Below are 144,179 nucleotides of genomic sequence, written 5' to 3'. Positions count from 1 at the left end.
GGGCACAGGGACTATGGTGGGCAAGTGCTGTTGACTGTTCACCATACGCCGTCCCTTTTTAGTCCATTTGTCTTTTTCTTAACTGTAAAGTCTTTAGCATATCAAAGTCCAATGTTTTATCAAAGTCCAAGTTCAAATCAAAGTCCAAGTTGTTATCAAAGTCCAAGTTGTTATCAAAGTCCAAGTTGTTATCAAAAGTCCAAGTTTTTATCAAAGTCCAAGTTCTTATCCAAGTCCAAATTCATATCAAAGTAGTCAAAGTCCAAAATTATTGTTAAATTCTTCTTTTCTTCTTTCTTCCACGGCTTGAGGGCCGCTGCTTTTGCTGTGTGGCCTGTGATGGCGTTGCCTCTTGCTTCTCCGGTGTAGGAATTGGTGTGAGCTTTCCACCTTGTCAGGTAGAAATAGGGTCTCCATGAGACTCTGCACCGCTGCAACATTCTTAATTGGCTGTCCTGCTGTGGTAAAAAACTGTCTGGCCTTCCATGTTGGGCCGTAATCATGAGCTATGCCAAATGCATACCGGGAGTCAGTGTAAATGTTTGCCGTCTTACCTTCCTCCACTCTACACGCCTCCGTGAGTGCTTTTAGTTCCGCTTCTTGTACTGCGACATGCGGAGACATTCTGCTTTTTTAGGACATCTTGTTGTGTAACCACCGTATATCCAGTGTGGAGTCGTCAAACACCCTGGGTACCATCTATAAAAAACAACTCAAAATATGCATTATTAACAAGGGCTTTCAGTAACTTTTTAAACTTAAATTTTCTTGTTGCATCACTGCTAGACAATCAGGCTGGTATTTTATTTGAAAAAGATTAGAACCTTGTTGCAAAAAATTAAAAAATTAAAAAATGACTTGCAAAAAATTTAAAAATGGCTGAATTTAAAAATGGCTGACTTGCAATACCTAGATCACCTATGCCTTCTCCTCCCCCCCTTTAAACCAGGGTACTCAATTGGAACAATAGTAGCCCGGTTTAAGTTAGTACAACATTGTAAAAAGATTTGATGGATGCAGATAAGGCCTGTAAAATGTTAGCACCTATAACAGAAACATGAGTTACACTGGGGCAGAATAATCTACAAAACATCTATTCATATTTGAAATGTGATATCCCTTTAAGTGAATTCATTATTAGTCTGATCCTGCCTGCAATATCTTATAAAATCTGAGACAGGAGAGGAAAAAAAAAAAAAAAACAAAACAACAAAACTTTTACTAGCTGTTCAAGATCCTCACCCCCTCCCTTGGACAAGAGGGATGAAACATTACGTACTATTACATCATCTAGCTCCACCCCTTCGATATTGGCTCCGTGCGTCCGTCTTCTCAGCTTAATTTCAGCTTAACAGTCCACACGTCCACATCTCAACCAAGCAAAGTCCCATGCATGGGGAGGACTTTTATCCCCAGTCAATTATCTGCATCACACATTCCACCACAGCTTGAACACGGGTCACTAACTCTCATCCATCCATGCTCTCAAGTTTGCTCCGTCACCCCCCTTGAAGGTGTCCCAGTCCATACAGATGCACAGACAAAAAAAGTTTGACAAACATACATACATCAGTTGAAAAACATTGAGGTGAGTGCTATTATCTTATAAATTACATGATTCTATTGAGATGAGATTGTGAATGAGCGCTATCTTTGACAAATTATGTGAAAAAGTTTGCTGATTGACTGAGATATTCTATATTTCTTATCTACTGAAGCTATTATATGCTGTATTAAACGCTGAAGTATTTTAGAATCTCTGGGTATTTTTCAACCCCCCTTGTGACCCTGAATTTGGAGTGAATTCTGAAAGCCCCCCTTTTTAAAACAAACCGTTATCTCTCCGCGAATATGAAACACAGACTGAATTGTTTAGCTTAAACTATTGCCTGCATTTTGAACTCATAATTAACACATACGCTGGGACCTTGCAACATTCATTTTCAACCCCTGTATAAGTAAGAATATACATTAGAAATTACTATATTTCCCTGCCTACTAAGACAGTATAACTAATTAAATTCATTTCAATTCATTGCAAGCAAGCAAAGATATTAACCAAGGTTGTTATTGCATTTTCTCTCTCGCTGTTATCTTCCGACCTTGAAGACTGAACACAAGCTCGCAGCTACATGTCAACAAACTCTTCTCCCCTAAAAGCAAGCTCAGTTAACTATTTGCACTTACAGTATATATATATACACATATATATCCACCTAGTATGGATTATACATATTATCTATTATCTATCTTGTATTATACACATTTTCATCTCTCTTTGCCAACAAATCACATGCATTGTAACTTACTTATCGACTTGCTTGCTCCCCTTATTTCTCTCCCCTACCTAACTGCCAATATAACCTTTAATAGACACTCTCCTGACGCCCTCTTGATCACTTACTGTACTTTTCAACATTTCACTTACGGATACTTTCTTAAACAAATAATGTGCACATACAACTTTCTCTGACTGTCTCTCTGCTTCTAGCAAACCTTGATCTTCCAAGGCACCTCTGGGTCCTAAAGACCTCCCTCCCAGACACCATTTTGTAATCTGCCATGCGGGTCGGTGTCACACATTTTCATTAGAGTTTTCTTACATTTTACAGATTCATCCACACGGCGGCAGCCCTTGAGGGGCTCTATCTTCTTTAATAAGATCTTACGCATATTAGAACAACAACAATAATAATAATAATACGCTCCATAGAATGCATCCCTCTTAATTTTCAAATTGTCAGCCCCTTATATACCGGCAGAACAACCGAGGGTCCCTTCTCCTTATGGAACCAGCCCCATAAAATGCATCTCTCTGAAATCAAATCGCTAGCCCGATATATAAGGCAAACCGACCGAGAGTCCCTTCTCTTATGAAGCCTTATCTCACAAAATGCATCCCTCTCTGCTAAACCATTAACAACTAACTAAACTAAACTGAGGGTCCCTTCTCTTGTGAGATTAAATGAAAAGAAAGAGAGAAAAAACAAACTTCTGCAGATAGAACAATCTCCACTATTATTAAAACGTTACAGACTTCAAAGTACAAATAAACTACAGACTAGTTTCCGGGTGACCGATTGGTGCGCATATCACGGTCAGTGGTCCATGACGGCAAACCCGGAGCCCACACGAGTTACCGTGTAGAACTCTTAACCCAACCCGTCCGGTCACAAACCACAGATAGTCAGTCCTGCTGCAAGACTCGCAGTGTAAAACACAACATAAATATATGCCGATCTTACCTGGAGTTCTAAGTGAGTTGATCAGGCTCGGTTTGCAGCAGGACGGTTTCTCTGCGGCGTGGATCCGGGTGGAATGCGTTGTAAGCTCCGGTTTTGTCGCCCCACGTTGGGCGCCATTTATCAGGGTTAAATTTCTAAGTACAGCACCAATCGGGCCCACCCCACTTGCCCCGCTGCCGGCCGCAAGAAGAGACACCACACAGAGGTCTGGTATAGTTTCTCACACGGGACATGGCTCTCGGCTGTGCCAACGTGCTTTATTACAGATTACATGAGATCTTATACCCTTTGTCCCATCCCCAAGGGGGTGATGGGCTCATAACCATATATGGGAAGTCCGGATTTGCGGACTGAGACAGTGAAAATCATATAACAGTCATTATCTTGATACTGGCGCCTCTGGCTTGTACAGAAAATCACGTATTCAATTAACTCCAGTGCAAAGAATCATCCACTCAATTCTAAGAAGTCCGGATTTCCGGCCTGGGACAGTGAAAATTATGTACATGGTTGAACATCTTGATACGGCACTTCTGGGAAAACGGCCAAGTACATGCGTCCTTGTGTCTGGTTCCGTGGTTTTCTCTGAATTTCTAGAACATCTCTCTCAGCCTTGCAAAGCCTCTTGGAATATCTGATGTAAGGCGACATATAAGTTTTTTTCATTTGGAATTGAATAAAACTTGCATATAGGTATAAAACATAAAAAACATATGGCAATTTATATATATACCCTCACACTCCAACCAGGGCCCTTAGGGGCCACAAGAAGGTCTGCTCCGGCAGTGTTAGAGTCCGACTCTGACATGGCGGAAGAATTCGATCTTGGGGAAGTGTCGCAGGCAGAGAAAAAATATCTCGTTTTCGAAAAAACACTAACAGAGAATCCTTGCACTGTGCAGGACGTCATGTTGCGAGTCTGCTTCCACAACGTAAATCTACATTCCCTGTAAATGCCACACTTAAACAATTAATCCTTAATGATTGGAATTGTGTGGATCAAGCTCCGTTAATTTCTAAAGAATTTTCGGAGCGTCCTTTGTTTGCAGACAATGAAGTGGCTATCCTTGAGGAGACGCCAAATGTTGACACAGCTATCTCTATGGTGTCTAAAAGAACTGGGTACCATCTGAGGATACGTCCCACTTAAAGGACTCCATGGACAACAAAGTAGACATGACCATGCGTAAGGCTTGGTCCATGTCCAGTCTCATTATAAAGCTAATATTGCGGCCACCTTGGTGGCTCGCTCTATGGTGGTTTGACTAGGTCAGCTTCTAAGGTCCGCTTCGGAGCCCGCGTTACAGCCCTATCCAACATGGCCAGGGGTAAAGTAGTGGTCAGGAGACATGACCTCCAAAAATAGGTTGTGTACCCTACCCTTTCGGGGCGGCTAGTCATCAGACTCCGCAAAAAGCGCCTTCATTCCATGTCCCTCGTCTACAACGTACGTGGGGAAAGGAAAGACTGGAGGAAGGGGTAAGGCTCTTACTGTTGTCCCTCAACCTGCATCTGCATGCCCGGTGAGCAGAAGATTAGTTCATTTGTGCACTAGTTGGAGAAACATAGCTACTGAAGGTGCCTACCACACGCTGGGAAACGATCCTAAGGACAGGAATCGATCCCACAAGTGCAGGCCTGGTGGTGGAGGGGTACAAGATTTGAGCTAGAATCCCACCCTCCAAATAGATTCATTTTAACCTCAGGGGACTGTGTGGGCCTGGGTCCAAGTACGGGCTTCCGGTTCCACCGCGGCAGTCATCCAGGCACCAACCCTAGAGCAGGCTCTACTTAAGGGTGAACAGATCATACTGGATCTCGGTGCAGTTATCCCCATCCCTAAGAGGGAATGGGGGGGAAAGGGTTTTACTCCCCTCTCTTTTGGGTTTCCAACCAGATGGCTCCCACCGATGGAGACTATCAGAACCCCAACCCCCCAGATTGGTAGGGATAACGTTATGGCTACGATTGACGTAAAGGATGAGTATTATCACATCCCCAATTATGTCAACTCACAAAAAGTTCCTAAATTTGCGCTGAGAATGGCGCCTTCCCTTTGCAATCTCCTCTGCTCCATGGATCTTTTCCAAAGGGGTGATTGAAATGGTAGCCTTTCTGCACAATCACGGGATTATCATCGTCCCCCATCTGAAAGGGGGCATAGCTCAGTAGATGGTTCCCTGCTGGTGGCAGATTCCCTCACTATTCTGAGGTCACACTTGGGGTCCATGCTTCAGCTATCTAAGGGTCTGAGCTGGATCACTAATGATATGAAATCCAACATGGATCCGGACACCAGGAAAAATTCCTGGGAGTCATTTTGGATTTTTGTCTCCAATGTCCGTCCCTTCCTCCTCTAAGGAAACAGCTCATTCTAGAGAATGTTCTGCTCTATATAAAAAATCTACAGTTTCAATAAGAGGTAATGCGGATCCTGGGGATAATGACTTCATGCATTGGAGTGGTTCCCTGGGCCCAGTTCCACAGCTGTGATCTCCAGACACTTATCCTCCAGAATGGGGACAAGTCAGTCCTCACTTGACAGGACAATCCCTATTTCCACTAGGGCTAGATCCTCACTCCGCTGGCAGTTGTCCTCAGACAACCTTTCAATGGGGACCCCGCGATATCGGATGCCAGCGCCAGAGGGTGAGGGGTCACCTTTGAAGGTGGCCATATACAGGGTACATAGGACCCTCATGAGAGATCCAGGTTATCTAATGTTAGAGAACGTAATGAGGTTTGGGAAACCCGACGTAGCCTGCAAACCGTTTAGGGATGAAGCATGTGAGGATCTTCTCCGATAACATGATGGCAGTGCCACTCATTTGCCACCAGGGTACCACCAGGAATTCTCTACTTCAGCATTTTAAGTAAAAAAAGTTATGCGCTCGTGGAAAAAGCAGTTAGGTCAAGCAAAATGTAGAAAGTGTCCATCCCGTAAGGGACAGAAAGGATATAAAATAGAATGGCACTTACTCGGAAGGAGGGGGGTGTATAGAACAAGAAGCCCCCTCCTCTGTGTGCTGACTCCTCTAAGTCCTCTCAGTCGCCGATGGTAATCGCGGGAAGCAAGTTGATTTGTCCAGTTTTAATTAAATAAAATCAAGTTTACAGGAAGGCAACGCGTTTCGGTGCGACATGCACCTTTTTCAAGCCTATGCGTACATATATTGGAACACAGATTTACTCACATTTATAGGTATCAGGGTATCACTTTCATTCTGTGTATAGCGCCATTTTGTGGGTGGGGCTATGTGATTCAAGAGGGAGGAGTCTATGGTGATAGGTTGGTGTGTGTCACATGTTTCGTTTGGTGACGTGGTCGCACAGGCTGGATGTGTTACGTGGCATTGTATGCTTTACTTTCACTTTGGAGTTGCGTGGTCACGCTGCTTGTGCGTGCCACGTCATCACGGAGGGTCCTTGGTCATGTGACCTGATGATACCCTAACACATCCGGCCTCAAGAAAGGGAATTATCGGTAAGAAAAATTCCCGTTTTTTAGCATTTTGCCTCACTAAAAACGCCATAAAAGTGATCAAAAAAGCCGTATGTACCCCAAAATGGTACTAGTAAAAACTACAGCTCGTCTCGCAAAAAAGAAGCCCTCATAGAGCTCTGTACATCGAAAAATAAAAAAGTTACAGGACTTTGAATGCAGCAATTTAGAATAGAAAAAAGATTTCCAAAAAAAAGGGTTTTTATTGCAGAAAAGTGGGAAAACCTAACAAAAATGTAAGAATTTTGGTATTGTTGTAACCGTACCGGTCCGCAGATAAAATGGAATGTCTCATTTATGCTGCATGATTAACGCTGTAAAAAAATATTAAAAAATCTATGGCAGAATTGATGCGTTTTCACTCCCTGCTGTCATAAAAAAAAAAAAAAAAAAGTTTTACAATATAGTCTATGTACCCAAAAGTGGCACCGATAAAAACTACAGTTCGCCATGCAAAAAACAAGCCCTCATACGGCCGCGTCGGCGGAAAAATAAAAAAGTTATGACTTTTGATAAACGGAGAAGAAAATCCGCCAAAAATTGTTGCGTCCTTAAGCCCAAAATAGGCCATGTCATGAAGTTGTTAAAGGGGTTTACCAGGCTTAAACTATTGATCCGCAGGCGTCTTCCACCCGAGACACTCACTGATTCACTGATCATCTTGTCATATGTAGCTGAAATCACACAACTTGTTACACATGGCAGCGGCCCGGGATGGTATTACAGGCAAAGTTTCCATTCAAGTGAGTTTATACTTCTGATATGTGCAGAGACCCCAATGCTAAACCTTTTCCCTTATAGTTTACATATTACTGACTAGAGGTATAAATGTGAGGTTCTTGGCGCACATTTTATTCAAATTGTGCGAGCCCATCTGCCCCGTCACGGCGACCTCATTCAGATGGGTCCCTACACTAAGACTAGATTTGTATAAGAGGAGATATAGCTCATGTCATCATCTATCAGAGCGCAGAGTCACATTGTCCTCTGTAATATATCAATCAGATGTAGAACCTTCTAATAACTAAAGCTTGTACACTGCACACATTGTATCTACACACTTCTACATGATGTACATCACTCCAGGAGGAGCCTTGCTGTATGCTACCTTATATGATAACACCAATAATACTGATGTGAGAGACCATACAGGTAAAGAGTAAAATCACACTGCAATGGTAAAGCGTTTTCCTGGGAATATAGAAATAGCTGCTAGATAACCGTCACTAGAGCTGCTCTAAACCTGTAATATCCTCATCTATGATCAGGAGCATGTTTACAGTGTGCGCCCCCTGCAGGCCAGATCCAGAGATCAGCGCTCAGGGTTCTGTAGGGTCACAGTGAGGATATAAGAAGGTCAGAGCGCATGTAGTGATCAGATATGTATCTGCTATATAAATACTACTTACATATAACCAGAGAATCCCTATAAAGCCGCCCAATTACACTGGAGATCTCCTGTTCTACATATACAGTGTCAGTATAGGGACCCATCTGAATAAGGAGCCCTGGAGGGCCCGATGGGAAGAGAAATGTCATTTACATCCTGCTCTGCTTATTTAGTGATAATACTGAGTGTAATTGGAAGGCTTTGTCCTGTTCTGCTTCTTCTGTATGGTCAGTCACATCAGGGTCAGACCTTATCACATAATACAGTCACATAAACATTAACAGGATACAATAGAAAGCTTATACTGAACATACTACTAGTATCCCAAGCAATTAAAAATACATTATACTTTATTATATATATACTATGTACATAAATACAATGACATTAACATTATATTACTTACATTGAAGTAAATAACATATACATATATTCATATAACATCTCTACAGGCATAAATATACACATTACCAATGCAAACAATATGTGCATTAAATATATAACATGAATACATTGTGGACATCAATCATATATACAGATATTGATGTGCTAATGCAGTAAACAGAAACATTAACAGGATATAGAAACATATCACATTTACATATATTACAGAATTAAAAGTACACAGATGTATATGCATATATAGATACATATATATATATATATATATATATATATATATATATATATCTCACAGTCATCAGATGTGAAGGCAGCCTAACTCATGGGAGAGATGCTTTTGTTATCATTATACGGTATATATATATTATACATGGACAGCAGTATATCCAAAGTTTATATAAAAAGAAACAGGCATAACACACCAAAAAGTAAAGTGCAAATATATGTATAAGCACTGTAGGCACGTTGTATGTAGATTATGTGTAAATATATATGAAACATGTGTACATTTATAATATGTATAGACATTGCAATATTAATAATAAATACACAAACATTTTATACAAAAATATGTACATTGCATATGATATTACCAACATGGATATAAATTACATATGTGGACATTGCAGAATATACATACACTATTATATACATACAGCTGTTGACACTATATACAAACAGAACATATGAGTATTATTATAATATTATTATAATTATGATTAACATAGGTTTACGCCTTAGGCCTTAGTCAGACGGGCGTTTTTTCGCGCGATTTGCGGATCGCATGACGGATGCGCATCCGCAAATCGCGTGACCGGTGCACGCAAGTTGCCCGCAAATCGCCCGAAAATCTGCTCCTAGCCGCGTTTCATTAGAAGCGGGCTGGAGCTGTCCAGCACATTGCATTCAATGGAGACGGCAATAGAGCCGCCTCCATTTAAAGCAATGCGCTGCGGGCAAGCCCGGGATGAATTGTCGGTAGGGGCTTAAATATATAAGCCCTTCCCTGCAATTCATCCTAAAATGTGTTAAAATAAAAAAAAATTGTATGCTCACCTTCTCCCGGCAGCCGGAGCTCCGCGCGGCCGTCCTGCAGTGGGTGTGAAGGGGGTGTGAGTCAGACCTGCCCCCTGATTGGCTCAGCGCTGAGCCAATCAGAGGCATGCCTCACTCACACCCATTCATGAATTCATGAATGGATGTGAGTCAGACCTGCCCCTGATTGGCTCAGCGCTGAGAGGCAGCAGTCACTCACCCATTCATGAATTCATGAATGGGTGTGTGAGTGAAACCTGCCTCTGATTGGTCAGGGCTGTGACCAATCAGAGGCAGATCATTCAGCAGGCGGGGATTTTAAAGCCCCGCCGGCTGAATAGTGCCGAGAAGCAGTTCAGGAGAACTGACAGCGGCCGCGGCTGGACTCCGGCTGCAGCGGAAAGGTGAGTATACAATTTTTTTTTTATTTTAACACATTTTAGGATGAATTGCAGGGAAGGGCTTATATATTTAACCCCTTCCCGACAATTCACCCCGCGCACGCCGGCAGCCCATTGCTTTCAATGGGCAAACATCGTTCTTCTCTGCCACAGCTGTTACAGCTGTGGCAGAGAAGAATGATTTGTCTTCTATATGTTCTCAATGGGGTCGGCGCTGCTGCCGCCGGCCCCATTGAGCGCATATACAGAAGAGAACAGGAATCGCAGATAGGTGCGATCTGCGATTTTTTTGTTCTATAATTTATCGGACGAGCGCATAAAAAGCGCTCATGTGTCCGATACCATTGCAAAGCAATGGTTTTATAAAATCGCCGGACGCATGCGCATGCGCAAATCGCGGCTAAAAACGCCCGTCTGACTAAGGCCTTAAGGTGTAGGTTACTGACTTGTTACTATTCAGACACGTGATTTCTAAGAAACAATAATAATGAAACTACTAGTAGAGAACTTGTTCTGTGATAAAGAATGCAAAGGGGTTGGTTGTAGCTAGCCTTCTTATCAACGGGAGGAGTGAAGCTGCTCTCAGAAGAAGGCAAAGAAAACGTTTTCTAATGAGAATAAAGCATGGGAGTAAATAGAAGAACCTTGCACATACAAGCATATAATATTAATCATGATAACTATTTAGCTGCTGCTTATACTAGCAGGGTGCTATATCTTGCCCAGGCTAGGAGACTTAATACATATGTCCCCTTATCCATTGTAAGTATTTAGCTGCTTATGCTAGCAGGGTGCTATATTTGCCCAGTCTAGGAGACTTAATACATATGTCCCCTTATCCATTGTAAGTATTTAGCTGCTGCTTATACTAGCAGGGTGCTATATCTTGCCAAGGCTAGGAGACTTAATACATATGTCCCCTTATTCATTTTAACTATTTAGCTGCTGCTTATACTAGCAGGGTGCTATATATAATAAATATATGCTTTGTATTATGCTTTCAGGAACTCATATCATTATGTGGGGATCTTTTCATGTCATGTGTTTTTATACTTCCCATTGATCACTATTATGAAGGTCTTATGGAGCTCATCTTGTCCTTCGGCTCATGTCATGTTCTCTTGGCATCACTTGCTTTCAGCTCTATATCAACAAGATAATTTGGTATTTGTGTAAAAAATCTTTGCGCTTATAGAAGAATGAACAATGAATAAAATGGTTGCTGGTATGCCATGTAAAGGACAATACACTGACACCTACTTGGAGTGAGAGGCAGTGTATTGTCAGTTACATTGCCTACCAGCTACCATTTTATTTATTGCTCACTCTCCTCCTGTGAGAGCAAAGGTTTTTTACACATATGTTTTGTTTTGTACAAAAGTCCTTGGAGTTTTGGTCAGTCTGCAGCTCTCCATTCCATCTATCTGGATGCTGCTCCAGCATAGGAGGTTCTCTACTGACGGAACGATTACAGGTGTGACACTTGGTCCATCGGGCCAGGTCTTCACACCAGGGGAGGCCTTCCATCTATTTATTTAGTTTCTTTGTTGATCCGCATCATATTTGGGAGGCGCTTTCCTAAATATTTATTTTATTTTGGTATTTGTGACTTGGTGGATGTGATCGCTGTGAAATATCTATAATAGAGGCAGCGATGACATGTAACCATAGGAAGCAAGAGAAGACCTCTATATCCTCAGAGATAAAGACCCAGAATTGGGCTTTCAAGTGAGGAGCCTGCGGGCAGTAAATGCCCTCTATAGGGGATAAGCGCTCGCACAACTTTTGCATGCATAATACTCAGTAAATAGAACCCATGGATTTCAATTTCATGCAATGTGCGATCGCGTGAAAAATCCGCAGCGTGACCTTTCTTGGTGTGCACTTGTGCATCGCAATAGCCTATTGAGATCAATGCACACATTTGTGTATGTAAACATGTGTTGCATATGTGCAGTCAAATACATGCCAAAGCCAGTGAAATAGGCGGGCATCACTGCATTTCGGTCACACAAACACGCAGCATATTTGTGTGGCTGAAATGCCCTTACGCCCGTGTGAATGAGCCCTAAACACTATAGATCTACTACAGTTTCCAGTATAGTTCTCCATCATATGTCTACTAGTAATGAATGGAGGGGAGTACATCACCCACCGATAACTGACTGCACACAACTGACAACTTTCAAATTGATGACCAGCAATCCTATTGGTGGTCGCCCCTTGGTGTTACTATGGCAACATAAACAACTCAGATTTATAAGGAAATACCTCCATGAAATGAGAGTGCATTTTCTTACATTTGTATATGTGGACTACATTGACTACCTAAAAGGTACACACAACTATGTATACTTGATACATACATTTGATATATACATTTACTATCTGCATAGGGTTGTTATTATGACACCTATTTTCCATAAAGAGTAAAAATATCCGGTAATTGGTAGTTTTGAGTTCAATCTAAATATATTACAAAATCTATATATAAGGCCTTATACACATGGGCATATTTTTCATCAGTATTTTGTGAGCCAAAATCAGGACTCGGTCCAAAATATGAAAGACTTGCAAATCTTTCCATTATACTTTCTCTCCACTTCTGGTTTTGGCTCCCAAAATACTGATGAAAAATACGCTCGTGTGACAGAGCCTTGATACTGTATTTCATGTAACACTACAGCACAGTCCACCTCCTCCCCCTCCATGCAGACTCTATTCTCCTGTTCCCATCTACTTACTGTATTGTTGGATGAAGAAATAATGTATCCTTTCTTCTGGTCTCAGATGTGTCTCCAGCTATTCAGAACATGACTAAGTGATGTCTCTCTCCAGAGGCAGAGAGTGTTCAGGTGGCAGAGAGGGTGATGTCACAACACTGGAGTTCTGCAAGTGCTTAAAGTGGTATTCCAGTAATATAAAGTTATCCGCTATTCACAGGATAGGGCAGAACTATAGTTACAATCAAAATGATTCAACCCCCCACTGCAAATTAGTTTTGTCACATTTACAAACTTTCAGCTGTTTGCAAAAATCAATCAAATGAAAACTATTTAAATAAATTTACACAACTGATACAAAAGTGGTTCCTCCAAATTCAACACAAAATGCCACTTTTAATAACTGCTGCAGTCTCAGAACTCTTTAATCACTTCGTGACGAGCGTTATATTATATCACATGAGTGATAATAATCCAGGGGTTCTGTGTTGGTGCGCAGAGCCTGTGTGTTAAGCCCTTCATGACTCGGCCCTTTTTTTTCCATTTTCGTTTTTTCCTCCCCCCCCTTAAAAAAAATCATAACTCCTTTATTTATCCATCAACGTCGCTGTATGAGGGCTTGTTGTTTTTTGCGGGACGAGTTGTATTTTTTAATGGTGCTATTTATTGTACCATATAATGTACTGAACAACTTTTTTTTTTAAATTCTAAGTGGAGTAAAGTGAAAAAAAAAACGACATTCCGCCATCTTTCAGTGCGTCTTGTTTCTACGGCACACAAACTGCAACAAAAAAGACATGATAACTTTATTCTATGGGTCGGTACGATTACTACGATACCAAACTTGTATAGTTTTTTTTTTACTATACTCTTTTTTTTTTTTCAAAGACATTTCAGTTTTTTCAATTATTTTCTGCAGTCATATTGTGCGAGCAATAACTTTTTTATTTTTTTGTCAACGTAGTTTAGCGAGCGCTCATGTTTTGCAAGATGTCCTGTAGTTTCCAATAGTACCAATTCAGAATACATATGACTTTTTAATCGCTTTTTCTTGCGTTTTTTCTGGGAGACAGGGTGACTGAAAAAGTGCATTTCTTGGGTTTTTAAATTTTTTTTTCGGACGATGTTCACCATGCGGGGTAAATAATGCACTACTTTGATAGAGCGGACTTCTACGGACACGGCGATACCAGATATGTATTTTTATTTTATTATTTAGACTTTTTAATTATAGATATGGCAAAAGGCGAGTGATTTAAACTTTTATCACTTTTTTTTCTTTTTTTAACAATTAAAAAAACTTTATTGCTCTCTTTTTTACCTTACTTTTAAGTCCTCCTGGGGGACTACAATATGCAATACTTTGATTGCACCTGCAGTCATACTGTATTCTGACAGGCAGCCTATCAAGACATCCCACGGGGATGGCTTGATAGGCAGTCTCTTGAGGCAGCCCTGGGGCCTTTCAGAAGGCCCCCGGCAGCCATGACACCTGCACGGCTCCCCTGATATCACCGTGGGGGGGGGGGGGGCGTACGGGACCCCTGAACAGCGTTCGGGGGCTTTAAATGCCGCTGTCAGAATTGATAGCGGCATTTAAAGGGTTAATAGCCGCGATCGCCGCTATTGCCCGCGGGTGTCAGCTGTAGTAAACAGCTGACACCCGCGCTGTATGCAGAGAGCTCCCCCCCACCCCCCCGCCACCTCTCTGCATACATACCCCATTGCTCCTGGACGTAAATGTACATCCTGGAGCGGGAAGGGGTTAAGGAACCTATTATCTTCATTGGATTCCTTCTCATGAGGAATGTTTCGCTCGTACAGCGAGAGTCAAAAATCTCAGTTTGTCCTATTTTGGGTGATTTGTCTGCAAAGATCACCCTTTATTCTCTAGGGGAGACAAAAATACTGCATCCCACTCACATGCAAATGCAGTTTTCATGCGAGTTCGATGCGGTTTTTTTTTCATTTTAACTATTGAAGGCACATGCAATTTTTGTCATGAGTGAAAAACATTTGTTCAGCGATACAAATCGCACATTTTTAAAGGGTAAGCGCATTGTACAATCCTGAAAATCTCAGGTTTATGAGTGCGATATAGTGCTGATTTATCACACTTGCCAGTGTAAATACAACCTGAGGCCTCAGTCACATGGGCGATTTTTCGAGTGATTTGCGGATCGCATAACGGAGGCGGATCCGCAAATCGCGTGACCGGGGCAGACGATTCGCCGAAAAATCTGCACCTAGCCGCATTTATCGTTGCAGCAAAACGGCCGTCTGACCTGAGTAAAATCGCAGTGCGCATCAAAATGCGCATGAATTTTGGATCAGCCGGAGCTTCCTAGAAGACTATGCACTCGCGCAGATGACGGGAGTGCAGTGCGACGTGCTCGCCAGCGAACAATCGCAGCTAGTTGCAGTACATGCTTTTTGTGCGCAGAATTAAATGCAAAACGCAGATAGGCGCATTCTGCGAATAGTGTCCTATAATTTTTCGCACATCCGCATAAAAAACGGACATGTGACCGATCTCATTGCGAAGCATTGGGTCTATATATACGCAAATCGCATGAAAAAACGCCCGTGTGACCGAGGCCTTATGCCCTATTTACATGGGACGACTGTTGGTTAAACGATCTGCGTGAACATGTGATCTCACCGCTAGTTGTTCGCGCTCGTGCAGAACGTTTAAGGCCCATTTAGACACAGCGATTATCCCTGAAAATTCCCTCAAAAGATGGCTTTTGAGCGATAACCATTGTGTCTATTCGTTCATCAGTGATTTGTAGCAAGGTAGAAATCACCAATGACTATTATCAGCATCGCTCACTGATTTTCTCAGCAGGCGGCGCTTATAGTATTTTTTCAGCTGGAATCCCGCTGGCAGTTCTCAGTGTATATACTAAACAGCTGCATTGTTCTCGGAGCTATCGCAGAGGTATCCCGCTCTGCCTGCATTAACTCTTTAGTAGTTAATTAGCTACTTAGAGTTATGCAAAGATGATCGCTCAAAACTGTCACTCAAACTGTTTGAGTCATTTTTGAGTGCAAATGGGCCTTTAGACAAGCAGATCATCGCTGAGAAGCGCTCACTTCTCACTCAGTTCTTCACATTCTATGGTAAACACTGAGCAGGGGGTGTTTAGACACATCAAGAAATAGGCAAACCAGCAATGATTTTTATACTGGTGGAAACTGAGTGAAAAACGAAAAGTAAACAAATAGTCCACGATGGCTTTGCATTTAGATGCAACCATTATCACGCATTTTCTTTCGTTTGAACTAATTTTGCCCGATAATCGGCCTGGGAAAATGGAGCATTAGTACTTAGTAGAGCACGGTCTGGCCTCCAGCTGTATTTCTAGGGGCATTCAGTGCCTTGTTATCAATGTACGGCTACAAATGGACCGAGATAAACTGGGGGGTTGGGTTGAAAAATGTCAAAGTTTAATACTGATAAATGTAAGGTTATGCACATGGGCAGGAGAAACGGATGTCACCAATATACACTAAATGGGGTACTGCTAGGGAAAAGTGAGATGGAAAAAGACCTGGGGGTACTAGTGGACTGTAGACTAAACTGGAGTAACCAATGCCAGTCAGCTGCTGCAAAAGCAAATAACGTTTTTGGGCGCATTAAAAGAGGCATAGGGGTGAGAGACGAGAACATTATTCTTCTACTATATAAGGCACTTGTCAGACCTCACATGGAATACTGCGTACAGTTCTAGTCACCAGTGCTCAGGAAAGATGTTGCAGTGCTTGAGGGGGGTCAAAGAAGGACAACTAAACTAATGAAAGGAATGAGAGGACTGGAATACCCAGAGAGGCATCAAAACTGGGATTATTCACCCTGGAAAAAAGACAGCTAAGGGGCGATCAAATAACTATGTATAAATACATGAGAGGACAATACAAGGATCTCTCCCATGATCTGTTTATACCAAGGACTGCGACGGTAACAAGAGGGCATCCGCTACGTCTAGAAGAAAGAAGGTTTCATCATCAACACAGAAGGGGGTTCTTTACTATAAGAGCGGTGAGACTGTAGAACTCTCTGCCTGAGGATGTGGTGATGGCAAAATCCATAGAGGAGTTTAAGAGGGGACAAGATGTCTTTCTAGAGTGCTATGATATTACAGGATATAGACACTAGGTGACCAGTGGGGTTGTTGATCCGGATCTTGGAGTCAGGTAGGAACTCAACCGTTGATCCAGGGATTCTTTTAACTGCCATTATGAAGTCGTAAATGAATTGTTTCCTCCAAATGAGCTAAATTGGCATCTGCCTCGTTGTTTCGTTCTTTTTTTGCCTTCCTCTGGATCAACAGGGGGGGGGGGTTGAAACAGGTTGAACTAGGTGGACATTGCCTTCGTTCAGCCTAACATACTATGTTACTATGTTCTATCTATCTATCTATCTATCTATCTTCAGGTGTAGGATCACATGACATAGATAGAAAATGAAGAAATTACCATGTTTCATTTTATGTACATTGTCATTCTGCAGACCCGCTACCAATTAGGAGGAACTATACCAAAATGTAGCAGAAAAGTGTAAGTGGAAATAACTGAAAAACTTCTTGTTAGTAATTTTGAGGTAAGAAAGTCAATGTGGTGCTGAGAGGAGACTGCATGGGTCAAACATGTGGTCATTATAATTTTAAGGAGAAGTGTCACCTCAGGCAGTACAAGGGTTTGGGCCAACCTCTGCTGATCCACATGTGCTCTAATAAGTCACTAGAGCTTAGATGATTTCCTCTCTACAGACGCAGTGACAGAATCATCAGCTTTCCCTGGAATCTCTTGTGACACCGGTCCCATAGTGACAGAAATGTCCAGTGAGATGTTCTTCAGGATCTGCAAACTGCTCCAGGCAGCATAACCAGGAGCATGAACTGGAGGTAATTGGCTATAGAAGATGACTGTGCAGAATTCTTAGCCTTCATATTATTGTAGATTCTCTAAAGGATGGCTTGCCTAGAGGAATTGACTTATAATGAGAGGGAATTGATAAATGAATATATTTAACTTTGAGATTTTTATATTTGTAGAGAAAGCTTTATATTGCAGAAGAGATCTATCAGCTTGAGATGTATTGTACAATATATCCTTTAGCATTGGAAACTGCACTATATTCCTAGGATCTAAAAAAAATTGGGGGCCCCAAGGCATATGTTTTACCCCAACCCAAAAATATATTGAAGATAGTGTAACTATAAAAGACATTTTAGAACATACGATAAGCTTAGGTACCTGCCTCATCAGTGCACTTTGCCTGGATACTACTTTAGAATGAAAATCAGCACTGTGAGGCTTGTGCCTATAGATATGTCAGCCCTGTCACCAAATAATGTGCCCCATCATAATGTATATACAACAGCATAATACTGTCATATGCTTACCACATAACCACCATACAACAAATAATATGCCCACAGTAAGCCTATATAAAACTACAACAAAGACCACTGACACCAATAATATCACCATATAGTGGTAACATAACAGGGTTTTTTTAAACTGCATTACAGAGTCATACATGAGTACTGGGGAAACCAAAACCTCATGACATCACAGTATATTGCAATTACAGTGTAATCCAGAAAAAGGGGGGAAAGCAAAAAGCATATAGAAAGAACAGGTCATGTTAAAAGCTAAGTCATTGGAGTACCCACATGCAGAGCACTTCGAACAGTCAGCAAAGAACGAGGTTCAGGTCCCCAACCCAGCATCTGCAAATTACCGGAATCCCCCTCGCAGTGTTGATATAGTCGAGGAGAGCAATCGTGGAGGAAAAAGAGTGAGCGAAGAATCGCACCATTGACCCTATACTTTATGGAATTTATCTGGGTACTTGCGTGCCTTGTAGACCAGGTTATTGAAAGGTATGGTTGTGTTAGTGAGTTTTCTCCACATCGCCTGGGACGGGCCCCTCAGGTCCACCCACCGCAGCGCAATAACCTTCCTAGCCAGTAACAGGACCTCTCGGAGAAAACCTCTGTCATGGTGTTGCCAATGTTCTTCATCTAGGATACCAAAGAGACAAACTTCAGGGGTGGCGGGAACTGGGATATTAAGAACCTCAGAAAGCAAGCTTGTCACCTCACCCCAGTATAACCGGATTGACGGACAGTCCCAGATCATATGCCAAAAATCGGCATAGGTACATGAGCATCGGATACAATGTGAAGAAGGGTTTCTGCCCATTCTTTGCAGTCTTGCCGGGGTGAGGTAACACTGATGCACCATATATGGCTGAATCATTCTTTTATTTACTGAAGGGGAGACAAATAAAGGAGATTCTAGTAAATCTTGGAATGCGTCTTCTGTCAACTCTGGAATCAGGGACCTCCATTTGGATAGGGCAGGGGGTATTGCTCGAGTGACCTTCGAGGTTATTAAATGAGAATATATTGTTGATATAAATCCATGGGGCCCCTGTGACTGCAGAATTCCTATTTTCGGGCGGGAGCTCCCCCATATAAAAAAAGACATAAGAGAGTTCATGGTCCGGTAAAATCTTCCCGGGACGAGTGCTGAAGTATGTTGTCGGATATAGAGGCATTTGGGTCGAACGATCATCTTAATTAAGTTGATGCGGCCTGCCACTGATAAAAGTAGGGATCCCCAGACTCTGAATTTGGACTTAAACAAATCCACCAGAGCGTATACATTCAAATCCAGAGTTCGGCCCAGGGAGTTGGTAATCTGAATATCCAAGTACTTAAAGTCATTTGTAATTTGGAGGCCGCAGAAAGAATCCATGAGCCTTAGGGGGCTCTGCAAGGACACTGGCATTAAGGCAGCTTTGGCCAGTTGATGTGTAGGCCCGAGTATGACCGAAACCTGTTAATGATATCCATTGCAAGAGGCAGGGAGACCACTGGGTTTGACATAAAAAGCATAAGATCATCGGCATATAGCGCCACACAGTCCTCCCTGTCCCCCACCACGATCCCATGATATGTCAGGCTCGCCCAAAGCATAATCACCAACGGCTCCATGGCCAGAGCGAAGAGGAGTGGGAAGAGGGGGCATCCCTGTCTCGTGCCTGTGCGTAAAGGTAAATATGTAGAGCAGGTGCTGTCACTGAGACAGCTACCAAGGGCATTCTGTATAGTAGGGAAACCCATCGAATAAATCTGTCACCAAACCCAAATCTCTCCAGCACCTTGATTAGGAATGGCCACTCGATAGAATCAAAGGCTTTAGTGGCGTCCAAGGAGGCCAAGGCCCAATCCATCTCTCCTACTGACCCGACCTGTGTTACCACCTGGACCCGTCGCAGACTTTCTCTTGTGGATTTTCCTGGCATGAACCCGGTTTGGTCTGAATCCATTAAATCTAGAATGACATTGTTTAGTCGTCTAACCAGCGTTTTAGTTAACATAATAGTTTTAAATAGGCATTCTGAAGAATATAGTCATGCTGTGAATACTCTGCAAGAAAAATTGAGAATGGAATGGAACTTCCTTCGGATGCCACTTCTGTTGTTAGCATTAGTGCATCCGGGGTGCAAGCCCAGGATTTAGGCCCAGTGCCCTGGAACTCCAGGCATCCGCTACATTCAATTTCATCTGCAATCTGGGGATGCTTCAATGAGGTAAACAGCCCCCTGTTATGCTATTTACCCTCATAGGCTACAGACCACTTTAGGCCAGAACAGGATTCGTGGAGTGATGAGGCCATTGTCTCACCTTGGCTTGAACAGGCATCCTCTCGTGGCATCTTATAGGCTGTGGGCCCTAAAAGGCTAAGCGCCTCCATTCATCATTGGAACAGTGAATATTATTAGTTTGGTTTTATATTATTAAAGAAATATTCCTGTGTGAAGAATAGTAAGAGGTTACAATTACTGAGTGGAAGGGGCACTGACTAAGGCATTAAGGTGCACCATTAATGAGCTGAAGCCCTAAGATGCACCACTACTAAGGTGCTATTATGCATGTTGGAGCACAAGAGGGGCAAACTCTGCAGAGATGAGACAAGGCAGGGAGATGTCGTCATAGTGGTCCGGGCTAGATAGAGAAGAAAAGGAAAAGTGAATGATTCCAATCAGAGTTGTCATCTGTGACTCAAAGGGGTTGTCCAGATAAAACACCTAATTTAAGTGGTAAAGAACATGTAGTATCAGTAATATAATATAATAACATAATAACTCTTAACTCAGTAGATTAAACCTACAGCATAACTTCTTTCCACAAGCTTAAATTTTAAACACGGATATTGGCACATGAGTGATGAACATTTCTTCATTGAGTTCTTTTCCTCTGGCCCAAGATCTACAGTGCTGCATCTTGTTACCCTATTCTAGATCTACACAGTCCTAAGTCATCTCATACAATGAAAGATATTTCAGTATGAGGTTCCCTTCTGATTAGACTGCAAGAATTCAGTCTTCATGGTGTATAGTCTAAAGATTTGCCTCCAGACAGGATTTAGAGGCACAATTTGTGGGGTTTGTTCACTGAAAGTCATGATGTCCCATGGAATTTTCATAACTTAGTTTGCGTCTTCTCCAGCAAATGAGTATGCAAAAGTGCTCCATAGCACCACCTGTTGGTATGAGTAAATATCCAACATTTTAACAGGTCTTGTATCATGACTAGGTATGTAAGCCAAACCAGAATATCCATGTACCGACAGCTGTTTTGGAACTCTTGCGCCCCATCTGTGTATAGTAGGATTCTAATTGGCTTGGTTAAAGGTCATCAATGTGAGTCCGGGAAGGTTAAGAATTTTTTTTGGTGAACACCAAAGGAGAGAGTTTTATGCAGACCATACAATTTCCCTGTGAAAAGAAATCCATGCCAGTTAGCCCTTATGACTCCTTACACCATTGTGGTGCTTTGCACAAGGTAAAATATTACCCCAAGGACTCCTATTGATGGCCTCACACCTATGCAACCACAATCCTACTGCACACAGATGAGGGGCAAGAACTCCAAAATAGTTGTATGTATGTGGATATCTAGCTTGGCTTACATCCTCAGTCATGCTAAAATGCCTGATAAAAGGCTGGATATTTACCCATGGGGTAGCTACTTACCAATATGTGGTGTTGTGTAGGATTATTGCATTACTTATTTGCATAGCCTATATAAACTCCCTACACCCTTGTGGTGCTCTACATAAGGAGAAACATTACCCCACAGGCTCAATTGCTCCAGGGTATACATTTATGAACACTTGTTACAGCCTATGCAAGGAAAATAAAGGATTCAATGTAGAGAAGACTACACAAATGGTATACATCAGTCTAATCCCAGCCTAACCGAAGAGGCCCTAAATTTACCTGCGGAGGACATCAGTAGTAGCACAGACATACAATATTTAAATCTCGTGGTATCTAAGAAGTAAATAATGTAAAATAAGCTTGCAGGAGGCTATTTGTACATTAACAGGAAACTTGGCTGCATCCTTGTTAATGGAGAATCCTCCATCTGGCTAAAAGTTGTAAGCAGAGGACCTCAGGGTTCTGTCCTAGATAAGCTATTTTAATGCATTTATTAATAACTTAGAAGTAAGAATTGAATGTAGTTTCTTGGTGTTGGCATATCACATTGCTACATAAAGCTGAGGGTTCATCTGTGAGTCTCTATTCTGTAAGATTTCAGCTGCTATTTTTGTAAGCGGGTTCAATCACTGTACTTGGTTTGTGATCCCCTTCCACAGGGCACAAGGCTCTCCGGCGTATCTATCACCGTCAGAATAATATATTGAAAGCAGAATTACAGCAAGAATATGCAGTAGATGTTATGCCTGTCTCTTATTTCAAGACTTTCTTTTACGATTAGTGAGAAATATATAGAAATTGCTGTCCTCTTGTGTGAAGGTAAAGAAACAATTAGAGGTAACCTGTCACGTTGTGCTCCTGGGACCTGTAGTACAATGGGTTTCCAGGAGCACAATGCTGCAGGTGTGGTTGATTTGGCTGTCTGATTGTGTGGATTTCTCCAGCCAGTCAATCATCACCGGTCTACTGCACATAAATACCAGCCCCTAAGAGTGTTGGTCACTACACCTGCCTCATCATCTCCTCTCAGAACTCTGATGTTTGGAGTCATGTATGCAGTTTTGAAACTTTTTATGTGGTTTGTGTTAAGGCTAGTTTGAGTTGTTCTCCCACACTCTCCCTGAAGATAGTCTGGACACCTGATTTCCCTGTTCACATGTTCTGCAGGCCCCTGCTCTCTTACTCTTCTATCAGGTGTGGTTCCAGACATCAAATATCCTTTGAGCTGTCAGATGGGGGATGTCTGATGCCTTGTCCCTTCTGCGTCGGATTGGGTGATGGCTCACACTCTGCCCCTTACGTGGGTAGGTGTGGATGCTTAAAGCATGTTCTGTTTCTGTGTATGTAAGCATGCATGAGGTTCTGAGTGGGATTCTCCTGTGTTTGTTGGTGTGCAGACACCTGGTGTGAACAATGTCTTGTTCAGTGTATATCTGTAGACACTTGGTGTAAACAATGTCTTGTTCAGTATATGTCTGTAGGTGTGCAGACACCTGCTGTGAACAATGTCTTGTTCAGTATATGTCTGTAGGTGTGCAGACACCTGCTGTGAACAATGTCTTGTTCAGTTTCTGTCCCGTCGGTATGCAGATACCTAGTGTGTATCATGTGCTTTTCTGGTGTTCCTGTCTATTTCTATTTACGGTGAGATAGGTGTTCCTAGGTTCCAGTGTGGAGTTGTGCTTATTGGGACAATCACCTCACTTATAGCAGGGTTCCCTTTCCTGTGGTTTAGTTATCTTGTTAGTGTAGGGACTCACAAGATTATGAGGACCATTGATGTGGGCTTGTGAGCTTACGCACTTTGGCTAAAATGCTAACTAATACCTCGTACTTATTTATATTTCCATCTGCATTGGTGTGTTAGTATATAGGTAAATATTTGGCTGCCTGGTGTGGTGTAGGGTCTGATGTCCCTGTTTTTACTTTGTTGCTTGCATGTTCGGTTTATGTTTAGTGTGAATGGTGTCTGGTCGTTTGTCTATATCCTTCCCCTTCATCCTGCCTTTTAGCTATAATTATATTACTTTCGTGCAGGCAAGGTGAATAACACATACGCTGAAGGTAACATAACTATTGTAATAAATCATTAGGGAGTATTTTAGTGCATGGATAATTATCTAGCCCTGCCATTTGCAAAGCTGTGGCACCATAATGTTAGCATCATGGTCTGCAGTTGGCCCGGATAGATCTCGGTGGTCTTGTAGTGTAGTCCAGACTCCAGTCAATTACACCAGAAGACTGAACCATCAAAGCCATATCACATCACTGCTATACCCTGGTGACCTGCCCCTCCTAGGCTGTAGTCCCACACAACCCCTCTTAGTCCTAAGTAAAGCCCCACCCATGGTTGAAGTGCCCCACAACCCACATCATTGTGGCTTCCCTCCAGACTGATGTGTTTTAAGGCCCTAGTAAACTCCCCAGTACTGACTCCTCCTTTCAAAGTTGACAGGACTCAGGTCATACCGCCTCGGGAACAGCTTAAACAAAACACTGCAAGCTGTCCTTTTCTGTCCCAAGATGATTTCAGACCACTACTCTGAGGCAGAAACTGTTCCATCTGACAGCTCATTGTCTGATCCCTGGTAGCATTCTCCAAGCTTGGCTAATATAATGCAACAATACCTCTCGCCTATGGGTTGTTAGGTCATTCACTGCACAGCATTTCCATAGGCTCTCATCACCCTTTCCTAGTCCTCCAGCCCACCTACACTACCATGATGGACAAGTGCCTTCCAGACCTCCAGCTCGCAGTCACTTTCTTGATGGACAAACGTAACATTTACATAGGCCAATAGCAGGTTCCCCACGTATCTTACACATACGCACATCTTCTTCCCTTTGCACCAAAACCACTGTCTACAGCTCTTATTGGGAACAGGAGGGGGTATACTTGCTAACCTGTTCCAGAGCAACAACATCACAACACTAACAAGCTTGTTTCCACAATGACATACACATACAGTTTGTCTCCACCTCCATAACAAGATCTTTGAATTCACACCGGGTGGTCTGTTATCAGCATACAGCTCCATTGTTCTCTCGCAGGGCAGCAGCTGAAAACAGTGTTATCAGCGCTTCCTTGGAGAATCACAGCATGCGGTCCCTGCTATCAGCTGGCCGACCTAACAATGGTTTTTATGCTGTACTAAAAATCATCGGTCAGCTGAAAAACAAACAATGGTAGCATTTACACGCAACAATTATCACTCAAAAGACATCATTTCAACGAATTTTGATCGATAATCGTTGTGTAAATGGGGCTTACGGTGTTGCTGAGTGTCTGCTGAGGCTCGGAACAAAAGGCCACGAGGAAAGTAGGAGCCTGTTACCTGCCTGCTTGCTATTTAGGAACAGAAACTATGATAGCAATTGTTAAGCATTTCTCTGCTGCACTTAGGGGGTCTGACAACACGTGCATATCCAAGCTTGATGAGCCAAAGTTCATCTAGGACAAATATTTGAGAAGTATGTGTTGCCTGCCTCCCTGTGTCACCTGCCCCTTCCACTGCCATTCGTGTAAAAGTGAGTTTTAGTTTCATTTGCACCATTTAAAGTGATAAGCATATTTTTAAAAGCTAAATGAAGATTGCAGTGCACTGTTTTATGTATTAAACATTAAGCAAGAAAACATGTTGTCCAAGTTACATGTTATAAACCCTAGGCAAGCCAAGGGAGGCTGGGCCCAAGTTGTTGCCTGGTGGTCATCACTGCTCCGGAATGATGGTAAGCCATTATCTCAGGAGAGGAAGATAAGGAGACGGGACTTAGTGATGCAGTTGGGAGCCCTCATATGCAGTCAGGAAGGAAAAGAGTTCTTAGTCAAAGCTGAACTAGCCATGATGGACAGTGTGGGTGTCCCTCCGCTGTCCTTGGCTGATGCAAACAAATCTCCGGTTGGACCCTTTTGGGCCTTTCCTCTAGTTGCAGAATTCTTTACATACTCATTAGAGGCTTCCTCTTTGTCAGGCCTTCTTTGGGAATTGTTCCACAATGCCAACCTCATTCCTTTCTTTCCTCAGTACAGAGCACCTTTGCCTGCTATGTGGTTTCAGCCACACTCTGCCTCACTTCCTGCTAGCAGCTCTTTATGTAAACTGTGATATCTTATAACAACAGCTAATATAACAGCATTAGCTCTAATACATTGAATTTCATATAGACAATTACAATATATTAAACATAAACAGTCATATTGGTAAGGATTGGAAAGCTTTACCCACCCCTAACAGACTTATCTTTGTGTATAGTAATTCTATCCTACCTTACCTAGACCCCTCAGTCTTACCATAGAGCTGTTCACGTAATTAGAATGACTGGCAGCAATCCAAGGTATGGAAAAATACAAATGCGTTTATTTACCCCATAACAAACAAGCAACGTTTCGGTCAACAGACCTTCCTCAAGCTCATACAAAAGTATGTAAGTGCACACTATATAAAGAGCTGTTATCAGCTATCTCCAACTCTCTAAAAATAAACGGTCTCTGCCTACTCTGTCTCAGCCTGTATAGCAAAGCTGAAAAGCCAGGCGCAGAAACAAGAAATGTCAACTTATTGTGCGTGTGCTCCAATAGCCAGTGTGAAATTTGCACTATTTTAGGATTTTAATTTTGCATGAAATGTCAGGTAATTTTCTTACGATGCTTCCCCTTTAAAACACACCCAAATTTTGCCACAGCTATAGTTGGATTCTAACAATGGAACTGCTCCCATGTACTGCAATGCCATTTGTATCATTAAAATTCTCCCAAGGAAGTATACTTTCCTCGAGTTCAATTTTAAGATGCATCCGGCATAGTGAGATTTTACTGTACTTAGCAACAAATAATGAGGAGCACAAGGAAAACACTTCACGTCACATTGTGTCCCAGTTTTATGCTTCAAAAATGCGCCTTTTTAACTCATTACAGATTCTTTTTGTTGTTTGTTGCCACCAAAGCCTGTCATTAACCAATGCAAAAAATAAGGAAATGAAGTGTGACATAGAAAAGAAATGAGGAATTGTAATAATGGGAAGCCCGGATGACAGCTCCGAAACTAGGAAAAGACTGTATTTGCAATTTTAATGTTACTAGCTAATACGGCTCACAAGAAAGAACTGAAAAACGTAGCATGTTTGGAGGCAGTCTCCTTGATAATTGCAAGCTTCAGTCTAAAACTAATTGGTGGCCACCTCAGCCGCCATAGACTTGAGTAGAGAGTTGCACACTTATGTGGCCACTTCTGAAATCAAACTATTGAACGATTGTTCATCTCTACGCTATTGATGACCTATCATTGGGATAGTTGATCGGCTGGGGTCTACTGCTCAGGACCATGGCCGATCAGCTGTTCTCCCAGCGGCTGATAGCTCCGTGCACATTGCAGCGGCCCGGGTTGGAAATGCAGACACTGTTCCTTTTGAATTCATTACCTGCATTACCAACCCGGGCCACTACAGTGTGTATGGCACTATCACTGAGAGAACAGCTAATCAGTCAGGATCCTGAGCAGAGGGCTTCAGCCAATCAACTATTGATAAAAAAAATCCTGAGAATAGGTCATCAGTAGTGTAGAAGTGGACAACCCTTTTAAGTGTCTAATAAAGATGCAGATTAAACAGTAATACTGACTCTTTACTCACTTTTAAGGAGTCAAACACATCTTGGCATCAGAGCTGGTGCTAGGTCATAAGCTACAGTTACCAGCAGGCAGACTTTTCTATTAAGGAAAGACTGCTTGGTGTGACAAATTCCCTTTAAAGGCATAGTGTCAGCGTCTCATAATATCATGGCTGGGTTACCTTCAAATCAGAATAAATGAGGCGACAAATTTAGTAGCGATAAGCTTAAAAGAAGGAATAATGGAAGGCAACAAAAGGAAGGATATAGATTATAACTTCAGGACAATCCTTTTTGGAAAATTGATGTTTGATGTCGGCAGCGCTTGGCCCGCTCATGCTGCCTGCCACTAATAATAAGTGCTGCTGGAACACGCGGAAGTGAGAGCATTATAGCAGATTATTGAGATCCCCATATACATTTGATTCATGCTGCTGGATGTCTTTTTACATCACGTTCACTTAAAGAGGTATTGGCATCGCAACCCTGTTTGGGGGAGTTATATATAGTGACCCTTCCCAACAGGCCCTGGCGCTAACCCGTATGGCACATGGAGACCTGGCACCTTCATTAATTGGAATTAGTGAGTTTTCTCTAGTCATTGCCTCCACTCAGTCTTAGGCTGCTTGTCCACGGGTAATTTTGCATTGCGTTACTCGCGGCGATAATCTGGGTGCGGGTATTCGGTCTCGCCCATGGACTGGGGACCTTAGACTAACAAGGTTCTCTTCCTCAAAATTACCTATGCATTTATACAAACAGGTATTTGTGAATACAACTTATTCAATATAAATAGACTAGCTGATATACCCGGCCTCGCCCAAGTTATTTTGATACAGGTGTTTACCTGTTGTTCGCACGGAAAATTTTATGGAGTCATGGTTACTTCATAGGAACTTAGGAATAAAATATGTATACACATAGAAGAGCGTTCGATTCTCTTCAGACCGCATGTACTGATGTCCCTCTGCAGAATGTGCCACCCCTCCCACTCTACTGACTTTTTACCCTTAAAGGTTACACCTGTTTTGTTCAAATTTACCCCAGGCTGGAGGTTGCAGCCCCTTCTTAGCCTTAAAGGCATGCTCCATCCCTGCAGTCCATGACCGCTTCCTTATGTACTATACAGTCTTTCAGTATATTCTCCTCAGTATATACACATAGGGGTGAGGTAGATTCTCCTCAGTATATACACATAGAGGTGAGGTAGATTCTCCTCAGTATATACACATAGAGGTGAGGTAATTTCTCCTCAGTATATACACAGAGGTGAGGTAGAGTCACCACAGTATATAAACACAGAGGTGAGGTAGATTCTCCTCAGTATATACACACAGAGGTGAGGTAGATTCTCCTCAGTATATACACATAGAGGTGAGGTAGATTCTCCACAGTATATAAACACAGAGGTGAGGTAGATTCTCCTCAGTATATACACACAGAGGTGAGGTAGATTCTCCTCAGTATATACACATAGAGGTGAGGTAGAGTCTCCACAGTATATAAACACAGAGGTGAGGTAGATTCTAATCAGTATATACACATAGAGGTGAGATAATTTCTCCTCAGTATATACACAGAGGTGAGGTAGAGTCTCCACAGTATATATACATAGAGGTGAGGTAGATTCTCCTCAGTATATACACAGAGGTGAGGTAGAGTCTCCACAGTATATAAACACAGAGGTGAGGTAGATTCTCCTCAGTATATACACACAGCGGTGAGGTAGATTCTCCTCAGTATATACACATAGAGGTGAGGTAGAGTCTCCACAGTATATAAACACAGAGGTGAGGTAGATTCTAATCAGTATATACACATAGAGGTGAGGTAATTTCTCCTCAGTATATACACAGAGGTGAGGTAGAGTCTCCACAGTATATATACATAGAGGTGAGGTAGATTCTCCTCAGTATATACATATAGAGGTGAGGTAGATTCTTCTCAGTTTTCAAATCATTTCCCTAGGCTTTATGGTTTCTGAGAAAAGCACTGTCTCATGTATTGCGTATTTTCAAGTTTTTCACGCTTAGTGCCCTTTTTCCACGAGTATAGGCACCTTAATGTGCGCCCACCAGAGCCATAAAACCGTGTGAACAGACGCACAAATCTAATGTTTGTGCGCCCGTTCAAATGGCACAGGACCGACACATGTACGCCAAGGCTGCAATGCCATTGCCTTCCCTTCCATCCCACTCGCCAGCTCACCTGCTCTCTCCTTCCCTCCGGCTGTTTGCAATTAGAGTGGGTGGGACTGGGCAGAGCTAAGCACCCGCCCCTTGTCTGCAGCCAGCAATGGGAGCGAAGTAGCGAGGCAGAGATTAGCTCTGCCCCACCCCCTCCCATTGCAAACATCTGGAGGGGAGAGGAGAGAGTTTAGGAGCCTATGCAGCAGCCGATGTATTCCCAGCACAAAAATCATTCCAGGACTATGTTTGCTGCCTGGCGCTATATTTGCCGGCCAGGCGCTTTTACGCCGTGGGAATACGCCTGTGTGATCTGATGCATTGGAATCCAATGAATCTATTGAAATCAATGTGTTCTATTCTCGCCTATTGTGTACAATATTTTTATGCACGCAAATACGCCCCTGTGAAGTAGTCCTTACAGTCACGGTAAATTGAAAAACCCTCCTGCAAACGTCATTTTTTTATTGTGGGTTTCGAATTTATGTCTCATGGAAATGTATTTGACGCAGAAATCAAAATGCATTTTTAACCCCTTAGTAACATAAGTAATTTTAGCTTTAAGAGCCATTAATTCCGCACCGTGTGCCCTGAGCTATTAGGTTTAACAGAACCTAATAGCTGCGGGCAACGCAGCGGATTTTCGCCGCGAATTACGCGGCGGAAATCCGTCTGTGTGAAGGAGGCGTTAAACTGTTTCTCATTTTTTGTTCCAGCAGCCATAACTTTTCTACTTTTTTCATCAAAAAAAAATACTTTTTGTGTGGCGCCACATCCCAGGACCAGGGCAGTTTTATTTTTGAGTCTACAGAGCTATATCAGGCCTGTTGTTTTGTGGGACAACTTGTAGTTTTTAGTGATACTATTTTGAGTTATACACGATTAGTTAAAGGGGTTGTCCCGCGGCAGCAAGTGGGTCTATACACTTCTGTATGGCCATATTAATGCACTTTGTAATGTACATTGTGCATTAATTATGAGCCATACAGAAGTTATAAGAAGTTTTTCACTTACCTGCTCCGTTGCTAGCGTCCTCGTTTCCATGGAGCCGACTAATTTTCGGCGTCTAATGGCCAAATTAGCCGCGCTTGCGCAGTCCAGGTCTTCTTTTCTCAATGGGGCCGCTTGTGCAGGATGCCGGGCTCCGTGTAGCTCCGCCCCGTCACGTGCCGATTCCAGCCAATCAGGAGGCTGGAATCGGCAATGGACCGCACAGAAGCCCTGCGGTCCACCGAGGGAGAGGATCCCGGCGGCCATCTTCAGCAGGTAAGTAAGAAGTCACTGGAGCGCGGGGATTCAGGTAAGCACTCTCCGGTGTTCTTTTTTAACCTCTGCATCGGGGTTGTCTCGCGCCGAACGGGGGGGGGGGGGGGGGGGGGGGGGGGTTTGAAAAAAAAAAAAAAACCCCGTTTCGGCGCGGGACAACCCCTTTAAATTATTTTTTATTCCTGTTTCAGGGAAGCGAGATGATCAGAAAATGGCAATTTTGGATTTTTTTTAATGGAATTTCCCATGCTTGATAAATGTAATATTTTATAGTACAAGCTGTTATAAATGTGGTGATACCGACTTGGTGTAGGGTTTTTTTTTTTTTTGCTTTTCATTTTTTCAGTATGTAAAACTTTGTGTAAGGGGGGGAAAAAAAGGTTTTACATTTTTTTTCTCTGTAAACATGTTAGATGCTACGGTCAGCAATGACTGAAGCATCTGTGCGATTTAAACAGTGTAGATGAGTGATTAGATGAGCAAGTCTTCATCAATTCACTTCTTTTTTTGGGAAAAAGCCTATATCTGACAACCAGAGAGCAAATATGGTTTCTGATTGAAGGGGGCAGTAATAATGAACAAAAATTCATGTCACCCATTCCTTGGGACAGGGAGATAAAAGGAGAATCACAAATCTCTGCTGCTGCTGGTCTTCCCCCAGGGGCATAACTAAAGGGGACGCAGAGGATGCAGTTGCAACCGGGGCCAGGTGCCTTAGGGGGCCCATAAGGTCTCTCTTCTCCATATAGTAAGCCTAGTACTATGAATAAAGCATTATAGTTGGGGGCCTTGTTAGAGGTTTTGCATTGGGGTCCAGAAGCTTCAAGTTATGCCACTGCTCCCCCCTCTCCTTTACACACATACTAAAGAATGATAGCTGTAAATTCAGTATTCCCGACTCCACTTCAAACGGCTGTAACTCTTGTTCTGCTTTTGGTGTCATTTCAAAACCAAGAATGTTAGCTTTAAGTTCATACAAAAATCATTTTTAAAATAGAACAAGCTCTGTTCATCCTAAACTGTAATGTCCTTTCCCTGCAGAAGGAACAGATCTCATCTAATACTGCTGCAGGGGTTAAAAGATTGAAATCACTTACCATGGTATGCCTCATACCAGGGGCGTAACTAAAGGCTCAGGGGCACGGGTGCAAAAGTTCAGCTGCTCTCCCCCAACCTCATCTGTACCCTTAAAGGGGTTGTCCCGCGGCAGCAAGTGGGTCTATACACTTCTGTATGGCCATAATAATGCACTTTGTAATGTACATTGTGCATTAATTATGAGCCATACAGAAGTTATAAAAAGTTTTATACTTACCTGCTCCGTTGCTAGCGTCCTCGTTCCCATGGAGCCGACTAATTTTCGCCCTCCGATGGCCAAATTAGCCGCGCTTGCGCAGTCCGGGTCTTCTTCTTTTCTGAATGGGGCTCCGTGTAGCTCCGCCCCGTCACGTGCCGATTCCAGCCAATCAGGAGGCTGGAATCGGCAATGGACCGCACAGAAGCCCTGCGGTCCATGGAGACAGAGGATCCCGGCGGCCATCTTCAGCAGGTAAGTATGAAGACGCCGGACCGCCGGGATTCAGGTAAGCGCTGTGCGGGTTGTTTTTTTAACCCCTGCATCGGGGTTGTCTCGCGCCGAACGGGGGGGGGGGGGGGGTTAAAAAAAAAAAAAAAACCCGTTTCGGCGCGGGACAACCCCTTTAAGCTTTCTAAACATGACTCATTTCCTAGAGTATGTGAAAATCTGTTCGGAGCCCCTTAGGCTGCTTTCACACGCACGAGATTTGTGCAATGTGAGATGCACAAATCTCACACAAATATGAACCCCATTCTTTGGAATGAGGTTATACGCAAGTAAAGTTTTCCTGCATGGCACAGCAATGCGATGTAGGAAACAAATTGCTGCATCTTCTATCTTGTGCGTGCTCTCACATTGTTTTCAATAGGGCCGGCGGCAGCAGCGCACCCTGTGCTAGGTGCATGCCATGCGATGTGAGGTCTCCCATTGGAAACAATGGGAGAAAGTCTGTAATCTTCTGCCGTAGCAATCAGCCGCAGCATTCACATCACAAAATGCATGTGGATTTAAACAATGCATGCCTTACTTGTTTTTTTTTTAATTGTATGCAGGTTTTTGATTAATTTTTTTATTTGTGTAAAGTGTGCAATCATACAGGAAATACCCAGGTTATATTCGCATGGCTATATCATTATACACATCTCCTGTGTACAGAGATTTTGACCATGCTGGTGTAAGGCCAGTTTTACACCTGCGTAGGTACCACCATCCGGAGATTCTATTGCAGATTTGGCTCAAAATACTGGAAGTAAAAGTGCTGCATGCAGTACTTTTATATAAACTATACATCTTGAATATAGTGATATCAACCATGCTGGTATAACCTGGGTATTTCCTGTATATATGTATGTATGTATGTACAGCTGATATAAGCTATACATTCTGTATATAGTGATAGCAACTATGCTGGTATTAACTGGCCCAGGATATACCAGCATGGTTGATATCACTATATACAGGACGTATAACTTATACCAGCAGTAAATATATTCAGCAGATACCCAGGTTATACAAGTAAGGTTGATATCACTATATACAGAACGTGTAACTCACCTGCTGTACATACATACTTATATGCAGCAGATACCCAGGTTATACCAGCACGGTACTCATCACTATACACAGGATGTATAAGTTATACCAGCTGAACATATAAATATATGCATGAGATATCCAGGTTACGCTGTTTTCACACAGCTGAGAAAATTACGTGACATTTGTGGGTTGTGAGACGCATAAATATGTACCCCATTCTTTGTGGTCATACACTTGTGGCACATTCTATCTTTGGGCATGCCCTCGCATTGCACATTGTTCTCAATGAGGCCACCGGCAACATCCCACCGCTGCTAGGTTCATGCGGTGCGAGGTTTCCCCATTTGAAGCAATATGAGAAACCCGGCAATCCTGACAGCCGCAGCAGAGGATCGTTACCTCCCCGATGTGATGCGAGGCGCTTTTTTTTCCATCAAAAAGCCTCTCATTTATGGGGAAATGTTAGTGAGCGTGATATCGGGCCATTCTTCACAACCCGATGTCACACTCACCAGTGTGAAGTTAGCCTTATACCAGCATGGTCCATGTCAGTGTATACAGGAGATGTACATCCCCCTGTATCCCTGTATATAGTGATATGGAACATGCTGTTATAACCTGTATATAATTATGTATGTACAGCTGGTATAACTTATACCAGCTTTACATATTGGAGTACATACAGTACTTACCACGGTATGCCCTCCTCCTCCTCTCTCTTCCTCCGCTCCCTGATGCTGTCAGTGCATGGCTGCCCAGACCAATCACAACTGCAGTCTCTTAGTGGAAGGGAAGAGCTTGCACTCGCGGAGTCTGCAGCCTGTAATTGGCTGCCGGTAACGGCCCTCCCCTCCTTCCGTGCCACCCACAGTGGGCCATGGCAGTGACACTGCATATGGCAGGGAATACCACAGGATACCTTCAGAGGTCTTGTGGAGACCATGCCTCAACAGGTCAGACCTGTTTTGGTGGCTCTAGGGGATCTACATAATATTATACAGGTGGTTTTAATGCTAAAACTGATAGGTGTGTGTTGTAAGGATTTAGGACCAGCTCATCTGCCTAAATAGACCCCAATGTTATGAGAAGTCAGTCTGGAGGGGGTTGGTTTTAGCTGCAAGGAGTACTCTGGTTATGATAATAGAAAGATCTCCAAACACCGAGCAGGCAGGAAGAGCATGAACTAGGAACAAGGAAGATGCCAAAGAACAAGTCAAGGATCGGTAGTTAAGTAGTCATAGGAAAACCCTAAACCCAAGGATATACAGGGGACAAAATCAAGCAAAAAGCAGGGTCAGAACCAGGAGGATAACAAGGCATAGCACAGCAGGGTCCAAAACAGGCTGGGTCAGAAGCACATGCAGATAAGCAGAAACATGTCTCGTGACATGTATGAGCATGTATCATAGATTCATAGGATGGTATAGTTAGAAGGAACCTCCAGGGTCATCAGGTCCAACCCCCTGCTCAGTGCCGGATCACTAAATTATCCCAGACAGATGTCTGTCCAGCCTTTGTTTGAACACTTCCATTGAAGGAAAATTCACAACCTCCCATGGCAACCTGTTCCACTCATTGATCGCCCTCACTGTCGGAAAGTTTTTTTAAATATCTAATCTGTGTATCCTCCCTTTCAGTTTCATCCATTGCTTCTAGTCTTTCCTTGTACAGATGAGAATAGGGCTGATCCCTCTGCACGGTGACAGCCCTTCAGATATTTGTAGACCACTATTAAGACTCCTCTCAGCCTTCTTTTTTGCAAGCTAAACATTCCCAGATCCTTTAACCGTTCTTCATAGGACATGATTTGCAGACAGCTCACCATCTTGGTAACTCTTCTCTGAACTTGCTCCAGTTTGTCTATGTCTTTTTTAAAGTGGGGGGCCCAGAACTGGACACAGTATTCCAGATGAGGTCTGAGTAAGGAAGAGGAGAGGGATAATTGCGTCACGTGATCTAGACTCTATGCTTCTCTTAATACATCCCAGAATTGTATTTGCCTTTTTTTGCTACTGGATCACATCGTTGTCTCATGTTCAGTCTATAATCTATTAGTATACCCAAGTCTTTTTCACATGTCCTGCTGCTTAGCCCAATTCCTCCCATTCTGTATGTGCTTTTTAAAATTTTTCTTGCCCAGATGTAGGACATTGCATTAAATACCACTGTTCAATCTTTTCCAGATCTTTTTGAATCCTCTCTCTCTTCTCTAGTGTAAGCTATCCCTCCTACGTTTGTGTCGTCGTCAAATTTGATCATTGTATATATACACCGAATGACCACTTTGTTAAAGACAGTGCGTTGGACTTTCTTTGACCTTCAGAACTACAGCATTTCATTGTGGCATCCATCCACGCCTATCAGAAGAGCCAGGGTGTCTAAAGAAAACATTCCCCACACTATTACTCCACCTCCAACAGCCTGTACTGCTGACACTTGACAGGACGTGTTCATCGATTTATGCTTCTTACTCCAAATTCAATAATTGCATCTTCAAGTCCCTTGGAGGGACAAAAAAGTGTTTAAAAAAAGTTCAATAAAGTTAAATACAGTTTATAAGAAAAAAAAAGAACCACCCCCCCCCCCCCCCCCGCTTTTTTCATAAGACTTTTTTCAACATATCAAGACTTCCGTAATGGCACGTACTAGAAAAGTATTATGTCTTTTGTCCCACATGGTAAATGGCGTTGAGAAAAAACAAGAAAATGCAAAAATGTATATTTTTTTTATTCAGCCACCTCTCGATAAACACAATAAAAAGTGATTCAAAAAGTTGCATGTACCCCAAAATGGTAGCTTGTCTTGCAAAAATCAAGGCCTCCCAAAGCTCATTTGGCGAAACAATAAATATGTTATGGATCCTGGAAAGAAGTGATGCTAATACAATTGTTTTATTTTATAAAAAGGTCTTTTAGTGTGCAAAAGTTATAAAAAAAATATAAATGTGGTATTGTGGGCTTTTCTGGGACTATACTATTGCTGACCTATCCTCAGTATAGGTCATCAATAGTTGATCAGGGGTCCGTTATTCGGGATCCCCCCCTATCAGCTAACTGATTTAAGTGATAGTGGTGTTCCAAGTGAGTGAAACTGTCATTTCAGTACCTACCAGGCACAGTGCCGTACATTGTATAGTGTCTGTGCCTGGTATGCTGGCTCAGTTCCATATACATGAATGGTACTGAGTTGCTCTCAGGCAATGTGATCAACAAACGTGACATCACAGGTCTGAGTAGAAGCCAGAGCGCTAACGATTGATGACCTCAATACTACAGTCTTAAAAAAAGCTGTTAATGAAGGCCGTAAGAGGCATTATTACTAAGTGTGGCATTATAGATGGGGAGATTATATAAAGGTTTGGAAAACAAAGTCGGGTGGCTGGAAAATTGAAGAGTCATAGATGCCTCTGTGTTATATCCTACAGACAATTTATGAATGGGAGCAGAGATCATGGCATCTGGGCTGGATGGAAAAGAAAAGAGAAAATGAAAGACTCCAGTAGGATAGGACGTCAACTGTGATCACTGGATATAAAGTTACTGTAATCATTTATATGGCCTGCAGAGCACTTGTGTAGAGTTGGTATGTAGTGCTATATAGTCACTGTATGGGGTACTGTTGGTCTATCTATTTTTTTTTTAACACTATAGTGGTATTATGTGACCATAGTGTAACAGTGTTATTTGACCCCAAAATATGTATGGAGATGATTATCGGGCTCATGATGATTGCAGTGATACTATATTTGTGGGGGTAAAGGGGTTCACTTTTACCGGTCATATCCTCTAACTTAGTTTACGGTGCTGTGGGGACATCACACATTCCCTTTAAAGGCACAAATGTTAAGTGTCGTTACTACAGTACTGGTAATAGGGAGCAGTAATCCATAATATTGCACAGTATGTTCCTATTAAACTGGTTAAGGACGAAATTCTCTCTGCGTGGTTCGATAAATTCAATTGATCTCAAATTCGAGGACCTAACCTGTAATTTGAAGGCTTTGACATTGCCTCTTTTGTAACAGTAACACAGCACTTTGTACTTTAGCGGTTACTATCTTTCTAGCAGCAATATCCTTAATTGTACCAACAAAAACATTTTGTCCAATCTGTACTATGGAGAGCTTATTATAAAATAACCCCGTTAGTAAAATGTACGTCTGCATGTATTACATTGGTAGCCCGTGATCTGATATAAATGACTGTGAATCAAGCCTCATAAATTGCAGTCAGGTTCATCACTAGATATAATCATGTTTTATTAAAAAGATACATTACTGTCTGTATCAGCGCTCGTCCAGCAAGCTGGGCCGATGTGCAGACTGATCATCCCGGATCATAAATATTACCACAGACAGGGCGGTAGGATATAGGCAGTGCGAAGACGTTGCTATTCGCATAATGTAGATTTTATATCATTAAAGGTGTGGGGTAAGTAATGGCTGTCATCCAGCATCTTATACAGGATCTGCTGACTGGAAGATTTAAAGACTTCAAACAAGAATACAACTTTATTTAGCAAGATAATGATGAGGATGATGGATGGATGGACCAATAAAAAGAATGATAGGTATTTGGATGGAAAGATAGAGAGATGCATATATGCACTGAATTGTCACTACATCTAGTAACCAGTAACGTAGTGCCATGTGATGGCCGGGTCACGATCTGCTCTAATATAATGTGCTGACCCCTCTTCTGCACAGCCGAAGGCAACATTTGGCAGTCATGGGTGAATGTGGTGCCTTGAGTGACTTTGACCGTTGGCAGAGGTGTGGTGCCGGTATTTCTGAAACGGTCGCACTTGTTGGCTGTTCCCAAACCACGGTTTCAAGAGTGTGCCAAGACTGGTTGAACCATGGACAGACATCCGACAGAAGATCACACAACGGCAGGACACATGTGGGTGATCCTAGAGGTGAGCATTGGGTGGCATGTCTGCCTTTTCAACAATGACATGCCACAGTGGACTAATTGACCCAGTAGTACAACAGCGGGGAGGTTATACAAATTTCCACAATGATCATGCATGACCTTGCATCAACCGGGGTTCAATAGTCAAAGACCACAAAGGGTACCCCTGAAACTCTGTGTCACTGCCAACAATGCCTCGCATGGACCCAAGATAAATATCAATGAACCTTAGACACATGATGGAAGGTCATCTGGAATGATGAGTCCTATTTCCTACTGAACACCACACATGGTCGGGTGAAGCTGTATCCCATGGATATATCACTGGGATTAAAGACCAGTAGTGGTAGGGTCATGGTCAGGGGAGCATTATACTGCAATGCCTAAGACCGTTGGTCATCATACCACAATCCTTGAATGGTGAAAGTGACAAGGACCTGTTAAATGACCATCTGCATCCATATCTTCAGGAAGGCTTCCCAGACCACAGTGCCATCTTTCTTCAAGACAACGATCCATGTCATTAAGCTTGGATCACTAGGGAGTTGTTGAAGGAACTGTTTGATAATTAATTCTCCACACTGCTTGGTCCCCAAACTCACCGGACCGAGCATGTTTGGGATATGTTGGAAAGGGCTGTGAGATCTGCTCCTACTTGTCCACAGAACATACACCAACTGATGGAGCTGCTGCAGCAGGCATGGGTCAAGTCGAGCATGGAGGATATTTGCACACCTTGTGGAATCTCTGCCTAAAACGCCATGATTGCCCCAAAAGGGGAACCAACCTGTTATTGAGTAGGTGTTCCTCATGCAGTGATCATTCAGTGTATATAGGATGGATAGATATGGATACAGATACATAGATAGATGAATAGAGAATGATCGGGATGCAAAGAGACAAAATTGAGCATAATAGATACACAAAGTACAAGGACGATAGATCTAAAAACAAGAGAACGATGAGGATTCTTATTGATTAGGAGGAAGTTGAATATATAAACAGATATTTATAAGAATGTTCCCCTCCTAAAGTATTTATATAGCTATGTACTAAAGGTCTGCATACATGTTAGACTAAAGTTGATGAAACTGAATGAAATGTAACAATGAACGATCATTCTAGCAGATTGATGAGACTATCATCGCCTGGAAAGAAGTCAGCTGCATTTGAATGTTTTCATTCTTTTGACCACGAACGATCTGTTCCCAGAAGGATCGCTCAGCCGTCACCCGGTGTCCCTGAACATGGCCAGTTTGAATGACTTTTGAGAGCCAACATGAGCTAAAATCTATATGGCTGCGTCTGAAAACGAATCGTTCACCAGGCGATTGTTCAGTGGTTGTTCATCCATTAACGTACTTCTCTCCAATGTGTATGGCCACCTTAACTCTATCCGGCAACTGTGTAGTTACATCTTAAGCTGCGGAGAAATGCTTCTGCTCTAGAAGGACATGTCTTTTTTCCAAGCTTGAAACTAAATAATGTAACTGGCAGTGTGAAACATTTAAGAAGGATTAGTTATATTCTATATTACTCCTGGGATCTGCCTTATATTCAAAGGCTGTCATTATCAGAGTTCCAGCAGCCTATGCCGCGCCTGCTCTCCGACAGCTCTGTCTTCCAGAAGGCCGTAAGCTTTCTATATTTAGTCCCTCCATCGTGACTTATTATTGTGCATTTCATTGCTGTGTGGTGTCTGTGGTTATGTTCTGCAAGCTGTCTTTCTGTTTGCTGCACCCGACACCTTAAATCTTTTATTTGACATTTCAATTATCACTGGCTTCAATTGGACATGCAGAAGCATTTATTAAGACACGGAAAAACTGACATACCCGACTATTGGACAGCTTTTTGCTAATATGGCATTCCCATCTCAGACATTTATGGCATAGCCACAGGATATTCCGTAAATGTCTGCCCGTTGCAGGTCCCACTTCTAGGACTTGCACCTATCTCTAAAATGATGGCCCCCGACTCAATCCTGCTGGCTGCTGCAAAGTGTCCGGGTAACAGAAACTACTCTGCTTCAGTCTCTCCCACAGACTGTATGTTCACATGGGGTGGATTTTCGGAGGATTTTCTGCAGCTGAAAAAATTCCAAAGCAAATCCACATCCATATCTGCACGATGTAGTATGATTCTTTTGCAAATCCGCAGCACATTTCATTCTTTCATTGGAAGGGGTAAAATCGGTGGCAGGCCTGCGCCAAAATCCACACCGAATGATGCAGATTTTGCTGCAGATCTGCTGTGGATTTTTCCTGTGGCTGAAAACCTGCAATAAATTAGCCACGTGTGAACAGACCCTAAGGCCACCTGTCCGCGGACGATATTTGACTGCGTTTCCCGCGGCGATAATCCGCACATAGGTAACACAATGAACGCGGTGATTTTCTGCTTACGAATAAAAATTGCAGCATGCCACGATTTGCCGCGATGAGCCTATCCATGACGGTGACATAATGCTTCCCTGCGGCTTTATATTGCAACGCCCGTCGACAGCCGGCCTAAGGCTGATAGCCGTGGCGGAAGTTCCCTTTATCCCAAAGTGACGCGAGTCTGTTTTGCTATGAAAACGCCTCGCATCCCTGGGGACTTCACATGGATGGTGAGCGCGATATGCGGGTGGGATTAGCGGCCCCATATCTCACTCACCCCATTTGCAACCTCTCTAAATTACTTCCGGAAAACTCCACCAGGTGCGGATGAGTATTTTGGGGGGGATTATTTATCATTGCATCTAGGTGTCACACAGATTAGTTACAGAACAGCACCAGATCATCAGGGACCTTTCACACGGGTGGAATTTTACGCATTCCACGCCAAAATCTGCACAATTTCATGCTAATTTTAATGCGGAAGGAAGAAAATGGCTTAAATCAGCTGCAATTCTGCATTAAAATCCGCAAGTAGCCCTGCAGATTTTGGTGTGGAATTCCGCAGCAGCAATTTATTCCCGCAGTGTGAAAGGTCCCTGAGATGTGCAGATTCCCATAAAGCCGTCGGCACTGTGGGACATAGTCTAGACCTTCATGTGAGAAAAGGGAACGGATTACTTCAAGCCACTTTAGGATATGGTGTTTTTTGCAGCAACTATTAGTCACAATGGAGAGTAAATGAAAGAGAGGGAATATTGAATGGCAATAAATGAACGAAGTCAAAGCTAATATGTCACAGTCTTAGCAGGAAGAAAGTAGCAGTCCATAGAATAGAAGAACAGGGAGCCATATAGGACTCTGGAATAACTGAGCTGAGAAAATCTAAAGTAGATCAACAGCAGCGCCACCTTCTGGTAGAAGGGAAAAGTGTGCAGTATAACGAATCACGCTTCAAGTGCTAAGAAGGGGGCAGGGGGCGACCTACAAAATTTTAAACATGAGACATGACGCAAGTTGTGGAAAAATGGGTCACATCGTTTGTGTCTGCGAGAAGAAAAATTATGCTAATCTGAAGCAATGTATATGACACTGGTACAGTAAAAACTACTTAGAGGATAAAAGAGAAAATGTGAATTAAAAGACAAGAAAGAGTTTCTGCATATAAACAGCATAAAACGAGATGCAGCTAATGAGCAATTATATCAGGAGAACGCGGTACTGGCTGCAGCCTGACAACTGTCCTAATTTCTACTTCTACCTTTCTATTTACTAAGCACACAGTACAACTGCTAATATGCTGTATGCATGATTGAGCTAACACTACATACATACAGTAGATGCAATAACAATAACCTCAGGGGGTTGGAGGAGACTAAGAAAAAACAAACAAAAAACACACTAGTTTTCCCCAGAACCTGCACAACTTTTGTCCGTGAGCCGTTACTGGTATTGCACGTCAGCTCTATGCACTTGAATTCAGATGACTTGCAATACCAGGTGCAACCACTATACAAGAGTGGCGCTGTTTATGGAAAAATAAAGTTGTTTTTTTTTTTAAAGCACTTGCAATCTTTTTATTGGAGACTGTAGTTGATAGTAAAAAGGTGTTTGTAATAATGTTTCCAGGATCTTATAACAAACTGGTAAATATGTGAAATTGCAGCAAGTGATATTGAGCAAAAGTATTAAAGTCTGAAATCACTGAAGGTTTTTATGAATAGACAGGAATAAGAACAGGCTGCCGCCTAGAGGGTTGGCATCTAGAAGTATGTCCTTGGGATTGGCTGGAGATCAGCCAAAGCCAAGAAGCTATGGTAGGACCTTAAATGAAGTGTACACCATTGTAGTAAATGCCTCCAGCTCAAACCTTCCAGCATGGCCGATTTTTGGGAAAACCAATGCATGAGATTGAGGACATTTGGTTGAAATTAGGTTAAAAACTAATTCAGAACCTGAGAATTCAGATGTGCCTCCAGTTATCCCCAAGATTCTAACTTCCTTCTCTTCATCCTCTTTCCTTATTCCTACCACAGAAGATGAAGTATGACGTGTTAGGTGGAAATCGTGAGACTGTAAGAGCTGTAAGTGTGGATAAGGCATGAAGGGAAGATTGTCATTGCCAATGGGATCTTTATTGTGGCTGTCTAACAAAATAGCCAATTTGCAAGATCATAAAACATTGTTTTTGTCTACTGAAGCCCAGAAACAAACCAAGATTACAAGGTGAGTAAGCCTATATTAAGACACATCATCTACTGATATCCATTATCATTACACATGATATAATAAACGCTGCACATGTACCCGATTCCTACCAAGCATGACCACTAGTCAACAATAGTGTTGAGTGAACCAAACCGGTAGAACCCTGTTTCGGTGGTTGTGGTCAAACTTTGCTAAAAGCTAGGTGCGGCGTGAAACCAAACCTCGGGTGGATTGTCTCAGTTGAACCTGCTAAAATTCTCATATCTCCTTTTCTGGTAGCTTCTTTTAAAAAGGGAAAAAGAAGGCAATAAAGTGGGACACACTGGGCAATTTCCAGAGACCCTCCTTCCTAGGGTTCCTCACCAAGGACGGATGATATGCTGCACCACTGTCAACTCTTCCAATTACCGTACACTAAGCATCTATTCCGTCAGCTGCACAGTCCTCTATAGCTCCTGCCTACACTTCTCTGTATGGCTGATTGGATAGCGTTAGTGCACAAGGAGCTGGAACTAACCACCTGGATATCAATGCATTTAAATCCTATAGCCACCAGGAAATTAATCATTCTGTTCACAACTCTAGGCCACCAGGAATTTTACTATTAACTCCTTCCCTTTTACTGTTAGACCCTTCCCTGCTCCTTGTTTACTCAAGGTCTCTGAACAGGTCATGATTGCTCATATGAATTGACACAGGTGTTCTCTCTGAGGCACTGACTACTACATAACTTTTGTAATACTAAGGAAATCCAAAAAAACATGTCCTGTTTCAGATACTTGGGGGCAGAAGTAAAGGACCACCAGGGATTTCACTATTAACACACCTATTGCCTTAGAGCAGTTAGAACCATAAATCCCCTTACCATTCTAAGTCTCCAGAAGTGTGAACAGAAACAGTGTAAGACAGCCCCATTTGGCCGTTTCCATAATCCCCGGTAAAGGCAGATGGCACATAGATGTGGGTTTTCAGATTTCAGCCATGAGAGATTGAGATGAGAATATCTCTTTAAAGGGGTTTTCCTGGCAAATGCCATTAATGACCTTTCCTCAAGACGGTTCCTCAATAGATGAATCGGCAGGAGTGACCTGTGCAGGTTCCCGGTCGATCAGCTGCCCACTGTCGGCACCAAAAACACACAGATACGGATCGGAAGCAATTAGTTCCAACCCTTGTGTAGTGGCTGGGACAGGTAATTGCAGAGTAATTAAAATCAATGACAGCTGCCACTGCAATTACCAACGCCCGCCATTACATAGGGAGTCAGAGTGATTTGCTTCTGTTCTGTACTCCTATGTGATGTGGCACTGACAGCAGGCACCCAGTCAGCTGATCGGCCAGGGTCCCGAGCGGTGGACCCCAGCTAATCAACTATTAGTCACCTATCCTGGGGATGAGAGCTCCTTCACACAGGCGATTTTGTGCGTGTTTTCGCTCTCACAAACCCCAGACAATAGAACCCATTGATTCCAATGGGTTTCCTCCCATTGTGGGTTTTTGACCTATATTTTCGCTCTCTTCAAGATATACATGACATGCCCTATTTCTGTGCACATTTGCGCACCCAAGGCACCATTGGAGTCTCCTGAACAAAATCACGTACAGAACTGCACGATTTCACATTATTAATTGATAACACTGGCGACTAATTAGGTTGCGCAGACAGTTCAAAAACGGCACGAGTGTATCCCGCGCTGTTGTGAACAGGCCCAGCAGCGAAAAAGTGTAGTGAGCAGCAGTCATGCTCTCGCAAGCATTTATACGTCATGCTCATCTGCAGGAGCCCCAAATCATCAAAAGTATTTGTCTGGAAAACCACTTCAACACCTTTTCCACCTGGACCCCCTGGAAAGTGACTAATAAGCTTTTTACCATCCCTGATTAAAATATACCCTACAACCACCTAGCACTATGCCGTGGTGTATGGTAGTATTACCTGGCAAGTCAATTGCACTACTTTGTGGAGTATTATGTGGACAGTACATATGATTAGCGTTGCATATGGCAATATTACTTGAGCACTGATTGGAACTTTTGTGAGCACTGTACGGTATTATTGTGTGGCGGTATTCTGGTGGCATGCTCACATATATGTTAATATGCAGCTTGTGCAATTACATATGAACAACATGGAGGCAACAGGATATGCATGTAGATTTTCTAGGTTTACAACGAAGTTTGGCCTCGGGTAATACCCCATTTACACTGAGAGATGATCGCTCAAAAGTCGCTCAAACGACAGTTTGAGTGACAGTTTTGAGCGATCATCTTTGCCTACTCTATAGCAGCTAAGTAGCTACTAAAGAGCTATGCAGGTGGAGCGGGACACCGCCGCTATCTCTCGCCGAACAATACAGCTGTTTTGCATAAGCAAAACAGCTGTAGTGCTCTCCATGCTTATTGCCCGTGCCCCGCTGTGAATTCACGGCAGGACACAGGCAGAGAGAATCTTATCAGCGCAGACGGCTGTGATAACAGCCTGCTCCGCTGATCGCTCAATTCAAGAAAACTTTAAGTGAGCGACCAACGACTCGTGCACAAAAACTGCACGATGTCAGTCAGTGCATTTAGACAGAACGAAAATCGCTCAAAAGATAGTTTTGAGCGATTCTCGTTGTGTCTAAATCAGCCTTAACTCTCTTTCTCTCTCTTTAGAACAGTATGAAGATCATGTAAACTTAAGGCATTATATGTATGACACAAAGCTATCACAGTGGTAAAAGACAAGAAGGAATTCTGATTAATGCTTACCATATGGATTATTTAGCTCCAAAGTCCCGGATTAAGCACCATCAGTGTCAGGTTTCGACCATCTAAAAAAAAAAAGCCAGCTGATTTAGAGTAAAAATAATGTGTATTTTGATTGCGGCTGGATTAAAAGGTCCTGCCCACGACTATACTTGCTGGTCGCCACATATTGTAAGTGAACACAAACCAGATGGTGCAGTATCAACCACCCATGTGAATCCTGCAGAATTATGGGTTTAGCATTAATGCTTTTATTGCTAGAGAGCAATGCAGCGTGTTCATAGGAGCGGCTGACATCCCATGAACCATACTTTATATCACTTCTAAATATAGAGAGCAAAAATGGTTAGTGGAGATTGGTTTCCTAAAAAGGTAGGTCATGAAGAATGTATGCCAGTGGCTTGTATAATTAATTGACTGTAGAGTAGCAAGGTGTCGGCTGAACCCTGTGATTTCTTTTATGCCACTATCTATTCAACATTTACAGTATCCTGCGTGCCTTATTCTACACTTAACCACTGTCTGACGTGTGTCAGCTGTCACTATGCCTTTACAGAAGCACAAGCAAGGGCTTGTGCATGCAGATGTATTACGGCTCTGTGCGTCCTATCCGAGGGAATTAGGAAAGTCCATAATTGGATTTAAAAAATATAGCTTTAAGGGGTATTCCCATCTCGGCTTTTCATAGCTCAGAGGGCACTGCTATGGCTACTGGCCACCCAGCCGGAGCCTACAGAAAGAGCCGAGTGCTTAGCGCAGCATTGTTTCCGTAGCTCTCATTGAGGTGAATGAGAACTATGGAAACACTGGTAGGCTTGGCTCTTTCCAACTGGTGGTCGTAGCAAAGTGCCGGATTTTCCCAACTGAGCCATGAAAAGCCAAGATGGGAACTATAATCTGGCCACGGGTAAGATCCCTAAAGCTACACACATAAAATGGATTAAGAGTTGGCCTCAATAAGACATCACCTGTCTATATGTCCTATGTAAGTCCACTGCTCAAGACCCCAACTCTATGAGTCAAGGCAGAAAGCTCTGACGGACTAGGCACACCTATATATTCCATTCATTTGAATGGCCGGTAGGCACTTATGAAGTTTAAACCACATTAAGGCGCCTTACATGTAAGTGATGTCTTCTGCCTTAGTGCCATACAGCTATTTCACTTGGATAATACACTACATACCAGATGCAATTGGGTTTGCCAAAGGTCCATATATATGGGTGGACTTAAAGAGTAACCATAGTTTTTTGGGGGAGAGGGTATTTGACTTGGAAAATGATTATAAGACCCTTTGTAATATATTTAATAAGAGGATTTTGCTTCCTTTTTTTTTTTTTACAATTCTTCTAAACTTCCCTGCACACAACTTCTGTCAGCTGCTGCAGACTGCCATTTCTATGCGTACACCACTTCTTAGTGAGTGGTGTACGGCCTGCACAGTCTCTGCACAGGGGAGCGATCTTATCAGCTATTCTATGCCCCGGAGACAGGCTTTGCTGAGATGGTCTCTGTCTGGAGTGTAAGAGAGCCAATAAGACAGTTCCCCATTACAGAGACTCTGCAGTCCGTAGACCCCTTGCTAAGAAGCAGTGTACAGATTATAGGGGTTTCTTGGCAAGTACTATTGATGACCTATGCTTAGGATAAGTAATCAAAAGTTGATTGGCTGGGGTCCGCCGCTAAGGACGCCATCAGTATCACTACACACGGGTACGGAGGGAAGCAGTTAGCTCCGACCTCCTGTGTAGTGAACAGCGCTGGTAATTGCAGGTGCAACTGTCATTAAAATCAGTAAGGGGTGCGCCTGCAATTACCAGAACCAGCAACTTCACAGGGTCGGAGTTAACTACTTCTGCTCTGTAGCATTTGCAGCAGCTGTCAGAAGCCATGTGCAGGGGGGAGCACAAGCATTGTAAACCAAATGTAAAATTCTGAATACAATATAAAGTGTCTTGCAATCATATTTCTAAGTCAAATCCTACCACCCCTCCAAAAGCATAGGTACTCTTAAGCGTCACATATTTTGGATTGCCTGTGTAAAAAAAAATGTTCACATCACCAACTGCATATTGGAGTGTAGTGGTTCTTCTTACTTGTACTGGAATAGGACTCCTACTCTAATCACCCAACCTACCTCAGGGAGCATTCAACTCATTTGCAAGCTGTATAATACAGCTGATACTTGCAACTGAAGATGCAGGCAGAGCTCCCAAGCCTGCACTGCAATACTATGGGAATAACATGCTATATTGGGATAGGTTAACATATTATTGACTTAAATAGTAATGATAGAGGGTCTGGAGATGTGAAAAATGTAGTTTACTACAGAAGAACAAGGAGAAGATAGTTCATGCTGCAGCCTTGAAGGAAGAGATGAATGATTACTTTATTGCCGGGGAAGAAGTTTAGCCTACAGACATAATATTGTTAGCTTTTTGTGACTGGGAGGTAAGGCTGACAATGCGATGTCTCAAACCTACAGAGGAAGCTCCGCACACTGTCAATCTGCTCTATATACTGTAGGATCAAGATATTGCACTGTCAGTCTTCCCTTGTGGTCACAAACAGTTGACAATGCAGTGTCTGCAGGCTGAACTTCTCCCCTGGCAATAAAGTAAACATTCATTTTCTCCTTCACTGTTACAATATGAACTGCTATTGTCTTCTCTCTGTGCAGAGATGTAACTAAAAGCTCTTGGTCCCTAATGCAAAATCTGTAACAGGGCTCCATACCGCCACGTGCCATTTATAATACGGATGTTTCTCATGTGATAAATGGGCCTTTTGGCCTCCTTAAATTCCAGGGCTTGGTAACAATGACTACCTCTGTACCCCCTATAGCTATGTCCATGCCTCCGTTATAAACTGCATCTTTTTAGTCTCCTCAAGCTCTCCCTCCTGTCCTTACAATCAGTCCTGAAAAAAAAGTCATCCTGCCTGACGGATTTAATTGAACAATCATAAAAAAAAATTATAATAAAAGTTTAACTATAAAACATTGCTTATTGAGCTGAACGGTTTACCATAACCAAGAGACATATTTCGTATATATATTTGACACTACTAGGTTTAATAACTTCTTCCATCACAACGAATGATTCGCTTTCTTGTCCAAGTATATAAAAAGAATAAAATTTTCAACACTATTCCATGTCCTGCCCAACGAGTCCCCCAAGTCCTCAGGCCATAGGAACCCCCCAACAGCACCTGTGCCCCTTCAGCATCTTTTTCAGTCCAAAGTTATATGAAAGTATATGTATAAAGTTGGAGAAGAAAATCAAAAGAAAGTGAGAAGGGAAGAGAGTCAGAAAGAAAGGGTCAAAAAAAGAATTTAGGGGGGGTGGGGTGGCAGGGGGAAGTACCCTGAGGTCACAAACATTTTTGAATATTTTTCAGATTTCTGTATTTAGTCAGTCATTTATACTCATATAACAGATCCACTCCTCAGCCAAGACGTGAGTGAGTGCGTCTCAGAACTCCACCCAGACGGCCCAAGTGACATAGAATTTTGAGTACTCTGTTTCAAGATCACTACATCTGAACTCCTGCATATATTTCAAGAAGTCCATGGCCCCCCAGCCACGCTATTCTAGGGATTGCAACACTCTGTCTCCAATATCTGGGGATAATCTGTCACACTGCCATAATAAAGTGCCAGAGCAGACCTTTTTTTAAACTGAAAGATTGGACCCGGGGGCATAGATAGGAGCGCCAACTCCGGTGTGACCTGCAGTGAAGATGCACATATGACTCGGTATAATCGTGAGACACTCTGCCAGAGTGGAGCAATGAGGGGACAGTCCCACCATATGCGCAACATAGAACCCAGTGTCTGACATATACCCCTCAGTATCTGAAGAGTGCTGGAGGTGTATTTTGTGCAGTCTGACTGGAGTTCTATAACACTGTGAAATTATTTTGAAGTTGAGCTCCTGTAATTTTATTGATCTATTCATTTTATGTGAAAGCACATAGGATTTAGACCAGAGCTCTGTGGGAACAGGTCTCCCCCCATTTCCTGATCCATCCGCCTGATGAATTTAAGAAAAATCTTGGTCCTCCTGGCCTACAGTAAGTTAGAAGATACTGTAAGCATTCTGAGGAAACAGCTGAAATTTACTAAAAACCAGTTGGACAAAAACAAAATCTAAACAAAAGCATTCCATAGTCTTTAATCCCTTCACACCCCAGGGTGTACAGCTATGACCCGGCATGTGGGGTTTGTATGGAGCAGGACTAGGAGCTGAACCAACTCCATACACGGCAAGTGCCAAGTGTCTTTGACAGCTGACACCCGGCTGCAACAACCGTAAAAAGAATTTATACTGGTCACCGCTATTAACTCTTTAAATGCCCTGATTAGTGTTTAGGGGTCCCAAATGGCCCCACGCAATGAAATCAGTAGGTGCCATTTAAATGCTATGGTAGCCTGGTGCCTTCTGAAGGACCCCAGGGTTGTCATGACCAATTGCCTATCAAGAGACGCCTGTGGAACATTTTGACAGATATACCGTATTTTGACAGTCTAATGCAATACTGTGGTATTGCATTATACTGTATAAGTGATCAAAGAATTGCATGTTCAAGTTACCTGTGGGGACTAAATAAAATGTAAAGAGGAGTTTAAAGGTTTACTTGTAGGTAAACAATAAAATTCATTTTTTTTAGTCACCTCGTCTCCAAGAAAACAAAAGTGATCAAAAAGTCATAGGAACTCCAAAATGGTACCAATAAGACTACAGGATGTCCCATAAAAAACAAACCCTCACACAGCTATATCAATGGAAAAATTTTAAAAAAAGTTATGGCTTCAGGGAATAATTGAATTTTTTTCCTAAGATATGTCATCAGCAAAAAACAAACAAACTATAAATTTGGTATTGGCATAATTGCACTGACCCATAGGGTAAAGTTATGCCATTTTCGCTGCGGTGTGTACACCATAAACCATAAAACAAGACAACCCCTTTCCCCCTCCCAGATGGCAGAAATGCACTCTTTTCCCATTTCACTCCACTTAGAAAGATCTTAAAATGTTAAAGTACACTGTATGGTACATTGAATAGTAAGCTCTCAGACAGCTACATCAATGGATGAATAAAAGATATGCTTTTTTGAAAATGGGGAATGAAAAACCAAAAGTGGAAAAAAAGGCTGTGTTAAGTTAGAAACCATCATAGGAGACAAAATGGACTTGAATGAAAATCAGTATGGAGTACAAGAACTATCAAGTATACTTTGAAATCTAGGTGGTAGAAAGAAAGTGAAGAATGCAGGGATAAAGTGCTCCAGGCAGGTGCTTTAATTCATTTATTTATTTAAATAGGTGGTAGCTGCCATATTGTTTGTTCTCGTCAGGTAAAATAAAACTGCGTCCATAGAATTCCAGAGAAATATGACAATAATAAATTATTTATACAATAGACTTGTATATCACATACCATACGGTGAGAAGGGCTGGAGCTATACACTGACTGTAAACCTCTTAGGTGAGCGACGCACTTCTGGAAAAAAATCTGACTAGTTACAATATCATTTTTATTCATTATACATCAGTATGTGACCTTAAAAATATCAGGTTTCCGAACAGTGATTAATATTTCAGGTTCTAAAGCCCTGACAACAGCAGGGGGGTATATAATATCAGCCAGATTCTCACTAAGTACATGTTAGCTTTCCTGTGCTTTCAACAAAGAATTAATTACTGATACATAAAACGCATCAGATGGCGCTGAAACGAAGTACACTAGTGTGAACCTGGCCGAAAGCATAATACATCCAGGAGTTACTACATCACAAGCTATGGAACACGTATGGCGACTTCTAATATCCTGATGATGTAAACAGTATGTATTATATTCCTTTTATTCATGTAATAAAAAAAGCAAAAAACATCAACTATAATGGCGCCAAATACCATTATACGACTGAAGCAAGATATAAATAAGGACCACTACTGTGCTCATACATGGCGTTGTGAATACTCTAGGTGAAGGACATAGGATGGGAGGACAGAGGAATAAAGCAGAGATGTGGACAGGTATACACTGTGTATAAGCCAATGAGAAATGTTCTCCAGAGATGATGGTACTAATGTACAGATCTACTCCTTCATTTAATGCATGGATCAAAAAGTGGTTATCATAGCACCTCTTTTCCATTTAAAGCATAGGAAATGTCGCACCCATGGATGTTAAAGTAGTAAACCAATATATGCACACTGCGCCCGTGTATGTCTTATCTGGAAACACAATGGCGCTTCAGAATAAACACACTTTGAAGATGCTGTCCAAATGGGTTGCAAATCATGGTGACAGCCCTGTGCCAGCCTCACCCTGCCTGACAGCTCTCTCCCTATACACAAACAAGGAGAGAGCTGTCACTCTGCTGTATAGGATGGCGTAGGATTGCCCCTGTAACTCGGAGCATCTTCAAAGCGTATCAGAATAAGACCTATATAGGCGCAGTGTACATACCTGTCCCAGGTTCATGCTGGCCGTGGTTCGGGACGTATAAACCTGCTGATAGATTGCTTTTAAACGGTTATCCCACCAAAATCACTTATGACCTATGCAAAGCATAGGCAATAAATAATTGATCGTTAGGGGTCTGACTGTTGGGACCCCCAGGGATCATGAGAATGGTATACGCCCGAGTTCACCGGTTGAGTAGAGCGATACATTCACAGAAGTGAAGGGAGCGTTGGTCATGCATGTGCACCACTGCTCCCCTCACCTAACGGACTTGGGGTACACCATTTCATGATCCTGAGGTCCCCGCATCCAGACCCACAGCGATTAAAGCGACCCTCCGGGTTTGGAGAAACAAAGGCTGCATTGGCTTCTCTGACTATCTGATGCACACTATGCATTGGTAGTCTATGACAGTGCATGCTGATCTGACTGGCCAGTGCTGCTTACATGGACAGTACTAGATAATCAAAGCAGGCGCAGTGTCGTACACATATGATACATACTAATACACAGTATGCATCAGGCATTTAGAGAAGCCGATGCAGCCATCTTTGTTTCTCCAGGCCCAGAGGGTTGCTTAAATTATTTATTGATTTTGGTGAGTTACCCCATCTAAGGAAGTGGTATTACTACAAAAGTATTGATCACAGGGCGTGCGACTGTCTATGCAGTTGACTTTTTGTTACTATTAGAGAGGAGTGCAAATTTTGAAATCCCCAAATCTATTAGGAGAATGCTTCATTACTTTTCATTATTAGAAATCTCTTTGAACTAGAACAAAACACAAACGTGTAAACATAGTAGAAAATATGAAAGCTCTGCAGACATAAAGCAGACAAATCAAAGGGAACAGCAGGTGGTTGGAACAAATGCAAAGGAATGCCACAGCCAGCCCATATGCTGACATTTAAGCTTAATGTAATACTTATTACAGCAAAATGATCATTGAAGATGATTAGAAGAGTAAATGTTCTTCGGTGCATTGTTTTGTGACCGGTGTTCTGGGAGATAATAGGCTTCGGTGCTGCTCCTCCACATGCACACACAGCTTGGATCAGTGTTATTGATTTAGGTGCATTAACACTCGGAGACGGAAATCAAAAATAGACCTTTTACTTGTTTGATAAAAGTAATAAAATGGTTAAACATTAAATTAATTACAAAGAATAATTAGCACATAACCGACGTGCACAATCACAATACCAGAAAAGAAAATCTGCACGTACACACAAAATGCCAAGGGAGGATAAAACATGCAAATTCCTAACAACACCGAGGATACTGCGGAGAGGCAGCTGTGGAGAGCTATATACATGGGAGAGCTACATACATCCCCTTACATAGGAGGCAAAGAGTTTATATCCACAACTTCATACACATGAGCAGAGCACCACACACACAACTTCACACATCAGCGCTATTTCCTCTCTCCAACACCTCCACACAGAACAATGTGGCCATCCCACATGGCAGAGGACTAATGGCCGTCTCTTACAGATAGAGAAGACACAGGCATAGTATCATCCTCGCCCCAGCATCAGCCAGCCTGGGATACTGCTCCTGTGTCCTACAAAGTGGTAGGTGGTCTCAGAAATCAGCTGTACAGTACACAGACAAGAGACCATAATTGTGTCCTAGTAAATGGAGATTTACGTCCCGCCCTAATGATTAGGGTGTGTTGCCCACAGAAATGGGAATGTCTATGTTCCATCTATGCTTCTAATTATTTACACTGTCCTTGCTGGTGCCCTCCTCCTTTGTGGATTCTTTCTCAGAGCTCCCAGAAGAGGAATTGGTGAACCTTCCCGAGTGTTTATATGATGTACTCAGCTCCTGAACACGCTCCGGGGTTGGGGTCCACTTCTGGAAGCCTGCTTCATTCTGCAGAAACAGTATGGCGGTATTGTGTACGGCCTTGTAATACAGGTCATCTCTGTGGAGAGAAATGAGAAATGTACAATTTAGCACAGATCAGTAAATATTGTAGGCTAGAAAAGATTATATATATATATATATATATACACATACACACACACTGTATATACAGTGAAGGAAATAAGTATTTGATCCCTTGCTGATTTTGTACGTTTGCCCACTGTCAAAGACATGAGCAGTCTATAATTATTAGGGTAGGTTAATATTCTATCTCTCACTGTTAAAATGAACCTACCCAAAAAATTACCGACTGTTCATGTCTTTGACAGTGGGCAAAGTTACTAAATCAGCAAGGGATCAAATACGTATTTCCTCATGTTACGCATATATATATATATGTATATGTAACATGAGGACAGGAATACACAGAAACGTAACAGATAAGTTACTATGAAGCAAATACACAATAAGGCCTCTTTCAGACAAACATATTTGTATTCCACATTTAGTCCGTGTTTTGCAGACTCTAATAAGGAGCTAAAGTAAATCTATATCTATTTACATAATGGTATTTTCAAAACACAGCACACACTGCTTTAGGCCTCATGTCCACTAGCTAAATGGAATTGCGGATTCCGCAGCGGATTTTGCCCATAGGGAATCATTGGCCATCCGCAGTCCATTAAATAGATTTTTGCACCCGCGGATGGAATTTTAAAAGAATTGCGTTTTTCACGCGCGGGAGAAAAACCTGGCATGCTCCATTTGCCGCGGATTCCGCACGAATCGGCAACATTGCTATCACATTGATAGCAATGTGTGCGGATATCTGCATGCAAAAAAAATACCATTTAAAACAAATCCGCGCGGAATCTGCTGCAGATTCTGCGCGGATTGTATTTTTCAAGTGGACATGAGGCCTTGGGCCTCATGTCCACTTGTAAATTAAAATTTAAAATCTGCAGTGTTTTTCCTGCACGTGGATCCGCACCTCATAGGGATGCATTAGACACCTGCAGGTAGTTAAATACCTGCGGATGTCATTTTTTCCTGCAGACGCGGATCCGCGTGAAAAAATCCGGACCATGCTCCATTTCGTGCGGGTCTCCCGCAGGCTTCTATTAAAGCCTATGGAAGCAGTCCGGATCCGCGGGAGACCTAAAATTAGAATATACTCACCTGCAGCGGTCCGTGCGTGTCTTCCCTTCTTCCCGGCCGGATCTTCTTGCTTCGGCGCGGCGGAAGAAAGAAGATCCGGACGGGAAGAAGGGAAGACACGCACGGACCGCTGCAGGTGAGTATATTCTATTTTCAGCGCTCATGTCCGCGGGGCAGGAGGGACCCGCTGCGGATTCTCCATGGAGAATCCATAGCGGGCCTGATTTTCCCCGTGGACATGAGGCCTTAGTCTGATTTTGCCTCCGTATTTGCATTGACTGGTATTATTTTCTACTGGGCAAATACAGATCTTTTTTTTTTTATTCGTTTTATTTTAAGAAAACTGAAGCATTGTAGAATACAGAATACAAAGAATTTTGTTAGTTGTATCGTCGTTCATACATATATTTCCATTGTATTTAAATCCATATAACTTATTGCTGTATTCCTTGAATAACTTGACAACAATAAACTTTATAACTTTTTCAAAACGGTTCTGCTCTGGTTTGTTTCGGTCTTAATAGAGGAACTGTGGTGCAGGTCTGCTGACACTTATCTGAGGGGGGGGGGGTGTAAGTCGGGATTCGGGGCTATTCCATTTGTAGGGTAGAGTGGGAGTCAATCCATATCCCCCATACTTTCCCGAATTTGGCGGGGCATCCTCTGTTTTGGTAGATGATTTTCTCGTAGGAGATTACGGTGTTTACCATTTGGGTCCAGTGTAGGATGGAGGGAGCCTCCACCGCCATCCACTTCATAGCTATTGTCTTCCGGGCCATGAACAGGACCTTTTCAAGAAAGGTGCGGGTATGGTGTGGCCATACCTCCTCCTCTAACAGGCTAAACAGCGCCACCTTGGGGTCTAATTCAATAGTCAGTGGGGGAGGCAATAGTGTGTTTATGAGGTTGGTAATTTCCGACCAGTATTCATTAATTGGGGGACATTCCCATATCAAGTGCCAGAAGTTCGCCTCTGGTTGACGGCACCTGTGGCAAGCATTTGAGGATGCGGCGCCCATTCTGTATAAGCGGCTAGGGGTGAGATAGGCTTGGTACGTTATGTATAGTTGGATTAATTTATTATTTACAGCAGGGGAAACTACCAGGTGGGATTCGGAGATGTCCTGCCATTCCTCGGGTGTGAGAGATGGAATAACTTGCTTCCATTTATCATATGCTACAGGTGGGTTAGGGGCTATTTTGGCCGAGAGGAGATGTGTGTATAGGGCCGAGATTAGCCCCCTAGGTCCCTGAGACTTGAGGATGCCGATTGTAGGGAATTTAGATATATGTGTTGAAGCGGGTGGGAATTGGGTATTTAGGGCGTGTCTCAGCTGGAAGTATCTGAATAGTTGGAGATGTGGGGACTGCAGCTTGTCACGTAGTTCTGTGAATGTAGGGAGTATTTCGTCTGTGTATATGTCGTTTAGTGTGTGTACCCCTTGGGCCATCCAATATTGTGGATCTGGGATTGATTGTAGGGCGGCGAAACCAGGGTTATTCCAGAGACAGAGCTCGGGTATTATGTCTCGGTATCGTTGTAGCGCTTTCACCTCCCTCCACACCCCAAGAGCTAGTCTGTGAAGTGGGACCACGTCGGAGGGGTTAGTATATTGTGGGAATTCTAGGTAATTTAAAAGATTATTGCCTTTTACTTGCTTCACCAGTTGTTTGTCTGCTATGGGCAGCTCCCGGTTCAAGACCCAGGTCCGTATGTTCCTCAGCTGTCCTGCCAAGTAGTAGAGTCGGAGGTCCGGGAGGGCCATTCCGGCTTGCTCTTTGGGTCTTTGTAGTGTCGACAAGCTTAGTTTGGAACGAGTGGAGTTCCATACAAAGGAGATGATCAGGGAGTTTAGTGTCCGAAAGAGGCGTTTGGGGACTGTTACTGGCATGTGCTGTAGTATATATAAACATTTAGGCTGTATGGCCATTTTAATAAGGTTTATGCGCCCCGCCACAGAGAGTGGTAGTTTGGTCTATCCCTTTAGTTTGTGTCTCATATCGTCCAGCAACGGGTCTATATTTTCTGCTATAGCGTTGTTGTGGTCGTACGGCATTAGTATTCCCAGGTATTTGAATGTCTGGACTGGTCTTAGCCCGTATTTAGTTACGTAGGGGTCGTTTCCGGGGTTGGAGTTTGTGTATAGGATTGTCGATTTAGACCAGTTGACATATAGACCTGAAAAACTGGAAAACCTGTCTATGTGGGTCATGGCCTGGGAGAATGAGTTCGTTGGGTCTGATAGGAAAAGAATTGTATCGTCCGCGTATAGTCCCACCTTACTCTCAATGTCCATCCATCTAATACCTTTTACATTAGGGGTATCTCTCAGACGTATCGCCAACGCCTCAATGGCTATGGCAAATAGGGCCGGGGACAAAGGGCATCCCTGCCGGGTGCCTCTTGCCAGTTGGAATTCGGGTGATGGGATGCCATTTACCACTACGTTCGCGCTCGGGGATTTATATATGATTTTGATCCATTGTTGAAATTTGGGTCCAAATTCAAAGCGGGCCAGACAGGCCTCAAGAAAAGCCCACTCCAGTGAGTCAAAGGCCTTTGCCATGTCCAATGAGACTAAAGCCCAGGGCATATTATATTGCTTTCCCAGTTGCATAGCCGTCTGGACTCTACGGATATTTATTGTCGTGGATTTCCCAGGCATGAAACCCGTCTGGTCCAGATGGACAATGGATAGAATCACTTGATTTAATCTAGTTGCTAGGATTTTGGTTAGGATTTTGTAATCGGCATTTACCAGTGAGATTGGGCGGTAGGAGCTACAGTCTGTCGGGTCTTTTCCAGGTTTCTGTATCACTACTATGGAGGCTTTGTAGAATGAGGATGGGAGGGTGTTGTCTATTTGGGCTTGATTTAATGTCTCTAATAGTAGCGGGGTTAATTGTTCGCTGTATTTCCGGTACGTCTCTATTGGGAGACCATCTGAACCGGGTGATTTATTAGGGGCCATATCCTTAATTACCTGCTGGATCTCCTCCAGCGTGATAGGGGCTTCCAGAAGTTCGACCTGGTCTGCGGATAAAGTTGGGAAGTTTAAATCCTCCAAGTAGCTCAGGTTATCCGCCACTGTGCTCTGAGAGGAAGAGTTATATAGATTACTATAGAAATCTTTGAAACAGTTTGTAATGGATGGGCCGTCAGTCAGCTCTACCCCGCTTTGGCTTCTGATCCCAAGGACCGTATTTGTTTTGTTTCCCTGCCTAATGAGGGTGGCCAGTAGGTGACTGGATTGATTTCCCAGTTCAAAATAATGTTGCTTGGTAAAGAATAATTTGCGTTTAGCTTTAGCATATATTTGATGTTTATGAAGTCGAAGTAGGCTGAGCCAGGCTGTTTTATTGGCATCTATGGGGTTGGATGTGTACATCTTTTCGGCCTCTATTGTCTGGGTTTCAAGCTCTCTGTCAGCCTGGGCTGTCGATTTTTTAATGTATGAGATGGTGGACTTAAGGAATCCCCTTACGTAAGCCTTCAGGGTATCCCATTTCAGGGCGGGGTGGGTATTCTCGCTGTGAGCCTCTAGGAACAGGGATATGTGAAAAGGCATTTGGTCGTCTGGTCCGATTAACTTCAACCAAAAGGGATGGAGCCTCCAAGTGGGTACTATAATTTGCTGAGGGAATTTCAGCGTTAGCAGTATGGGGCTGTGATCGGATATGCCACGTGGGCAATGCGTGATGTTAGAGAGGTATAATGCCAGATCCGCTGAGCTAAATATGTAGTCAATCCTTGCCAGCGCGCTATGTCCCGGGGAGTGACAGGTGAACTCTCGCACGTCAGGGTGTTTAAATCGCCAGAGATCGATCCAGCCGACACTTTCGATTAATTGTTTGAGGGAAGAGTTTTGGGTGGAGGTCGTATTAGGGGATATGTGGAATCTGTCTACAGCTGAGTCCATTACCATGTTAAAGTCACCTAGGCAAATCACCCCCGCCGAGGGGTATTGATGTGCGTATGTTATAGCGGATTGTAGAAGGTGGAGGTTATTATGTGGTGGGTTGTAGATGGATAGGATAATATAGGGTTTGGAGTCGATTTCGCCAAATATGAATATGAACCTGCCTTCTGGGTCCCTGCGAGTATTGATAGGGTTCCAACGCAATGACCTATGGATGAGCACAGAGACTCCTCTAGAGAAGGAGGTGTGAAAGGAGTGGGCAGCCCATTGCACCCACGGTTTTGCAAGGGCGTCGGCCTTTTCTTTAGTTAGGTGGGTCTCTTGCAAACTTATTATGTGTGGGTTAGTTTGCCAAATATAGGTAAAAACCGCTTTTCGCTTGAGGGCGGTGCCGAGACCCCGGACGTTCCAACTAAGGCATTTTAAAGCCATTTCTGATTATGTGAGTATGTACTTGAGGTGTTGCCTCTGTGTCCCTGGGGTAGGGAGAGAAGGGGGAGATCGGTAGGGGTAGGGAGAGAAGGGGGAGATCGGTAGGTGTAGGGAGGGGAGTTGTGTCGGTGCAGACCTGCTAAGAATATTGTTAAAGAGCAGATTACAACAGTTTAAACCTTTAACCTTTGGCATTTTGCTTAATTTCGGCATAAATGTCAAAAACATCAAACAGAAATAAACAGTTTAGCTACAATCTATTCAGAAGTAGCAGATGTTCCTCTAATATGGGGGGGAATATCCCGGTGGCCTACAGAGGATCGTGGGTATTTGCCAGATCTATTGGCGATTCTAAGGTGTTATCGCCCCACGCTTCACCGTCTATAGGTCAAAGGGGTATCAGTCGCCCAAACTATGACTGGATATAAAGTCCTGCCGTAGATGTTGCGGGATCAATCGTCCTTCGGTGTTTGCGGGTGCATATCCAGCCACTCCGAGGCCTCGGTGGGGGATTGAAGAAAAACCACTTTTCCTTGGGCCACAATGCGCAAGCGTGCTGGGTATGCCATTGAATACGGGATGTTTCTTTCTTTAAACTTTCTTTTGGCTTCTATGAATGTGGCCCTTTGCTTTTGTAGCTCGGCGGAAAAGTCTGGAAATATGGAGATTGTTGCATTGTTGTGCTTTAATGGGCCCTTTAATCTAGCCTGACGGAGCGCCGCATCGCGGTCTCTGCAGTTGAGAATCCTCACTAGGAAGGGGCGCGGGGGGGCTCCCGGCTGCGGTGGTTTTGTTGGGACCCGGTGAGCTCTTTCCACTGCAAAGTGCGTAGAGAAGGTTTCGTCGCTTAGCAGGGACTTCAGCCAGGTTTCGGCAAATGTTTCTGGGTGGGAGCCTTCTGACTTCTCGGGCAGACCAATTATCCGTAGGTTATTACGGCGCGACCTGTTTTCTAGGTCGTCCGTCTTGGACTGGCAATATTCTGCTACCCGTGTGGCTTTTTTAACTGCTACAGAGAGCGGGCGTAAGGAGTCTTCTGCTTTGGAGATGCGATCTTCCATTTCTCGCATTCTACCTCTCATGTTCTGCAAGTCCTGTCTCAGTAACGAGACATCGGACTTTATCTCTTCTATTTTATTGGTGAGAGAGGACTTGCAGGTATTAATTGCTTCAAGGAGCTGTCGCATGGTCGGTTCCGGAGACTGCCCGCTCTCGTCTTCAGGCTCCCTCATCTGGGTAGGTCGTATTGGCCGCGGCGTATGGTCTGGGGTCTTAGAGTGGGCAAACTCTTTTAGCTTCTCCGCTGCCGAGCCACCCCTGGCCCGCGTGCTCATGGTGGAGGGCGTAAATTGGTGTGGTGGTTTATGGGAGTGGATAGCTTTTCTTCTTTTTCGTTTTAAGGTTTTAAGTTTCGGTGGATTAATACGCCTCTTACAGAATTTGGATGTTGTCGGTTAGAGTCGCTATGGTTGTACAGTTGCGGTGGTTATTAAAGGATAAGGGACTTTTTCCGCTTGGCGTGCTGCGATATATGAAGTATCAAGGGTTATTGATGTGATGAGGGTCGGAGGGCAACTCCAATAGCTCGACGTGACTTTGCAACGCTTAGATGTTGATGGTTATACAGTTCTTGTGGTTTTGTGCTTATACTGGCTGTTAACAAGTGAAGATTTCTGTCTTTTCCCGTTCAGTGTAGTATAATATAGAGGGTATCAATGACGTTACTTGTGGCAGGCAACCAATGGTAGAGCCAACCGATTGATGCGACTTTGTGGGATTTAGATTTGGTTAGTTATTCAGTCCTTGTAATTATGTGGTTGCAGTGATTGTTAGAGGGCGTAGGTCCCGCGGTCCGGGTCGCAATTATATAGAGTTTGGTTGAGTTTATGTTCGATTGCAATAAAGAGATAGGAGTTGGTGCCGGTTCTATGTCACGACACTATTCGCCGCGGGGAGTGGGTCGAGTAGATGGGGCTGTGGGCCCAAGCGGTCCGCTCCTCACGCACTCCCCCAGATATTGTTATGTGGTAGTATAGGCGGCTACAGATGGTTTTTCCCCTCAGGGGGGTAGTAGGGGCCTATTGTTGTGGGCAATTTGCCCGGTGTATAGTCCCGGAGGGGTCAATGTCCCTTGATGAGTGCATTGTCCCTCTGCTGTTTACTTACAGTTTGGCTGCCGGCTCCGCAGGGCCGGGTCCGGGGAGGAGAGCACCGCGGCACGGAACTCCCGGGGTCGCCGGGTGTCGCGAAATGGGTCGCGGATAACTGACCGGTAATATGGTCGGGTCGGCAGCTGTCTGTCTGGTAGCTGTTGATAGAAGTCAACCAGCCAAGGAGGTTCCCAGCTCGCCGGTCCGCAGGTGAGGCAGCTGTCAGGACTGGAGCTGGGGCTCTTTGTGGTGCCCTGCGTCACCGGAGGGCCGTGGTGAGGTATAGCAGGACGGTCTGTGCGGCCGCGGCGTCCGTGCAGCCTCTGCACGGGAGAGAGAGGGTCGGAGGCTGTGAGCCAGGCAGCCCCCTCCGCTCGGGAGGGGCCAGCTCCCCGCCAACTGCAGAGGATCTTCAGCCGCTCGGGGCCGGACGTCGGATCAAGCCGCAGCTCCGGTCGGGGCCCCCGCAGCAGGTACTCCTTTCAGGATCGTGGATTGAGTCCTCCCGACCGGAGGGATGGGTCTCGTGCGGACCGCGCGTCAGCGCGGGCGGGCGGCAGCGGAGGTCTCGGGACGGCGGGGCGGCCGGAGCGGCTTGCGAGTCACGGCTCGTCCCCCAGTCCCAGCACAGCTGATTCCTCCCTCGCCGGGAGGGCAGGTCGTCCCGTCTCAGAGGCCGGGGTCCCGCCGGCGGGGGTCTTCCTCCACCCGGGTCGCGTCCGGCCGGCGGTAGTCAGGGAGGAGGGTCGGCTCGGGTGGTGACCGGGTCCCGGGGGAGGCTCGTCGGGCAGCTCTCAGTGGGCAAGGGCGGCTCTTAGGTCCCCAATTGGCCCCTCAGGCAGGGGAGCCGGGGAGATCCACGTCGGGCCGAGCGCGGGAAAACAGCGGGGCACTGGCGCCGCTCCCCCTCCCCCTCGGCCCGCGGCTCCGTTATGGGTTCAGGGGGCTCTTATTTGCTTCCGGGCGCGGTCCCAGCGTCCCCTCAGGAGTTAGGAGTTCCTAGGCGATGTCTGGGATCTCAGGATTTGGATCTGGCCAGGATTTTTGCAGGATTTTAGATTTTCTCCTCAGGAGCCCTCCTCACGTGCGACTGCTCATGTCGGTCGCTGGCCACGCCCCCGGGCAAATACAGATCTTTATTTGCCCAGTAAAAAATAAAACCAACGACCATAAATACAGATCAAACAACGATAAAATACTGATGACACAAGATGAAATGTCATCTGTAAAACCTCCTTATTACAGATGTGTTACAATATGCACATATGACCTCCAAAGGCTAGAACTTCCAGCATGGGCCGATAGGCTCATGGATAGTTTGGAAGCATTTTAAGCCTTTTATGAAAATGTGTCCAACTTTATAACAGGTGACTACTCACAAAGCTTTAATGGCTTTAATGCATGTCTACAATTCCTACCTCTTACACACATGCTGAGAGCCGCTCCGATATTCATGCTGATAGGCCGGGAGAACCAACTGGTGACGTTTGAAGCGACTTTCCTCCATCCGCGTGAGGGCAGGCGTCGGTGGGTCCCTCCACTCAGGGATGAACACAATAAAGGAGAGGGGCTGATCGGAACTCTCCAGAAGTTTCTGTACAGATAGAGATTGATCACCTATAGAATATCCATGAAATAGAACAACAGGCAAAGATATTGTTTTTCTTGTACCTCGAAATGTGTGACCATGGCATCCATCAGTTCTTCGCTGAATGGAGGGTTGGCCTCAAATGAACCACTGACTGGGAAAAAACTGAGACATGGCCTAAGAGACAAAAAAAGAAAATAATGCAATCAAAGAGTCAAGACATCCTCTATTTACAGCACACGATATGCAAGTTACTTCTACTGGTAAAAGTTTTCTCATTTCTTAGAAATCCCTATGGTCCTCTGTAGTGACAAAATGCAAATTGGCTTCTCTGCAGTAGAAGAAGTTGTCAGTCACGTAAAATGTGGGTCACGAGGCATAAAGCTAATTGTCGGTGAGGATGTCTGTAAAGTTATTCACTTGTTGAGCTGAAAACCCCCACCCCTACACCGATCAGATGAGACAAAACTGTGTCTGTAGGTGGGATTTGTCTCAGCAAATCCTTTCATTATACCCAGAGTATAATGAATAATTGATGGAGTAACTAAAATTGATACATCCTGCAGTGGAGATGTAGATTTGAACACTCACCCCCTGGAGCCAAAATATCCATCTGTGTCTGGAAATGCAGAGCAGTATTGCTTGAAATAACAGTTCAAGGGAGACGCAAAGCACTCAGAAGTAACACCAAAGATCCTGTGCAAAGCTTGAAATACATGGACTGGGAGCGCCCCCTGCAGTCCTGAGCCTTCATATTGTGCTGTTCCAAACATCACCTGTAGAAAACAAGGCAGAACCTTAACCCCATTTATCTTCCACCGTTCTGTCAGCCAATATTAACATACCTTACCCCTGCTGCTGTGTGTTTAGCCCACAGATCTCCCTTTAGTGTGTCTACCACATGGTGCAATAGTTTGAGCCGTGTAAAAGGACCTTAACACTGAGGCAATCTAAACTGTATCCAGCACTGATCAATGAGATCAGTGCTCTATTACCTGGCCTTCATACAGGCAGATTCAGAATGTATGAGGGGGGAGGGAGGAGACTGTTTAAAGGGGTTTTCCATTGAAATGCTATTGATGTGGAAATGCTATATAGGTCATCCATAGCCGACCTCCGTATAGTGTCCGACGCTTGTAAGTGCAGGCACGGCTCTCACTGAAATCAATGGGAACTATACTATGCCTGCAGTTACAAGCGCCGGTCACTACATGGGAGGTCGTCGCGCAGGTTGTAAAAGGTTAAAAATTATATTAGATAGATAGATCTTAGAATGTGGTGAAAAAATTTTTTTAATTACTATAACGCATGGCTTTTATTAGCAAAACTACTAAAACTTAAACTGACATAAATTTGGCATCGCCAGACCTGTAGAATAAAATTGTAACAGAATAGAAAGTTGTACTCTGTCCTCAGGATATGATATAACTTGCTGTTTGGTGGAGGTGTCACTACTGAGACTTCCATCAATCATGTCTACCTCTGCCTGTCACTGCGGATCACACTTACCCTGCAGTGATGTCAGAATGAATGAAGCAATGGCTAAGCATGTGTAGTCAGTGCTCCAATTTCTAAGGAACTGATGGAAATACCCGTGCGCTTGCCACTTGACCATCTCTTTCAGCAGCATTGAAAATGCGCTCCACTCAGTCTCCTCCTATCTGCAGTAAGCCCACAACGAGGTGGACGGGGTAAATGGGACCACCGTTCTCGGGATTGGTGGGGGTATCTGCTGTGAGACCCCCACGATCATCAAATCATCCCTTATCCTGTGATTGCTTGGTTGGTTCTAAATGTCAAAAAACAGTCAGTCTTGAGGGGGTTAAGGTCACTAGCAGCGGTACAGAGTTGTATGTTGGCCAAACCCCGTACTGCAGATTGTTTTTTGAAGAGCAATGGTCTGTACCAAAGAAACAGCCCCACAGTTTCATCAAGGTGTAAGAATACATAAGTATCCCGAGGATAGAAAGGGCATCAGTATTTCTGTCCCAGAAATCTCCTTTAACCTCTACCCAAATCAAACTCTACCTACCTGGTATCTCCGTAAGAGACACCACACACGAGGCAAGAACTTTTCCGATCCTGGATCATCCGTGCAACTGAGACGGTAAAGCTGAAACTGCAAAAATAACAAGTTTTTAGTTTTGACAGTTATCTTAAGAAAATACTCATCAAAGCCCGGGATGGTGCCAAGAGCGTGCGCTCACCAATTTGCTGAAAAAACTCTGGTTGATCGCTACAGACTCCCCTTTGTAACGCACACACACCAAGCTGCCATCTTGCTGAACATCTACTCCCGCCTGGACAGGCAATGCCGGCGTTGTCAATCGTACTGGGTGGCAGAACACTCTTTTATCCGGAGGAGGAGCGACTGGAGCCGATTCTGCAAAATGTGAGTGTTATTGTTTTAGAGCCACTCAAATTCGCAACGGCTGAAAGGTACCACAGCAAAGTCCACAAACACCATAAAACCACTGAGGGCATGTTCACACGGGGCACAAAGTCTGCAGAACTTCTATTGCAGATTCCACATCCAAAACAGTAGAGATCTGCACCATCTGTGTGGAGTAAGACTCAAAACCAGGTGCGTTTCCACAGCCAATTTCACCAGATAGTGCAAAGAATTGGGAGGTGAGGGGAGCTGTCAATCAGCTCAGCCTTTCACCTGGTACCTCGAACAAGCGCTGGACTGATGGTCAGGTGATTTCCGCATCATCTGACCAGCAGCTTGGCGCTTGCTAGACACCGTTGGGTACTAAGAGAAAGGCTTTGAGAGAATTGTGAGGTGACGAGGAGCGCTGCAGATACACCGCTGAATTTAAGACAAAATCCGTACCGACAGTGGGGATTCTGACTGTTCCTTTCGCAGGAATGCTGTGGATCTCGCCGCAGCAATGGCGTAGAATTTGACATTGACTTTGGTGAGGATTTTTTGTTGCCGAAAAGCCTAACCAATTCCAATGCATGTGAAAGCACCGGCAGCGGGTGATGCTGACCGTGGCATTCAGGTGAACGTGCAGCTAATGTTAGGAAGGCTCGAGTCTGCCAGAATGGGAGCTGCTCTTAGGCTGCGTTTAGAAGGGTGAGAAAAATGTGTCAGTGTGTGTGAATGCGAGACGCACAGAACGCAACGCGTTGTAATAACCCATTATTTACAAAAGGTGTATTTACATAGTGATTTCTCTCTTGCAGCGATGCCACGAGACAGGAAAATGACAGCAAGTCTTATTTTTTTGGGCAGTATCACCCATTATTTTCTATGGGAGCACAGAAAAAAAAAATAAAAAAATCACATTGCATTTGCATGCAGATACAAATTCATGCAAGTGCAATGCATTTTGATTTTTCCAACTGAAACATGTGATTTTCATGTGCAGAGATGCAATGTGCTTTTCTTACAAAAAGCATTGCAATTGCAAGAAAAACTGCAGGTTTACAAGCACCATATCGGTCTGAGTGTCTAGGCTCAATATTGTGCTCGCCTGTGTAAATCCAGTCTTACTGATTCGCTAGCTCACAGAGGGGGTTCCCAGGTGAGGATACCCTCCCTCTAAGACAGGCATGTACCCTAACAGGTGACTATAGACCAGAGTTAACCCTTTTAAAGCCTATGTACACTAACACAACCAGCTTTACTGCTCCAACCAATCTGAACTGTAAAATGCATAAGATTGCTAACATTCATGCAGTTTGTAAACAGTATGGACAGACTGAAGGAAGTACGATGTATGATCAGACTATGAGGAATTACTGTTTACTACCATGTAGACACATTGATCTGCATGGAAACTGTAGCCACAAAGCTATAGGACATTTGTAATAACATAGTAACATAGTTTGTAAGGCCGAATGAAAACAATGTCCATCTAGTCCAGCCTGTTTATCCTCCTATGTTGTGGATCCAGAGGAAGGCAAAAAACCTCAAGAGCAGAAGCCAATTAGCCCTTTTGGGGAAAAAATTCCTTCCCGACTCCCTAATGGCAATCAGACTGTTCCCTGGATCAACCCCTAATAGTTCCTACCTTCCTATATACCCGGATTAACAATTAACCTAAGATTTATATCCTGTAATATCCTTCCGCTCTAGAAAGACATCTAGTCCCCTCTTAAACTCCTCTATGGATTTTGCCATCACCACGTCCTCAGGCAGAGAGTTCCACAGTCTCACTGCTCTTACAGTAAAGAACCCTTTTCTGTGTTGGCGATGAAACCTGCTTTCCTCTAGACGTAGCGGATACCCTCTTGTTACCGTCACAGCCCTGGGTATAAACAGATCATGGGAGAGATCCTTGTATCATCCCCTCATGTACTTATACATGGTTATTTGGTCGCCTCTTAACCTTTTTTCCAGAGTGAATAATCCCAATTTTGATGCCTCTCTGGGTATTCCAGTCCCTTCATTCCATGTATTAGTTTAGTTGCCCTTCTTTGAACCCCCTCAAGCACTGCAATGTATTTCCTGAGCACCGGTGTCCAGAACTGTACACAGTTTTCCATGTGAGGCCTGACAAATGCCTTATATAGTGGGAGGATAATGTTCTCATCCTTCGCCCTTATACCTCTTTTAATGCACCCCAAGACATTATTTGCTTTTGCAGCAGCTGACTGGCATTGGTTACTCCAGTTTAGTCTACAATCCACTAGTACCCCCAGGTCTTTTTCCATCTCACTTTTCCCTACAGTACCCCATTTAGTGTATATTGGTGACATCCGCTTCTCCTGCCCGTGTGCATAACTTTACATTTATCAACATTGAACTTTATTTGCCATTTTTCGGCCCAAGCCCCCAGCTTATCTACAGTGTTCCCCGAAAATAAGGCACCCCTTGAAAATAAGGCACCCCCTTAAATTTGCAGAAGTCCCAAATATAAGGCACCCCCTGATAGTAAGGCATAGTAAAGTGTGCAGGCAAGTCAAGAGGCCTGTCCCCTGCTGCCATCCCCGTTGTCTCCTACCTCCAGATGTATAGGTAGATCTGCAGACAGTCTGCTGTTATCCTGTCCCTGCTGTGCTGTTGCGAGCTCCCCTTGCTGGCTGGAAAAGTCCATACTGTACGTTCTGTTCCTGCTGTACATGTCTGCTGTGATGAGCTCCCCCTGGTGGCCGGAAGCTGCAATACCATCCCTGCTTACAGGTGGTACAGGAACTTCTGTCTGCAGACAGGTACGTTACTTTACAGCCCTTATTTTTTTATGGCTCTGTGTGTGAGTCAGGCAACCTGTGTGTAATTCTTAAGGCTGGGTTCTCGCAGAGCGTATTTCCAGCGGAAATCTCGCAGTTTGGCCACAGCGATAAACAGCGAGATTTCCGCCGGGAAAGCGCTGCTTCAAAACCCACGGCACTCAGCCGCTTGTCTTAAAGCGACCTGGCTGCACACTTCTCCGTTTCTGTGGCCGGTGAATCCGCACCACACCACCAGCTTCTCCTAGCTTTGCCGTGACAGATTTGCTGTCCCATGTGCACGAGATTTCAGAGAAATTTCGTCCACAAAGCTGGCCAATTGAGGGACTAGCAGCCACAGACGGATTTGCCGCGGCGAAATAAGACCCCCCCTGAAAATAAGACGTAGCGCATATTTGGGAGCAAAAATTAATATAAGACGTGTCTTATTTACGGGGAAACAGGGTAGGTCCGTTTGTAGCCGTACTTTGTCCTCCCTTGCATTGATTATATTGTATAATTCTGTGTCATCTGCAAATATTGATATTTTACTGCACAGCCCCTTAATAAGAACCATTTGCAAAGGGCTTTCATTTTTCATAAGGTACACTGGAACCGCAAAAAATGAGGAAATAAGACTTTAATTGATAAATGCTGACTGCCTGCAAAAAGAAAAAAAACTCTTCTAACCAAAAAGTCAAGACAATGAACATTTCCACAAGGAATGCTAATTACTGTTATTTGTTTTGTGCATTTACACTGGGTAATAATTATCATTACAATGGCGTGGAAGCTTATGAATCTTAATGAACACATAAATATGAGCAGTAACATTTGCATTGTCCCACAGAGGAAATCTCAGTCAATTACCATTAAACTCTACAATTTTAGTGCTAATCAAGAATATTTGATAAAATATCTGATATACCTTTTGATTAGTGCATACGTGTGTATAACCATAGACATATACAAACCATAACGAATATTCCTAGTGTTAAGGCCTCGTTCACACAGGGGCGACAAAGTCGCGCAATTTTGTAGCGTTGCTACAATGCTACAAATCACATGTATGAGAAGCGCATGCTTTCCTATGGGTTACTTCACACATGTGATATTGTGTAGTATGCGACAATCAGACACGAAAACCTTGCGGGCCCCGCTATAGGCATGCAACTTGTGAGGTTTTGTAGTCCATGTTTCCCTATGGAGCCTTCCTCCCTGTTGCATCGCATCGCACGAAAACGCGATTTTCGTGCGGTGCAACTTTGACAGTAGGAAATCCTACTGTCAAAGCTAAAATTTAAGCCCTGGCTGCAGAAAAAAAAACAAAAAAAAAAACACATAGATCACCTGTGCCGGGCTATCAGCCCGGCCGCATCTTCTCCCCAGCAGTGATCTTCTTATCTTCTGGACGGGATTCAAAAATCCCCGCCTCCTGGAAGCACTCGCTGTGATTGGCTGATGCTTAGCCAATCACAGCAAGCGCTCGATGAATGGCTGTGATTGGCAAAGCGTCAGCCAATCACAGACAGCGCTTTCAGGAGGCGGGGATTTTTGAATCCCCGTCCAAAAGAGAAGATGATCTGTGCCGGGGACCAGGGGAGAAGAAGCGGTCGAGCTGACAGCGCGGGACAGGTGATGTATGTGTGTTTTGTTTTTTTTTTCTTCTTCAGCTATGGCGTATTTTCGGGGAAGTTCTTATATTTCAAGCCTATCCTGAAAATCCTCGCATGTGGTGCTACAAAGTCGCAGTATCACCGCGAGAAATAACAGCGATATCGCACGGACCAGCGATGTGATATCGCTGCGATTTTCTCGCAACTATGCCGTGTCGCCCGTGTGAACGAGGCCTAATACTGAGAAATCTATACTGTGTACTCATTTTAATATCTGTATATCTATAGTCAGCTAAGACAATAAGACTTAGGGCTGACCTGCATGCTACATAAAACAATGGATGCACAAACTGATGGGATGAACTGTGATCAGTAACCAGCATAGTGGTCTCCAAGCCGGCGCTAACACACTTAATCACCATTACAAAGGTCTCTGTAAGAGGAAGGTTTGCTTTACAGTATAATGATCATTTTTTACATTGTACGCCTTAATCTGTCCATGCTGACAGTTGTATGTAGGCCAGACATTCCTCTAGTGTAGAGCGGGGAAACCTAAGTGGAATATATGGATGTCAGATGCAGAGGCGCACTTGGCAGAGCACTTTACTGACAGCACCTAATGCAAGGTAATGGAGATTTATGTGGTGGGAACAGGTGCATAAGTCACCGGTGGGAGTATTTTACACTCCAACGATTATTAAAGGGCTAAAATTGCAGTTCCTGAGTCTGCTGAGTAACTCTGTCTTATCCTGAGTTTATGTGGCAGATGCAGCCGGTGTTATGTAACAGGATTATTGGATTTGATAGCATCTTATCTGCAATTTGTCACTATATGTTATGCGTGACCTCTCTGTGCTTCCTACTCTTATTCACGTGTCTGATCTGGCCGACATCAATCCGTCTGTTCCTCTATATACTGTATATATGTGGTGAGGATTCTCACACATCTCTAGGCAATGGTCTACAATCACAGGGGTCTCCAATGCAAGGACTATTAACCCCTTAATGAAACAGGCAATGGCTTAAAATGAGTATTCATGTAGATAAGGGATAACTAGCTGAACGTGGATCCAATGTCTCCCAAGAAAGTTCAAGCACTCAGCAATCTCCGGCGCTCTCAATGAAATGAAGGGAGTGGTGGCAGAGCATGCTCACTGCCGGCCCATTCTTTTGCCATTCTCTTGAGGAATATGGGATTCCGGTTCTGGTGATTACTGAGGGTCCCAGCAGTCGGACAGTCACCCATCAGCTGGGTATCCCCTATCCTGCGGATAAGGGATCACAATGTCACTGGAATACCCTTTAAAGAAGTTGTCCCACTTCTAGCCTTTTTGCTGCAAGAAGGCAGATTGTTTCGTGCATTATGCATTGGACCGTGTTGGTACTGCCAGGCTGAATCCTATTCACTTCAATAGAGCTCAACTTGCAGTACCAACCTGGGCCACTATGCACTGTATGAATCTCATTCAGGGAGCAAAAAAAGGGGGACAACCCCTTTAAGAAAGGGGGGATTCTATAGTGCCTGATATGGCTTTTCTCTCCATGTAGATCATGCAATGAGGGGACACTTTATTGGGCTGGGTTCACACGGGACAGAATTGCTGTGGAATGTCCGCACGGCAATTCCGCCCACGGCTCCTAATCCTGGGATTAGCCATCAAAGTGGACGGGATTTTGCAAAAATCTCGCCCACACGCTGCGGCCAATCCATTGTGGCCAAGCCACACGGGAACGGACATGCGGCGTAGAAAACAAAAGCAGCATGTCAATTCTTTTTTCATTTCCGCAGCAGCCTTGCTCCTCTCTATGGGGAGTAAAAGCCGCAGTGGAATGCCGTTGGCAAAACCTCTCCAAAACCCGTGGCAAAATGCAGCAGGTTTTGAAGCTGTACTTCTCCGGCAGAATTCTTGCGGAATTTTAGTGCGGTCAGTCCGCGAGAATTCCGCTGGAAATCCGTACCGTGTGACCCTAGCCTTACAGATACTTTACCTTTCATGATTGGAGTTTTCCTATATAGAAGTTAGACTCGTGACCCCAGAATGCAGCATAAAATTAAGTGACAAGTTTTCTGTGTGAATCCACATTAGAATGGGAAAATCAAGCCAGCTGAGCAACTTCGAATGAGACTTGTTCATCTGTGCTAGACTAGCTGAGACACGTATTTCATAAACTGACGCCCTTGTGGGGTTTTCTCATACAACAGTACAGAGAATATACTGAGAATGGTGTGATCAAGGTATAACATCAAGCGAAAGAGAATTCTGTGAACAGAAACAAATTGGCGATGAAAGGGGTTAGAGGAGGATGTCAAGAATCGTTCTGATAAATGGGCACTACACAGTCATGTAAATCGCAGCACAATACAACGCTGGTACTCAAAGTAACGCATCTGAATGTACAACTTGTCGTTCCTTAACACGGATGGGCTATAATAGCAGATGATTGGTTCAAGTGCCTTTGCTATCTAAGAGAAAAAGAAAGGTAAGACTGGTGGGCAAAAGATTGCAAAAATGGGATCACCGAGTCGTGGAGAAACATCGTCTGGTCAGACAAATCCAGATTTGTGTTGCACCAGGCTATTAGGGGACACAGAATTTGGCACAAGCAGCATAAATCAAAGAACCCTTCCTGTCGGCTATTCAGAACATGTCAATACCATCCAATTTGTGGCAACTACAAGAAGCTCCTTGTCTGCGTGGACCAATGTTCTTGCAGAACGATTTCAACACCTGGTGGAATTGATGCAAAGGCGAATTGCTGCCGTTTTGAAGTCTAAAGGTGGCCCAATGAGCTACTAGATGGGCGTCTCTAATAAAGTGGCCATTCAGTGTATATAATAGCACCTAGAAGGAGTTGTAGTTTAGCTGCTAAACTCAGCATGTAGTTACATCTCAGCCAGATATGCCTGAATTGTGGGGTGATTAGATGAACGGTGTTGCCACCTGAGGTCCTAAAATTGGTCCCCCCTTGGCCTATAAAAGGCTCAGAGGCTCCTTGTGTGTACTGACCTCTTCTCCCGCTTGTTGGCCACTAGACGCCTCTACGACTCAATAGAAGAGATCTCACCCAGTTAACAGATGTGGAGGGAGGCGCATTATTGGAAGGGGAGACTCTATATGGTTGTATTGACGAATTGTTCGTCACCTGGGAATTCTGACCAGACTGTTAGGAGGTGTTGGACCGGTGGATGTGTGAGGGCACACAAGGTGACCGTGCTCATGACACCTTTGAAAGACCACCAGTAGAGAAGATCGCCTGATCATCTCACAAGCATGGGCAGCTCCAACTGTTTAGTGGTCTGCCATCTAGAGACAGGTGGCACCATTCCTACAGGCCCGTGTCTATCGGAATCATTTCCAGGCATTTGGCCTTATGGTGCCCATTACATGTGCTGTCTGACACCTACTAACCATCACTACCGTCTGTAGTGGCTTCATGAATGACGAAACTGGACTGCTATGGAGTTAAAATGGGTGGCCTTCAGCAACAAATCCAGGTTTAGTTTGGGCACTGACAACAGCCATAAAGACCTAGAGGTGAGCGCCTCAATCCTGCCATTGCTATGGCGGGGCACACTGCCCCCACTGCTGGTGTGATGGTCTGGGGGGACATCACATACGACAGTCGGTCACCCCTAGTAGTGATACCAGGGACAATAACAGCTCAGTGATATGTTCAGGACATCCTGTAGCCATATGTGTTTCTCTCATGGCAGCTTCCAAGAGGCAGCAGGATGATAATCTGCCGCACACACAAGGGGGTCATAGAAACGTCTCCACGACATTGTTACAATTCCATTGCTGCCCGATTGCCAGATTTATCACCAATAAAATATGTATGGGGCCATCTGGGACGCCAACTTCAACAGCCTACGAGTTTACACAATCTAGAGCAGTGTTTCCCAAACTTTAGTCCTCATGGACCCCCACAGGTCAGGTTTTAAGAAAAAAACCTGTGACAATGTCTGAGGCACCGACAATAATTACATTACCTGTGCAATACTGAGGAAATCCCCAAAACATGACCTGTTGGGGTGCCTTGAGGACCGGAGTTTGGGAAACACTGATCTAGAGGTTCTATTACAGCAAATGTGAACCGATACGCTGCAGGATACCATACAGACACTGTATGCCTTCATGCCCGCTTGTATCAATCTTGTATCCAAGCTAGCAGCGGTACAACAGGGTACTAAAGCCCCCATGCCCACCCGCATCACATCTTGTATCCAGGCTAGAGGCGGTACAACAGGGTACTAGAGCCTCCATGCCCACCCGCATCACATCTTGTATCCAGGCTAGAGGCGGTACAACAGGGTACTGGAGCCTCCATGCCCACCCGTATCATATTCTGTATCCAAGCTAGAGGTGGTACAACAGGGTACTAGAGCCTCCATACCTGCCTGTATCACATCTTGTATCCAAGCTAGAGGCGGTACAACAGGCCTCCGTGCCCACCCGTATCATATTCTGTATTCAAGCTAGAGGTGGTACAACAGGGTACTGGAGCCTCCATGCCCACCCGTATCATATTCTGTATCCAAGCTAGAGGTGGTACAACAGGGTACTAGAGCCTCCATACCTGCCTGTATCACATATTGTATCCAAGCTAGAGGCGGTACAACAGGCTACTGGAGCCTCCGTGCCCACCCGTATCATATTCTGTATCCAAGCTAGAGGTGGTACAACAGGGTACTGGAGCCTCCATGCCCACCCGTATCATATTCTGTATCCAAGCTAGAGGTGGTACAACAGGGTACTAGAGCCTCCATGCCCGCCCATGTCACATATTGTATCCAAGCTAGAGACGGTACAACAGGCTACTGGAGCCTCCATGCCCACCCGTATCATATTCTGTATCCAAGCTAGAGGTGGTACAACAGGGTAGTAGAGCCTCCATGCCCACCTGTATCACATCTTGTATCCAAGCTAGAGGCAGTACAACAGGGCATTAGAGCCTCCATGCCCACCTGTATCACATCTTGTATACAAGCTAGAGGCGGTACAACAGGGTACTAGAACCTCCATGCCCACCCATATTATATCTTGTATCGAAGCTAGAGGCAGTACAACAGGGTACTAGAGCCTCCATGCCCATCCGTATCACATCTTGTATCCAAGTTAGAGGCAGTACAGCAGGGTACTAGAGCTTCCATGCCCACCCGTATCACATCTTGTATCCAAGCTAGAGGAGGTACAACAGGGTACTAGAGCCGCCATGCCCACCCGTATCACATCTTGTATCCAAGCTAGAGGCGTTACAACAGGGTACTAGAGCCTCCATGCCCACCCGTATCACATCTTGTATCCAAGCTAGAGGAGGTACAACAGGGTACTAGAGCCTCCATTCAAGAGGTCAGTTTTCTGCAAGAAATGCTCCTTTTGCTCCGATTCTGTAACCACTTATATCAACCTTACAATCACACAGAGAAAGTTTCATTTGATTCTGACAACTCCTGCTAGGCGATGGATTTGTTTTGCGTGTGCATTGACCACATATTTTGGCTGTCTATGCACCAAACCTAAATTCCAAGCCAACTGTGAGCTGGCATAGATTTGAGCTATAATTTACAGTGAATCTTGCGGGCTGCGAGTGCCAACATCACCTGATGCTAAACTCACTTAAAATGAAAAAAAGGGGTGGGACCAGTATAAAATACCAAAGTGTAAAACATTATGGTGTGCAAGGTGTGTTGCGACAATGTGTGACAGTAGAAACCAGGTGTAAACACTTTTATAAATGTGCCTTATGGTCTCACTGACAACACTACACCTGAGAGAAATCAGAATAGACGGAATGGCCATGCTGCAGATGTAAAGTCCACACGTCAATTTTTACTCCAATATTTTTCTTCATTGTGGACCATCTATCTGCAAAGACCGATGGAAAATGTGCAGCATTTGTGCTACGTGTGGTTGTGGCCTTAATATATGCTAAGGATGTGTTCACATGTGGCAGAATTGGTGCGGATTCACACCGAAATCTGCAGCATATGTTGTACTGTGGATTTTGACGCAGATCTGCAGTCGATTTCCCCCTTTAACTGTGGATCTGCATCAAAATCTACACCAATTATGTCAATTTGGATTTGGATTTTCTGCTGCGGAAAATATGCACCAAAATATGCTACGTGTGAACGTACCCTAAAGAAGCTTTTTTAAGTCTAAAAGGTAGCGCCAACATTTAAAGTTATACCCTATCTGCAGGATAGGCTATAAGTTTCTAATTGGTAGGGATCCAATCGCTTGGACCCCCCACCAATCATGAGAACAACGGTCCCAAAAGCCCCTAAATGAAAAGAGCATCAGTAGAGCATGCACACTGCTGCCCCATCATTTCAATGGGACTGCCAAAGATAGTCCAGTTCGAGTGCATGGCCATCTCTAGCAGTCCTGTTGAATGGAGAGACAAAGTGCGCTGTCAGCCTCTGCTCCATTCACACACAAGGTTATGGGAGCCCTATGCTTAGGATTGGTGGGGGTACCAGCGGTTGGACCCCATCGATCCAAAAGTTATTCCCTGAGGATAGGGGATGAAGTTTAAATCTTTGCACAAGACCATTACAATCTCCTTTAAAAAGCAGGCAAATATTTATAATTCTGTAAACTTCTTAAAGGGGTTTTCCAACCATATTTGCGGATGGTAAGATAAAGAACAAAAGTCTCAGTTGATTTCTGTCTCTGTACAGTCTCACTTTCAACCTCGTGCTTTGCCAGAATTGCAAATTACCTCCATTTATTTGAGCAGCGCCTGGTTGGGAACAACAGTATGCATAGAAGTCTTCAAAGGGGCCGTAACCCTTTCACGCTACTAGTCGTTGGGGGGCCTGGCAGTTGGACCTCCACAGTTCACATAACAATAGCTACATGCAGTTCTATCTGTAATGTGCCCAGCTTTTCACCTGGTATATTAGCATCACGTAGTAGTGCCAAGTGCTTTTCGCGAATTCTTTTGACATAATCTTGAGAGAAATGGTAAATCTTGCTACATATGCCTTCTACTGAATCACGTGCCACCGCTGCCATATGGGGACCACACTGTCTTCTAAGGTGCTCCAAACGATCCTGAAACAAAGAGAAGGTTTACAATCCTACCTGCAGGAAGACTATACTGGTGCTAAGGAAGCACAAAATTAGAGAAGGTTATAAAGCCGATTATGAAACCAATGAATTTCAATGGTTTCATTCTCATTTGCAAGGTTTTCACTCCTGCGATGCTGCGTGAAAAGAAAAATTAAAGCATCTCCTTTCTTTTTACAATATCACTAGAGATGAGCGAGCACGCTCGTTTAAGGCTGATGCTCGAGCGAGCATCGGTCTTTTCGAATAACTGATCACTCGTCCGAGCACAATGCAGGGGGGGGGGAGAGAGATCTCTCTCCCTCCCCCAACCCCCCCCCCCCCCATCCCGCGGCATGGTGCTAGGACGAGTAATCAGTTACTCAAAAAGACAGATGCTCGCTCGAGCATCAGCTTTAAATGAGTGTGCTCTCTCATCTCTAGATATCACCCACTGTTTTCAGTGGGGCCGGCAGCATTGAAAACAATGGGAGAACAATCACAGCCCGATATCGCTGTAGCCAATGTGCAGGAGCCCTAAGGGTGGTGTAATTGTGGGAATGGAGTGGGTGTTATGGGACATAAAAAAAATAGTGCTTGCATCCATATTCTCAGATACGGAGCTCAGTGGTCTTTACCAATCCTCTCATTTCCTAAATTGTATTGCAACAAGGTTATGATTCACCATCAGACCGCACTTACCATATAATCCTCCTTGGTCGCCAGGTGGTCTCTTCTCAGCCAGCTAAATGTGTCCTCCACGTTCCATTTTACTACCTTCCTAATATCTGGAGAGGCTCTCCTACAGCGAAACAAGAGAGTCTTAGGAATATGTGGCTATAATCATTACATGATACAGACTGAAGTCTATAAAAAAATACAGTAGTGTGTCAGGTGTACTAAGAACCTACAGTTTATACTACAGCATGTGCCATTCACATTAACCCATTCACAGCAAAGGACCTACATAATCCATCATACCGTGAAACGCTTGCCTTGGCTGGAGTATTAGATCTAGTGCTTACATTTTAGTTTAATTAAACCCAAGAATCTTAGCTTTTAAATGATACCTCATACCAGCATAATCAATATTTTAAGTGCAAAATAGGCGCAGCGCTTGTTCGAAATCAGATGAAAAGTTGTACTTTATGGTTCTGCATCATATATGGAGAGCGGTACTTTTTTTTCCCTCTAAGGATATACTCACAGTGCAGTTCATTGCTGCAATTACACAATCGCACAGTAACTGTAGGCATTAGCTGTGATTAATCCAGAGTGAGATCATTCAGAGAAATATGGCGTTACGTTAAGTATTAAGTAAATGTTTCCTAATGAGACAAACCAAAATATATATATATATATATATATATATATATTAGTGGCCACGTACTCATTTACAATAGTCTGTAAATGGGACATACACCTGCTGTAATGGCAATTTCTCATGGAGAAAGTTAATCGCTTGACCAACAACAGCTGTAATTACAGTTTTTAGTGGAAGAGACACAATCACTCGACCAACAACTGCTCATATGACAATTTTGGAGGGAGAGAGAAAATCGCTTCACTAATCAAACAGGAATTTCAGAGGGAAATACAATTGCTAAAATTGCAACTTTTTTGGGGGGAAAGAGAAAAATCACTTGGCCAACAACTGCTGTAGGCACCAAATCCCCAAGTGAGGGCAGATCATCTGAAATGCACGACTTCTCCGGCTGACTGAGCTGCAGACATCAATCAAGAACATGGTGGGCGTATTTTATAGAAACAAGAAATACATAAGGTGAACCACCCATCAGATGGTTTACTAGTAATTTGCTAGAGACAGCAGTGCCTCCATTCATATACTGTGCACTGAAACTTAGGCCCAATGTCCACGGGCAAATCTGAATTGCGGAGCACCTGCAGGAATGATCAACAGTTCAAACTGTCCATAGGAAGACATGGGTGTCGCAGCTGAATTAAAGCATGCAGATTCTTTTTGCAGCTCTTTGGTCCCGCACACATCTGCAGCAAAGACCCGAACAGGTAAGCACTGTCCTCGGCCATTGTGCAGGGTCTGATTCCGCTGCGGTCTCCCGCATGTGGAGTCCGCCCCGCCCGTGGACATGAGGCCCTAGTCGATTTTCTACAGGGAATATGATACTATAAAGGAAATCTGCTGTACGCCACGGCGCTGGTTTACTACAGTTTAGGGAAGCATTTTAAGTGCTACTGACACTCAACTTAATATCAACGGCCTCACCTGGATTCGATAAGTCGCTTGGCAGCCTCTGCATATTTAAACAGCAATCGCTTTGCCTCCTCTCGATGTTTGATACGTGATAATCTGGAATAAGTAACAAGTTGGATTTATGAAATATGAAAAAACTAATCCTCAGATTTGTAAAAAAAAAAAAAAACAAGTAGAGCGAAATACAAAAACAAATCATCTGCTTTCATTACGAAGCTTATCACAATGAAAAGTGGCCACTCAATGACACCTGCCTGTACATAAACATGAGGCGGATTATCACCTTATTGGAACATCATTCATGATCTCTCTGAACATGGATGGAGACACTGCTGGATCGCAGTCACTTGGAAGGAGTGGGTCTGGTCCACGATCTAGGACCTTCCTCTCCAACAGCCAACGGTTAAATGACTCCCGAGGTGGATCAATGCCTTCAAAAGGAAAAAAAAAAATAAGTGAAATGCTTTTACTATGATAAGACAGTAATATTCATGTTCTGATTGCTTTAAAAGTAAAACAACAAATGATTTATTTGTTACTAAGGGCTCATGCACATTAGCACATCCTTCTTCTGCTGTTCGGCTCCATCCTATGGGCTAAATAACAGCAAAGGATTCCAAACAGTGCCAGACTGATCCCATTGACTAGAATGGGTTTTCATCCGGCTGCCACTCGTAGTCTGACCTTTTTCACACACTAAACAGCAGTGCATGTGTCCGGGATTTCTGAATGTAACCCCTGATGAAGCCTAATACTGAAAAATACAAGACGAGTACACAAAAGTACTTCCACAACCGCACATTCTTTTAAATTAGTTTTTATTAACCAGCCGTTCTCTTTTGTAGTGAACGCCATATAAAGCAGCAGTGTGGTATTTGTTCAAGGAGTTGTACAAAAAGTGCCTCAGGGCGCACACTGGGCTTTTTAAGAAGTAGCACCAAAATTGCCCTAAGGACGGAGAACACCCTAACTTATAGCCCAGTTTCAAATGGGCGTATTTGCGCGTGCAATACACAGAGAATAGAATCCATTGATTTCCACGGGTTCGTTCGCATTACCGTTTTTTTGTGCATGCAAAAAAATTAAAAATTCTATATATATAACATTTCTCTACAGTAAAATTCAGCATGAACAAGGCCTAACAGCTGCTAGTGGGACCCATTTGTTCCCTAAGGATAGCTTTGTGAAAACCTATTATTTATTCTCACACACACACAATTATTTTATTTTTGACAGTACGTTTTTTTTTACAAAACCTGTGTACAGCAATGGGCACCAAGCTACACAAATTTATTCCTAGGGTGGTGAGAATCCACAGTGTTCTATTCTGATGAGATGGAACTTTATACAAGTCATAGTGTTCTGACGTGCTTATCATATGGGATGGAGATGGGCACTTTGAGGAATTCGTATCCACTTTGAATAACAATAACATTCTTATTCGATTTACCTGTGATGTGCATGAAAAGCATCTTCACTTTTTAGATTTGGGTCATCTCACTCGATGAGAATTGATACATTCGAACAAACCTGTATAGAAAGCCCCCAGCAACAAACAACCTGCTGCACTGGAATAGTAGGCACCCCCCTCAGTCAAGAGGGGCAATATTTAAGAGCAAGAAGAAACTGCTCAGACAAAACATCCTTCCAAGGGGAATGTGATCACCTGTGCATGACACTTCGCAGGAGCGGCTATCCGGATAAATGTTTAAGGGCAGCATATAAAAGTAGTAAGACGCCCCTCCCCTAAGATATACATATATAGATAGTTCAGGAGCCAAGGAGGTGCATTTCCAAACACCTGAGCTCTATACACCCCTATTGCAAGGTAAGTTATTGGATATCATGGAAGCAATGGTACTCAACGTATATTCTAGGGCATTTGGCAGATAGAACTGGGTCTGCGTAAGGGAGATCTGGACAAAAAATTGCTTTGCGAGGAGGCGTCATGGATCATCTGCCTTAGGAGTAAGAGTATTTTGGGCCTAAATGAAGGATTTTCTTATTCAGCATTCATTTGAAATCAGCTTTTGGAAATGCTATTTAGTCACTTCTATGAATTGTATTACCATTGTGTTTCCCCAAAAATAAGACACTGTTTTAGATTAATTTTTGACCCAAAAGAGGCACAGGGTCTTATTTTCAGGAGGGGCTTATAGGTACCTATCTGACGGCATCCCAGTGCCTCATGCTTGTCTCCGGCAGGCTGCCATGTCCTCCAAGCTGACAGCATTCTCTTCATGGCAATGGGGCTTTGAATACCCTGCCTCCAGCAAGTGAGTGCTCTGACTGGAGAGCCAATCAGAGCCGGCACTTAACGAACCAATCACAGCCATTCACTGAATGGCTGTGAATGATCGAGTGGCGGCTCTAAGTGGCTGAGCCAGTGGCGCTCGTGATCCAATCACTGTGTTTTTAACGTGCGCCATAATAGCAATGGGGGATGTGATGCATTAAGAAGTGCTGCAAAAGCACTAAAATACAGCAGACGGCGTTCAATGGAGGCTCAGTATAGCATTTTTAAAACGCTGTAAAAAAAACGCCTGCGTGAGAGCGGCCATAGCGTTTTCCTTTAGTTGAATAAAAGTTAGATTTTAATAAGGAACCTCAACCGGGATGTTTCTTACCCTTTGGACAATTTTGGTGTTGATTGTTTCAGGAGCACAAAAGTAAAAGGATGAGAATCTTTTATTCCGTAATGCAAACTTCCAGCTGTTTAAAGAGAGCTTTAGTTAAAGGAAATCGGTCAGCGTGTTTACGCTCCTGTGTCTGAGAACAGGAAGTAGTAATACTGATTTCAGCAGTGTGTATGATCAGTAAATATGCTCCAGTTTAGTTACCATCTTACACAGCGATTGTTTGGGTGTGAGTCACGGAACAATATCAAATGAATACTTTTTTTTTTATAATACTCCCTTTTCAGACTAAATACCCTTCAAAAAATGTGTTTTTTCGTTGCCATATTCTGAGGCTATAACTTTTATTTAATCGTCAAAAGCCCTAAGTGACGGCTTGTTTTTTTAGGGATGAGTTGATGTTTTCATTGGTACCATTTTGGGTTAAATATGACTTTTTGACCCTTTTTACTCTAGTTTTTTTGAGGCAGGGTGAACAAGAAAATAGTAATTCTTGTATTATTTGCTTTTTTTTCTACAGCATTCAGCGAGCAATTTAAATCGTATGACAATTTTACAGCTCAGGTTGCTCCAAAAGTAATGACACTAATTATCAGTACTTTTTATTTCTGACACAGTGAAGTATATGTAATGAGGTGAAAAAGTTTTAAATTGTTATACTTTTAAATGTTTTACTTTTTATTTTTTTCCTGTCCCAATAGGGGACTAGATAGTTTGATCACTTGACCACTTACAAAAATACACTGCAATAATTCTGTATTGCAGTGCATTATGCCTGTAAACACAATGCTGAAAGACGACTGTTACCTCAGAGACCATGTCATGGGGTAGTAGTGGGTGAAGGTTATTCGATAGAAAGACAGAGTAAGTCTTCCCATCTAACTGTTAGAGGCTGTGGTCGCTATAAACCGCAGCATATAAGGGGTTAAATGACCAGGACTGAGGCTAGCTTTTATCCCGATTGTTGCAGGAGAATGTCAACTGTTTGTTACAGTTGAGCCCACACCATCATAATTGTATGGAAATTCATGGGAACTACTCACATAGGTCATTAAGGAGTTAAAATTACAGTTTATAGCTGCAGAGAGCTGTCAGCACCGGCAGGTTTCTCCCTATACACTGTATTAAGGAACAAGCTGTCAATCAGTGGTGGGTGGGTGGGGGGGGGGGGGCAGTTGATGCGGACCTGCAGGTCACAGCACTCGCGTCCCACTGCAACTATGTGAGTTTAACAGAACTACAGCATATTTACAGCAGGGCACAATGATGAAGTCACATGTCTATCACTAACTTTGCTGCCCTCAAATAGGACGGCCTAAATATGGTGACAGATGCTCTTTAAAGAGGCAAAACAACACAGATGTAAAGCAGTTGTCACAGACTGCAAAAATAAATCCGAAAAGAAGATTGATCAGATGTATTTAAAGTCCCTGAGTATATCCGTGAACTTGTCACCCAACTGCATGGATCTTATGTGCGATTTAAAGGGAACCGGTAATATTCCCACAGCACCATAAACTAAGTTATGGTGCTGTTAGGGCACTTGACAGGGAGCCGGGTGAGGTATTTTTTATATTCGCCCACTCCTGTAATCCAGCGGTGATCCCCTCTGAAGTCAGCGTGCAGCACTGCACATTTGATTCTTTTCACAGTGCCATCCCTATACAAGTCTGGGAGAGCACACACATGGCTCTGTGAGAAAAGTCAAATTTTCATGCACTGCTGGGACTTTAGAGGTGAACACCGCTGGATTGCAGGAGAGTATAAAAAAATACACTAACTTTACTAAGAGATTAAGTTACAGCTGCTGCCTATAGAAGTCTATGGAGGAAAATAGAGAAGTGAAGCCGAGAAATAGAGATGCTGCTGCATATAGTTTTACTGCCTCACCCCAGTGGTGTATTCACATCTACACTGCACAGCACTGCTGTACAATGTCCTCTATGATGCAGTTATCTCTCTATGTGCTACAGAGAGATAAGGGGGCATTATTTGCTGTTTTCCCCAAGTGCAATGTATAGAAGCCATCATAGCAGTTAGGCTTCACATGGGCGAGCATGATATTGGGCCGTGAATCGCGGCCCAATATCGCGCCCGCCAACATCCGATGTTGTCAATGGGGAAACCTAGCACGTGGTGCAATGCTGCCGCTGGCCCCATTGAAAGCAATGGGAGATGTGATGTGAGAGCAAGCAGAAAGATAGGACATGCTGCAATTTATTTCCCACATCACGGAAAACATTGCTCATGCAGCATAAATGATGGGCGATGAGCTGAACGATCATCATTCAGTGTAAATAGCAGCCGTTCGGTATTGAATGGCTGCTATGTTAAGTCAATAGAGAGGGGCGGGGGAGCGCGAGGAGAGAAATCTCCTTCAGCCCCCCCCCACCCACCTGCTGGTCGCTCTGTGAGTAAGTCAGCGATACTAGCTCCCGTGCAACAGCACAGGAACGAGTGTATACGGGGATGAGTGTCGGCATCGTTTGCCCGACATTCGTCCCGTCTAAATGCTCCCTTTGTCTACATCCACCAGTTTAAAGACCATATATAGTGGTCAGATATAGTGGTATGCACACACTAGACAGCCTATCCTTAAGGGCAGTCACACTTATACAGTGATTTATATCTATATCTATTACATTTATAATAGCTAGCGTTGCATTTCCTAGGATCTGAGCAGACAGCTATTATATTACATTGTGTTAGATTTTGTTGTAACCCTTGAGAATGATTCTCAATAAACCAGTTTTGAATTGCACTGCAGTGCTGTCACTCTCTTCATTTGTGTTTGATTTCCCTCCAGTATTAAAAGAAGAAAGCTGCTAGCATCTTCTAGACTTTAGCAGAAATGAAATAAATAGTATTATACAAGTAGCCTCCAAGCTGTGGCTCTGCTGGCGGTCAGAGCATGCTGGGGGTTGTAGTGTCCACAAGTTGCAGAGCACTGGTTTAACATTTCCAAGACGTTACATACTTTACTGATTCCAGTATTCGGCGCAGTCGTCTTCTGTCCACATACTCCAATAACAGATGGTAATCCAATCAAGTTTGATAGGATTATTACTGGGCCTCATGATCAATTTGGGGACACACATTCTGCAATATGAGGACAGCTGCCTGATGTAGAGTGACCAGTAAAGCCACGGCCAATAGAAAAGTCTGCTTTGTAATACACATTTCATATGAATTACCTTTTTAGTCTTCAATCTATAAAGAAAATAAAGTAACCTAGAAACAAAGTAACTAAGTTATCTTAAAGGGGTTGTACCGAAAACAACTTTTATCTCCCCCTCTTTTTTTCACTTTCCCGTTTACAGGATCAGTGGGATTCATAGCAGCGAGACCCCCATGATCAGACTTTTGTTGCCTCTCCTGTGGGTAGGTGATAAAAGTAGTTTTTGGTAAAAGCCCTGTAAGCAATCTGGACATCTTGGCACTGAGTTTTTGCGTCCACTTATTTCCTAAATGCAAAAATTGAGCAACTTTACTAAATAAATGTGCAAAGAAATGTACAGTTATGTCACGTCTCAGAAGGTGCGCCCCTTGGCTTCCACAGTGGATGTTAGCTGTAACATTCAGCTCACACCCTGCTGGAATGGATGGGATTGGCGCTAATCCATTCCTAGCCTAATGAGTTTAACAGAAGAAGTGGGTCTCCCTTTGCTATTCCATTGGTGACATGTAGAGATGAGCGAACGTACTCGTAATGAGTACTTACGCACCCGAGTACCGCCATTTTCGAGTACTTCAGTACTCGCGCGTAAAGATTCGGGGGGGGCCGGGGAGAGGCGCGGCGGTGCGGGGGGTAGCAGCGGGGAACAGGGGGGAGCCCTCGAATAGGGGGGAGCCCTCTCTCTCCCTCTCCCCCCCACTCCTGCAACCCCCCGCGCCGCCACGGCGCCCCCCGAATTTTTTCGCCCGAGTACGGAAGTACTCGAAAATCGCGGTATTCGGGCGAAAAAGGGGCGGGGCCGAGCACGTTCGCTCATCTCTAGTGACATGGTGTTGAGATTGTAGGGTGCCAATGAGATGTCAAGACATCCAGAGAAATGTCCCTTAAGTCTGTTATGTGTATTTGCCTGCTTTTAGGCTGGGGTCACACGGGGCGTATTCCCGCCGGAAATCCTGCGGTTTGGCCGCGGCAAAAACCGGGAGATTTCCGCCGGGAGAACCGCCGCAGAAAAACCCACGGCGGCTTTGAAGTGGCCCGGCCGCTCGCTCTTTCGCTGCGGCCGGCGCTCCCATAGAGGAGAGCGCGGCCGCAGCGGAAAGAAAAGATAAATAGACATGCTGCATCTTGTGAAGCTGCGGTTCCAGCCTGACTTACCGCAGCATATTGGCCGTCCCGTGTGGACGAGATTTCTGAGAAATATCGTCCACATGGCTGGCTAATCCCGAGATTAGCGGCTGCAGGCGGATTTGCCGCAGTGAAATTCCGCGGCAAATCCGCCCTGTGTGAACCCAGCCTTATTGTGCAAAAGTGGTTAAAAGGGGTTGTCTGGGACTGATCCTATTGATAACCTATCCTCAGGATGGGTCATCAATACTTGACCGGCAGGGGGGGGGACGGGACACAATGCTCGGGACCTCTACCAATGAGCTGATTCACTCCAGACAGCGCTGGAAGCAGACAGAGCTGTTTGTACTGCAGTGGCCCGGTTTGGTACTGCAGCTGCGGCTCCCATTGAATTAATTGATGACCTATCATGGAAATAGGTCTTCAATAAGAAAAGTTGCAGACAACTGCTTTAATATTAAAAAAAAATAAAAAAAAACTATTATATAACTGGTATTGGTTACAAATGTAACAACCATTAGAATAAAACTAAAATGTTATGTATACCTTCCAATGACTGGTATAGAAAGTAAACCACCAAAGAAAAGGGAAACAATAGCAGAATTGCCATGTCCTCCCTACCGAAAAAATAAAGAATAAAGATTAATCAATGAATAATACCCAAAAATAGTAGCCTTGCAAAATACCACTTAAAAAAAAAATTATGGCCACATAAATAACATTTTAACCCCGTAAGGGTACGTCATAGGAGTGGGGTACTTCCCACAAAATAACGTACCCTTACGTCATAGGGATAGCGCGAGATCATGACAGATCTCGTGCTATCCGGCAGTGGGAGTCGGCTGTCACTGATAGCCGGGCTACCATTGCAACAGCGAGGGTGCATCTGAGATGCGCCCCCCCGCGCGCTGTGAACCCCTTCCTTGCCGCGATCTAAGTAGATCGTGGCAGGGAAAGGGTTCACAGAGAGAGGGTGCTCGCGAGGTTATCGCAGAGATCCCGGCTGGTTGCTATGGCAACAGGATGCCAGATAACAGCGTCCTGTATTGCCAGAGCCTGTGATCGCTGTATAAGCGATAAGGCATTGCAGGAGAGAAGTCCTGCAATGCCTTATGGTAGCGATCATCGGTGCTACAGTTTAAGTCACCCAGAGGGACAAAAATGGTGTAAATAAATAAAAATAAAAATAATGTACAAAAAAATAAAAATAAAAAAAAAACATGTTAAAAAAACGTTTTTTAATGCTTTTTCTCATATTAGTATTAAAAAATCCCACATATTTGGTATCTTTGTGTCCGTAAAGACCCATACAATAAAACAAACTCGCTATTTATTCTGCACGGCAAAAGGCGTAAAAAAAAAACCTTAAAAACCTGAGGCAAAATACTAATTTTTAGCATTTTGCCTCATAAAAAACGTAATAAAAGTGATTTAAAAAAAAGTATGTACCACAAAATGGCACCAATAAAAACTACGGCTCATCTCGCAAAAAATAAGCCCTCAGAGAGCTTCGTCCATAGAAAAATAAAAACGTTGCAGGACTTTGAATGCAGCAATTTAGAAAAAAAAAAAAAAATTCCAAAAAAAGAGGGCTTTTATTGCAGAAAAGTGGAAAAACCTAAGAACATATAAGAATTTTGGTATTGTTGTAACCGTACCGACCCGCAGAAAAAAAATGTAGTGTGTAATTTACGCAGCATGATTACCGTTGTAAAAAAAAATAAAAAAATATGGCAGAATTGATGCGATTTCTCTTCTTGCGAGCATAAAAAAAAGTAATAAAAGTTTTACAATACAGGCTATGTACCCAAAAATGGCACCAATAAAAACTACAGTTCGCCACGCAAAAAACAAGCCCTCATACGGATGCGTCGACGGAAAAATAAAAGAGTTATCACTTTTGAAAAATGGAGATGAAAAAAATACCAAAAATCGTTTGTTCCTCAAAGCCAAAATAGGCCGTGTCATTAAGGGTTAAATTCTTAGATTAGTTTCATTTGACGTTACTAATTTCCCACTTAATGTTACAGAGAGGAGAATGCTTTGTCACAGGTATATAGCGACTTCTTCAAAGCTTGCACTGATAAGATTGCTTTTGCAAGTCTCACAAATGGGCTGTGGAGATAGGAGAAAGAAATGATCCATAATGGTATTTGATTCTTAGTAATATTAGGTTAGTTTCACATAGTGCTAATCACAGTCTGATTACATTTAACATAATTCATAAATTATATTACACGCCGGCTTTTCTCCATGGAGCAGCAAATAAAATTAGTTCAGCCTGTCCTCATTGTTTACAGTCTGATGCTAATTGTATGCACAGTATATCAGGCTGCCTTACAATACAATTATATTGGGGCTTTGTGTTCAGTGATGCAGGGTAAATCATCACATTGTCCGGATCTTCCTCAACACGCAATGCTGAAGGCTCAACGCCGATCTCAGATCCCAGGGAGACTAAACCCTCCATACTAAAATGCTTACTCCTCGCAGATCTTCTAATTGTTGGGATATGCAGCCGTAATCGAAATTTATTCAGTTTATGAAAAATTGACTAAATGCACTAATAAGAATGATTGAATTTGAAAAGAAATGTGTCATTATCTGTTAATCAAGGGGAAAAATAGAAAAAAATCTGGAACCATTAGGAGAATCAAAGAAATGGGATTTTTCCTCTTCCCTGTATGGACTGGGGAATAATAATCTACTTAGAACAGCTTGAAAATTATGAAATGTCATTTTATGCTTTTTGTATGGAAAAAAATCCATGACGATTAAATAAAAAAAAAAAAAAAAAAAAAAAGACCTCATAAAAACTGCCACTTTTGTTACTCTTATTTCTTACAGGTTCACATGGCTGAATGCATATGTAAATTAACCCCTTAGTGATGAAGCCCGTTTGCGCTCTAACGACCAACTAATTTTTCAGCTTCTTTTCATCGTCGCATATCGGAAGCCATAACTACTTAATTTTTCCGTAGACATATGTATATTAGGGCTTGTTTTTTTGCGGACAAGTTGTATTTTTAATGGCATCCTTTTTGGGTACATATAGTGTATTGTATGGCTTTTATTACATTTTTCTTTAGGGGGGGGGACGGGTGAATAAGACATTTTGCATTTGTTTTTTGGATTTCATTTTTACGGCATTCAGTTTGCTAAATAAAACAAATGTGCCAACATTCTCCCCGGGGTCAGCACGATTCTAGGGACACCAAAGTTCATATATCTTTTTTTAAGTTTTGCTATTTTTGTACTCCCCAACCCCCCCCCCAAAAAAAAACCCAAAAACTTAGCATTGTAATTTCTCCATCGACAGAGCCCAATAGTCTTGTTTTTTTGTGGGATAATCTCTAGTTTTCATTTATCCAATTTTTGGGAATATATAACTTTTTGATTGCTTTTTTCCCCCATTTTTTTCTAGAGGAAAAAAGTAACATGTTGTTAAATATTATTTATAATGAAAAAAAGTTTGGCACCGTGTTAGCCAGTAGATAAAAATGTGATTGTTCTCAGTGAGAGAAACCAGATAATCTTGTAGATATGATAGCTTTTAATGGCTAACAAAAATACATGCTGTTAATGCGAGCTTTCAGACTTACTCTCAGTCCTTCACCAAGGCATAATGAAATGGATCCGAAGAGACATGCATATTTATACACACATACTTATGACAAGGTACAGACATGGATATGAATAATTTGCACTTAAAAAAAAACATATTGTTAATGGTAGAGGAGTGAAAGTTTTAGGCCGGCTGCACACGGCTGTTACGGGCTCCGCCGCGAAATTCCCATCACGGCGCCCCCCCAGGAGACCCCATACTTCCTGCGGATCCGGCTTCCTCGCTCCTGCATGATGCTTCCCCGTCCACCTCCGCCGCGTCATGTGACATGCCCACCGAATTACGCGGCGGAAATCCGTTCGTGGGAAGGAGGCCTTATAGTCCCCAAGTTAGTGAATCCTAGCACAGAAATGTTATTCCATCCTCTTATTGGCACAGAAATACAAACATCGGTGCTGGCCTGGTGAACACCTCACCCCTCCAACACTAATTCAGGGACCTTAAAACTTTCACTCCCTTATCAGGGACTGCTTACCAAATTAATATACCATATATACTCGAGTATAAGCCTAGTTTTTCAGCACATTTTTTTGTGCTGAAAAAGCCCCCCTCGAGTCAGGGAGGGGTAAAAAAAAAAAAAATTCCACCATACTCACCTCCCAGCCAGCGTGTGTGTCCCCGGCGGCGCTGCGGCAAGCTGCTTGAATTCCTGTGTTTCCGGCCGCGATGCGGTAAGCTGCTTGAATTCTCCCTGCCTTCTTCCCCCGCTGTACTCTCTGCTCGGCTCTGTCATCCCCCGCTGTCAACGCTGTGATTGGATCGAGCGCAAGCCAATCGCAGCCACAGCTCGATCATTCACATGACATTCACTGATTGGCTGTGAATGATCGAGAGCCCGTTGTGATTGGCTGGCACTCGATCCAATCACAGTGCTTACTTATACAGTACTGACAGATGATAGAGCCGAGCAGAGAGGACAGCGGGGAGAATTCAAGCAGCTTGCCGCACAGACATAGATCCCGGCTGGGAGGTGAGAATGGAGGGTTTTTTTTAACCCCGTATATACTCGAGTATAGCTCGGCTTATACTCGAGTCAATAAGTTTTACCATTTTTTTGTGGTAAAACATATTGACTCGGCTTATACTCGGGTCGGCTAATACTCGAGTATATATGGTAGTTTTTTTCATCAATGCATTCAAAAACCCTATAACATTTTTGTTTCTTTGTCAACGGTGTTGTGAATGGGGTTTTTCGTTTGCGAGATGAGTTGTACTTTCTAATGGTAGCATGTGTTTAGCCATGTGATGTTTTGTTCACTTTCTATTCCGTTTTCTGTAAGGCGAGATAGGCAAAAACTAACTATTTTCGCCATACGGTTTTGTATTTTTTTTTCATGACATACAATGTGCTGTTTAAATATACTAACTTTTTTTTCTGGGTCATTAGGAACACAGTGATACCACATGTGATTTTCTTTTCTTTTCTTCCTATTTCTTTAATACTTTTTATTTTTGTTTCACTATGGGTATCGATTATAAGCATCTTTTATAACTCTTCTAATACACTACTATGCATCAGAAAGCCTGTGAAACTCAGCCAGGGGCTGAGCCTTTTAGGCCACACTGTGACTGACAGGCCTGGAGGCTATATCCAAGCCTTCGAGTGCCTTTGCAACCTGCAGTCACTTTGGAGGGGTCCGATGGATGAGAGAGGGAGCCCCCTCCCTCGGTCACCCTCCTTCATGCCATGGTTGCAATGACCGCAGCATGTAAAGAGTTTAGCAGCAGAGATCCGAAGTTTCTTTGCTCCCCGCTGTCAGAGCAAGTGGTAAGCTGTCATCCATCAGCCAAGCACCCGCTCTCCCTGGAGACCTGCGCCGGCCTTGTAGTAATGCAGTGGCGACAAAATACGGTGCTGCAGAATAAAGCCCCTTAAGGGCCGCTGTCAAAAGATGTATAGAGGATCGTTAAGGGGATAAAAGAAATAGAAAGCAAGTGATGTAAAAGGAAAAAGCAGATCTACAAGGGGAATCGATGTCTATATGTGACCTTTCCGCCTAAACGTTAGTTATTTAAACATACATACATTTTCTATACAAGGGAAACCTGTGATTACCGTATATACCGGCGTATAAGACGACTTTTGAACCCCGAAAAATCTGCTCTGCAGTCGGGGGTCGTCTTATGCGCCGGTAAAAAAAAAAAAAAAAGTGTAAAAAAAAAAAATTTTATTACTCACCTCCCACGGCGTCCTGTCGCGCTCCGGCAGGATGCCGCTCGCTCCGGCAGGCTGTCGCTCGCTCCTCGTCCCCGCCGCAGCATAGCTTTCTGAATGCGGGGCTTGAAATCCCCGCTTCCAGAAAGCTAATACACACGCCGGCAGCCATGACAGCATTGAATGGCTGTGATTGGCTAAAGCACACGTGGCTTCAGCCAATCACACTATTCAATGACATCATTGAATGGCTGTGATTGGCTGAAGGCGCACGTGTTAGCAATCACACCCATTCAATGATGTCATTGAATAGTGTGATTGGCTGAAGCCACGTGTGCTTTAGCCAATCACAGCCATTCAATGATGTCATGGCTGCCGGCGTGTGTATTAGCTTTCTGGAAGCGGGGATTTCAAGCCCCACATTCAGAAAGCTATGCTGCGCCGGGGACGAGGAGCGAGCGACAGCCTGCCGGAGCGAGCGACATCCTGCCGGAGCGCGACAGAACGCCGTGGGAGGTGAGTAATAAAATTTTTTTTTTTTTTCTCCACTGAATACCGGCGTATAAGGTGACAGTTGGGGGGTCGTCTTATACGCCCCGTCGCCTTATACGCCGGTATATACGGTATGTACATCATGTCACTGACTGGGACTAGCAGCTGACCGCAGAATCTTTGCATATGGTAATTGCAGAGGTTTACATAATATGTAATATTTCATGAATGAACCACCAAAAAATACTGGGTGCTACACCATAAGGAAACCTGGTAATGAGGTGCACAAGGTGTATGACTCGCAGAGAAAAGGACGCAACTGAAAAGAAAAAAAGGTAGCAAGCAAGATCAGCAAAATTTTATTGAAATGAATACCAAAAGTGACCAAACATATTAAACCTATTTAATACACACAAAAAGACAGGTGACTACTGTACCCGGGAAAGACCACACAAAGAATACTACATCAATGGGGACTGCACAAATAATCCAAGATAATGAATATAGTAAATATACAACGATACAGACGAGAAATACTTGCTCAGACTGCAGGATTCTGTTCAAAGAGAAGCTAATGAGGCGCCACCAGAATATGAAGCGTCATCTGTCTTTTTGTGTGTTTTAAATGGTTTTAATATTTTTGGCCCCTTTTGGTATTCATTCCTATTTTCCAGTGTTACTCGCTTGCTGCCTTTTTTCTTTTCATATTTCATGATTGATACATGTCGTGTAATACCAAGTCTCTGAGATATGCTATACCTGTAAGTCCTCTGATTATGCTTGACTTTATCATATTTCACATTTTAAATCATAAAAATATTAAAATTCACTTGTAAACTAGAAAAACATTGTTCATATACTCTACTTATGGTGTACTTGCAAAATCTGTTTAAAAATGCTGCATTTTAGCTCTGCAAATAAGGATTCCAATATTAATCTGACTGTAATACATGCTGACGTACATACTACAGAGAAAAAAAAAAACAAAAAAACACCTCTACACTATAATGTCCCATTCCCCTTGCTTTTAATCTTTGGCACATATAAGCCAAATGCACACGGGCGGAAATTCCCACCGAATTTCCGCCTGTGCCCGCTGCCATAGGATTGCATTAGATAATGCAAGCCTATGCAGACAGCCACGATTTGACCGTGCGAAAACTTGCGTGGTAAACAAATCGCGGCATCTTCTATTTCTATACAAGCCTCACAGAGGCTTGCATAGAAATGTCACTGGCACCGTGGCGGCTCTGGTCTGCGCATGCGCGGCTGTACGACAGCCAGCGCAAAGCGAGATGCCGGGAGGAGGTAAGCGCCAGGTCACTGCAAGGGCACGGCTCGCATCCCGCAGCAAGAATTCTCGCAGCGGGATCCGACCCGGCCGTCTGCAGGAGGCCATACTCTTGATACACTTTACATGTTGACGTTTCATTCTAGTTTATGGATACCACGGAAATCAAGTGAAATGTGGCTGCTTACTGACATATCCCTATGTATATGCTATATTGATGCAATTATATGGCCAAAAGTAAATGAACACTTGGCCATCACACCTATATGAACTAGTTGACCATTCGATTTCACAATCATGGGTATTAATATGGAGTTGGGCCCCATTTTGCAACTATAATAGCCGTGATTCCTCTGGGAAAACCCTCCACCAGATGTTGAAGTTTGTCTACAAGACTTTGTACACATTCAGCCAAAAGGGCATTTATCAGATCAGGCACTGATGTTTGACGAGAAACTCTTGCTTACAATTGGTGTTGCAATTCCAATTCACACCAGAGAATTGAAAATGCAGTTCACTCTGCATGCAGCAGGTTATAGAACAGAAGGAATGTTACATAGTAGATTGATGCACAGTCTTGTTGGAAAAGATTTATTCATTTATATCTCTGCTCATTCTGAGTAAAGGTCCAGTGGGCGGTCCTAGTCATTGGCTTAAAGCTATTTCAGTATGTACAGTCTGATTCAGATAGCTGTCAGTCACTGATAGGACCGCCTACTGGACTTCTAAACTCAGAATGAGCAGCCATTTATAGAAACAAATGGCATACCACTATACATGAATCTGCTCAGCTCCTCCTGCTCTATAACATGCTGCCTGAAGTTTGGATAGCATGTTGAAAAGCAGAGGTTATTTTTAAGGTCAAGGCTCTATGCCGTCAATCAAGTTCCACCAAACTCATCAACGAGCTCTATATGGGCGTTGCTTTGGGCACAGAGGCAGTCAAACTGCAACAAAAAAGGGTCTTCCTCAAACGCTGCCACAAGTGTGCAGCATACAATTATATAAAATGGCTCTTTAGGTTGCTGTAGTATTTGCATTTCACTTCAATGGAAATAAAGGCCCTTTAAACAGGGTTTTGAACAATAGTTGTCCCGTGTAAATGCATGCAGAAACTGAACGGCTGGATGAGAATCGTTCAATTTTAAGCATGCTTAAAAACCGGACACATCCTTCAGTACTGAACGGCTGCTGTTTACACTGAATGACCACTGCTTACAGTGAATGGAGAGGGGTGGGGGGAGAAAACTCCATGCCGGCCGTGCTGTGAGCGATCCAGCGATACCTGCTCCTGTATAACAGCACGGTGGTATACACAGGGACGAGTTTCTTGCCTGATACTCGTCCCGTGTAAAAGGGCCTTAAAGGTCTAGCCCAAACCCTCAGATTCCACGGTAGACACAATGTATTCCTATAGGCTTTGTTCTTCATGCATTTGCCAAACCCAGATTCATCCATCAGACTGTCAGATAAAGAAACTTAATTTATCACCTAAGACATCACATTTCCATTGTCCTAGAGAACACTTGCAATGTGCTTTACACCACTTAAGTTGATGGTTAGCATTAAGCATGGCGATCTTAGGCTTGTGTGCAACTGCTGTATATGAAAATCTATTTCATGAAACTCCCCAACGCACAGTTCTTCTGTTGATGTCACTTCCTGAGGCAGCTTTTTGAGAAAAAAAGTGCCCCTAATTGTTAAAGAGTAACTGGACTTTTCACGTCAAACATTTCGATCTTAGGAGGTCCCACTGCTGAGATTCCCGCTGATCATTACGGTGTTTTCCCGAAAATAAGACAGTGTCTTATATTGATTTTTGTTCAAAAAGGTTTAACTTTTTTACATGTATAGCTGCCTGGACACTATTTAAATTGACTTTTTAAATTAACTGTTAGCAGGGCTTATATTTCAAGCATCCTCAAAAAGCCTGAAAAATCATTTTGCATCCTCAAAAATTCTGGATAATCGTGCTATGTCTTATTTTAAGGGTATGTCTTATTTTCAGAGAAACAAAGTAGAAAGGGAGGTTGCAGCACTCACTTGAGAGCTGTCCCCACACGGCTGTCTTCGCTGCTTTGCAGATCCTCCTGGCAGCTGACGACGGCCTGCATAAAAGTTCATAGCTCCTTCGATGTGTTTCACCTCCTCCTGGCAGCTAAAAACGGCCCGAATAGAAGTCTACAGCTCTTCTATAGACCTCTATGAAGGCCGCCTTCAGCAGTGGGACACCCACTGATCAAAACTTTTGACATGTCTTTTTTAAAAGTATAGTTACTAGAGATGAGCGGGTATACTCGCTAAGGCTAACTACTCGAGCAAGTAGTGCCTTAGCCGAGTATCCTCCCGCTCGTCTCTAAAGATTCGGGGGCCGGCGGGGAGCGGCGGGCGAGAGTGGGGAGGAACGGAGGGGAGATCTCTCTCTCCCTCCCCCCCCCCCCGCTCACCGCCGCAACTCACCTATCACCCGCGCCGGCCCCCGAATCTTTAGAGATGAGCGTGGAGATACTCGGCTAAGGCACTACTCGCTCGAGCAATGTGCCTTAGCGAGTATGCTCGCTCATCTCTAATAGTTCCTCTTTAAAATTGTCCAAAGCAAGTGTCTGTAAACACACATATAAAAGGATGGAGTTTCACTAGTTTACATACCCTCTCTCTGCTGACAAAGCTCCCGATAATGTTGCCGTAGTTTAAGGACAAGTTGTGAACGGAGAAGCTCCACTTCAGGATGTGGTGGTAGCGACTGAGATGGAGGTGGTAGAAGGTGTGAAGGTGGAGACGGCTTGACCACTACATTACTCTGAATGTCCAAATCCCAATAAACACTAATGGAATAAAAATGATAAAAAGAAAATTATTTCTGCTTACTGATTTTACACAAGTCAATGGGTTCCAGCAGGAGCCTCCCTCCTCTCTTCTATCAGTAATAGGATACAGATTGCTAACCATGACACCTCAACCATTTAGCATGCAAAAATGAAAGCGATCAGACATAATTGACATGTCGCGATCTGAATTCTGCGCTGCAAGTCCGTTCCCAATGGGTTAGGCGCAGGTTATTTGAAAATCCTGTCTACTTTGCCGCTATTGTAAATGCAGCAGAATTTCCATGGCAATTTCGCCCCATGTGAATCCAGCCTAAGGCTGCCTGTCCACAGGCATTGCGGTATCCTGCGGCAGATGGCCGCCGCGGGAGCTGCCGCCGCGGGAGCAGAAGCCGGCAAACGGATCTCCGCTGTCAGCCTATCTGACAGATAGGCTGACCATGGAGAATCGCGGCATTCTGCGATTTGCCGGCCGCGAGTGGAGAATCACAGCAATGCTATGAAGAGCTTTCACAGCGTTTCTTACGGCCAGATTATCACCGCAGAGAACGCAATTCAAACCCGCCCGTGGACAGGCACCCTAAGAGTTTTTTGTTTCATGAAAATGCAGAAAATTGTACACACTGGTAAACAGTGGGTACAATCGTATCTTCTTATTTCTGGTCATTCAATTTTATAGGTCTCCTATAAAAAGATTGTCCTAACAATACCTATTAAGGCATATGCATATTATAAGAGATAGGGCCCTACTTAAGAGCCCCCTTCTATTAGCCTGAGTGGCTCCTAGACTCATCCCGGCCATATACCACATGGTTGCCCATTTATCTGGATGAGTTCCTGACTAGCCACAACTGGTGATGCTGGCTTATAGCCAGGTTTTAGGGCAGCTTAAGGGTGACTACCCACTACAGTTTTATTTTCACTGCGAAATTTGCAGTTTTTTTTCTGCAGGGGTCTATGGGACTTGTAATGTTAAAATCTCGAAATCACGATTTTGCGCGATCGCGATTTTAACATTACAAGTCCCATATACCCCTGCAGAAAAAAAAAAGTTGCGAATTTCGCAGTGAAAAAAAAAACTGTAGTGGGTAGTCACCCTAACACGGGTGTATTTGCATGCGTTTTTGCATGCACAGAGAATAGAACCCATTGAAGTTAATGGGTTCGTACATACTTTTGTATTTTGCGCACGTGAGAAAGAACCCAGCAAGATCTACTTTTAGGCGCACCAAAGGCCTTTACAGACTTCTATAGAGGGAGCGCAAATGTGCATGCAATATGCGAGGAGATGCGCAATACACTACACAATTCTGCTGGGAAAAAAAAAACACACACACCTGGAATTCATTAGGCTAAATTGGGGAGTGGTTGTGTCCTGTGCGCAAAAAAAACATGCCCCACAAGCACAAAAAGTGTAGTAAAACTCGCTAATAGGTTCGCAAAAAAGCCTCGTTCATAGCACAAATACGTTGTGTTGAGTTAAACACCATTTTACACAGAACGATTATCATTCAAAAAATCGTTCAAAGGAGCGAAAATGAACAATAAGTATTCAGTGTAAAGACGGCCAACGTTCGATTGATGAACGATAAATGGTTTGCTTTTTGCTCAGAATTAATTTTTATGCAGACATAATGGTGTAAATACTGATCACAGAGTCGTCCTCAGTGACTTATACAGTGAATGTGAATGACTGAACACTTTGTCATTTGAATGAGCCAACGATGCATCTGTCTGTATGAATGGACTGCCCGAGTGAACAACGACAGCGTTCGCTTATTCAAACAATTTAGCATTTGGTATTAATGGATCTTTACTTCATTACAAAGAGAAGTTGTTAGAGAAGCCCTTTAACCTCTTAAGGACGCTGCTTAGTTTGATTTTCAAACCTTCTAAGACCCCTGACATTTTTTCCCCATTGATGCAGCTGTGTGAGGGCTTATTTTTTGCATGTTGAGTTGATATTTTCATTGGTACCATTTTGGGGTAAATATATCTTTTTGATCGCTTTTTATTCATTATTATTTTTTTGGGAGGCTGTATGAACAAAAACAGCAAATATGTTATTCTTTTTTATTTTTTACAGCACTCAAAATGTGGGTTAAATAATATGATAATTTTACAGTTCGGGTCATTACACTGGGCAACACAATTTTTGTAACAGATAAGCAGATAGGCGGCTCATAGTAACTTTACTGTGCGGAATTCAAATAGGATATCCGTTTTTTTCAGCCACATAAGGTTTTCCAGTTATGGAGAATAATGTAATCCAATTGCCGTTGTATTGTATTTTTTGGAAATATGCCTCTACAATTAATCCAGTCGGCTCACAATTAACGTTGCTTGATAAAAGAATAACAAAAGTGATTGTGCAACTATTCCGCAATTGCTGTTACACACCGCGCAGTGACTGAACACTATAAGGGTAGGTTTATGTAACATATAGGGTATGTTTCTACGTGGCGTAAACACTGCAGATCATCCACCAGTAAGTTGTAATTAGTGAACTGTGTTTTTACAGGTAATTGGTTAGACTAAATAAAAGAATCAAAATCATAAAACAAAAATACATGTTTGGTATTGCTGCGCCCGTAAAAGTCCGATCTATCAAAGTAATGCATTATTTACCCCGCCCGGTGAACATCATCCAAACAAAAAATTAAGAACGCCAGAAATTAGCTTTTTTGGTCACTCTGTCTCCAAGAAAAATGCACTAAAAAGTGATCAAGAAGTCAAAGGCATTCCAAAATGTTACTAACGCAAACTACAGCATGTCCCACAAGAAATGAGCCCTCGCACAACTATGTGGAAGGAAAAATAAAAAAGTTATTGTGTGTAGAAGATGGCAGCAGAAAATAATTTTTAAAAAATGTAATGTATTTGAAAAAAAATAAAAGTTGTACAACAAAACAAAAACTACATAAGTTTGGTATCGCAGTAATCGTACTGACCCACAGAATAAAGTTATCTTGTCATTTTTGTTGCAGTTTGTGCGCCGTAGAAACAAGACACACTGAAAGATAGCGGAATTTTGTTTCAGTTTTTTAATTTTACTCCCCTTAAAGTCTTTTTTTTTCAGTACATTATATGGTACATTAAATAGCGCCAGTGAAAAATACATCTCATTCCGCAAAAAACAAGCCCTCATATAACTTGAAAGTGAGACGCGCTGCTATTATTCAGTTTTACCAGTGTAATCAGCAAGTTTTAATCTTACAGAAACATATCAATTACAAACATTTTTTTTTTATTTGTTGCACGGTGTAATAGATGTGGTGATACCAGTTATGCGCACTTTTTTTCCTTTATTTTTTTTTTATGTTAAAACATTTTTATTGGAATTTTTTTTGCATATTTTTTAGACATTTTGTTTCACTATTTTTTAGGGCAGTGTTCCCCAACACCAGTCCTCAAGTATCCTCCAACGCAGTGTTTCTCAACTCCAGTCCTCAGGACCCCCCAACAGGTCAGGTTTTCAGGATTTCCTCAGTATTGCACAGGTGATGTAATTATTGTCAGTGCCTCAGACATTGCCACAGGTGTTCTTACTATAGGAGATCCTGAAAACATGACCTGTTGGTGGTCCCTGAGGACTGGAGTTGAGAAACACTGCTCTAACAGGTCTTGATTTGAAGATATCCTATTGAAAGAACAGCTGTGGCAATTACTGAGGCACTGACAATGATATCAGCTATACAATACTAAGGAAATCCTAAAAAACCTCACCTGTTGGGGGAGCTTGATGACTGCAGTTGAGAAACCCTGATTTAGGGGACTTGACCATAAAGGAACATGACTGCTCATGTAATAGACCACAATATTGCCGTAAAATTGTTGTATTTTAAAGCATAAATCTGCCCCATTGTGGCCAAACTCTCCATTGATTTCAACATTAAAAACTCTCGATCTTAGTATACATTATTTCGTACAAGTCTAACTCACTCTGTAGGTTTTATCAGGGTTGCGAATTGCTTTTCTTCCACAGACACCCCTGGTACCCCTGGGACAACTGGCGAGCATGGCACAGCTGGTGTGGTCACAGGAGTCGCCTCCATCTAGAAAAGAAAAACAGATAAGGTCAATGAACCCAAAGGGAAGCCTCTCAGAACAGACCGCAAACAGTAAAATACTAACTTTCAGCTTTTTTGTGACATCAGTAACTGCCAACTCCTCAGACAATCTTCTCTTTGCTGGTTTTGTATCCTTGGGTGTTGTGGGCATTCCTCCTTCTGCAGGGACCGGTGCTGCATTAAGGCCAAGAGGATCCGACTATCAGAAAAGACAACATTGTTTTTGCTGAAATTTCTTTACTAATGTCCAGTATAAAGTTACGGTAATTACATACATTTCACTGTTATGGGTCTACTTTTTTCGTAGCCCATACCCCAGTTGCATATCACTCAACTTGAAGGAAGTTTTCTACTTGCAGCATTGGACAGCATATAGAATAGTAGCAAAACACAGGCTAAAATTACTTGCAGCTACAACATGCTTACACATAATGGATATGCTGCGGAAAATCCACAGCAAAAACTGTGTCAAAATCTGCAACAATGATGCGTATTCAGACGTGGATTTTGGTGTGGATCCACAGCAGATTTCACCCCTTCTATTGAAAGGATAAAATCCCCTGCGGTTTCGCACCAAAATACGTAGATTGTGTAGATTTTGACAGTTTTTGATGCGGAAGCGATGCAAATTTTGCCACAGAAAATCTGCAGCATTTCTGCTACATGTAAACCTACCGTTAGGGTCCATTTAGACCTGCCGACTTCTCGTTTGAATGAACGATGTCAAAGTACGTTCATTCGCTCGGGCAGCCCGTTTATACAGGCAGATATAGCATTAGCTCTTTCAAATGAGAAATCATCCACATTTACTGTATAAGAGAATGAGAATGTCTGAAGGATCGGTATCTAAAAAGAACGAGTCGATAATGATTTTTCGCCTGCATAAGATGAACGATGCCTGAAAGGTGAAGGTTTTTCGTTGGATGTCTTTACGCAGAACTATTATTGTTCATTTTCGCTCGTTTGAACCATTTTTTAAACTGTAATCGTTCCGTGTACAATGGCTTTTATCTATGTTAAACCATCTACTGGCCAAATAAAATTGCTATATAAAATGCTAATTAAACACCTGCATTGCAAGAAGAAAAACGCTGATCGGAATTGGAGCCTTTCTAAATTACAGATATCAGTCATAGCTAGTCTAAAGGCCCATCGTTGGGTGTAAACACACGACCATCATGTATTTTTCGTTACCTATTTGTTTAGCGTTGTCTTTCAGTCCACTTAAAGTCCATCGTTTAGCAGTTCGCTTTTCGTTTGGTTTAAATGACATGCGTTCAGCGATTTCAGGGGAGTGTTTAAGCGTTTGGCGGGGCGTACATTCAGACGGCTAACGGCAGAGCGATTGGCTGTCGGGAGGACAAAGCTACGATTTTACTACACCCACCTAGTGCTCAACTGTTGGCCATGCCGTTGTGACGTACGCTGCAAGCAGCAACCAAGACCATTGAAAAATTCATTTGCCTTTTTAAACGCACATGCCAAGGTCGCTCAGATTTTGTTATAGGTCACCAAGAGATTTACATTCCAATGACAAAAAAAACATCCTTTGTACTACCTAGTTTTTTTTCATATAAATCTATCGCAATTCTTTAACATAGATCGCCTATAACAGGCGTCTTTTTTTAAACTTTCAAATTAAAGACCTCTAGTTTCTTTCTGTCGCTGCTAAACAGATAGTTTTTTTTTTAAGACCTGATAAGCGCCCCCACGATTTTCACGAGCCGATAAAAAGAAGCGCTTTTTTCCCTTCACTAAGGTCTCCTGTCGACGGGTGTAGCGATATCCCGCGGCAGATCGCCGCCGCCAGGGAGCAGGAGAGAGCTGACAGCTCTCAGCGCTGAGCCTATCTGACAGATACGCTCACCGCGGAGAATCGTGGCTAATCGCAGCATGCTGCCATTTAAATCCTGCAAGCTCAGAATCGCTAGGATTCTCTGCTCGTGGACAGCAGGGCTGCGCTTTCCATAGTAGTTTATGGAAAGCGTTCATTGCGTTTCCCGCAGCCGGATTATTGCCGTGGGTAACGCAGTGAAAAATTGTCCGTGGACAGGCAGCCTAAATGCACACGCCTTACAAATAAACTATTGTTCAATTATCGTTTAATGCAAAGGCTACACAACGATAATCTAACTTCTGAGATGCCCGGCTGCTATGTCCATTTTTCAATGATTTTCGTTAGGTTAAAATGTCCAACTTTAAAAGTAAAACCATCGCTCACTTTTGATCGTTATAACCAATTTTGAGTGATGATCGTTCTGTCTAAATGGCCCCTAAGGAGCAAGAACTTTTTAGCTTATTAGGAATATTTTCAAAAGCACATTGACTGAAATACCATCAACAAATGTGTCTTACCTTTGAAGTAAAGGAACAGGGCAGTCATGAGGTATGCAGAGAGATAATCAACACCCCCACCCACAAAAAAAATATCTAAAAGAAGCTTCAGAAAATCTTTTGGGGCTTGAACTGGCTGCTACATCATAACATACCCAGCATATTCTATCCCTTACAGGGTAAATGGTCTCTGTGCTATGCATCAAGTATGTTAGAAGAGTAAAACACACATATAGGCTCGCCCTCAAGACACTCCCAGCCATAAAAGCTTTATAATTTGTAACTACAAATTGAGAATCTATTGTGTTGAATTCATGCATGCTACAACTTGAACTCGCTACAGCATAAACACGTGTTTAAAAAAGCCCCCACAGTTTCAGGCCGTTTTCAGACATAGTGAATTTAGAGCAGATTTCCAAACCATAATCCACATCAAATTATGGGAAAATATTAGAGAATTATTTTGCTGTAGAGGTGCAGCAAAAAAAAGCTAGAGCTAAACTGGGGCTAGCAGCACAAGGCTGAGAAAATAAATCAACTTAAATGGGTGTTCCCGGATGGGACAAAATTTGCCCAACATGGGGGGTGGGGAATGATAAAAGACCAAGTACTCACCTGTTAATTCCCCCCGTCATTCCAGTTGGAATTGCCCAATCCTGGAAAAATCCTTTAAGAGCGCCTTCACGCACCTTATTTTTTCAGTGTTTGAAAAAACTGTGAAAATCCGCATTGTCTCTAGCATTGTCCAAAGTGTTTTTTACAAGTGTTTTCGGTGGTGGTGTTTTGTATTATTTAAGACATTTTTTCTATTGCTCTTCAACTCCTTTAGAGAAGCCGATACTTAAAAGTATTTAGTGAAATATATTTTTACGAATACGTGGCTGCAAAAAAAGTGGCCAAAGACGTAAACAAAGTGCTAGAGAAAATGCTACAAAAAGTTGTGTGTGAATCCACCCTAAGGGCTTATTTAGACGACCGTATAACGGCCGGGTATTCACGTCGGCCAATATGCGGCGTCTCTCTCTGCAGGGGGAGGAGGTTGAAAGAGTCGGGAGCAGTGCACTGAGCTCCCGACCCCTCTCTGCCTCCTCTTCACCCCTCTGCACTATTTGCAATGAGGGGAGGCAGGGCGTGCGCGGAGCCAAGTTCCATGACTTAGCTCCGCCCCCGCCCCTCCTATTGCAAATAGTGCTGAGGAGCAGAGAGGGGGCGGGAGCTCAGTGCACTGCTCCTGGCTCTTCCAGCCTCCTCTCCCTGCACAGAGGGACAACGTATATCGGCCCACGTGAATACACAGCCGATATACGGTCGTCTGAATAAGCCCTAAGGGTGGATTCACACAAGCGTGTGCGCACAAAACCACGCATCTATTTAAAACCATTGCTTCCCTATGTGTTCACATGTCCGTGTTTTACAGGCATGCAAACGCACATACCTGCAAAACATAGAACATGCATGCACGCATGCGCGTCAATATTCCCTGCGGGGAGTCCCCTTGTCATTGAACACTGTGACAGCACTTTCACAGTGCTCATTGACAAGGGGACTCCCCCGCGGGGAGTAAAGACTCCCCTGCCACAGCTGTGGCAGAGGATCGCAATGTTTCCCCACTGCATTCAATGGGACCGCGGCTGCAGTTGGCGGCAGCCTTATTAAAAACAATTGGCTGCTGGCAATCCCTGTAGTGATTTTCGAGGAAGGGCTTTAAATATAAGTCCTTCCCTGAAAATCATCCCTGGTTTGTGTAAAAAATAAAGAAAAGATATACTCACCTGTCTGCCGCCGCCGAGGCTCAGGCGCGACTTCTCTGCTTGGTCCCCGGCAGTGTAGTGTAGTTATTTCAGCAGGCGGGGATTTAAAATCCCTGCCTGTTGAAAGAGCTGTATCTGATTGGCTGAGCGCTCAGCCAATCACAGGCAGCGCTCAGGCATTCATTGAATGACAGCTGAGCACTGTCTGTTATTGGTCACAGCGCTCAGCCAATCACAGGCAGTGATTGAATTTATGGACCTCCATTCACGCGTGTTTCTGCACGTACGTGGACGCGTGGTTTTGTGCGCACCTATGTACGTACACACTCTTGTGAACACACCCAGAAGAGAGTGTCCAGCTAAGAGAAAAAAAAGGTCATATTCCACAGGTTACAGATGATTGTTTGGGGATTGAGGAGAGGGTGTGTGTCTAGCAGAGCAACAATTTCTGCTCTGTTTATTTTTCCTGCTCCTCCTCCACTCCATGTGACTGAAACAGCAGTGTACACTGCAATGACGATCCACAGTTTTACCATCTTTTTCAGATAAATATAGCAAATTATTATCCCTGTGCATAGTTTTTGATAATTATTCCCAATTGGTGGTTCAAATGGATCATCAGCGCAGTCAAGCAGCACCTACTGACAGCATGCTCACCCTGTGCACTATACTGACAGCATGCTCACCCTATGCACCAACACTGGCGTAACAATGCATGTACCTTGTCTCTGCCCAGTAAGAGAACAAAATCTGCTACAGAAGAATGTTTGGTATTTTTTTTATTATTTTCCGTGTGCCTACCTATATTCACACTAACCACCAACACTTTTTTACATCCTGTTTTGTAGAGAATACTTCTCAGCAGTCATCTCCTTATCATCACAGGCAGGATGACAAGGAAAGGCGACACCTATATATAGATATCAGAGGAGCCGCCATTCACAATAGGTGATGGTCACATTCCACATCCCCCCTCCCTGCAAATAACTTCTGCACAGGGCATATCTACAACACTCTTCCATAGAATTCAATGACTCATCTCCAGCCTACAAGTTCCTATATTCCATGTTGCTGCCACAAAGCATGTCTGAGTGATGCTGACGGACGCTCAGGAAAGATTGCTGCCTCCATAATAATGTATAGAAAATACTAGCAAAGTTGACAATGGTGTGAATTGTCAACTCTGCTTGTGGCTCAGAAAGAAAAAAAATGCTCCTGGTTAATTTGTATTTGGATCCCCAGTGAAGCAAAACTAACAGAATAGGACATTCTCTGGACTGTCGGTGAAAGCCATTTCATCTGCTGTGCAATTGGGCCATTATATGTCTTTCAACAGGTTGATGACCAAAAACACATCTTCAGGGTGTTGAGAAGCTACCTGACAATAAAGGACAGGTAAGAAGTACTGTGTCACATGACCTTGCCTCCCTACTCCCCTGACCTAAACACAACATACAGATGGACTGGAGCGTTCAGAAAAAGCATCTGACAAGCATTATGCATATACAGGAACTCCTTCAAAAGCATCCTGGTGGCCGCTTCATAAAACTGGTTGAGAGAATGCAAAGAGGGTGTAAAGCTGTTATCAAGGCAAAGAGTAGCTACTGTAAAGAGGGCGAAATCTAAAATAATTTTGAAATGTATTTCCTTTTTTTGCTCACTTTGTAGTTCTATTTGTAGGACTTCTTAGTTCCAATACTTTTACATACATTAGTAAATATATAAATTGAAGATAAAGGAAACCCCTCTATAAAAAGGTGTGGAAAGTGCGCCAAGCGTGTAAATGCTATATATTTAATTTTAAATTTTTTTTTTATTTCAAGGGGGCAAAATGATAAGAGAAAAGATACGACAGAACTTCTAGAGATTTCTGATAGCAAAATCCAAAGCATCACCTTAAAATGAAGCAGACATCACTGAAGAATTATAGCTGAGAGATTGTGTGCGATGACAGGATTACTTGTACTTACGATGACATCATGCTGGCCAAGCACAGGCATCTCCCATAGGGACTGATTGGTGAACCGGTTGAAATAATAAGGCCGACTCTCCCTCTTACTCCAACACTTCTCCCATCCAGCCTGCAAAAGCTCATCTGGAGGAATATGGCAGATATGAGCATCACATATTATCACAAAGCAAAATCCCCTTGAAGACCCTGGATTACCTGGCAAGTCGGAGAAGACGCGCTGAGGCCGAGGTGAGCTTGATGTACTTGGGGACAGGCTGATCAAGGCGGCATCCTCCTGAGTACTTCCATGGTTATCCCGGGCCATTTTTGTGTGATCAAACTGACAATGAGAAAAGACAGGATTATGGTGTAGTAGACGACATGGCAGTGTTAGCAGAAAACGTATTCTACAATAGATTCTAAAGGAGGCTAATAAATCCTTCTGTAGTGTGTGTAGGTCAACGGACGTTATTTCTGCACAGGCACATTAATATGCATATGCTATACAGGAGTCCTACATGCCTGGGCTCGGCCCTACAGGGGTGTTACTTATATGTACTAGAAAAATAAGAACACCCCTATTCACTTGATGGCCTTACTGGCGTAAAATCAATGATATTCACAAACTGTATCCTTTAATTAACCCTTGTGTGTCCTGTAACATGTCCCAAAATTAATCTACTCTTTCATTTACATTTTATCTCAGTGATACGCGGTGAATGGAGTCAGTGAAAGTCAATGGTCTTCCATCGATCCATGCACATATGCACGAGAAATAGATTGCAGCATGCTCTATTTCTCTCCACGCAGCGTAAGCCCTCATGTCCACGGGCCCGCACTGTTTCCCCGTGCAGAATCCTGCAGCGGATTCCACCCGGCCCGCAGACATGAGGCCGGAAAATACATTATACTCACCTGTCCGGACGCTGTGGAGCCTCTCCTCTGTCGCGGCCCGATCTTCTTTCTTCTGCACGGCGGATGCGCCGGGGCGCCAGTGGCGTGTCCCGCGCATGCGCCGTGGCGTCTTTTCTTTTTAACTCCTGTTTTCCCGAGGTCCGTAGCACGACGCAGTGACAGCTGCGTCTGTGCCGTGGATCCGGACAGCTTCCATGGAAGCCGCGAGAGCCATCCATGCAGGAAAACCGCACAAAATGGAGCATGCTGCGGTTGTTTTCCCGCAGCATACCGCACACCGGAGAAGAATGACATCCGCAGGTATTTAACCACCTGCGAGTGCCAAATAATTCATTCCCTATGGATGCAGATCCCACGTGCGGGAGACCCGTGCAGATTTAATAAATCTATTTTCCCCGTGGACAATGGGCCTTAGTGGTATAAAAAGTTTAAAAAAAAAGTATTAGAGCTTTTCATACTTTGTGCCATTTTTTACACTTCTGTCATGTCTCATTGTGGCAGTTGGACGGTTGCATACATTGTTGCACCTCCAAGAGTTATAGTTTCTTTATAGGAAGAAAAGAGCACCCCCAGAGCAGGCTATATCTGTCATCATAAGACCGGCCTCACGCGAGCGTGATTTAATTATGTATTACGCGCATATAATACGCGGTGAATATAGTCAATGAATGCACATTGATGTTCATTGATTCACTCACACTTATGTATAATAATTGTGCATAGTACGTCGGTAAAGAAGAAAGCAGCATGTTCTATTCTACCCCGTATTATGTGCTATTGAGCCCTATTGTTCTCTATGGGTGCATACGAAAATCTCTGTACATTTTTATGTAACGTTGCTAAGAGACAATAGAAGGAAAGTTAAAAAAAAACAAAACAGGAAGCCGATGCAGTACAGCGTGCGTGAGATACACCGTCATACGTGATCACAAACACGATTTTTCAAACAGCGTTTGACCATACGCTCGTGTGCGCCTGGCCTAAAACTCAGCACCTCGCATTACATTCTGCAGCCACTGTCCAACATTTCCAAGCGGTGGGTTTTCTGAGATGTGAAAACAATTGGGAAAGGGGGAAAATGTGATAAAATAATAAAAAGACCCAATGACCCACCCATTTATTCCCCATCGGATCTCTTCTACTTGGCTGCAGAGGTGATGGTATGCTGTATGTCCATATGCAGCCAACCACTGGCCTCAGCGGTATACAGGTCATCACTGCAGCCAAGTAGAGACCTGCAGGGGGCACCACAGTGCCAATACTGGACCGGCCAGGAAACACACATTGAGCAACATACAACACTCTTTTATCAGCTTATTTTCCCCTTGGCTGTTTTTTTTTCACAACTCACAGAACTCCTTTAGAATAAAGCTCCAGGTGACAGTAATGGCATGTGGACCCGATGCAGTATTATTTCTGTAGTGCTCGGTATAGCACACCATTTATGAGGACGGTGTGTAAATATTCAGCTCAGGGTGAGCCCTGCCCATATGAGCTTACAATCTATAATTGTGTCTCCCATTAAACATTAAGTGGTTTACTTGTATGACTTGTACCTGTGTTGATTGCATTTTAACAAGTACATTTACTGGCGCCTGAGGCGGGATATCTTCTTCTAGCCAGCTGATAATTACTCAGCACTGTCATATGATGCAATCACTTGTAAGGAAAAGTCATTACAGCTTATAGAAACTTTAATGTGACTGTCCGGAATAAGCTGCTGTGTACATAAGGAGCGGCAGGATTCCTGGCCATTATACCACGGGTATATGGCTCTTTTCCCCAGTTTCCCCCTCTACAGGTTCCATCTCTAATCTGGAAATAACCTGCTAGGATGTCCCCCGTACACTGCATATAGAGGAGATACCTCTCCCCTATCACCATGCCTCATATACAGAGAAGCAGCAACAGCAGCATGGAGGACATTACACAGCAGTACTGAGCAGTGTTCTGTTACCCCCAAAATAAGACCTACCCTGAAAATAAACGCTAACCTAATTTTCAGGGAAGAAAGAATACATTACCTAGCAGGCTCGGTCCAGGTCCCTCCCACTGCTTTCTAGAGGTTCAGCGTGGTTCCCGCAGTTCTCGACCACGCATACAACATCACTTCCTGGTTACAGGATTCATAAATCCCACCTCCAGGAAGCAATGGCTGTGATTGGTTCTTCGATCACTGCATAGCCAATCAACGCAGCGCTGGATAAACCAAACACAGCCATTGCATTGGTTCATCTAACGATGCATTGATTGGCTGAGCAGCCAGAGGGATGTGGACCAAGCCTGCTAGGTTAGTATAAGTCCTCCCCCCGAAAATAAGACCCGAAAAGTCCTCTTTTGGGGCAAAAAAGCTAAAACAGGGTCTTATTTTTAGAGAAACACTGTAAATGTAGTTCCAGTAGCCGTGAAACACTTTGTGATTGTTCTCAGTGAGAGAAACCAAGTAATCTTGTAGATATGATACCTTTTAATGGCTAACAAAAATACATGATGTTATAGCAAGCTTTCGGGTCTTCTACCGATCCTTAATCAGGCTAGCTTTTTCTTTTTCTTCAGGTAGTGCAAGATCTTTATGAGGGAATACAAGGACCTGTTAAGCTTTATTCCCACTGCATTTTCAGGTATATGTAGGGAAATACCGCCAATGTATATACACAGTGTGATTGAAAACTCAGGACCACCTGGAAAATCCTCTTAACCAAAGACCTGAAAGCTTGCTGTAACATCATGTATTTTTGTTAGGCATTAAAAGGTATCATATCTACAAGATTACATGGTTTATCTCACTGAGAACAATCACACTTTACTCTACTGGCTAACATGGTACCAAACCTTTTTTTCGTACAACACTGTTAGGCCAGTCTCACACGGGCATATTGTCATTGTGCATCGCAGGCGCAACACTCAATGCCAATAGCCCATTGATTTCTATTGGGCCACTCACACTTGTGTTCTTTCGCATGCATTACTAGAGCTAAGGCAAAATCTTGGCTCATATTACGCTGCGCATACAAGCCAAGATGGTGTATGGGGACTGGTGGCACACAGCAAGTACACATCATTCTGTAGTTGCTGTGTGCTCGCTCGCAGCTACTTAGGGCCATGTGAGCCCAGAATTAGTTGCAGAGGTATGTATGTGTGTGTGTGCTTCTCTGCTTCATTCTTACTCGGCTCCTCCTACCACTATAAAGACTATGGGCAGCATGTAATCTGATCCCTCAGTGAGCTGTTAGTCCATCTTGTATACTAAAACGATTTCAGCAGTATTTCAGAGTAAGGGTGCTTTACAGAGGACTATCTTTCGGGGCAACAGATGCCCGATGGGTTGTCCCAGCGATAGTCCACAAGCATCGCTGACTGGAGATCCAGCGGACTGGGGAGGGATCATTCTGGCCCGCCCGCCTGCATTTACAGGTATCAGGAAGTCTTTCATAAGTGAACGACTGCCTGTTTACAATTGTTCAGATTGGAATTACAGGAAACCGAGCAATATAATCATTTGGTGTGAAAGCACTTGAAGTGAGCGCTTTAGGAGGAGGAAGGAGCCCGGTAAGCAGTGAAGGAAGCATTTTTCTCTGATAAGATATATCAGTTTCTTATCTTCACTTGTACTATAGATTTATGCATCACTCAGACCTTCATGCTACACTCCGTGTGATACCTTGTAATGTCTAACTAATTAGCACATTTTCAAGGCTATTTAAGGTTCCTTCATACCGTAATTCCCAACCACCAGGAAACAGGCCCAAAACATGGCTCTCAAATATTGTCTGCTCCTATGTGCTCCAGACAGATGGGGGCTCCACTTGGCAAAAGAAATCTGCAGCTCCTGCACAACGTTATATTTAGAGATGAGCGAGCGTACTCGAGCGAGTATTGCCTTATGCGAGTACCTGCCCGCTCGTTTCAAAAGATTCGGGTGCCGGCGGGAAGGAACGAGAGTGGGGGAGATCTCTCTCTCTCTTCCCCCCGCAACTCACCGCTCACCCCCACCGGCACCCAAATCTTTTGAGACGAGCGGGCAGGTACTTGCAAAAAGCAATGCTCGCTCAAGTATTTGCCCTTAGCGAGTACGCTCGCTCATCTCTAGTTATATTACAGCTGCCTGGAGGCGGCACAAGGGCTTTAATTACAAACTCAGGAAGACGACAACTTTTATAGAACTCCCAGAACCATGCAGACGTTCCTGATTTCACTTCCAGGATGCAGAAAAGAGGAATCCCCTGCCGAACGCTCCATCTCGGAAGAGAGCCCAACAGACTCCACTGACTAGAATGGGATCCCCTCGGTTTCTGCCTGGCTGCCAAAATTTTGGGTTGAAGAAAGCGCTGCATGCAGCATTTTCTCTTCCGGTATTTTGAGCCTGATCTGCGGTGGACCTCCGACCAGAGGTTCGGGCACAGATGTGAGACCAGCCTAAGGCTGTGAAAATCGACATACCTCCTGTAGAGGAGCCTATGGGAAAATGCCTGGAAGAACGTGCTGCGTTTTTGAAAAAAATGCCACAGACCCAAAAAAGTATGAAAAATTAGGGGGAAAAAAAGAGCCAATAAAAACCACAATGTTTCTATGGCCCACAACTGGGCACAGCGGTCCTGGCCACATAAAACACAGGCAAAAATGCAGAGGAAATAACAGTTTTGCAAAAAAGGTCTACGCGACCCCAGCCTGAGGGCTCGTTCACAGGGGGGCATGCAACTGGTCCATGGAAAATGCATTTATGGTGCATTCACTCCGTTCTTCACGCTACAAGGCGGGCCCAATGATAATGGATGGCACCTTTTTTCCACACTGGCAACTTGCCTGAAAACCAGTGAGTATATATGTAGCATCCGCCCTCTCCGCAGGGTTTACAGTGAGTATATGTGTAGCATCCGCCCTCTCCGCAGGGTTTACTCTCCTACTGCCTTCCGCGGCCTGTGAATACGGACTATCATACAGGATGCCAGCATACGGCTGAATACACCAATTTAATTTAACGGGTCCGTATGAAATATGGACTAAATATGTACGGAAAGTACGCTGGTGCACCGGAGTCCTTCCAGGGCCGTCGCTGCCCTTTCTGGGGTACATTACATGGCCAATTATAAAGGTTGGGGACCGTTCAGTCGGGTGTAACGTGGCCACAACACGGTGAAGTCAACACAGACTGTTATGTGAAGTTGAAAATGGTGGTTAGGGGTTTTCACACCAAAAACATTGGCCAGGTGATAAATGTATGGTTGCCGGGGACCCCCAGGGATGAGGAGCCTGGTGACTGGTGTGACTACATCCCCACAGAGCAAGGGACTCCGTCACTACCGCACAGGTGAATGTGTGACCACCACTCCCTAGGGGTCCTGGTACTCAGCCCCCCAGGGATGAGGAGCCCGGTGACGGGTGTGATTATGGCTCCATCCCCGCAGAGCGAGGGTCTCCATCACTACTACACAGGTGACTAGAGCAATGGTCACACATTCACCTGTGGCACCACTCCCTGGGGGTCCCGGCCATCAGCCCCCCCCGGGGACAAGGAGCCCGGTGATGGGTGTGACTACGGCTCCATCCCGGCAGAGCAATGGGCTCCATTACTACCACACAGCTGACTAGCGCGATGGTCACACATTCACCTGTGGGCACCATTCCCTGGGGGTCCCGGCTGTCAACCCCCAAAGATGAGGAGCCCAGTGACTGGTGTGACTATGGCTACATCCCCGCAGAGGATCTCCATTACTACTGCACAGGTGACACTACCATTCACCTGTGGGCACCCCCCCCCGAGATGAGGAACCCAGTGACTAATGTGACTATGGCTATATCCCTGCAGGGGGTCTCCATCACTACCGCACAGGTGACTAGAGCGACGGTCACACACATCACTCACCTGTGGCCACCACTCCCTGGGGGTCGCGGCTGTCAACCCCCCAGGGATGAGGAAGCTGGTGATTGGTGTGACTATCGATCCATCCCTGCAGAGCGAGGGGCTCCATCATTACCGCACAGGTGACTAGAGCGATGGTCACTACTCCCTGGGGGTACCAGCCGTCAGCCCCCCAGGGATGAGGAGCCCGGTGACTTGTGTGACTACGGCTACATCCCCACAGAACGAGGGTCTCCATCACTACCATACAGGTGACAAGAGTGATGGTCACACATTCACCTGTGGTCACCACTCCTTGGTGGTCCTGGCCGTCAGCCCCCCAGAGACGAGGAACCCAGTGACTCGTGTGCTTATGGCTATATCCCTGCAGAAGGTCTCCATCACTACCGCACAGGTGACTAGAGCGACGGTCACACACACCATTCACTTGTGCCACCATTCCCTGGGGATCCCAGCCGTCAGCCCCCCCAGGGATGAGGAGCCCGGTGACTGGTGTGACTATGGCTACATCCCCGCAGAGGGTCTCCATCACTACCGCGCAGGTGACTAGAGCGATGGTCACACATTCACATGTGGGCAACACTCACTGTGGGTCCCGGCTGTCAACCCTCCAGGGATGAGGAGCCCGGTGACTGGTGTGACTACGGCTACATCCCCACAGAACGAGGGTCTCCATCACTACCGCACAGGTGACTAGAGCGATGGTCACACATTCACCTGTGGTCACCACTCCTTGGGGGTCCTGGCCGTCAGCCCCCCAGAGATGAGGAACCCAGTGACTCGTGTGCTTATGGCTATATCCCTGCAGAAGGTCTCCATCACTACCGCACAGGTGACTAGAGCGACGGTCACACACACCATTCACTTGTGCCGCCATTCCCTGGGGATCCCAGCCGTCAGCCCCCCAGGGATGAGGAGCCCGGTGACTGGTGTGACTATGGCTACATCCCCCCAGAGGATCTCCATCACTACCGCACAGGTGACTAGAGCGATGGTCACACATTCACATGTGGGCAACACTCACTGTGGGTCCCGGCTGTCAACCCTCCAGGGATGAGGAGCCCGGTGACTGGTGTGACTACGGCTACATCTCCGCAGAAGGTCTCCATCACTACCGCACAGGTGACTACAGTGATGGTCACCGTCAGCCCCCCAGGGATAAGGAGCTCGGTGACTGGTGTGACTACAGCTCCATCCCCGCAGAGGGTCTCCATCACTACCGCACAGGTGACTAGAGCGATGGTCACTGTTCCCTGGGGGTCCCAGCTGTCAGCCCCCTGGGGATGAGGAGCCCGGTGACTGGTGTGACTATGGCTACATCCTTGCAAAGGGTCTCCATCTCTACCGCACAGGTGACTAGAGCGATGGTCACACATTCACATGTGGGCAACACTCACTGTGGGTCCCGGCTGTCAACCCTCCAGGGATGAGGAGCCCGGTGACTGGTGTGACTACGGCTACATCTCCGCAGAAGGTCTCCATCACTACCGCACAGGTGACTACAGTGATGGTCACCGTCAGCCCCCCAGGGATAAGGAGCTCGGTGACTGGTGTGACTACAGCTCCATCCCCGCAGAGGGTCTCCATCACTACCGCACAGGTGACTAGAGCGATGGTCACTGTTCCCTGGGGGTCCCGGCCATCAGCCCCCCAGGGATGAGGAGCCTGGTGACTGGTGTGACTACGGCTACATCCCCCCAGAACAAGGGTCTCCATCACTACCACACAGGTGACTAGAGCAATTGTCACCGTTCCCTAGGGGTCCCGGCTGTCAGCCCCCCAGGGATGAGGAGCCCGGTGACTGGTGTGACTACGGCTACATCACTACTGCACAGGTGACTAGAGTGATGGTCACACATTGACCTGTGGGCACCACTCCCTGGGGGTCCCGGCTGTCAGTCCCCCGGAGACAAGGAGCCTGGTGTGACTACGGCTACATCCCAGCAGAGCGAGGGGCTCCGTCAATACTGCAAAGGTTAGTAGCGCGATGGCCAGAGGTGAATGTGTGGGCACCACTCCCTGGGGGTCCGGCAATCAGCCCCCAGGGATGAGGAGCCCAGTGACTGCTGTGACTACGGCTACATCCCCCCAGAACAAGGGTCTCCATCACTACCACACAGGTGACTAGAGCTATTGTCACCGTTCTCTGGGGGTCCCAGCTGTCAGCCCCCCAGGGATGAGGAGCCCAGTGACTGCTGTGACTACGGCTCCATCATTACCACACAGGTGACTAGTGCGATGGTCACACATTGACCTGTGGCCACCATTCCCTGGGGGTCCGCCGGCCATGAGGGTCTCCATCATTACCACACAGGTGACTAGCGCGATGGTCACACATTGACCTGTGGCCACCATTCCCTGGGGGTCCGCCGGCCATGAGGGTCTCCATCATTACCACACAGGTGACTAGCGCGATGGTCACACATTGACCTGTGGCCACCACTCCCTGGGGGTCCCGGCTGTCAGCCTTCAGTCATACATCACCTACCTAATGGCTGACCCCCAGTGTTCCCTGCCTACAGGTAAGAGCTGCCGTCCCCAGTCAGCCCCGCTATATACACACCCCTCCCCCCTCACACGGCGGTATATAGTGCTGCGTACTCCGTCCATGCCGCGCACAGCTCCCCTGCGGTGGCCATTGTGGCAGCAGTGCCGGTACAGGGCGCGCATGTCCGCCGGTCTCTCCCGCTCACTAGTGCTGAGGACAAATAAGAGCGCACACACACGGCGGCACGGCCGCACTGCCCTTGGTTTATTCAGGTTTATTAGGCTTCTAGTATTATTTGCCGCTTTGGCTCTGGTTTTGGCGCCCAGGGTACAAGCGCTTTTCTCTGCCCTCGTGCCCGCGCCTCAGCGGCGCGCTCCCCGGGCGGTGACAAGATGGCGCTGGGAAGCAGCGATGGCGGCTCGGGGCTTGCAGTTATTTTGCGCGGCGGTTAGCGCGCGCTGGGAGCGCAGGCTGAGCTCAGCGGCTGCTCGGGGTTTTACGGCGCCAGACGGTTCGGGTGTCAGAGCGTGGGACGCCCCGGGAGCCTCACCTGGGGCCGAGGCAATCTCCGTCACTGACTCCTGTCCGTTCACTGCTATCCCGCCTCCGCCTCTCCCTCCCCGCCGGGGCCGCCATCTTGTATTCCAGCCGCGGCCCTGCCCAGTGCGCATGCTCTGCCCACAGAGCTCCACGGCCGGCTCGTGCTGCCATGTTGGTGGTGGCAGAGGGATGCGTACGGTTGTGAAGCGGGGTGAATGAGCACAGGCGGGTGGACTCACGCTGATTAACCCCTTAGGGACGCCGGCTTTCAAAAATACATTTTAAAAGATGTATTTATTTAGCTTTCTGAAGGCTTGTATTTTGCGAGACGAGGTGTAATTTTCACCGGTACTGTCTAATGTAACCTATATAATGCAGAACTTTTTAACGGTTTTTTTTTAATTTAAATTCTCTGTAGAGTGACATAGGGGAGAAAACCTAATTCTGCCATCTTTTTGGGGGTCCTTGTTTCTACGGCATACACGCTTCAGCAAAAATGACAACTTCATTCTATAGGTCATTATGATTATGGGTACTAGTGTATCTTGACTCCACCAGAAGTACAGGGGCAGCCAAGATACAAGGACATTGACAGGGGGTTAAAGCCCCCTGTTACTGATTGGGTGTCCTGCATTCTGGCCTTACAGGTCCTGTAGCCACCGCAGTGTGCCGTGGAAGAGGGTCTGATGAGGCGCTCCGGACTTATGAGCGGTGGTGGACAAGGGCGTTGAGGAACAGACGTCGGTCTGCACTGTTCAGCGCAGCTATAAGAGGGAGCGTTGATCGGCGGCCTTGTGAACTTCACAAAGCTGTGCTGTGCGCCGCAGCGATGAGCTTCACTGTTCGCTTTACGGCGCTGCAGTGGGGCGCACCGATGAGCGACGGCGCTCGTAACTTCACACCCATGGATCGATGAGTGCTCCGGGGGGTGGGTGAGTGTGGTCCTGTAGTTTCCATTGGTAACAGTTTGGGGTACCTACACCTTTTTTGATTGCTTTTAATTAAATTTTTTTCTTGGAGACTGGGTGAGCAAAAAAGCATAATGCTGATGTTGGGCTTCAACATGCAGACTGAATAACACGCTAAGGCTGGGGGTCACACGGGATGTATTCCCGGCTGCAATCTCACGGTTTTGCCGCAACGAAAAACCGCGAGATTTCTGCCGAGAAAGCACTGATTCAAAATCCGCGGCACTTAGCGGGTTTTGGAGCGGCTTAGCCGCACGCTTTTCTGTTGTGGCCGGCACTCCCATCGAGGAGAGCGCGGCCGCAACGGGAAAAAAAAATGGACATGCTGCGGCTGGGGAATCCGCAGCGCTGGCTTTGCCGTGATGGATTTGCCAACCCGTGTGGACAAGATCTTTGACAAATCTTATCTAGATGGCTTGCTAACCCCAGGATTAACCCTTTGCAATCCAATTTTGGATTCAGGGTTTCCTAGAAGGCTTTCTCTTTCTGACATTTTACAATGCCGCCATCTGCTGGCTAGAGCCAGTACTGCAGTATGTGACATGCCGGAGAGGCCCCCGACCATAGAGTGCCCAGTACTCTACAGTAAGAATACCCTGCCGGACGTCTTCCGACATCAGAGCTGTACAGGCTTTAATCAGAATGTCTTTAGATGTCAGACAGTGGATTGGAAAGGGTTAACGGCCTCAGGCAGATTTGCTGCGGCAAAATTCCGAACGGAATGTCCGCGGCAAATCCGCCCTGTGTGAACCCAGCCTTATAGATCAGACATGGGCACAGCAATTCCAGATATGTTGTTTTTTTTAACTATACACCTGGCAAAAGATTTTTTTTTTTTTTAATAAGCATTTTTTTTTTTTTTAGTCCTCAGAGGGAACTTGAACTTGCAATTGTTTGATTGCCTATTAGATCTCAGTATAGAGCAGTCTATCAAGTAGGTAACCGAATGATAATCCATGCTCTCCTGGATGGAGGGGATGGTGGGGTTTCAGGACCCCTGAACTCTGATTGGTACATTTTAAGTACAGTTGTCAGAATTAATGGTGGCCCTTAAAGGGATTTGGTCGTTAGAAAAAAATTTCTATACTTACCTATTCCTCCCCCGTCAGTCTTCTTCTCCTGGCTCCTCCAGTCCCCCCGGTTACATCACCCGCATTTTCCTTCCTGCAGGTCAGTGTAGGTTACGTCACGTAACGTTCACTGCTTAGCAAGGAATGCCGATCTATGGCAGAGACTGCGCATGTCTGCGAGTGTTCATATGCTATTGTCACTAGACAGCATGTGCGTGCACAGTCTCTGCAGTAGCTCGGCACTCCTTGCTAGGCTGTGAATGCTAGGCCAATACTGACCTGCAGGAAGCAGAATGCTGGCAACGTACGTAACGTCACAGGAAGAAGAAGAAGAATCGGCCGGCTTGTGATGAGATGACCCGGAGGACTGCAGGAGCCAGAAGATGCAGTAAGAACACTGGCCTGGCAGAATAGGTGAGTATATAATTTGTTTTCTAATGACCCCCTTAAGGCTGCCTGTCCACGGGCGATGAACCGCTTGCGATAAATCGCCTGTGGATCACGCTCCAAAAAGCTTTCCATAGCCTTACTATGGAAAGCGCAGCGTCTGTGTCCACAAGCGGAGAATCATAGCTTTTCTCGGCTCGCGGGATTTAAATCATGGCATGATGCGATTCTCCATGGTCAGCCTATTAGATGGGCTCATCTCTGAGACTTGCCAGGGCTCCCCCACGGCGGAATATATATAATATATATAGCGTGCCACTGATCACAGCTGCCCTACCCAGAGGGGTTGAAGACCTTAGTGCCATTACAGCCTTCTGTCCCCAAGTACAGTGAGTGCCGGGGAGAGGAGTGCTGAGGTCCTGCTGTTAGAGGGAAGGTTGTGTATAGTAAGGAATTTAACCCCTTCCTCTCCCTGCAGCAGGGGGCTTAGCAGTGGAGCCAAGCTTTCTATCATGGCCACTCTCCCTGTACTGTTTTGGGGCACAGAGATGGCCCTAGTACTAATTAGTTGCACTGAGAAGGCTATTACTAACTGGGGAACAATGGAGGACCCATTACTATTTGGGGTCACATAGAGGATCCTATTAGTAAGCAGGGCCACTGAAGAGGTTACTATTACTAAGTGGGCCACGGCGAGTATATTATTACTATGGGAGGCACTGAAAAGTTGACAAGGGGTTGCAGCAGGGTTGGGCGAGGGAGCAGAGGCGAGGTGGGAAAAATTCTCAATGGTGACTCAGGGCTCAGAGAGAAGAAAACCGAATGCGGACACCTCCAACTAGAGACATCACCACCTGTGATCAGGCTGGCTCCACACGGGCAAGAAAATCGCTGTTTGTGGGGTGGGGGGGGCCTGCTTAGTATTAGGGTGTATATTCGTGACCAATTTCCAAAAAAACAGAAGTTGTTTCAATACTTTGAATGGTAAAAATTGCATCACAATCCTGGCATGCGAGTGCAATGCAATTTTTTTTTTTTTGCCTTACCATAGGAATTAATGGGCGATATCACCCAAAAATAGGACATGCTGCGATTTTTCTATCTCTGACTCTTGATCCGAGGAAAAAAAAAAACTCATTCAAGTAAATTAACCCATTCAAAATAATGTTTTTTTTTCCTATAAGATTTCAGTGCATCTCGCAATGCACAGAAATCATGCAGAAAAATCCCGTGTGTAAATACAGCCGTAGGGTGCATTCACACGACCGTATATCGGCCGGGTATTCACGCCAGCCGATATACGGCGTCTCTCTCGGCAGGGGGAGGAGGCTGGAAGAGCCGGGAGTAGTGCTCTGAGCTCCCGCCCCCTCTCTGCCTCTTCTCCACCACCACCTCTCCGCCCCACTGCACTATTTGCAATGAGAGGAGGCGGGACGGGGGCAGGCTAAGTTCTGAGCAATTAGCTCTGCCCTCGCCCCGCCTCTTATTGAAAATAGTGCAGGGGGGTGGAGAGGGGGCGGGAGCTCATAGCACTGCTCCCGACTCTTCCAGCCTCCTCCCACTGCAGAGAGACACGCCGTATATCGGCTGGGCGTGAAAACCCAGCCGATATACGGTGATCTGAATGCACCCTTAGACCTCTTTACACGTGCGTTTTATCGCGGCTATTTTGCCGCGACAAAACGGCAGATGAAAGTCAACCATCTGAAGGCATTGGATTCCGAAGCATCCGTTTAGGTGGGCGATTTTCCAGTGCGTAAAATCAGCCAACCAGAAAAGATAGCACATAAGGTGGTGCGCGTTCCAGCTGGCCGCTTTTAGGCGCGACCAGAAAAAATAGGACCTGTCCTATTTTTTGCGGGAAAATGACAGCCGTTCCCATAGACTTCTGTGAGAGCCGTCAGGTAAGGGGGGGGAGAAATTAAGCAGCGGCTCACGTTGCTAACGCCCTCTATATTGCCGGCAGCTCCCATAGGCTGGGGAGAAAGGGAGTTTAGCACGGCTAGCTCTGCTAAGCTCCCGCCCTGGCACGCTCCCTCCCCTTGCTGGCATGGGGCGGAGAGGGAATTTATCGCACTACACGTATCTGTGGGATTGGTACCCTATACAAGTCTCATCTGTGTGCAAGTATATGGCCTCTTTCACACGGGCGCTGTTTCGGCAAGAAGGGGGGGGGGGCGGGAGCTTAGTAGTGCTGAACTTGCCAAAATTCGCAATCTCGTAACCCACGCCAAGGGTTCTCACATTTTGAAAGTCCCTACATGAATATTACATTTTTAGTGAAAACAATGGAAAATAATTGCTAAACCTCCAGTGTGGTGTTTAGCAACCTCACAGAAGTGATGGGAGGTGGGTTTATACCGGAAAAACGCTGAATTTCACAGCCCAACATCACGCTCGCTTGTGTTAAGTTAGCCTTGTCGTTCGGTTTAAGCAGCACTCGTTCAGCCCTTATCATTCACTTATACACCGACTGATACATTGCGGTTGATTGCTTAGTATTGTATCAGTAAGTATGGCCATTTGCAATACTTAGTTATTGCAGTGTATTGTTACCTATCCATCACCCTATTAGAAGTACTAGAATTGCAGACCTGGAAGCCTTTACAAGGTAAGTCTCATCTGCCATGACAACCTTTGGACATCCTGAGATTGCACTGTCGATGGGCCAACTGGGCTACAAAGGGAGACGCCAGCCCCTCCCTCTGTTTACTCAGATTTCAAAGTCAGTATTGACTGACAACTAAGGGGTTAAACAGCCAGGATCAGAGTTACCTCCAGTTCCCCACAGATGTGTAACATCCAGCACCTGCCACGTATGGAGCAGCTTGGGACGGCGTCCCGTTGATGTGAATAGGACAGAATATACCGCACCATTCATGGCCGCTGCACAGTGTGTGTTTCCCGTAGACAGAGACTTCAGCGGACAGCTGTTCAATAGCAGATGGGTAGGGGTGTCATAACAGCTGTTCAGCAAGCTATAGCATCCCTGCCCATCTGCTATTGATGACCTATCCCGAGGACGGGTCATCCATAGCTTAATTCAGGAAAATCCCATTAACATTACGCTTCACTTAGAGTAATACTACTTTTCACAAACTTTCGAAAAAACGTGAAAAGTTTTGCTCAATAAGGGTCCTGCTGCTGAGACCCCCAGCTGATCACTAGATCAGGGGGCTGCAGCTCTCATTTGAGCGTTGTGCCCCTTTGGCCATCTTCGCTGCTTTTTGGCTCCCCCCCCTCTCCCCCCTCAACAGCTGAAGACTGCCACATAGAGGTAAGCCTCTATAAACCTCTTTGCTGCTGTCTTCAGCTGCTGGTAAGACAGCCAAAGTGGTACAGCGCTCGAATGAGAGCTGCAGCCCCCTCGATCTAGTGATCAGCAAGTGTCTCGGCAGCAGGACCCTCTTTGATCAAAACTTTTGATGTGTCTCTCTGACATGTCAAAAGTTTGTGAAAAGTGCAGCTACTCTTTAAAGAAAAGTAGCCTGGTACAAAACCCTGAAACAGCCCCCTCCCATCATCCCTTCTCCACCAGAATTACAATAGAGACTATACACGCTAGTAAGTAGCATTCTCTGGGCATCCGCCAAACCTGGGTTGAGTCATCAGATTGCCATATAATAAAGCGTGAGTCACCACTGCAGAGAAGACTTAACTCCCGACTTTCATTTCTTGTGCCGATGTTACTTCCAAAGGCGGGTTGTAACGAAGTAGCGATGCAACAGGCAGTGGACATTGCATGCCCAATTCTAGTCCGTAAATCGATTTGTCTGTGTGAAAACAGGTGTATAGCCTAATTGTCTATAATGGGTCAGACTGCTGTCCGTTATATACATGGACAGTACTCAGATGGGAAAATCAGTTGTCTGAATGGGCCCTAAAGCACAAAGGTTTTCTGTACAACCCATACTACTGTACTAGCAGATTGCAACACTGTGCTCGATTTTATTAATCTGATTGCAATGGATGTGGCTGAAACCTCCAAAATAAATCATTACAGAGGTGCCCACATACCTTTCACATGTAAGCTTTACCGCCCCTTACTGTTAAGACTGCTTGCCTATGTGAGTGTCAGTTTTTTGTCTTCTTGCTGTCTGCATGTAATACAGTGTATGAGTTTATACTGCAGTATTAGCCATTACCACTAGATGGCTCTTTGGTAGCAGAGACCAGGAGGAGGTGAGTTGTCCCATGAAAATCATCAGCCATCCACAAGATAAGTGATAAACGATTGATCACTGGGAACCCCCTGCCATCATGAGAATAGCGTACCCCGAGTCTAACGCGGGAATAGAGCTGCGGCGCACGTGCGTGCAAAACTGACAGAGATGGCGAAGCACTGTGCTCCTCTGCTCCATTCAGTTAGCAGACTCAGTGCCCCGTTCTTATGATCGCTGGGGGTCCAACTGCTGGGACCCCTGTACCAGTCATTAATCATCTATCCTGTGGATAAATGATGTGGGTTAACCTCTTAAGGACCAAGCGCAGTATAGTTACTGCGCTTGGTCCTGGGCTTTAATTCCGGCTGATAACAGATGTACAGCAAGAGATTAAAGCCTCTTTTTTTAACCGCTTCTGCCTTCTCCTTTCCCACCTACATAGCGCTCATTAAGCGCTATGTACTTAAGAGTGAAAGTGTTCCCTCCACTATGCAAGCCGGCGATCATGTGACCGCTGGGTGCCCCCTGTTACAGCAGAGCTGCAGGGTCCTAGCAGACCCTGATCAGCTCTGTTAATGAATATCTTCCCCTGTAACTGGGCCGCCTATGGATGCTCCACAGATGCAGTGAAAAAGTGTGTAATAAAATAGAAAAAAAAGGCCATGTGAATGACCCCCAGAGGTCTTATATGATGTCATGGAGAACATAGATGGTAAAAAAAAATGGTTACAAAAATAAGTGGGAAAAAAATTACAGAATAGAATAAAAATATATAGATAAAATGACCCAACGCTAACTAAAATGGTCGCTATATGCACCCTGTAATCCGAGACTATACAAATTATCAAAACAAAATGCGGAACCCATTCCCAGATTTTATTTTAGAGTAAATATATAAATTTTTAAAAATAAACCATAAATTTAAAAAACAACTTTTTTTTCTTTCTACCCCTAATAAAATTGAAAGACAGGAAAAAAAAGATATTTAAAAAAAAAAAAAAATCGCCCTATATGTCACAGAAAAAAGAAAACTCAGCAAAAATTATTTTGCTAGCTGAAGAAAAAAAAAATTGCGCAGTAAAACCACCACATGGGTAAAATCCCTAAAAACACCCTGGTCCTTAAACCCTTTCCAATCCACTGTCTGACGTCTGAAGACATTCTAATTGAAGGCTGTACAGCTTCCAATGGCGGAAAACGTCTGGCAGGGTATTCTTACTGTATATTACTGACCGCTCTGTTGTCTGGGGCCTCTCCAGCATGTTTCATACAGCAGTACTGGCTCTAGCCAGCAGACTGCGCCATTGTATAATGGCAGAAAGAGAAAACCCTCTAGGAAACCCTGAATCCAAAATTTGATTGCAAAGGGTTAAAGGGGTTGTCTCGAGGCAGGAGTGGATTTTTTTTTTTGCCCAGTCCCCCTAATTAAGCATACATTACTAAGCCCCCCTGAAAATGACTTTTCTAGCTGGTTTCTGCTTACAGTTCCAGCGTTTCAGCAACTTATAAAAAGTTTCCCCAAGATGGCCGTCAGCTCTTTTCCCGTCGCTTGCTGTAGCCCGACGTGCGCGCTCCCGAGACGCTACCAGCTGTGTCTCCCTGACAACCAGACGCCCCGCAGCCGCCGACCGGACCCCTGGAGTGAACACGGCCGACCAGTCACCCACCGCCAGGCAGCAGGTAACCGGCGCAGCCCCCCCCCCCCAGGCACAGCGACAGCCCCCCCCATCACAGCGGCAGCCCCCCCCGGCACAGCGGCAGCCCCCCCATCGCAGCGACAGCCCCCCCCATCGCAGCGACAGCCCCCCCCCCCGGCCCATCACTTACCTGGGCGGCAGGACGGCGGGACAGCTGGGCGGCTTCTCGGGACAGCTGGGCGGCTCTGCACCTTCCTCTAACAGAGGATGGTACAGAATGGCCGCTCCAGCGCGCTCCCGAGCAGTGACAGCTTGTCTGCGCATGCGCAGAAGAGCTGTAGCGGGGAGCACACTGAAGCGGCTCGTGCTGTAAGGAGAAGACCGGACTGCGCAAGCGCGTCTAAAAAAGCAAGCTGCCAGCGAATTTAGACGGAACCATGGAGACGAGGACGCTAGCAACGGAACAGGTAAGTGAATAACTTCTGTATGGCTCATATTTAATGCACGATGTACATTACAAAGTGCATTAACCCCTTAACGACCAGCCCATAGTGTTTTTACGTCCTCCTGAAGTGGGCTCTATTCTCTGAGGACGTAAAAACATGCTTCCTGCAGAGAATAGTGCCCCTCGGGCTGTGGACGTGACAGCTCCATGCTGTCGGTGTCCGCAGGTAGCTGACAGCATGGAGCTGTCATCCCGGGCTGTTCGGAGCCCCCCCCGGCATTGCGATCGGCGCTATGCAATGGATAGCGCCGATCGCAAAAAAAGTAAATAAAAGTATATAAAAGTTAAAGATTCAGCTGCTCTGATGGATCGGATCCATCGGAGCAGCTGAAATTACTCACCCAGGTCCGGCACGCTGCTCCCCGCTCTCCTGCCGCTCCGGGGCCCGAAGCCGGTCTTCTGCGCATGCGCGCCAGGCGGCATTACGTCAGCCGCATGCGCAGAAGGCCCGGCGGCGCGGGAGATTTAAAATCTCCTGGCTCCCGGCTCCTGTAGGTAGCCGGGAGGCAGGAGATGTCAGCGGGGACTGCGGTGAGCGGTCCCCGGTACCGCGATCGCCGTTATCCAATGGTTAGCGGCGATCGCGAAAAAGTAAAAAAAAAGTTTTAAAAAAGTCAGTTTCACCTCCCCTCATGGATCGGATCCATGAGGGGAGGTGAAAATACTCACCCCCAGTCCTCAGCGGTGTCCCGATGTCCCGGGACCCGAATCCCCGTCTGCGCATGCGCGCCCGATGATTGACATCGGGCGCGTGAACAGACGGGCTCGAGCCCCGGGAAATTTAAAATCCCTCTGCTTCTGGCTGCCATGTGTAGCTAGGAGCAGAGAGATTATACCGGGGACATGATCACTGTCATCCAATGGATGAAAGTGATCATGTAAAGTGAGAAAAAAGTGTAAAAAAGTTAAAAAAAAAAAAAGTTAAAAAAGTTTTTAAAAGTTTAAAAAGCGTACGTTTCATCTCCCCTCATGGATCATATCCGTGAGGGAGGATGAAAGTACGTACCTAAGGCCCCCAGATTTATCCGCGGACCTTACCACAGCTTCTGCACACGCGCCCGTCGCCAAAATGGCGGGCGCATGCGCAAAAGCTGTGGATTGCCAGGATAATTTAAATTCTCCCTGCTCCTGGCTACAAAACGTAGCCAAGAGCATGGAGATTTAATGGGGGTCCGCGGTGAGCGGTTCCTGGTCACGTGTTCGCCGTTATCCAATAATGGCGATCACGTAAAAGTTTAAAAAAAAATTTGAAGTTTCATCTCCCCTCACTGATGCGATCGGTGAGAGGAGATGAATCTTTTTACCGGAGGCCTCCGTATTTGAATCCCGACGCGATCTTCCTCCGTGGACCTTCCAGGATTCTGCACATGCGATTGCCGGCAAAAAGCCAGACACATGCGCAGGAGTCAGGGAGCCCAGGAAACTTAAAATCTCCTTGCTCCCAGCGACCAACGGTCACAGGGAGCCTGGAGCGGTGACGGGTGGCCTCGTTGAGCGGTCCCCGGTCACGTGATAAAAAGGTAGCGATCTACCTTAGGCCGGTCTCACATGACCGGATAGGAATGACGGATTCCACATGCGTCTGATCCACGGTATTACGCAGATCAATCGCATTGGATTACACAATTCCGCTCACATTAGCGGGTTGGAATTGTGTAATCCACTCGCAGAAAAGAGAACGCAGCAGGTTCTATTTTACTGCGGATATCGGCAACATAGAGCCCATTGTGCTCCATGGTCGCGGATATACCCGCAGTCCATACGCAACTACATTGTATACGGGCTGCGGGTACCCGCGTCATCGCTAAGCGATGGTGCGGGAAATACAAACAAAGGTGTACTGTGCATGACCGCCTGTGTGAGTACGCAGTTATGCGCAGTACATTACGCAGCCGTACGCAGGGTCACAGCCGGGCTCACAGATGGGATCCGCTGTGGGCCTCCGCAAGCGGATTCCGCCTGCACCCGCGTGAGCCCGGCGTTATTCAGACCGCTACCTGTGATACGTATTTTACAAGAAGCCCCGGGAACGCTCGCTTTCCTGCAGTTCCAGGAGCACCTTGTTGAGCGCCTTCTGTGTGAGACCGCCGCACCTCATCAAGCTTACGGAGACTCACGGAACGCCACTTTTTACACCCCATACCCGCCACTGAGGTCATGAAATACCCCCAAAAAGCATGAGAGGAGGGGGGGGGGATACCCGGTTTTATTGCCCCATGGGCCCATTCAACCAGCCTCCGTAATTACCCCTGTCTTCGGAAATACTACACATTTCACATTTTTACTTTTATCTAAGATTTGCGAACGCCAAAAAGGGCGCGGAGGGGGAGGGGGGGAATTTTTAGGGAGTCAATCTTTATTCTGTACAAATAAGCAATGGGAAGATTTGCGAACGCCAAAAAGGGCGCGGAGGGGGAGGGGGGGAATTTTTAGGGAGTCAATCTTTATTCTGTACAAATAAGCAATGGGGCCTGGAATTTATTCAGTTGTGCCCTAAAATCCAACAGGTGTTCCGTCCTTTATAGGCCTTGCCATGCGTCCTGTAAGTAGATTAGGGCCACAATGGGTATGTTTCTGAACTCGGGACAAACGGGGGTATCCATTTTGGGGTGAACGTCTTCATTCCTATGTGCACTGTACAAAAAAACTGTTTTTAAATTGAAAAAATTGCCAAAAAAATTGAAAATCGTAACTTTTTCCTTCTGCTTTGCTTAGATTCATTCAAATACTGTGGGGTCAAAATACGCAGTACAGCCCTAGATGAATTCGTTAAGGGGTCTAGTTTTCAAAATGGGGTCATTTGAGGGGGTTCTTTATAGTTTTGGCCGCTCAATGGCTCTACAAGGGGGCAATGGGGCCTGGAATTTATTCAGTGGTATCCTGAAATCCAACGGGTATTCCTTTCATTGTAGGCCTAGCCATGGGTCCTGTAAGTCTATTAGGGCCACAATGGGTATGTTTCTGAACACGGGACAAACAGGGGTATCCATTTTGGGGTGAAAGCCTTCATTTATATGTGTGCTGTACAAAAAAAACTGTTTTTAAATTGACACAATAGCCCAAAAAATGAAAATCCTATTTTTTTCCTTTTGCTTTGCTTAAATTTATTCAAAAACTGTGGGGTCAAAATATGCAGTACATCCCTAGATAAATTCGTTAAGGGGTCTAGTTTTCAAAATGGGGTCATTTGTGGGGGTTCTATATGGTTTTGGGCGCTCAAGAGCTCTACAAGTGGGCAATGGGGCCTAAAAGGACTTCAAGCAAAATCTATGTTCTGAAAGCCACCGATTACTCCTTTTATTTTGGGCCCCGTTGTGCATGCGGACATAAGATTAGGGCCACAATGGGTATATTTCTGAAAACAGCACAAACAGGGGTATCCATTTTGGGGTGTAAGTCTTCCTTCATATGTGTGCTGTACAAAAAAAGCTGTTTTTAAAATGACAGAATTGCCAAAAAAACAAAAATCCAAATTTTTTCCTTTTGCTTTGCTTGAATTTATTCAAAAACTGTGGGGTCAAAATGCGCAGTACACCCCTAGATAAATTCGTTAAGGAGTCTAGTTTTCAAAATGGGGTCATTTGTGGGGGTTCTCTATGGTTTTGGGCGCTCAAGAACTCTACAAGTGGGCAATGGGGCCTAAAAGGACTTCAAGCAAAATTTGTGTTCCGAAAGCCACCGGTCGCTCCTTTCATTTTGGGCTCCGTTGTGTATCCAGACATAAGATTAGGGCCACAATGGGTATGTCTCTGAACACGGGACAAACACGGGTATCCATTTTTGGGTGCAAGTCTTCCTTCATATGTGTGCTGTACAAAAAAAGCTGTTTTTAAAATGACAGAATTGCCGAAAAAACGAAAATCACAATTTTTTCCTTTTGCTTGGTTTGAATTCATTCAAAAACTGTGGGGTCAAAATATGCAGTACACCCCTAGATAAATTCCTTAAGGGGTCTAGTTTTCAAAATGGGGTCATTTGTGGGGGTTTTCTATGGTTTTGGGCGCTCAAGAACTCTACATGTGTGCTATGGGGCCTAAAAGGACTTCAAGCAAAATTTCTGTTTTGAAAGACACTGACTACTCCTTTCATTTTGGGCCCCGTTGTGGACTCAGATATAACAATAGGGCCACAATGGGTATATTTCTGAACACGGCAGAAATAGGGGTATCCATTTTGGGGTGTAAATCCTGATTTTCATGTAAACTATAGGAAAAAAATATGTCTTTAAAATGACAGATTTGCAAAAATATGAAATTTTACTTTTTCTCCTCTAAATTGAATTAATTCCTGAAAAAAAACTGTGGGGTCAAAATACTCATGACACCCCTCAGTGAATACATTAAGGGGTGTAGTTTTTAAAATGAGGTCATTTGGGGGGGTATCTATTATTCTGACACTCATGAGCCTTTCCAATCTCGGCTTGGTATAGGAAAATAAAGTGTTCCTCAAAATGCTAAAAAGTAATGTTAAATTTGTACGTCTCCTAAATAGTTAAAAAAAAACGAAAGTTTTTCCAATGTGCGCCCAAAATAAAGTAAACGGGTGGAAATATAAATCTTAGCAAAAATTTCTATATTATGTTTGCACATATTTAAGATATTGCAGTTGGAAATGTGAAAAAATGACGATTTTTTCAAAATTTTCCCAATTTTGGCGCTTTTAATAAATAAACACAATTTCTATCGGTCTATTTTTTCCGCCTAAATGAAGCACAACATGTGGCGAAAAAACAATGTCAGAATCGCTTGGATATGCAAAACCTTTCTGGTGTTTTTCCATGTTAAAGTGACACATGTCAGATTTGCAAAATTTGGCCTGGTCATTAAGGCGCAAACAGGCTTGGTCACTAAGGGGTTAATATGGCCATACAGAAGTGTATAACCCCACTTGCTGCCGCGGGACAACCCCTTTAAGACCAAAACACCCTGGTCCTTAAGGAGTTAAGGAAGCAGACAGCAGAAGGTGAATCAGTGTGTAGCTGAAGCCACGTGTGAACAGAGGTCGCCTGTTGTTCATGAGGCAAAAGAACTTCAGGCTAAGTGCAAACTCCAAAGAAATGGCCTGCAATATGGAGGACCTCAGGAGCGTGCGAAGGGTGCTGCAGCGAGACACTAGTGGTGTAATGATTGCAGCAGGTTCCAACCCAGTCCCTGTGTCACATACCTAATAAAGCTGCAACATGGGAGGCCAACAGCCCAAAGGGTATTGGGCTGCACCGTGTGAAAACTATGTATGAACTTTGTCGGAAGCAGAGAGGACTGTAGCCTCAGGGCAGGTCAGCAAGTTTTACTCCTCTGGAGACCCTGTTTGCTTAGAGATTGTGCCCATGGGTAAGATGCGTTAAGCAAGTAGGCCCAAGTGCAACTACCGAAGGATAGGCTGGTGAGCTGTGAAAAGTGTTTGATGCCAGATGGAGAATGTGGAGTGAAACTACATAAGTGGCCCAAGGAACTTACAGTTGGCCTGTGAGAGTAGTAGGCCTGAGCTGCACAGCAGATCTATATCAAGTAGCTGGTGTGACCCCAGGTGAGGCAGGGAGTAGACTCCTAAAGACCCATAAAGGAGCTGGAGGACTGGAGAAAGCCAGCAGCTACTCCAAGTACAATCCGACCCTCATAGGCCTTGTGCATATGACTGCTCAAAAGTGAATAAAGGAGTAAAGTCTTGCAACCTTCAAGTGTCCTGTACCACCAAATGTGTTTGTAAACATTAAGCTTTTTTGCCATTGTAAGGCCGGCTGTCCACGGGCGATGTGGTATCCCGCTGCGAACCTCCGCCCCGGGAGCAGGAGCCACCGCCGAATCTCCGCCGGTCATCCCTATCTAATAGATAGGCTGACCGTGGAGAATCGGGGCAATTCGCACCATGCTGCGAATTGCCCTCAGCGAGCGGAGAATCTCAATGATTGTCCGCTCGTGGACAGGTGCCAGCGCCTTCCATAGCAATGCTATGGGAAGCGTCGGCCGGCGTGATTCACCGGCGGTTTACCACTGGCGAAATCACTGCCATGGACAGGGGGCCTAAAGCAGGTGTGCACAACATTTATGGTAAATCCTAAATAAATGCCATTAATAAACCAAAGTAAGTCCCACTTCTAGGACTCCCACCTTCCTTGCTCCCCAATCAGCACTCCACTTCACCCTGACATGGAAACTACACATGAGCAACCATACATAGGTAACAGCATCCAAATGATTGGGGGTCACACACAATGGTGTTGTGGGCTGCATGTGGCCACATGTTGTGAGGGCAAAGAAAACCATCTGTTCACCTGTTACGTTCTGCAATCATTCTTAAAGGGGTACACATGTATTTATACCTACCAACAATCCAGCTGGCAGCCCTTGTTAATGCCACCACTTTACCCATTCTTTTTGCTTTCCTCCAATGTCACTCCCCTCTGTCCACCATAGCTGCAAAAACACTTTCTATTCTGGCTCCTATGAACAACTACTACCTTATCACCTTTTCCCTTACGCCCATGACAGCACCCGTGAGAGACCACCTCTCAGATAGGCCGTCACACCCTTCAGTTCCTGCCCATAGGACAGGTTGGAGGAGGTAGCTGCTGCTGTGCTACCACTGCTCTTTCAAGGATTCTTCCATATCTCTTAAGGTGGCCGGCTGCAGGCCTGGCTCCCAAACTGTATGGCAGGAGAGGATACCTGTCCGGTGTAAGTCTCCACCAGGAGCCTTTGGGTAAGCCTGGCATCATCCTGTCTCCTGCAGTGGATGCTCCCCTGTCTCTGCAGGGATACTCCTCCTACACCTATGGGAGAACCCCTCAGTGGTGGGGTACTCCCTGGGTTGTTGCACCTGGCCTGGAGGTTTGTGGGGCTTCCATCAGGTGTGTACTACTCTGGGCGATGTCTAGTAACCACGGATTGGAGCTGGGAAAAGAGATGAGCGCTTTCTGAGAGGGTCTTTAGCCACTCCAGTGAGTAGAATCACCATGCATAAAGCATTGAATTCTGCCTTTTCGTTAGGCCGCCTTCACATGGGTGTCAAAACCGCATGAGACTTGTGTGTTGCAAGACGCATAAATATAAAAACCCCATTTGGTCATGCACTTTCCTGCATGGCACTGCGATGCAATGCGAGAAACAAATCGTGGCATGTTCTATCATGCTGCATGCTCTCACATTGCAGCGCCCATTGCTTTACACTGGGGTCGGCGGCAGCAGCGCATCACGTGCCAGGTGCATGCAATGCGAGGTCTCCCATTGGAGAAACTCCACGAACCTCTGAGGTAAGGCTCTTCTGATAACAAGATGACAAATAGATGGCGGTTATAATTTACCTCTGATGGGGAACTTTATATGAGAATCTTTCTTCCTGAAGTGGCATCCTTATGTGGAGTAGTTATAGGATGCTTTTATATTTAGGAACAATTCCCCCCCCCCCCTGCCATCTCCTCTTAGATTCTGTGAGAGCAGGAGAGGAGGCATCCGGCAGCACACTGACATCACAGTGTGCACCTGGGATCTGCGCTGCTAGCAGCTCCGAGCAAAGCCGCAGCGGTGCTTCCGCAATGAGGAAAGAGTAAGTACCGTATGTGGGTCATAGGGGGGCACCATTACTACCGTGGGATGCCACTATTACTAGTGGGGGCCGCCGTGGGATGTCCCTATTACCAGGGAAACAGTCCCGTCCTTTTTATAACAACGGAGGTAAAATCATACATCGTGATAAGCCCTGCTCCCTGACGTGTTGGAACTTTGTCTCTTAAAGGTTCGCCATCACTGTCCTATAGCATTAAGGCCACTCTCACACATGCCACCGGCAAAATGTCGCAACTTTACTGCCGCTTATGGGCGCAGATTACTGCCAGCTAAACGCAACAAAATAGCAGTTAGCGCTCCAAAATCGCAGTGCTAGAAAGCACTATATTCGAACGCATCTCTGCGAGGAGCCATTGAAATCAATGGGAGCGCTATACCATGATTTCAAACACCATGGTAAAAAACGGATGTGTGAGAGTGGCCTAAAGGGTAAAATCAAGAACTCCAAGCTAGAGTTTTTGGATTCATTCTAAGTACAATATATTGGTGCAATATTATGTAAATGTGCTTCTTTCTGGGAATTACATTTCCTAAGAACAATATCAAAGCGTCTTCCATCGCCTAGGTGGCTGTAATAGAGAAACCGATACTATGGGGCAAGTTGGATCCTGGGGTCTAAAAAGCTGTTACATATTCTAGAATTTGGAACATCTATTTGGCTGGCAGTTTTCGTCATCAAAAGGGAGTGCCAATACTTTAAGGCTACAAGTCAGTTGGAGTTTCTTTATTGGTGGATTCTCCAATCCAATGAGTTATTAGCCATCAGTACAATATTATTTCTGGCTATCAACCCTCCCTAGTTATTAATTTAGCCTAATCTCTCACTGGTGTTGTCATGGGCGTAAGGCTGGATTCACATGAACGTATATCGGCTCGGTTTTCACGCCGAGCCGATATACGTCGTCTCTCTCTGCAGGGGGGGAGGCTGGAAGAGCCAGGAGCAGTGCTCTGAGCTCCTGCCCCCTCTCTGCCTCCCCTCCGCCCCTCTGCACTATTTGCAATGGGGAGAGGTGGGATGGAGGCGGGGCTAACTCGTGGAACTTAGCCCCACCCCCTTTCATTGCAAATCGTGGAGAGGGGGCGGGAGCTCAGTTCCTGCTCCTGGCTCTTCCATCCTTCCCCCCCCCCTGCAGATGAGGACGACGTATATCGGCTCGGCGTGATAACCGAGCCGATATACGTTCGTGTGAATGCACCCTTAGGGAGACAACAAGATTTACTTACCGGTAATCTGTTTTCCATCAGCCCATAACAGCACCACTAATTCCCCCATTGTACTGCTCTATTTGAGTTTAACGTTATGTATTAATTTTCAAGTATAAATGTAAATAAAAAGAAATAAGCCTCAATTGGTCCATGAATCATGGTACAGAACTGAGGAGGTGAAGGGTGTTCCGGCCTTTAAAGAGATCTGGGAGGTTACCATCCGGATGGGAGGCGGTCTCTCACTGGTGCCGTCATTGGCTCATGGAAAACTGATTACCGCTAAGTAATCTTGTATTTTTATATTCTCATTTCTAGGTATTGTTAGGTGCCTCTTTACTCTTCTAGAATTCTCTACCATCAGCCATTCAGCACTTTCGTAATATTCAAAGAAGTTGTCCCAGGAAAGAAGTTATCCCCTGTCTGATAACTATCTAAATGGTGGTGGTCCGACCACTGGGACTGCCACCAATCACAGGCCAGTCTCATCGAAATGAATAGAGCAGTAGTGCACTGCTGCATTTAATTTATTGACTGGTGGGCCTTTGTTCTCATGATCAGTGGGGGTCCCAGTGGTTGGATCTGGGGATAGGAGATAACTCGTAGGACAATCCCTAGAAGCTTGCAGTACACCATTATTGCCTTCACATGTGCCAGTTGCTGATGCTCGTAGACTCCAGCCAAGCTCCGCTGTGAATGGGGAAGACTGTAAACAGCTGATCATCGCCGGTGCCATGAGTTTTACCAATGTAGAGTCATAACTGCAGTTATACCACATACCATACACAAAAACCCCACTTCCTACACATTGTGAGGGCCATGTTAGTAGCGTTATCCCATTGTTTCCCACTGCATTGTAATTGGCCCTAAATGTAGTTTATTTTCACCTTGATAGTCTACCTTGTATTTTTACATCCTATTTTACAACAGAAACAAATGGAAATTAATAAAATTATAAAACATCTTTACTGTTGGGTTAAGATTTCAATTTTAACCCTTTCCAATCCACTGTCTGACCTCTGAAGACATTATGATTTAAGGCTGTACAGCTCCGATGTTGGAAGACATCCGTCGGGGTTCTCTTACTGTATATTGCCAGCCTCTCTGCTGTCGGAGCCTATCCAATGTGTCACCTCATGCAGTACTTGCTTTAGCCAGCAGATAGCGCCGTTGTATAACGGCAGAAAAAGAGTAAGCCCCCTAGGAAAACCAGGATACAAATAGGATTGGAAAGGGTTAAGATCTGATTTTTGTCCCAATATCCGACATCACATTGAGATAATGAACGTGCATGCACTCTAGGCATAGACTTAAAATGAACGGATGTAACATTACGGGTTGCGTAGTTGAATGCTGGTGAAGGTAATTTGGGGTCTTCCTCTGTTATTAACTCGCAGATTGAGTGATTAGTCTCAGATTAGCCGATCTGTGCGCTTTGCATTCAGGTGGCGTCTGCACACACAGAGCTTTCATGTTCTCTGTACAATGGGACTTTGTGCCGGCAAGTATAGCAGCCAAAAGCCAGTCATTACCCCATCTTGTTATGCCGTTCAGGCTTTTGATTAGAAGATTTAGGTATGAACAAAAATGTCTCAAGAACTAGGATTTAATGGAAGAAATCTTTGATTAAATCTCACATGAAAAAAAAACCTATCTCGTAATGTATGACGTCTAAGCTTGGCATCTGCTAGTCTAGACATGGGTGGTCAGAAGAAATCTTATCATCACAATCGATAAGCAATAGAACCGTGCAGCTACTAATGTAATAATGTAGCTTACCCCTAATGAACATAGCTGCCAGTGACCCAGACCAACCACAGATTGTAAGCAATGAGCTATGTCTGTTATATCAGCAACTTGGAACAAAGACAAACCACGTGATGCCTGCTAGGACATATGTCCTCTGCACACATGCACCCCTGTTCAGTGGACAGCTCTGCTATGATACATATCTATAGTCAGGTTGTTTGATTCCGGAGAACACCAATCCCATTAGCGGTGTTTTAAGACAATACCGTATTTTCTAATTTTCTTCTCTGTTCTGATTTTATGTCTTTCTCCCACAACTACTTTACATAGCTGCCAGCCAAGATCTACTCTCTGCTCCTTTGAGGGTCTCTTAACTCCTTAGGGACCAAGGTGTTTCAGTCCTAAAGGACCAGACAGTTTTTGTTTTAGATTTTACCCATGTGGTGGGTTTATTGCCCTATTTTTCCTCCAGCTACCACAATAATTTTTGCTGTGTGTTTGTTTTTTTTGTTTTTTTACGTGACATATAGAGCTATTTTTGATATCCTTTTTTCGCTGACTTTTTATTTTTTTAATTTTTTTATTGTAGGTAAAAGGATAAGAGAATTTTTTTTTTCTTTTGATTTATAGTTGTATTTTCTTAAACATCCTGTAGTGCCAGTAGTCACTGGCAGAGATTATCAGGCTCTGCTCTAAAATGGGGTGCTGAAGCCAGGCCCTGTTGTCACATGGATGGTTCGAGTTCACCGCCAATTCGCCGCCGCATGGATGGATGCACTCGATGCCGCTGCAGCCAGCCCCGCTCTCACATGGGTGGATGGATCGAGTTCACCGCCGGCTCACCTCCGCTCCCATCCTCCGCTGGATGTCAGCCGCTGTCTTCAGCCATCGGCAAGGTAGCCAATCACCAGCTGTAGTGCCAATAGTCACTGGCCGATTCACCTCTGCCGCATGGATGGATGAATGGATGCACTTGATGCTGCTGCAGTCGGCCCCACTCTCACATGGATGGATGGGTCGAGTTCACCGCCGGCTCTCCTCTGCGGGGTGTCAGCCGCTGTCCTCAGCCACCGGCAAGGCAGCCAATCACCAGCTGTGGGCACTTCCTATAGGTTAACCCAGCCAGCCCATGTCTCCGCCCATACTTTCGGTGGAGACATAATGCACTAGTACCATGTATTGCTATATCAGGGGCACAGGCCCCAAGACATATTTTCTGCCCTGGCACAAAAAAATTCATCAGAGACAACATATCTAGAAGATAGCTATTATTTACTGACTTCATTAGAGACAAACCATACGTATTATAAAAGTTATCAGTTATATATGATGGTGGATATAGTGCAGTTATCTCCAATGATCACAGGTAACATTTTCTATAAATATAGTTATTCTTTAACTTTTATTTTTTCTCTCTATCTGGGCCAAGACCACCATTAAAATTTCTTACATCGACAATTTATCTCTGCAAACTCTTCCCTTCTTGCCACTAACCCCCGATACTCATCTTGGTGCTTCCCATAGTAATAGTACTCCCTTTTTGAGCCCCACAAAGTAACTGTGCCCCCACAAAATAATTTTGCCCCTTTTGGGTCTCTCCACAAAGTAAATGTGCCTCCTCACACCCCCTCCACTCTCCACCTACAATGTAATTTTGCTTCCTCTCTTAGCCCCAATAAGGTAATTTTGCCCCCTCTGTAGCCCATTCAAAGCAATTATAGTACCCCAAAATGTAATTGTTGGCTCCTACAGCTACAGGACTCTGAAACTTCATCCAGCAGTGCATACATTTTAGTTTTTTTTTAGTTGCATTCCTCCTCCTGTCTCCAGCTTTCTGAAATGAGGAAAAGATGATGCTTGCAATGTTGCTATGACTGAATGAGTTATGAAGTTGTACACTGCTTGATGGTGTTTCGGAGGTCTGACAACTGCACCACTTGTAGCTGCATCACTGCCACAGCCCTAGCTAAGTTTTGCTGCAGCTTCTTCAGTGTTTCTCTCTATAGCAACTTTCCAACGCACCCGCTATGCACGGAAGTGTACTGCAGCCGCATTCACTTCAATGGGATAGAGTTGCACTACAAATTTGGTCCAATGAGCTACATACCCTCAGTGATCTGCTATTGGTGACCTATTCTGGGGTTAGGTAACCAATCGTCTTCTTCTGGAAGAGCTCTTAAGATGGCGGCAGCAGCAGAAACATCAGAGTTTACATTTCAGATTGTTTTAACACTTGTAGTGGTCTGAAGTTATAGAAAGTTTCCAGAATGTGCTTGAATGATCCCTGTCTGTTCTGTGCCTTTTGTAATGTCCTTGTTTTGCTTGTAGCATGCCGCAGCGTTGTGTCTTGCATGTCTGCAGAACTACAAGGGTTAACTGTCTGGGTATGTCTGGAAATTGTAGCAGTTTGTGTGTATCATTGGTTAGTCACGTGATCGTGCTTTTATATATATGATTTCCAAGTGTATGTCATGAGAGTTTTTATTCGAGTTCAGCTGAGAGTTGTCTGTGGAGAGGGAGTCTGCCTGCACACAGACACCATTGGTCTGTGTGTCATCAAAATGAAAGGGGCCAAGAGATTATTAGATGTTGGGTATTGAGGGGAAGAAGAGACGGTCATATGCGAGTGTTCAGAGAGTAAGTCACAGTCAGCTGGTGTTAAGAGAATTAATGCCGGGAGAGAGACAAGACACAGATAACTGGGACTGTGGACTTGGTGTGAATGCCCCATGAACCTCCACCGCTACTATATTAAATCTACTGTTAGACTGTTATTGGATTTACTACGTTCAGTAAAGCTGACATCATCGACCGTTCCCGGTGTGTCCAGAAAAGTATTTGTTCTATGTGCACCCTATTCTACAGAGGAGTTGAATCAGAAGAAAGGAACGGTGGCGTCTCCCGTGACAACCTTGGACTCACAGGTAACTTTTCCGGTTACCATTTCCTTTCCCGTGACTTCCCCCTGTGGCAACGTAGACGGGTCCCTTGCTACCTGTAACTGGAGAGGGGACGATAGTCACCGTGACAAGTGACTATCTCTACCCCCGCTGTCTCCTCGGCTGTGGGCCTGCTCTACGGACGCTGCACACTTGTTTTTTTTTAATGTTTACTTTATACATTACTATTTATCACTATTTATCAACAGTGTTTTGCATTTCTGTTCTTGCTGTAGTCTACACTTTATGTCTATATCAGAGAGATAAATCGAAGTATACCTGAAGAAGCTTTAGCAAAACGCGCATCGTGGCACAGATTATAAGATTGCCGCTATTGTCATGTTCATGTTGCTATTATTCTCTACATTTGAGTATGTAGTATTCAATATGCTTGTATTATAGTCATCACTGGTAGCATGCTTGGGACAGCATTGGATATCTCTTGCATGCACATGTCTCTATTAATATGCTAGATGCCATTTTTGATGCATTATTTCTTTTTGTTTGGAAGCTCATCTCTTCTGTAGTGTGACATTTTAATATAATCCTATTTAATAAAATTTAAAAGTTCTTTTTATTGAGGCTTTTGCCTGCTGACCGCTTCTCTTTTTTTTTTTTGCCGACACTTTACTAAAGTAGCTCATTGATATCAGAGCACGCAGCACTGCGATTCCTCCCATAGACTGTAATGTTAAATATATATATATATATACTGGAAAAAATATTACTGCACACAACTCTAGTCTCCTCTGAAAAAATATACTTCAGGCCAGTTATGATTTTATTTTGTGTCTACAAACCTCTTGAGAATGCTAAAGGAATTAGCAAAATCCTCTTAATACCTGAAGAATTCCAGCAATCCTTTCCATACGTAACCGAAAGATGGACAAAGCATGAAGTGATTGCAACTTGTCGCTAAAGGCAAAGTGCAGAGCAAGCTCAAACGTTTTACATAGAGGGGGAAACAAAAATGTAACATGTACAAGCCAAGAAGCAATGCAACTGTGTGTGTGTGTGTGTGTGTGTGTGTATATGTATATATATATATATATATGTGTATGGATATGAGTGCATATATGTATATTAAATGCATGCACAAAAGCCACAGCCTGCCACCTGCGAGGACAGCAGCTTCGCCGACCCTCTCTTTCCAGTTACATCTAATCTTTAAAACCTCACTGCAATCTTATTGTGCTTCTTCACTGCCACACTCAACATGGCCGCCTTCTCCTGCCTCCTCACATGACATCATTGATTGCTCTACTTGCTCATTGGCTGCAGGAGTCTTATTTCTATTGGATGATTTTGGAAAACAAATAAGAGCCTCCTCCGTCATGCGGATTGGCTGGCAGATAAACCATAGCAACACTAACTGGACTGTTTCTTAGAGGAAAGCGAAAGAGTGCTTGTGCGACTTGTGTGTAGAATGCTTTCGGGCTGAATGTGTCGGTTTCCTTTTCACTTGATGCCATATCTGCCTGCGAGTCCTCATGTCAACAACTGGATCATTGGCCTGCAATCCCCTGCATGCTGAGCTTACCAAGAGCGTACGGCACTTGTGTCCGGGTTTAATCCGCTACTTATTAGAGAAGCTTCTGTCACTAGGCAGACTTTTATATTAGGGGCGTGTGCAAAACAGGGACATTACATGATGCATCTGCACCAATCATGAGGTCCCATGGTCACATGGGGGGAGGACTGTGCATTCCATACGCATCATTGGGATATTCTTCATATATATTCATTTTGGCTGAATGGCTCCCTTTTCCAAATATACGGGGTGATTCAGAAAGATGGTGCTAAAGGAAAGCTGACCTCTTCATACATAAAATAAATCTTGTTATTTGTATAGTGCCAACTTATTCTGCAGCGCTTTCAGGTAATTTTTATTTATTACCCCCCACCAAGCTGGGTACTCATTTTACTGACCTCGGAAGGATGGAAGGCTGAGTCGACCTTGAGCCGGCTACCTGAACCATGCGGGGATTGAACTTGAACCATGATCTAACAGCCGGACTGCCATGAAACTATAGAACCCTTAATGCACCTTACAGATGGTCCATGTCGGTGGTGATACGGCAGATGTCAAGTCCGGTAGTCCGCTTCTGCCCAGATGCATCCTCGCATATCCTCCGTTATTGATTCCACTGCAGCGGAGATGCGTTGTTAGGTTGTTTAGGGTCACAAATGGCAACAAGAAAGTGAAAGTGACCGCATCCAGGGTGCTGTAAGAACAAGGGCTTTATTCTTCAACCAACAGGTCTTTATCAAGCATGTAATATATATAGTAAAAACCAATTAACCAATCAGAAACAACCTTCAGAGATGTATGAAGATTATGGAGAACGCCCTCATACCAGCCTCAGCCTAAAAGCATACCCATCATGGCACCACCTGATTAGACCCAGCGAGTGTCACGCAGCTCAGCACATGCATAACCCCTCTCCATACACCTGTGAAGGTTGTTCTGTATCACTGCATATATGTGATACATTAATATGTTTGTATGCTTGATAAAGAACTGTTTGTCGAAATATTGCAATTTTACACCATCCCAGGCCTTATGCATTAACCCTTTCCAATTCAATTTCCCTGCCACACTCCCCAGCTCTTGTTTGTTTTTGGTGGGAAAGCACATTGGGGATTCCTTGGAATTACTCAATCAAAACACACAAAAATGACCTGTCCTGATGATAGCAATTTTTTAAAAATTAACCCATTCCAATCCAATGTCGGCACTCATCCAACATTAAGATTTCTCTGCATAGCTCTGATGTCGGACAAGAGCAATAAATGTTTCTAACAATATACAGGACACTGCTCCGATATCAGAGGCTGTTCTGCGTATCTATGCTACAGTATACAGGACAGTGCTCCGATGTCACAAGCTGTGTTGAATACATATGCTATAGTATACAGGACAGCGCTCCGATGTCGGAGGTTGTTCTGCATACATATGCTACAGTATACAAGACAGTGCTTCGATATCAGAGGTTGTTCTGCATATATATATGCTAAAGCATACAGGGCAGTGCTCCGATGTCAGAGGCTGTTCTGCATATATGTTACAGTATACAGGATAGAGCTCCGATGTCAGAGGTGGTTCTGCGTATCTATGCTACAGTATACAGGACAGCTCTCCGATGTCAGGCTGTTTTGCATATACATGCTTCAGTATATAGGACAGTGCTCCGATGTCAGAGGCTGTTATGCATATTTATGTACAGTATACAGGACAGTGCTCTGATTTCAGAGGCTGTTCTGCATATCTAGGCTACAGTATACAGGATAGAGCTCCGATATCAGAGGCTGTTCTGCATATATATGCTACAGTATACAAGATAGAGCTCCGATGTCAGAGGTTATTCTGTGTATCTATGCTACAGTATACAGGACAGTGCTCCGATATCAGAGGTTGTTCTGCATATATATATGCTAAAGCATACAGGGCAGTGCTCCGATGTCAGAGGCTGTTCTGCATATATATTACAGTATACAGGACAGTGCTCCGATGTCAGAGGTTGTGCTGTGTATCTATGCTACAGTATACAGGACAATGCTCCGATGTCAGGCTGTTTTTCATATATATGCTACAGTATATAAGATGGTGCTCCGATGTCAGGGGCTGTTCTGCATATATATGTACAGTATACAGGACAGTGCTCTGATGTCAGAGGCTGTTCTGCAGCTATATGCTACAGTATACAGGATAGAGCTCCGATATCAGAGGCTGTTCTGCATATATATGCTGCAGGCTACATCATAGAGCTCTGATTTCAGAGGCTGTTCTGCATATCTAGGCTACAGTATACAGGACAGTGCTCCAATATCAGAGGCTGTTCTGCATATCTATGCTACAGTATACATGATAGAGCTCTGATATGGGAGGCTGTTCTGCATATACTGTATTTCCCTGAAAATAAGGCCTTGTCTTATATAAATTTTTGCCCCAAAAGAGGCACTATGTCTTATTTTGGGGGATGTCTCGTTATACTTACCTAGCAGGCTCAGTCCAGGTCCCTCCGTCTGCTCTCCAAAGCTCCAATACGCTAAGCCATGGCATTGATTGGCCAATTCATAAATCCCACCTACACAATACGATGGCTGTGATTGGCTGAGCAGCGGTCGAAGAACCAATCAATGCAGCTCTCGATTAACCAAACACAGCCATTGCAGTAGTTCATCGAGCGCTGCATTGATTGATTCTCTAACGCTGCTCAGCCAATCAGAGCCATCGCTTCATGAAGGTGGGATTTATGAATCCTGTAACCAGGAAGTAATCTTCCGTGGGTGAACAAGGACTGCAGGACACACGTTCGGAGCTCCGGACAGCAGCAGAAGGACCTGGACCAAGCCTGCTAGGTACGTGTTCCTTTTTTATTTTTGTAATTCAGCCAGGGCTTATTTTCGGGGTAGGGTTTATATCTCAAGCCTCTCCAAAAATAAGGGTAGGGCTTATTTTCAGGGTAACAGGGTATGCGCTACAGTATGAAATACAGTGCTCCGATATCAGAGGCTTTTCTGCATATACATGCTACAGTATATAGGACAGTGCTCCAATGTTGGAGGCTGTTCTGTATATATATGCTACAGGATAGAGCTCTGATATCAGAGGCTGTTCTGCATATATATGCTACAGTATACAAGACAATGCTCCAATATCAGAGGCTGTTCTGCATATATATGCTACAATATATAGGACAGGGCTCCAATGTTGGAGGATGTTCTGCATATATATGCTACATTATACAGGATAGAGCTCCAATGTCGGAGGCTGTTCTGCATATATATGCTACAGTATACAGGATAGATATATACTAGATATATACTAGTACCAGTGTTTCTGGTGGCGCCACTTACTAATCTAATGTAGTAAAGGGTATAGGAAGTGCACAAATAAAATGTTTCTGCAGAATTTGCTACTATATCACTTTCTATTGTTAGTCCGAGGAATGACCTAATTGCTTCTCTTTGCTCACTCTTCTGGTCATATGAACTTCCACATTATGTTGCCAAGTTTTTACTGCAAGCAAGTGCTGGCCTCTCAGTCTTTCTGGATTACTAGGTGCTGGATTATCAGCTACAGAAGCAGTGTGTAAACAGGCTTTGTATGTTGCAGAGGAGGGAAGTTCCCCCTTCACATCGGAACATTGCAGCTATGGACATGTACAGAATACGATCAGGTTTGACCAGGAGAGACCAGATGCTGTGAGGCCACGCAGCTTAGAGCGAGCACCTGCTGTGGCCCAAAAACATTCAGGTCACTGATGCCCTTCCTTTTATCTGCAGAGTAATACTAGAAAGTGATATAGCAGCAAATTTTGTATAAACATTTTATTTTTTAAAGTAGTTACTAATAAACGTTAAAACCTTTAAGGTTATGTACATGGTTAATTGAAAATGCACACTACACCAGTGCTTTCCAAAGCATACCTCCCAACATTTGCATCCCCATGTACAGG

At 44.5% G+C, this 144,179-nt stretch overlaps 1 protein-coding gene across 1 annotated transcript; it reads right to left on the bottom strand.

Moving 5' to 3' along the window:
* Window positions 1–53,211: 53,211 nt before the first annotated feature.
* Window positions 53,212–116,656, bottom strand: PCIF1 (phosphorylated CTD interacting factor 1). The gene is made up of 16 exons (XM_066587546.1): window positions 116,545–116,656; window positions 106,948–107,071; window positions 106,751–106,875; window positions 100,760–100,894; window positions 100,568–100,680; window positions 96,450–96,625; window positions 79,585–79,732; window positions 79,314–79,397; window positions 77,771–77,870; window positions 76,912–77,074; window positions 65,445–65,620; window positions 65,270–65,356; window positions 63,829–64,013; window positions 63,321–63,414; window positions 63,068–63,243; window positions 53,212–54,047 (listed from the first exon to the last, which is right to left on the bottom strand). The coding sequence occupies exons 2-16, from the start codon at window positions 107,054–107,056 to the stop codon at window positions 53,834–53,836; spliced, it is 2,085 nt and encodes a 694-aa protein (XP_066443643.1). The 5' UTR covers window positions 107,057–107,071; window positions 116,545–116,656; the 3' UTR covers window positions 53,212–53,833.
* Window positions 116,657–144,179: the final 27,523 nt, after the last annotated feature.

Source organism: Eleutherodactylus coqui, chromosome 13, assembly GCF_035609145.1.
Source record: "Eleutherodactylus coqui strain aEleCoq1 chromosome 13, aEleCoq1.hap1, whole genome shotgun sequence".
NCBI classification, from domain to species: Eukaryota; Metazoa; Chordata; class Amphibia; order Anura; family Eleutherodactylidae; genus Eleutherodactylus; species Eleutherodactylus coqui.
The sequence above is the reverse complement of the archived record's forward strand: the minus strand, read 5'-3'. Positions and strand labels throughout refer to the sequence as shown.

Bases quoted from the DNA above. Each gene is read 5' to 3' on its own strand.
- PCIF1 (XM_066587546.1), bottom strand. From the start codon at position 107,056: ATGGCCCGGGATAACCATGGAAGTACTCAGGAGGATGCCGCCTTGATC. The intron at 100,895-106,750 runs GTAAGTACAAGT...CTTTTCTGATAG, and splicing joins TTGGCCAGCATGATGTCATC to TCGGATCCTCTTGGCCTTAA. The intron at 65,357-65,444 runs GTGAGCGCACGC...TTATTTTTGCAG, and splicing joins AGAGTTTTTTCAGCAAATTG to TTTCAGCTTTACCGTCTCAG.